Source organism: Rhinichthys klamathensis, unplaced genomic scaffold, assembly GCF_029890125.1.
Source record: "Rhinichthys klamathensis goyatoka isolate OS25496 unplaced genomic scaffold, OSU_Roscu_1.1 h1tg000176l_1, whole genome shotgun sequence".
Classification (NCBI taxonomy): Eukaryota; Metazoa; Chordata; class Actinopteri; order Cypriniformes; family Leuciscidae; genus Rhinichthys; species Rhinichthys klamathensis.
Window position 1 is genome coordinate 5,440,875 of NW_026606705.1, and position 144,179 is coordinate 5,585,053.

The 144,179-nt window shown below is 41.8% G+C and overlaps 3 protein-coding genes and 25 non-coding genes across 28 annotated transcripts; 26 read left to right on the forward strand and 2 right to left on the reverse strand.

Annotated features, from left to right (window-relative positions):
* Nucleotides 1-39,180: 39,180 nt before the first annotated feature.
* LOC130092461 (gastrula zinc finger protein XlCGF57.1-like) lies at nt 39,181-49,045 on the reverse strand. The gene is made up of 3 exons (XM_056260317.1): nt 49,007-49,045; nt 47,903-48,054; nt 39,181-41,124 (listed from the first exon to the last, which is right to left on the reverse strand). Exons 2-3 carry the CDS (start codon nt 47,985-47,987, stop codon nt 39,437-39,439), a joined length of 1,773 nt encoding a protein of 590 aa, XP_056116292.1. The 5' UTR covers nt 47,988-48,054; nt 49,007-49,045; the 3' UTR covers nt 39,181-39,436.
* Nucleotides 49,046-50,055: 1,010 nt separating this feature from the next.
* Nucleotides 50,056-88,120, forward strand: LOC130092463 (gastrula zinc finger protein XlCGF57.1-like). Its single transcript, XM_056260319.1, has 3 exons — nt 50,056-50,117; nt 51,971-52,105; nt 86,463-88,120. Exons 2-3 carry the CDS (start codon nt 52,021-52,023, stop codon nt 88,118-88,120), a joined length of 1,743 nt encoding a protein of 580 aa, XP_056116294.1. The 5' UTR covers nt 50,056-50,117; nt 51,971-52,020.
* Nucleotides 88,121-116,859: 28,739 nt separating this feature from the next.
* Nucleotides 116,860-116,931, forward strand: trnaq-uug (transfer RNA glutamine (anticodon UUG)). Its single transcript has one exon. It is a non-coding gene; the product is annotated as a tRNA-Gln (tRNA).
* A 313-nt stretch (nt 116,932-117,244) lies between these two features.
* Nucleotides 117,245-117,316, forward strand: trnaq-cug (transfer RNA glutamine (anticodon CUG)). Its single transcript has one exon. It is a non-coding gene; the product is annotated as a tRNA-Gln (tRNA).
* Nucleotides 117,317-117,716: 400 nt separating this feature from the next.
* trnap-agg (transfer RNA proline (anticodon AGG)) lies at nt 117,717-117,788 on the forward strand. Its single transcript has one exon. It is a non-coding gene; the product is annotated as a tRNA-Pro (tRNA).
* Nucleotides 117,789-117,877: 89 nt separating this feature from the next.
* Nucleotides 117,878-117,951, forward strand: trnai-aau (transfer RNA isoleucine (anticodon AAU)). Its single transcript has one exon. It is a non-coding gene; the product is annotated as a tRNA-Ile (tRNA).
* Nucleotides 117,952-119,430: 1,479 nt separating this feature from the next.
* On the forward strand, nt 119,431-119,502 carry trnaq-cug (transfer RNA glutamine (anticodon CUG)). The gene has a single exon. It is a non-coding gene; the product is annotated as a tRNA-Gln (tRNA).
* Nucleotides 119,503-128,293: 8,791 nt separating this feature from the next.
* Nucleotides 128,294-128,365, forward strand: trnap-agg (transfer RNA proline (anticodon AGG)). The gene has a single exon. It is a non-coding gene; the product is annotated as a tRNA-Pro (tRNA).
* An 89-nt stretch (nt 128,366-128,454) lies between these two features.
* On the forward strand, nt 128,455-128,528 carry trnai-aau (transfer RNA isoleucine (anticodon AAU)). Its single transcript has one exon. It is a non-coding gene; the product is annotated as a tRNA-Ile (tRNA).
* A 297-nt stretch (nt 128,529-128,825) lies between these two features.
* Nucleotides 128,826-128,897, forward strand: trnaq-uug (transfer RNA glutamine (anticodon UUG)). Its single transcript has one exon. It is a non-coding gene; the product is annotated as a tRNA-Gln (tRNA).
* Nucleotides 128,898-129,853: 956 nt separating this feature from the next.
* On the forward strand, nt 129,854-129,927 carry trnai-aau (transfer RNA isoleucine (anticodon AAU)). The gene has a single exon. It is a non-coding gene; the product is annotated as a tRNA-Ile (tRNA).
* Nucleotides 129,928-130,215: 288 nt separating this feature from the next.
* Nucleotides 130,216-130,287, forward strand: trnaq-uug (transfer RNA glutamine (anticodon UUG)). Its single transcript has one exon. It is a non-coding gene; the product is annotated as a tRNA-Gln (tRNA).
* Nucleotides 130,288-130,496: 209 nt separating this feature from the next.
* trnaq-cug (transfer RNA glutamine (anticodon CUG)) lies at nt 130,497-130,568 on the forward strand. Its single transcript has one exon. It is a non-coding gene; the product is annotated as a tRNA-Gln (tRNA).
* Nucleotides 130,569-136,182: 5,614 nt separating this feature from the next.
* On the forward strand, nt 136,183-137,242 carry LOC130092470 (uncharacterized). The gene is made up of 2 exons (XM_056260326.1): nt 136,183-136,639; nt 136,730-137,242. The coding sequence occupies exons 1-2, from the start codon at nt 136,199-136,201 to the stop codon at nt 137,237-137,239; spliced, it is 951 nt and encodes a 316-aa protein (XP_056116301.1). The 5' UTR covers nt 136,183-136,198; the 3' UTR covers nt 137,240-137,242.
* Nucleotides 137,243-139,065: 1,823 nt separating this feature from the next.
* trnap-agg (transfer RNA proline (anticodon AGG)) lies at nt 139,066-139,137 on the forward strand. Its single transcript has one exon. It is a non-coding gene; the product is annotated as a tRNA-Pro (tRNA).
* An 89-nt stretch (nt 139,138-139,226) lies between these two features.
* On the forward strand, nt 139,227-139,300 carry trnai-aau (transfer RNA isoleucine (anticodon AAU)). The gene has a single exon. It is a non-coding gene; the product is annotated as a tRNA-Ile (tRNA).
* Nucleotides 139,301-139,398: 98 nt separating this feature from the next.
* On the forward strand, nt 139,399-139,471 carry trnaf-gaa (transfer RNA phenylalanine (anticodon GAA)). Its single transcript has one exon. It is a non-coding gene; the product is annotated as a tRNA-Phe (tRNA).
* Nucleotides 139,472-139,596: 125 nt separating this feature from the next.
* trnaq-uug (transfer RNA glutamine (anticodon UUG)) lies at nt 139,597-139,668 on the forward strand. Its single transcript has one exon. It is a non-coding gene; the product is annotated as a tRNA-Gln (tRNA).
* A 313-nt stretch (nt 139,669-139,981) lies between these two features.
* Nucleotides 139,982-140,053, forward strand: trnaq-cug (transfer RNA glutamine (anticodon CUG)). Its single transcript has one exon. It is a non-coding gene; the product is annotated as a tRNA-Gln (tRNA).
* A 404-nt stretch (nt 140,054-140,457) lies between these two features.
* trnap-agg (transfer RNA proline (anticodon AGG)) lies at nt 140,458-140,529 on the forward strand. Its single transcript has one exon. It is a non-coding gene; the product is annotated as a tRNA-Pro (tRNA).
* Nucleotides 140,530-140,940: 411 nt separating this feature from the next.
* trnaq-cug (transfer RNA glutamine (anticodon CUG)) lies at nt 140,941-141,012 on the forward strand. Its single transcript has one exon. It is a non-coding gene; the product is annotated as a tRNA-Gln (tRNA).
* Nucleotides 141,013-141,133: 121 nt separating this feature from the next.
* trnaa-agc (transfer RNA alanine (anticodon AGC)) lies at nt 141,134-141,206 on the reverse strand. Its single transcript has one exon. It is a non-coding gene; the product is annotated as a tRNA-Ala (tRNA).
* Nucleotides 141,207-141,411: 205 nt separating this feature from the next.
* Nucleotides 141,412-141,483, forward strand: trnap-agg (transfer RNA proline (anticodon AGG)). Its single transcript has one exon. It is a non-coding gene; the product is annotated as a tRNA-Pro (tRNA).
* An 89-nt stretch (nt 141,484-141,572) lies between these two features.
* trnai-aau (transfer RNA isoleucine (anticodon AAU)) lies at nt 141,573-141,646 on the forward strand. The gene has a single exon. It is a non-coding gene; the product is annotated as a tRNA-Ile (tRNA).
* Nucleotides 141,647-141,942: 296 nt separating this feature from the next.
* On the forward strand, nt 141,943-142,014 carry trnaq-uug (transfer RNA glutamine (anticodon UUG)). The gene has a single exon. It is a non-coding gene; the product is annotated as a tRNA-Gln (tRNA).
* Nucleotides 142,015-142,970: 956 nt separating this feature from the next.
* Nucleotides 142,971-143,044, forward strand: trnai-aau (transfer RNA isoleucine (anticodon AAU)). Its single transcript has one exon. It is a non-coding gene; the product is annotated as a tRNA-Ile (tRNA).
* A 288-nt stretch (nt 143,045-143,332) lies between these two features.
* trnaq-uug (transfer RNA glutamine (anticodon UUG)) lies at nt 143,333-143,404 on the forward strand. Its single transcript has one exon. It is a non-coding gene; the product is annotated as a tRNA-Gln (tRNA).
* A 209-nt stretch (nt 143,405-143,613) lies between these two features.
* On the forward strand, nt 143,614-143,685 carry trnaq-cug (transfer RNA glutamine (anticodon CUG)). Its single transcript has one exon. It is a non-coding gene; the product is annotated as a tRNA-Gln (tRNA).
* The last annotated feature ends 494 nt before the right edge of the window (nt 143,686-144,179 follow it).

Consider the following 144,179-nt stretch of genomic DNA (forward strand, 5'->3'; position numbering starts at 1 on the left):
GGCAGACAGATAATTGCTTAGTAAAGTAGATTAGATTAAGTCATTTTTGGTTAAAGGGATAGTTCACCCCAAAATGAAAATTCTGTCAGTAATTACTCACCCTCATGTTGTTCCAACCCGTAAGACTTTCGTTCATCTTCGGAACACAAATTAAGATATTTTTTATTAAATCTGAGAGCTGGATCACTCCTCCATAGGCTTTTAAGACATTAATAACTTTTCTGGGCAGGCAAGTTTCAAAGACATCGTTAAAATAGTCCAAGTGACTACAGTGGCGCAAAAAAACAACCCAGAAGCGCTGCGCAGTTACACTACGTGAACTATCTCGAGGCCCTCCCATCAGGAAACGCTGATGTGGACTCAGTCATCCTGTCAGAAAAACCAAACCGGTCTGACATAATCCTCCGGCTACGTCTCTGCAGATAATTAGTGAACCCCCAGAAGTCCAGAGTCTCCAGCCCCATCATCTCACATCGAGGTAATGGGTTATTAAGGTAATTATTAAAAAGGTCTTTTAGTGCCGCCTCATTGTAACCCATACCTCTTGAGAGAGTCCAAAAGAATTGAGCTAGTCCACCCACCGACTGTCCCTGTTGGCGTAAAGCCATTAAATTACTGAGTCGTCCCCTCCTTTCTTCCTTGGTGGTAGGGGGACGGATTCGGAAACCCGTACTGCTGGATCCTTGCAGGACGGAGTCCTTCTGTCACGATCCACACTCAAGGAAACAGAAGATCCAATAATGCAATATAATTTATTAGGGAAATCCGTTACTCACACAACAGTCCAGGCAGGGGTCAAAATCCATATAAGCAATCCGAAACACAATGAACAAAGAACAGACAAAACTCGAGCATGAACAGACCTCAGAACGTGGTGTGATGAAAGACAAGGACTCCGTAACAAACACTAAAACAGACAGGGTATAAATACACACAGAACTAACAACCATGATGGGGAACAGCTGGGTACAATGAACAGTGATGAGTGCAGACAAGGATTGTGGGAAATGCAGTTCTGAATGTGACTGACACCTGGTGAACAGAGGACCTCTAGTGGACACCAGGGAACATAAACCAACACTGTGACACCTGTCCCTGGTCAAATACAGAAAAAACTACCTCTGTCATCGTTTTGTTTTTGAAGACACAACATTAGGTTGTGTCTTCAAACCTACTTTATTTTTTTTTTCATTATTCTATGCCCTATATACTATAAACAGTTTTTAGAGATAAAACTCCCCCCATTCAAAATGAACCTTTGGTCTAATAACACATTGGTACCTAGTCAACCATTCTCTGAGATTTGTTTTCATGATAATCGAATGTAAAGAGTTTTATCTCTAAAAACTGTTTATAGTATATAGGGCATAGAATAATGAAAAATAAAGATCACTAGTTAATACCCCTAACAAGGCTCAAAATAGCCCCACACTAACATGGTAACATAATGAGGGTCCCTACATGCAAATCGAAGCATTGATAACTTTGTAAGTGTACAGACAGTTTAATAAGAAGATATTTTATAAAGACAGTCCACTTCGCGTATACAGCCAGGAGCCATCTTTGGAAAACAGTCTCGACAAGTCGAACCACGAATGCTTCGGTTTGCATGTAGGGACCCTCATTATGTTACCGTGTTAGTGTGGGGGGAAAAAAACAGCATGAAAATCAGTTCGGTATTCAGTGAGGTATGATTAATTAAATGCGCTGACAGCTCATTGGACCTGCCAAACAGATTACACTGAGTGGAGCGGATCAGGGCCGGCTCTAGCCCTTTGGTTGCCCTAGGCGAGATTGAGTTTTGCTGAGGGTTTCGCACTCCTTTGCAAGTTCTTCCTCTGGCAAATTAGGAAAGTTCACCAACACTCCAAACTGACTTTCCCTTCATGTTGGCGCCGTTGTCATAAGACTGTCCCCGGCAGTCTTCAAAGGGAAGGTTAAACTCTTCTAGTCTCTTCAGAATAAGGTTGGAGAAGCTTTCTCTCGTGGATGATTCCACCTCAAGGAACCCTATGAAATGTTATTTTACTGTAGGGGTGTCTGTGTCATCTACTGCAACTATTCTAACTATAACAGATAACTGTTCTATGTGGCTGAGGTCTGGGGTGCAATCCAAAATAATTGAATAGTATTTGGCTTGCTTTATCTCCTTTAACATATATTGTAAAAAAATTTTCAACAATGCAATCAATTAGTTCATTTTAAGTATCCTTTGCTAAGTATGTTGTATGGCTGGCTCCTCTCTCCACATCAGCAACATGCTGTTTGAGGACAGGGTCAGACTTGGCCATGAGCTCAACTTCCTTAAGGAAGTTTCCATTATTTGGATGGTATAGCCTGTCTGATTTCCCCCGCAGGGGAATATTTCGCTCGGCCAAAGACTGTATTATGGCCACCAACCTGGTCAGGACTTCACGCCACCTCCTCCTTTCAGCTTGAAGGAGTGTCATTTCCATTTGATCAATTGTCTGGCACTTTTCAAGTCGAGTCTCCAATTCCTTCCATGCGCTAATGTCCCCCGAATGCTCTGGACTATGCTCGTGGCTTTTCAGGATCTCACTACAATTCTTCCAGTCATTTAGGCCACTACTAACGAGGTAATCATTTTTCTGTGAAAAGAGCCTGCAGCAAAAGCAACAAAGAATATTTTTCCCCTTGAAAATACAAGCTAGCTTCTCTTGATTTTCTCCCCATTTACTAATTTCCTATAGAAGTGGTTGTAGTGGCAGCTTCTCCCATCATCTCTTTTTGGAAATGTAAAGTCTGGACTGGTCTGGTCTGGTCCTCTGCTAACTAACTCTGTCCTTACCGCACTTGCACACACAAGGTCTCTCGCTCGCTTTTCCTCTCTGCCGCGGTTTGGAGCACAATCTCTGTCTCGCATGCGCGCTCGCTCTAGATTCCGGGAGATTTTAAAGGAGTCATAACCTAGTATTACCTTGGATACCCACGCTCTATTATAGTCTTTCAGGCCCTTCTAAAAAAGAAAAGTGGAAAAAATACACACAGAGCTCCTCTGACCCTTATTTCTGAATGCATTATTGTCTCGCGAGATCTGATGCGATATTTTGGCTGTCGTGGACGGTCATTTTAATAATGCAAATGAGGGGCGCGTTGATTGGTGGCAGGAAGGAGGGGGCTTGACACCGCAGGTAACTTCAGCATATCATTAGCAAACAGTTTTAGGCACTGAGCATGGACTCCTGTACCGTCACTACTGTAGTGTAAAACAAAATGGAAAGATGTGGCTAGCATTCGTAGAGTCCATTCCCCGTGTTTACCTCGAAGCTAACGTTACATACAATTGCCGCATTAGTAGTTAGCTGCTGTTTGTTACACACAGTAGAGTAATAAAAACACAGTCTTACCGTTTCAATTTCAGGCAAGTCCCTGATTGTTGGAATGGCACCTTTTTCCAAACGTAGCTTCGAGGCCAACTTCGCCTGATATTGCCCCAAATTTGTAAAGGATTCCTGTGTAAAATGTTTAGCGCAGCTTGAGCCAGTTGATAGGGTTGTTGGAGCAGCGTCATTAAAAATGAATTTCATCCACTGGTCCCTGGTAGTTTGGTCGGTTTTTGGTAGAGAAAACACATTTGAATGTTGATTCTGGCAGTCAACCACTGAGCAACTCACGTGTGCACTACAATTCTGCATTTTTCTTGACTGAATATGATGGGGAGAGGGGCAGGGCGGGCTTCCTGCAGCATATGTCTGCGGTGTCCATATATGCTATATCCTGCCCCGTCTTGACGTCAAGTCGGGGGAGAAATTAAAATCTCGTATTTGAGTGCGCGTGCACGTGGGCTGGTTTAGGAACCCTGGGGTAAACAAACGCTTCACTTTTGAATATCGGCTTCCCGGCCAATGTATAATCGTTAGGCAATCATAACATACATTGATTCTCATGGAAAAGTGAAAATTACAGGTTATGACTCCTTTAACTAATTTGCGGCATAACTTGTCGATCACGAGTAGCTCAACTGGTAGATATATAGATAAACTCATCTTTCAGGCATTTGACCGACCAGGTTGACACTTCATCGTGAGAAATCGGGGGTGTGGCGTGTGAGCGTGTGAAACCAATCAAATGCGTGTGTCTCACGGCCAATGCATGAGAGTTGGCAGCTCTGGTAGTAGCAGATCATGTTGTGTTTGTTGTTCCTTCACCTAAAGGCAAATGCATACATGCAAAATTGATGTTAATGCTTTAATAGGGGTACACAATGTCAAGCAAAAATGCAATTACAAATTAGTAGGCTACTCTTCATTTTACTTCATCAAATGTTCTTATTTTGTTTGTGCTGTTTTTCGTCAATGGTCTAATATTTCGTCAATGTTCTTATAAGTTATAATACAACAGACTGTAAATATATAAAAAATTTACATAATTACTATGCTGTGCTTAAGCTATACATTACTATACTATAGACCAGCATATAGAGTATAATAAACCAGCAGTGTTTGAGATTAATCAATGAAGAATGTCAACTTGGTTTTACTTGGAAACAAGTCACTGACGTTTGAAATTGTGGTCGAATAAACAGTATTCAAGGGTCTTACTTGCTTCAGGCTGAGTGTCCCTGGTCTCAGTGTCTGTGTTTCACTGGTGCCCTGAGTGCTTGATGTGGTCCTGGGTGTCCCTTTACCCTTCACAAATTAGTGAAAATGACTAAAACTGTGGTTGAAATTAGTTTCATAGGGATGGAATGTTATTGTGATTTCCATGTGTTTTCATTATCTCCTAGTACATATTGTCAGATGGTTGTAAGCTTAAATGAGTTATTCAAAGGACTAACTTCCTTCAGGCTCTGTGCCCCTGGTCTCAGTCGTCTGTGTTTCTCTGGTGTCCTGATGCTTGATGTGGTCCTGGGTGTCCCTTCACCTTCACCTCTATACAAGCATATTGTATAGCCAGACAAGCAGTGAGTGAAATGATCATGAATGTGGTTGGACTTCTTTAAGAAAACAAGCTATTGTATTTGAATACATGCTAACCTTTTTCTATTGTACTTTAAAGTATGGATGTGGCTTGAATAAATACTATTAAATAGACTCACCTGATGCAGGCTGTGTGTTCCTGGCCTGTGTGTCGCTGGTCCCTGGAGTACTACTACTGGATGTCCCTACACCTGCAGCTGTATATTTAAACACAGAGTTCATCCATGCTGTTCGTTACACAATTTACATTTGGTCATTTCTATCATCCTACCACATAGTTGCATTGTACAAATACATGCATAATGCATATAAATGCATAAGTTCTAAACAGAACTTATGCATTTATAATGAATGTAGAGAGCAAGTGTACTTTTCATAACTAGCATGCATACGTTATCCAGATACTGGTCTTTTGACATCCATGTAGGTTATCAGTGAAGTTACGTTTGCTAGTAATACGTAGCAAACTAGCAAGGTAACTAGCTATCTAGTGATAGCTAAGTGACAGAAATGAAACATTCAATATTAGGTGATGATGCACAATACTAAGCAAATTTGTTTGACACCTTAATGGCTGAGATGAGACGACTTACCTCTATGCTGGGCTTTCCTTTTATCAGTTTTCGTCCCTGTGCACCAGAGGGTTTAGACCGCTTCATTTTTGATCAACGCGCCACCAGCACTTGCCTAATGTAACGTAACGGCGACACTAGAGGGCGCCCGCGCCCCAACACATTTGTCGCCCTAGGCAACCGCCTAGTTCGCCTATAGCAATCGCCAGCCCTGGAGTGGATCCAAGATGGCGGCCCCACGGCTCGTCAGCACCAGTAGGCAGTAGGGGTGGATAGGGCGTCTTCATAATTTTATATATAAATTATTCTAAAGTAATGTTAACATGACAGACATTACCCTAAAAAACGAAGGAGCTTATCTGAATAAGATTGATCGGCTACTCCTTTAGCCCAAATTACGTCACACAGACATAACGGTATTTAACGACAACTAGCCTACATAACGGCGTTTAAAAGTGCAGATCATAGACTATTAAAAAAAAAGGACCTGATATGGCACTGACAGCCGCGATATCAAAGTCCCGCCCACACTCTCGCAGAAACCATTAATACAGTTTACTGCAGAACAACTCATTATGTTGGTGTGAAATAAACAGTCTTGGACAAGTAGAAATTAAAGCTGAAGCTCCAATCTCCTCCCGAAAATCCCTCAAAAAAGCAGTTGGTGCCCCAGTGACTACTTCGTTTAGAGAAGCTGTCAATCATGACGTCACATTCTCGTTTTTATAGCATCAAATAACTAATTAAAGCCAAACTTACAAAAAAAAACGAACACTTAAACTTACATCAGCATGATAAAACTACCTAAAATGACAGAAAACCTCTTATTTATTTGAAGTGTAATTTGATTGTTTAGTTTCCATCATGTCCATTAGACTATGGAGGCAGGGTTTATGACATATACTGGGACCAACCACCGGGGTGCAATCGAGATGCTTTGGCTTCATTTTTCAGGACTTGTGCAGCACACTTTGTTGGTGCAGACAAGTGGTATAGCGGAAAAAGAAAAAAAGATGGAAAATCAGTTTGTGTGAGAAGTAAATGTGATACATTGACTGGAAAAGACAGTCCGTCAATTTAATGACAATTACATTTTGTGAAACGGCCGTTATTTCCATGAGAAAATGTCACAGGTCGGGGGGGCCAAACCAGACTGCACCCACCCCTCAAACCCAGGACCACTCTGAGGAGCGTACCAAAGACCAGACAGACAAGTAGAATTAAAAATGAACAATCTTTATTGAATAGTAAAAAGGAAATTAAAAGTCTTGACGTGAGTCTGTGTCTCTGTCCAGGAAGGGGGAAACCGCTTTGGACCCTGGGAGGCGAGGGATTCGTCTGCCGTTCCAGCAGCAGGTAAGTGTCGGGGTAAGTAGAACTTCTTAACCACGATGGAGACGGACAGATACCCGGGCAGGGCAGGACCGGGACTGAGGACTAGGAGACTCCTCCACCGGACAGGTGAGTAGCAGGTACGTATACCTCTCAAGGCGAGCAGACGGAGGGGCCTCACTGGAAGACAGGTGGGTAGATAGGTCGGTGTGTTCCTAGACCATCGGTCGTTCCGAATATGCTCAGCACAGAAGAATCATCCAGTTGAACAGACAGAGCAAATTATACAGGTGCAGGCACACTCCGCTGCAGAGTCGAGCTTACGGCTGGACTGTGTGGCTCCAAGCGGACAGCGCTGGGACAAGGGTGGATCCTTCCTTCAGACGGACAGCGCCCAAGAAGACAGCAGCAGACGAATCATCTAGTTAAACGGACAGAGCAATTTATACAGGTGCAGGCACGCTCCTCGGCAGAATGGAGAATCGGGCTTACGGCTGGACTGTGTGGCTCCAAGCGGACAGCGCTGGTACAGGGGTGGATCCTTCCTTCAGACGGGCAGCGCCCAAGAAGACAGCAGCCGACAATTCGTCTAGTTAAACAGGCAGAGCAATTTATACAAGGCAAACACTCCTCTTCGGTCTCAGAACGAGAACTTATAGCCCGAGCGGGACATGCACGTCTTGCACTGAGGCTTTGTTCAGCAAACACTGGGCGGAATCATGCACTGGGAAATACTGGCAGTTAAATATACATATCCACCCACACACTGCAACCTCACGTCAAGTCCAATACTGTGTGACACTTCAATTCAGGCACTGCATATCCACTCTCACTCTCAGTGCAATAAGGCCAGCACTCACCCAATAGTCAATCCTTCCACTGTTATGTTGAATCAGCACTCAGACGATAAAGAGATGCAGATGACTTCTCACAGCATGGAGAACAGCGTCTTTAATACTCTCTCACTCTCAGACGGAGATACCAGGATTTCAATGATGACTCAGTCCACACTCTTAAGTGGCAGTTACACTCGTGATCAACGCACTTCACAATTCTTTGTTCAACTCAGAAGATGAAGATATCAGAATTTCAATGGTGACTCAGTTCACACTCCTATGTGACAGTTACACTCGTGATCAATACACTTCACAATTCTTTGTTCAACTCAGTGCAGGACATGCATTCACACAGATTCGATGTTTTATTACTTAACTTCCTCTCAGGAATGATGGCGTTCTCCAGTCTTGACTGTATCTCCCCACTTCTCCGACTTTCCATCCAGTTCACGTTTCCAGCGTGTATTCACACAAATCACCGTTGCACCCTTCAGCCAGCCAAATCCTCACAGCCCTCTCCAAAGATCCCAGCGAATTCAGCCACAGTCAAAGAAACTAATTCTCCCGGGGGAGTACCACACCCAATTCCCTCTTCCCTTTCCTTTTAAATGTTTCCTCCAGCCCCGAAGCCCTATCGCTGATCCTCAGTTCAATCGTCAGCACCTGTTACCACTTGCCTCATCAGCTGCCGCTGTCATGGCAACTGACAACAAGTGAACCAGCCCGGTGTGCCGGCGAAATCGTCCCGGGGGGAAACACACTCCTAGCGGAAATTGGTTCCGCTAGACTTGTCACCTTGTGACAAAAACTTCGCTCAGACTGTCCATTTTATTATTATTATCATCCTGTCTACATATTTTATGTCATTTTGTTTCATTGTAGACTTTGTTTTTAATAAATTAATTTAAACAAAACAGTTAAGTAAAAAGACCTTTACCTCAGAAAAACTGGCAGTGGGGATGTCCACTAAGAAGTGAGTCAGGCTGTGTGCGATGGTCCCAGCTTATATATGCCCACTACCAGGTTTAGAATTTGTGAAAGAGGTGTTAAAAGATTTTATATTTTATTTAAAAAATATGATACCTTGCGTTATAATACTTATAATTGCGTTATATTACTAAATGACAAAAAAAAAAAAAGAAATTGGGGTTCCATACCCAATAATTAACTGGTCATCTTCATTTATATAGTGCTTTTAACAGTGGATTGTTTCAAAGCAGCTTTACAGAGATAAACATATAATTTAAGGTAACAGAGATTGTTTTGGCTTTATAGCGGTTCTTGAATAATGTTATTTCCAGCTAAAGTTATTAAATTTTATTAAAAGTTAAATTTTGATTGATTCACCTCCGTCGAAATGATCAATTGTTATTAAATTAGGGGCTGCTAAGACGACGGCATTCTCTCTAAACAGACCTTTTAGTTCACATGCACATTAAGAATTGATTCTATAGTTATGTGCTTTTGAAAATATGTGCGCAGGTTTGTAATTCCATACAAGCCATGCCTAAACAAACTACTTGTCTTGCCTATAAATTTTTATACAGAATTTTGTTTTATTTTATCACTTCGGGGTACGAGAGGATAGAGGATAGTTGACACTTCAGCACTCAGAGCCGGTCCGAGCCTTTTGGGGGCCCTAAGCAGAATTTGATTTGGGGGCCCCCTCCCACTACGCGAAGTCACCTGTGCTTGACGATTATTGACACAAATGTCACGCAATAATGATACATTATAAATGAATACAGTGAGGTTATGTATTAATACAAAATAAATACTTAATAAAAAATAGATGCCAACTTAAATAAAAAAGTTTTAACTTTTACTTTACTCTTTTACTAACTCTTTGAAGCTTCTTAAAACAAACCGTCTCAAAACATATAAAATAAATTATTTGCTAAAATAATGACAAAACTGAGAAATCAGAAACATAATAAGAATGACAATTATTGTTGAAAACTGTAAAAATATTATTATTTCTCAACTGTCTCAATACAGTGTAACTGTCCTCAAAATCTTTTTTATTATTATTATTGTAACAGACTTTGTTGGATTGTACATGACAGAATCTGTTACAATAATACTGGTAATGATGTACTGGCGCTCGTTGTATGTGTGTATGCAATGTATTTTTCCCCTCGGGGCTTGCCGTAGATAGGAATGGGTTGTGCGCACTTGGTACTGGAGTGTCGCGGGTTTTTGGAGTCAGTGATCTGATGTGTGGTATAATAAAGCGGAGAAGAGTTCAAACTGCTATGTTTATTATTTGTTCAAACTGCTACCCTTACACCTAGAAGGTTAAGTTCCCCTGCGGCTATTTTCTCCAACTTAAACCGATACCGTGACTATGCGCAGTTGCGCACGAATTGTCTATGCACGCGCGAGGTGTCTAGATTATGCGCATAACTAAAACTGGCAGACACAGCAGCAGTTGTAGGCAGGTATATTGATCATGAAATCAGAATTTTCTTGTCTTGAATTATTCATTCAGTCATATTCAATCATTTATTTATGTCACTTGTTTAAGTCATCTTACATTTTTTATTTTTTTTTAACTCGATTGGGGGGCCCCCTGGTGGCCATTTTGATATTCTCGGTATTATCAACTGGCCGTAATTTTGAGATCGCAATAGGCATGAAGGACTATAATGCTTTAAAACCTCGCTCAAGTACTGCGGAGCTAAACCATTTAGTGCTTTGTAAGTAATCAAAAATATTTTAAAATGTATACGATGTTTAAGGCGAGACACTACAGGTGAATAGGGTAATTTTTTTAACTAGCAGATATCACCATGAAACTTTCCCAGTTGATTACCTACATTAAGATGAGAAAAAAAATGTATTACAAGGTTTCTGTAATTTAATGTTTAAATATGCAAATTAGGCATTGTCTAATTAAATATGCGCTAATCTGCATATATTTCAAAAAATGAAATCTGAGTATTGGATAAAGCCATAAAGTTAAGGATAAAGTTCTTTTTTCATTGTGTTCACATATTAGATGGGAAAAAAAATACAGAGGGATTTATGGATATCTACTTTTGTTATCCTGTAAATCAGAATATACCGTCAATAGCCTTAAAAAAATATTTTTGCCATGTTTTTTGGAATAAAATGTTATATAAATCAGGCTAGGAATAATATATTTACAAATCCCTCTGTAAATGTCTTCATAATATAACTAGGTACAAGACTGGAGATTTTGGTGTATATAGGTGCTACTGAAGTGGAGATTTCGGACTTGGAGTATGAGAGAAAGGTCATTTTGAGAAACCGGGCTTTTAAGATTTAGCATCAGCCAATGAGATTGCGCATTTGCGCCCTTTTACTTTCACGATTGGTTGCTGATAAAAAGGAAATGACCATATTTGGATCCGACAACATTGTACAGGAGAGAGAGAGCTTTCTAACGGTGTGTGTGATGACAGGGTGCATATAGGCAGGCAAGGCAAAGCAAGGCAAGGCAAGTTTATTTATATAGCACATTTCATTCACAATGGCAATTCAAAGTGCTTTACATAGAAGAAATTAAAATAATCAAAACAAATAAGAATAATTAAAACAGTTTAGAATAAAAAATCAAATAAAGTAGTACTGGTCCACCCCTATCTGAGATGGAAGAGATTGAGCCGGTTTACGGTTCCACTGGACCTCTAGCCCAGGGACGTACTCTGCTGGGGTGGTGCTACACCAGTAATGCCCAGCGGGGCCCCCACAGAGCACGCTTCGTGTGCGCTGTCTGCTGCCGTTACCCTTAACGACGCTCTCAGCGACTTCTTATACAGCAGTATAACTTACTCCTTCACTCGCCTCATCGGAGTGAAGACTCTCCCGCTCTCCTTCAAAATCTCTTCCAGAGATTATAAAAATAAATAAATTAGAAATTAGAAAACAAACAAAGACAAAACCAGTACAGTAAAAACAGTCGGACGAACAGTGGCACAGTGCTCATTCAGTAAATGCATAGCTAAACAGATGTGTTTTGAGTCTGGATTTGAAAGTGACTACTGTAGGAGCACATCTGATCTCCTCTGGAAGCTGGTTCCAGCTGCGGCTTAATATAATAACTAAAAGCAGACTCTCCATGCTTAGAGCGAACCCTTGGTATTTCTAGCTGATGTGATCCTAATGATCTGAGTGATCTGTTAGGTTTATATTCAGTGAGCATATCTGCAATATATTGAGGTCTTAGCCCATTGAATGATTTATATACCAGTAATAATACTTTAAAATCAATCCTAAATGTAACTGGGAGCCAGTGTAAAGACCTGAGGACTGGTGTGATATGTTCATATTTTCTGGTCCTGCTCAGAATCCTGGCAGCAGCGTTCTGTATAAGCTGCAACTGTCTTATGGTCTTTTTAGGAAGGCCAGTGAGGAGTCCATTACAATAATCCACCCTGCTGGTGATAAAAGCATGCACAAGTTTCTCTAAGTCTTGATTGGAAACAAAGCATCTAATTCTTGCAATATTTTTCAGATGATAGTATGCTGATTTAGTTATTGCTTTGACATGACTACTGAAACTAAGGTCTGACTCTAGAGACACACCAAGATTCCTGACTTGATTTTTAGTTGTTAGACCCCTAGCGTCAAGGTATGCATCCACCTTGAGAACTTCATCTTTGTTTCCAAACGCAATGACTTCAGTTTTGTCTTTGTTTAACTGAAGAAAGTTTTGGCACATCCAACCGTTGACTTCATCAATGCATTGGCACAGGGAGTCAATGGGGCTGTAGTCGTTAGGCGATAGGGCTAAGTAGAGCTGTGTGTCGTCTGCATAGCTGTGGTAAGAGATTCGGTTCTTTCTCATTATTTGGCTCATTGGGAGCATATACAGGTTGAACAGGAGTGGTGCAAGAATTGAGCCTTGAGGGACTCCGCAAGTCATGGATGTCCACTCAGACTTATGGTCTCCTATACTCACATAATAACCTCTCCCTTCTAAGTATGACCTGAACCATTTTAGGACTATCCCAGAAAGCCCCACCCAGTTTTCCAGCCTGTCAAGAAGTATGTCGTGATCAACAGTGTCAAATGCAGCACTGAGGTCGAGTAGTACCAGCACTGATAATTTGCCTGTATCAGTATTTAAGCGAATATCGTTTATTATCTTTATGAGCGCTGTCTCTGTGCTGTGATGCGATCGGAAACCAGATTGAAAATTGTCAAAGTATCCATTTGAGCTTAAGAATTTGTTCAGCTGATTGAAGACAACTTTTTCAATGATCTTGCCTATGAAAGGAAGATTTGAGATCGGTCTATAGTTGCTCAAGATGGTCTTATCCAGATTGCTCTTTTTCAGGAGGGGCTTGACAACTGCAGTTTTCAGGGAGTTTGGAAAACTACCAGAGAGAAGTAAGGCATTTACCACTTCTAGGAGATCTGCTTCTAAGCTGTTTAACACACTTTTGAAAAAAGATGTGGGAAGTGCGTCAAGGGCGCAGGTTGATTTTTTAAGGTGCTTAAGGTGCAATTCTTCCAAAATTGTGCCTTCAATTTCTTCGAAAACAGACAAAGTAACTACTTTCTCAGGTTGTTGTCTGATCTGTCTGACCCCAGCGCAACTCAAGGATGAGCTGATCACCTTTCTGATATTATTGATTTTCTCAGAGAAGAAAGAAGCAAACTCACTGCACTTGCTGTCTGAGAGCATTTCACTGGGAATCTGGCTTGGGGGGTTTGTCAGTCTCTCTATAGTAGCAAAAAGTGTGCGTGTGTTGTTTAAGTTTCTGTTTATAATATTCGAGAAGAAGGTATGTCTAGCTTTGCCTAGTTCAATATTAAAAGCATGGATGCTGTCTTTGTAGATGTTATAATGGACTACAAGTTTTGTCTTCCGCCACATGCGCTCTGCTCTTCTGCATTGTCTTTTCATATTAATTTCAATAAGTACTTACTTAACGAGCGCTAAAAGAGTACTTTATAGCCAAATCTCGTTGAGTATGAATGCGATCCGGACATCATCGCCATGTTGACGTTATCATGTGACCTACGACGCGTTATCACAAGCGCAACAACTTAAAAGATATGAACGACACGTTTAATTAATCTATCTGTAATCTTGATATTGATGAAACTTGCTCATTTTGTGGTATTGTTGAAGAAACAGCTGCCCATTTATTTTGTGAAGGGTTAGCATACATTTAGGGTTGATGTAAGTTGTTATATTTTAAACCCTACTAATGTGACCCCACAGTTTTTATAACGATATACATATTTTTATTAAGAAACCCCAAAATCGTCATCTCTTGAATATGTTGTTAATTTCTTTATTTTATACCCAAAAAGTTTCTCCTTTAAGTTTTCCTTTTTTCTTGATGAATTTACCTCTCGTTTCATCCCTCAGACTTATAACAACAAAACAATTTTTGTATGTATTATGAAGAACTATTTAAAGATATTTAGCCTTGTTATTGTTCTTTTTTCCTGTGTATAAATATCATATTATGATGTACACAAACCAATGATCTTTTGTTTTCTGTTGTCATTATGATTGTTCATTGTTAGATACAACTATGTGGTATCTTTCCATGATCTTGTATGTAATAAGTTTATAAGTTTAAATTATATGAGCGACAGGTGCACTAACACTTCATAACATCAGTAACTCGACAGCACAACCTAGAACAGTTTTCCTCGGCGTTTGTAATGTCTGCACAAGCAGACGGGCCGCTGCTCGAAGGTCTCTCCTTTGGAGAAAACTGTTGATTTTATACTCGAAAAATGTAAGTATCGCTTCTTAAAAATTAATATTACCTCAGAATGAATTGCATTGTTAGCCCACCCCAAAACTTAAACAAAATAATAATATTAAATGCTGACCAATACTTAATTATATTACTTTTTTATATACTAAAAATGATATAATTTAATAAAACAAGCTAAATGTAATTTGTTTTGTCATATGACATTTTTATGCATGAATACACGTGAACATCTCAATTGTCAGTCAAGCAATGAATTGATGCATACATTAATTAAATAATTATATTTTATATACTGAGGACAGACAACAATAAGAAAGGGTTTCCGCGGGGTTGTAAAAGGTAGTAAATTAAATTATGCCAAATTAAGGCCAGTAAAAAGTAGTAAACGTCATCTGACGAAGTAGTAAATTTTCGAACCCCCATCCAACTAGGCCTATGAGTTTCAATTTGTGTTAAGTGCAGGACTTTGTTCTAAAATTCGCGTGGATTTATTTATATGTAGCGAGTAGGACCTGTGCGATATCATGTGACGTGGTGTTTGTTCGTTCGCGCGCGCTGAAACAAACTGGGTACCCGGCTGGCCTGGCTTGCTGCCCAACCTGTTCGCGAGTTCGCTTCTATTTCAGTCATCAGTCGGCCGCCAAAGCCATATTTGATCGGTGAGTAGCCTAATGTAGACGACTGACTGCTGCGCTTGTGACAGGGTGCATGTTAACTGAAAGAAGGAACAGAGAGAGAGCCCCGGCTGCGCGCGCGCACTCAATTCACTCTTGCTCTCTCTCCCTCGCTCATATTAATCAAAATCAATTGACACGATGGTAAAAGGTCGGAAGACCGAAGTTTCACGTGGCGCAATTGGAAATTTATTTCCCGCTGTGTGTGAATTGTGATAAAAAACGTTGCCTTATCTTCTCTGAAAAGCGTTCCCCACATTCAGCTGACATAACCACACTTTCAATAAACGGAAAAATCTACCCTAAAAAAACCTATTTGTTGACACAAATTTTGTGCGATGTCCTAACTGATGGGATAACCACACAATGCGTACACGTCCGCTAATGACGCGTCACTTTAATGAATGGTTAACAGCTTAACACAACGGATCTGTCCTCACGGGACTTCTGAATCGGTAACACAATATGGTTCCATTTATTAAAATCTAGTTAACTACATTAGTTAACATGAACTATTAATAAACTGCACGTCTACATCATTAATTAATCTTTCTTAATGTCAATTTCACCATATAGCCTACATTATTGAAATCAAAAGTTGTATGTTAACATTAGTTAATGCACTGTGAAGTAATATGAACAAACAATTCATGTATGTTGTAAACTACGTAGTATTTTCAGGTTATTTATATTATAATGTGTAGAAACATTGCAAAAAAAAAAAAAATTTTGTTTAGACTGGAGTGAGGTGAAACCAGAAAAAAAGTGCAAAGCAAGTTGTTATCTAGCAGCAATTTTTGTTATTTAATTAAAAAAAAAAAAGTATCTGGCAGCTAATTCTATTAAATTTTACAGTATATGGTAGAAAATTAGACTTCAATAAACTTTTAAAATAAACTTTTTAATGCTCCGTTTTTATTCTACTTTTTGATATTGATATGATTATACCAAAACAATTATCAATTTTTTTTTTAAAAAGGGCAAGAAAGGATAAGTGTCTGTCGGCCACCACCGAAGACCAATTTTGACCAAGGAAAAAACCCTGGACATTATGGGGAAATGCAAGTTTTCGAAGATATTTCATTACTTTACTTGTCTCTAGTATATACGCCACTACAGTTGCATCTTGAAGTCGTGATGGTATTAAAAAATATAGTGAAGGTATTAAAAGGTATTAAATTCATTTTAAGAATTTCTGTGTATACCCTGTATTAAATGAAAGATAAAATATGATAGAGCAATAGAATGAACAGTGACAGAAACAGAAGCATGCTTTTTAGCAGGATTAATTAAGCATGAAAATATCTGAAGGAAATATATATTTGATGAACAAATTAAGCCAACTAATATGATTTATATTCTTTTGGTTTATCTACTAATACATTTAAAAATTACAAATGCAGTGAAAATTCAGGGATCGGTTACGGTATCGATATCGGCGAGTACCAAAAATGAAAGTATTGGTATCCGTCTCGTTCTGCAAAAAGTGGTATCGTGCATCCCTAATTGAAAATATTTAACGGGTTCGCGTGAGGGAGGAGCAAAGCAGTGCCATATTTGAAGCACATTTAGAGATGTGATTAAATAAATTGCTGTTTTGGGATAGTAATTTCACTGCTTAAGTCTGTGTGTGTGAGAATGTGTGTTTGTGGGTAAGTGTGTGTGATGTGACACACTTTATTATTAATCTTTATTAAAGTTTATGGCTGTTAAGTGTCATTTGTTTTTAAGTGCCAAGGTTATTATTCACCTTATTAGGGCTAAGGGCTAACGTAATGGTTAGGATAACTCGAGGGCTAGGGTTAAAGAGGTCATATAATGCCATTTTTGTACAAGTTAATATGAATCTTTAGGGTCTAAATGAAAACTTTGTAATATACTTTTATCAAAAATTCTCATTAGTATTTTAAGAAAACACTCATTTTACTAGCTCAAAAATAGCTCTGTTTTCAACACGCCGTTTCAGTGCACAATCACATGCCTTTAAATGATAATGAGCTTTGGTCACCCCGCCCCTCTGCGTACACAGTTTTTAATAACACAATAACCATAACGCGTTGTTCATTATAAACGTGGGATTATGAATTATATTGAGAACATTGTAACGTTACATAGAATATATGTCGTGTTGGTAGTAAAAAATATTGTGGAGGTAGTAAAAAAGGTAGTAAAAGGTAGTAAATTCATCTCTATGAGTCCTGCATAAACCCTGAAACATGAATAATAAGTAAGAGAACAAATAAAAGTAACCATCACAATAAACAAATGCATATACAAGTCAACAACACATGAAACAAAGCTTTATTCAAACTACAAGCATGTATTTACAGGCGCTGAACCCCACATCCTACCAGTAGCACCTCAATGCAGTACATGAGATCCAGGGGGCTGATTGGATCCAGATCTAAGGGGTGGAGATGGGTAGCTTTAGGGATCAGGGGGTGGAGATTGGTAGGTTTAGGTATATGTAGGTGGGAGGAGTTGGATCTGGATCCAACTCCTCCCCCTGGATTTCATGTTCTGCTCAACACAGCGGTTCCCATTCTGCAGCTTTATTCTGATGACTTCACCAGAGATGACCGTGCCTTCGTGCCGGAGCTTGTTGCTGCGCTTCACAATCTGAGGCAATAAGGGCAGATGGAGTGATGGAGCGTCTCTTCCATGGCACCGTTTCCAGGATTCAGCTCTGGGCTCCTCATCCTCAGTGCTCACACCAGTCTGAATAAAAACATGTTTAGTTACTTTATAGATTTGTTTATTTACCTTATTTACAGCACATTTGTCTAATGTTAACAGTGTTGACAACAGTGAATTATCCTACATAATACCACACACATCAATCAGATGTCTTTTTCATGTTGTGATGTGCTCATCTGCGATATTTACAATATTTTCCTTTCAGATGTAAATATACATTTTAAATAAGCGTATTTAAGATGTATATGGTTATGTAAATCCACTTTAGAGACGTAACGTTACGTGTGCTTACTGGAGCTCGATCCCCTGTTAGCTAGCTATACATAATAAAACATGTTTTTATGGCAAAATCACAAATTGATCATACTATATAGCGTCTTTACACCTTCAACAATTTAACAGTTTACTGTACAGTAGTTCAACACATGCGATCATTTGATTTGTAATATCTAATAGCCTACTCACACATTTGAAAACGCTCTCGTCCGTCATCATTTCGTCCGGCGTCATGTTCGAGTATGACCTATCCTTCTTCTTTTATATGACGTATCCTCTCGCGTGGCCTCCTGGGATAGAAGAGTACGCATCGGACAGCACTCAAAAATCGGGCAGGAAGCAGTAAGCCATCCGGGAACTTCTCGCCTACTCTTTTATGAATACTGATGTTTCGAACGTACTGCTTCTTTCACGTACTGTTTTCGCCTACTATATAGTAGGAAAGTAGGCATATTCGAACGCACTTAAGTCCGAATCTCGCGATAATTAGTACGTCACCCAGGTAATTCTCGCCTACTCTTTTGGATTCATACATACTTTTTTGCTCGCCTACTCTTTTTCCCATACTAAATAGTAGGGAAGTATGCGGTTTGGAACGCAGCAATGGCCTTCATAAATAGCACACTAGTGTTCTCATTTATGCATCTCTTCTTGACAGACACAGATCTAGCTTCAATGGCAGGAGAGATCAATATATCAAAGAAAATACAGAAATGATCAGACAGTGCTACATCCTTAATAACAATCGATGAGATGTTTAAACCCTTACTGATAAGTAAATCTAGAGTGTGTCCATGATTGTGTGTGGGACCATGTACATGCTGAGTCAGATCAAACATTTTTAAAACAGTTTTGATTTCTTTTGCCATATTGTTTTCTGCATTGTCTATGTGAATGTTAAAATCTCCAGCAATGGCAAAACAGTCAAACTCTGAGGAAATTGTTGATAGCAGTTCTGTAAAGTCCTCAGCAAAGGCTGGAGAGTATTTTGGAGGCCTGTAAATAATGATAAGTAAAATACGTGGAGCACCTTTTAACACAATACCCAGATATTCGAAAGACGGGTAATTCCCAAATGATATTTGCTTACATTGATAGACATCTTTAAAAAGAGCAGCTAAGCCCCCGCCTCTCTTACCCGCTCTGCAGACACTCAAAAAAGTAAAGTTAGGAGGGGATGTTTCATTGAGGACTGTTCCACTGCAGCTGTCTTCTAACCAAGTTTCATTTAGAAACATGAAGTCCAGGTTGTATGTGGTTATTAAATCGTTGACTAGAAGTGATTTATTTTTAAGTGAGCGGATGTTTAAAAGTGCTAACTTAACAGTCTTACTTTTTGTCCCCACAGCAATCTTAGTTTGGTGCGTAATAGGCACCAGATTAGATGGGTTTGCTGTACGGCTTTTGAAGGCCTTAGATTTTCTATCATGTAATTGAACGGCAATAGAGAAAGATTCAGGCACACTGGGTTCCCGCTTGTTTTGTAAACATTTAAGAAAGTTACTGTTTTCATAGCGGGGACCCGACACATATCAATGAGAGCTGGTATCAGTTGTTTTTGGTTTACCTCGAGCCGCTGGAGGAGGGTGTGAGCCCTGGCGCTGTGGCAGAGGCCGAAGAGCTCTCACAGGAGGAGGAGGAGGAGGGGGAGGGGGAGGGCGAGCTGGGCCCGCAGGCTTTGGTGGTTGTGGGGCCTGCCGTTTTTTGGTTGACATCTGGGGACTTGCAGCAAAAGAGTGCGATAGTTTGGTTCCAGCATACACCAGTTTTTCCATTTTCTCTGAGAAGCACAGAAGTGGAGATGCTGGAGAGAGGGATAACGTGTCTGGGGAGAGGGGCTGTTGCTGTAATATGCTGTCCTGGTTTCCCTCGCTGTTTTCCAGAAGTGTCCTCGGGAGCTGAATCTTGGAGCAGTTCTGATATGTCCCGGTCTGTCTGTGGAGAGCTCTGTGGGCGGGGCTCTGCTGAGATTGTGTCCGTGAGCAGAAGTTGTTGTGGCTGCATGGTGTTATCGTTGTCCTTGTGTGATATGTCAACCGCATGTCCATTCAGGTGCTGAAGTGAAGTCCTGTGGTCATTCATACTGTGTCCAGGTGTGTGTGTGCCATTCAGGTTGAGTGGATTGGCACACACTGCAGAAGGATGATTGAGAGAGAAATAGATGTTGTCCTTTAGCACTCTTGAACCAAGTTTGTTTGGGTGGAGCCCATCCTGTTGAAACAGTTGCCTCTGACTCCAGAAAAGATTGAAGTTGTCAATGAAGTTCACTCCTTTTATATTGCAGGTTTTTTGCAGCCATGTGTTGAGCCCAAGTAACCGTGAAAACCTGTTTGTTCCTCTTGCTGGGAGTGGTCCACTGATGAATGGCTGAACTTTCAGTCTTTTAAATGTGTTTCAAAAAGTTCATTGAAATCCTTCTTAAGGAGTTCTGACTGCTCTTTATGAATATCATTTTTCCCCACATGAATGATGAGTCGATTTGCAGTCTTATGTTTCGTCAGAATGTTCTGAAGTTCCCTATTTACATCAGAAGTCGTTGCTTGTGGAAGGCAGCACGTAGTTGTATCCCTGCTAATAATGTTTCTGATTATGGAGTCACCCACTATCAGAGTCCTGTGTTGGGCTGCGCTCTGAGCTGAGTGCCGCTGTCTGCTCGACCTTGAGCGCCAGTTAGCAGTGTTGGTAACTGGGTGATTCAGTCTGTGTTCGATCACATTCATCACATTCAGGGATTCCTCATTCATTAATACTTCAAATCTGTTCTCAAGATGTATAAGCGGTGGTAGTAGACCAGTGTTTGCAATCCTTGTCAGAGCCGGATCTGGGGTAGAGGATGCTACTGCAGCAATATGTGATGCTCGTGACAATCTGATGTCTCGAGTGCCTTTGGGTCTCGCTCCCTGTTTGTGCCATCGATTTGTAAGTCGATCGGCTTGTTTCTCGACACTCAGTATGCCCTGTATTGGAGCACTAGATTCAAGGGACTCACCAAGCTGTATGCTGAGGGCGTCCATGACGAAGCTCTGTTGTGTGTTCTGTCTGGTTTGGTGGTCCCACAAATAACTTTGTTTCAAGAACTGCAATCCTTTGTGAAAGTCTCTGGCAGTTAGTGCAGCAAGTAGATTCCAGAAGAGGCATTTTCTCTTATCCTTTTGCAGTTGTGTTTTCCCTTCCCCGGAATGTAAGCTTTCAGTGGGAGGCTGGCCGGAGAAAAGAATTCTGCTTTTTTGTAGTAATCAAGCGTTTGAGCACTGTGCTGATTTGTTGAAGTTAAAATTAGGTGATAAAAGGAGATAAAATTTAAAAATATAGAAGCAATAGAGCGATAGAGCAAAGCGCGGAGCAGTAAGCAGGAGCGTCCGAACAGTAGGTGAACAGGAAGTGGAAGCGATCACGGAGCAGCGGGAGGATTTAGATCGCCAACTTTTGACGAATTTATGAGAAATCTACAGACGCAAACAGACAAAGTGTCGTAAAATAAAGACCTAAATGTGTATTTCGGACTTTTTTTCACCACAAGTCTGAAAGAAGACATGTTATTGAAGACAAATATTCCAAAATCTCAAAATTGACCAGTGAAAAAAAAACTATGTTTTTGCCTGCCGTGTCTCGCCTTAATAGGGAGCCAATGCAGTGTTGACAGAACCGGGCTAATATGGTCATATTTCCTGGTTCTGGTAAGCTGTAGTTTATTTATTAAGCGTGCAGGGCAACCACCCAGTAGAGCATTACAATAATCTAGTCTTGATGTCATGAACTCATGAACTAATTTCCGCATTTCCCAATGAGAGCATATGGCGTAATTTAGATATATTTTTAAGATGGAAAAATGCAGTTTAACAGATACTAGACACGTGACTTTCAAAAGAAAGGTTGGTATCAAAGAGCACATCCAGGTTCCTAACCGACGACGAAGACTTAACAGAGCAGCCATCAAGTGTTAGACAGTATTCTAGGTTATTACGTGTGGAAGTTTTTTGTCCAATAATTAGAATCTCTGTCTTTTCAGAATTTAGTAGTAGGAAATTACTAGTCATCCAATTTTTTATATCAGCTATGCATTCCGTTAATTTTGTGAATTGGTAAGTTTCGTTAGGTTTTGAAGAAATATACAGCTGAGTATCATTGGCATAACAGTGAAAGCTAACTCCATGTTTCCTAATGATATCTCCTAATGGTAGCATGTACAGAGTGAACAGCAACGGTCCTAGTCCTGAGCCTTGTGGTACGCCATACTGAACTTATGATTGATAAGACATCTTTTCATTTACTGCTACAAACTGATAACGGTCAGATAAGTATGATTTAAACCATGCTAGTGCAATTCCACTAATACCAACATAATTTTCGAGTCTATTTAAAAGAATGTTGTGGTCAATTGTATCAAATGCAGCACTAAGATCAAGTAACACTAATAGAGAGATACAACCACGATCGGATGTTAAGAGCAAATCATTTGTGACTCTAATGAGAGCGGTCTCAGTGCTATGGTACGGTCTAAATCCGGACTGAAAATCCTCGCAGATATCATTTCTTTCTAGAAAGGAACACAGTTGTGAAGATACTGCTTTTTCTAATATCTTTGACAGAAAAGGCAGATTCGAGATCGGCCTGTAATTGACTAATTCTGTAGGATCAAGTTGTGGTTTTTTAACAAGCGGTTTTATCATAGCCTGTTTAAAGGTTTTTGGTACGTATCCTAGAGACAAAGATGAATTAATGATATTAAGAAGAGGATATATGACCTCAGGAAACATCTCTTTCAGTAGCTTAGTCGGTATAGGATCTAACATACAAGTTGTCGATTTAGATGAATTAACGAGTTTGCAGAATTCTTCCTCTCCTATAGCAACAAATGAATCAAATTTTTCCTCAGGGAGACTACAATCCACTCCCTGATGCGATACTGTAGTAGACGGTTGCATAGTTTTAATTTTGTCCCTGATATTATCAATCTTATAAGTGAAGAAGTTCATAAAGTCATCACTGCTGTGTTGCTTGGACACTTCTGAGCTTGAAGCTTTCTTTTTCGTTAGTTTAGCCACTGTTTCAAATAAATACCTTGGATTATGTTTATTTTCTTCTAATAGGGTTGAAAAATAAGCAGATCTAGCAGCTTTTAAAGCCTCTCTGTAAGCAATCGAGCTCTCTTTCCATGAAATCTGAAATACCTCTAGTTTAGTTTTCTTCCAGTTGCGCTCCATTTTTCTGGCTGCTCTCTTAAGGGCCTGAGTGTGCTCGTTGTACCACGGCGTTGGACTATTTTCTTTAATCTTCTTTAAGCGCAACGGAGCAACTGCGTCTAAAGTGCTGGAAAAGAGAGAGTTAAAAGTTTCTGTTGCAATATCAAGTTCTTCTAAGCTATCCGGGATGCTGAGATGATGAAACTGATTAGGAAGATTATTGATAAAGCAATCTTTAGTGGCAGAAGTTATAGATCTAACATATTTATAACACGGAGTCGGCTTTGCAGCCTTGGCTAAATGTAATTTACATGAGACTAGATAATGATCTGAGATGTCATCGCTCTGCTGCAGAATTTCAACGGCATCAACATCTATTCCATGTGATAATATTAGATCTAGAGTATGATTACGACAATGAGTAGGTCCTGACACGTGTTGTCTAACTCCAATTGAGTTTACAATGTCTTTAAATCCCAATCCCAATGCATCTTTTTCATTATCTACATGTATATTAAAATCACCAACAATTAGTACTTTATCTGCAGCCAATACTAATTCTGATAGAAAGTCCGCAAATTCTTTGATAAAATCTTTATGGTGCCCTGGTGGCCTGTATACAGTAGCCAGCAGAATTCTCAGGCCTGTATACAGTAGCCAGCAGAATTCTCAAATGTGATTTATCGTTTAGACTATATATTTTTACATTAAGCACCAATACTTCAAAAGAAGTATATTTAAAACTAGATTTCTTAGTGGTTTTGAAAATATTACTATAAATTACAGCAACACCTCCCTTTTTGCCTTTCAGACGAGGTTCATGTTTATAACTGTAATCTTGTGGGGTTGACTTATTTAAAATAATGTAATCGTTTGGTTTTAGCCAGGTTTCTGTCAAACAAAGCACATCTAGATTATAATCTGAAATCACATCATTAACTATGAGAGATTTTGAAGTAAGGGATCGAATATTCAGCAACCCAAGCTTTATCATTTGCTCATCTGTATTATATCTGTTTTTTATTTGTTGAACATCAATTAAAGCTATGGTCTACGATTTCAAAGATTGTTCATTATTAATAACCTCGTTTAGATGCTGGTTATGGTTCTACAGTACAATCCTAACAATATGAAGAGAAAAAATAATGAAAAAAATTAATTCACTCTATTGGGTGTACAGCTGCAGAGAAGTTGACCAATGTAAGCTGTCCGGCCGGACAGCTTACATTGGTCAACTGCTCTCATCCAATCACCAGCTCCACTTGAAACTCCGCCTGGCGCTCGCATCTCCACCCCACCGCACCCGACCCCGCCCCCCGACATGAAATTGTGCGAGCAAGCAGCTGACAGTCTATGGTAGCTAGCTAAGTAGCATCAGATCAGCAATGGATAAAGCAATGGATAAAAAAATAAACGACAGCAGCAAGCGGCCCCTGCTTGCCCCTACTGTAATGTTTGGACGAAAGAGAAAGTCTGTAGAGGAAAGAGCAGAGATTAAAAAAAAAATGTGAAGAACGCCGGACTCTAAGTAGGATAAATATAGGGTTCACCATTGACCAATGGAGGAAGCTTCAGGGAGATCTGGGACTGAAAACCGACGCTGACACGGCTGACTTTTTGTTGAGCAGGTAAACATTTATTTATACTTTTATGGTGTGACGTGTTACATAAATAGCTTTTTATCAGTCTGACAACATGCTCATGCTGCCGGTCGGCATTGGAATGTTAGCCGTTTAGCATCGCCTATCACGCGTCAAAGTAATTATATTTCTTGAAGTGCTTGAATATATTTCAGTAGGCCTAGCGGGTTTCTGTTCGAGCCGATCGGAATTTGAACAAGATGCGCTGTGTGCTGCTATAACAATTACTCAAAACCTTAGCAATACTAGTAGTATTATACTAATGGTGGTGGGGAGTTTAGAACAGTTCATGTGTTGCTAATCTTGCGTTGACGTGAACTCAAACGTGACATTGAATTGTTGATGAAGCAACTAAGGTCAAGTGTCGAAAGGCAATTTTACATATGATGTATCATTAGCAAGGTCATTAGATTGAAGCGACTAAGCAATGTTGTGAAAGTAAATGATGTCAATCAGTCATAATTGTAAGTGTTAATTACTTCAAGGCTTTATGTGTTCACTGCTTTCAGCTATGAGAGAGGACCAGTTTCATCTACTCCAATGAAGACGGGATTCAAAGCCCCACTAGCCCCCCATTTTTTCATCAGATACTGACCGGTAAGTGCGAATTTTGACCTGTCTATAGCTTGACTGAGTGACGTTGTTCAGGTTGTTTCCCGGTGGGAGGGATCAGGTAGCACAGAGGGGAGGGGTGTGTGTGTGGAGGGGCAGGATGAGTTTTTTTAAAACTTCCCAACCGTCTCAGGCTTTCTCGACCGATTTTGAACATCGTAGACTATAGCTTTAAATTTTTAACCTGATGTTTTTTGGATTTCCAAATTCGGGGAACAGACACAGTCTCTATATGATGATATCTAGGTGAAAGATGCTCTATGTGATGGGATTTATCTGACCTTGGTGACGTGAGGCCGCTAGTAGACGGTCAGTTTAGCCAGTCTGTCTGCTTCCTGACCTGAGCCCCAGATTGTCATGTTTTATCTCTAAGACTATGAGCCAAATTACTAGAGAGAAGAGCAGCACCACCCCAGGAGGGATGGATACCATCTCTTTTCAACAGGTCAGGTCTGCCCCAAAAACTTTTCCAATTGTCTATGAATTCTACATTATTATGCGGACACCACTCAGACAACCAGCGATTCAGTGAGGCCAATCTGCTAACTATCTCATCACTCCTGCGTACAGGAAGGGGGTCAGAGCAAATTACAGTGCCTGACATCGTACTTGCGAGTTCACACACCTCTTTAATAATCATTTTGGTGATCTCCAACTGGCGGAGTCGAACATCATTTGTGCCGACATGAATAATGATCTTAGAGAATTTACGATTAGCATTAGCCAGCACTTTTAAATTTGCTTTGATGTCAGGCGCTCTGGCTCCCGGCAAACATGTGACTATGGTGGCTGGTGTCTCTATTTTCACGTTCCGTGTGATCTAATCACCAATTACCAGGGCACAATCAACAGAATTCTCAGTGGGTGTTTTACTGAGTGGGGCAAATCGGTTTGTTATGGGAATCGGAACGGAAGAGTGGTTCTTTGATCCGCGACTAGAACGATCCCTAACCGTCACCCATCTGCCCTGCTGCACGGGCTCTACTTCAGCCGGAACAGAATCATGTAAAGAGTTCACTATGCTAGGCACATCCAAAACAATATCTAAAGATCTAGCATTCTTACCATCCTCAATTAAAGTTTGGATGCGTGTCTCTAGTTCTGAAATCTTCTCCGTCAGCCTGACTGTCTCCTTGCATTTATCACATATAAATCCTATATTGCCATCGGAGAAGGCTATATTAAACATATGACATGTGACACAGGTGACAATAACAGGACAAGACATTACTCACCGTGTTTGTTGACTGATTCTTACTTACCTGGGCTTTTATGAAATGCGCGGGTGCGCGAGAGAAAATAAATAAATAAATGAGCGCACAGGTGGCGCGTTAACAGGCTAGCGAGTTACTAGCGTGTTGTGCTAACAATAACAGAAGCTAGCGATGTAAGGTTAATCTGAGATGGTGGGCAAAATGTATTTAGTAATATAAACAACTAGAAATTAAAGTAAATGATGGTTCAAAACAGAAATAAATACGAAGCTAATACGAGGCTTACAGCCTCGACGCAAACAGACTCACAGCAGGCAGGAAGGCAGACAGGAGAAATCGATCAGGAAGCAACTGGTGTATATTATAATCAACTTTGAGTATATTAAAGGGTTAGTTCACCCAAAAATTTTAAGTAATTTCTCACCCTCATGTTTTTCCAACTACGTAAGACTTTCGTTCATCTTCGGAACACAAATTAAGATATTTTTGATTAAATCTGAGAGCTGTCTCACTCCTCCATAAGCATGGGCGTAGGTTTGGTCTCAGCTTTGGTGGGGACACCCCCCCTCCCTCCCCCGGGATTTATTTTGTTGTAAGATAAGTAACATTGCTTTAATGGCGATTTCCTTTGTCATTTCAGACTGCTGGCAATACAGAATATCACAATACAGAAGTGAATCTACTTCATCTCATTATATTTGATCCTGACCCCGATACACTATCCTGTATACTGTCAATAAAGAGCTAGTATAACTGTATAATCTCAAAAATGCACTCTCAAAAAATAAACACCTGAGACTGTGTAATGCTGAACAACCAAACATTTTATTTAACATAAATTATTATTATTTGGAATTTGGATATTATCAATCAAATTATGATTCATTATATTTGAATAACCAACAGTGTTAACTTTTGCCTTTTTAACATTGCCAACATGTTTTTCCAGCACATGTGTCTAGCAAGTAGGCTACACTCACAAATACATTACATAAACAGAATGTAGAAACGAAAAATGTCTCAGATGATCCACTGTTTATGACGGCAAGATTCTAAGTTAAGGTAGGCTAATTAACATTCAGTGACTTGCTAACGTAGCATTCTATCATGATAGCGCGACTTCTATGAGTCTTATGAGTGATTAATGCTCCTAACCTTGAAAGATTGCAGAAGCTAGGTTTAACTGTAACAATATCCTGGGTAACCAGGATCACCAGTTAATACTATTTTCCACAGTAGAATCTGCATTTGAAAGCCTGGTCAGTCACTACTACTGCTAGTTATTTGTGTGGCTAGTTATTTTTGCCTACTTACACTCTGCTTTATGAAAAAGCTTCGTATGTCCCCTTTCTTCTTCTTGGGTGACATAGCTGATCTACAAAGTACAAAAAGGGGCAAAAAAAACGGAATATTAAAATGTTTTACTCTGGCCTTTGTATATTGCAGGCAGAGAGACAGCCCTGGTAACTTACCGTTGGCGTCGTCACGCACACACACACACACGCACACACCACCCGCTCGCTGCCAGTGAGTGCAAGCACAAAAAGTAGTCCCGGCCCGCGCGTGTAGCCTGCCTGTCAGATACCCCGCCGCCAATCAAATTACGGCGTATCTTGTACTGTCATCGTCCTGGCCGTTGGAATCGATCCAAATAGCAGCGCAAAGATCCAAATGCAGCGCAAATATCAAAATAGCAGTTCAAAGGAGCTTGCTAAATATTGGTGGGGACAAATTTGTCATCTCAAAATATTGATTGTGACTAGTACCTAGCGTCCCCCCCTAAACCTACGCCCTTGTCCATAAGCTTATATGTTATTGAAACTTGCCAGCCCAGAAAAGTTAGTAAAACATCGTTGAAATAGTCCAAGTGACTACAGTGGCTCAACTTTAAGTTTATCAAGCGACGAGAATACTTTTTGTGCGCAAAAAACAACAACATGACTTTATTCAACTATTCATTTTCTTCTCTGTGGGCCTCTAAGTGAGTTCACGTAGTGTAACAGCGCAGCGCTTCTGTGTTGTACATCAGAATGTAGGCTCACTATTGGCCGACGCTGGTGTTGTGTGTGACGTAGGGGGAGAGTGGGGTGATTTTTGCCAGGGGGGAAGTAGATCCACCCCTTGTTTCTGGAAAACCATAGAAGAGATTGGTTATGTGACCACATCATTTTGAAAAGCCATCCATTTTACTCATCCTCCAAAGAAGAGAGACACATGGCATGAGAGGTAAGCACATTTTAGCTCAAAAAACAGTTTTATTCCTTTCAAAGTAAATTTTCTATGATTAAGGTTTTTTGATTGTGGTGTATGAACAAATAGGTTTGAAAACATTTTACACATGTTTTAGTGCTTTAACAGGCTACACAATGAGTCTATAGAGTTAGCTTGATGTTAGCTCTTAACTGCTGGATCATGCTAGTTTTTCAAACTTGTGGGTCTGGGGTGATTTGTGCCAAAAGGCCTGGGTTAAGTTGTGCCAGTGGCACAACTCACCCTCACTTATGATTATTTTCAACATATTATTCATTTGTAATTGTACATTGTACTCTTATATTTTACCACTTAAACTATGTGACATTCTTAATTTTAGACCTAAACCCATCATGCCACGCACTTATAAACGGAAGACAGACAGGGCTTTAACTCCTTTTGTGGAGTTGGACAGATCAGTAAAAGAGGTGCAACAGGGAAAGACCATACGTCAGGTGGCAGGGGAGAGGAAGATCTGCAGGATGACCTTGAAAAGATTCATGGAGAAGAAAAAGATAGGAGAAGTAACAAAGACAGGGTATAAGAGAACAGGACTAGCCAACCAAGTCTTCAAAGAATACATGGAGACAGAGCTGGCAGACCATATAAAGGCACTAACAGCAATGTTTCACGGCATAAGTGCCATGAAATGCTGTCAGCTGGCTTTTGAGTATGCACGAAGAAATGGCATTCATATCCCTGCCAGCTGGATCAGAGAGAAAAAAGCAGGTTAGGTTAAGTGTGCATTTATTAAGGAAAAGTTATAAGGAACATTGATCATTATTTTCACAGGACATGTTCATTATCAGTTATCACCATGCACATCCTAAAGAGAAGCATACTTATTTAGAGCATATAACTTTGCCTAATGTAAAATCTGAATTTAAACTGAAATGGTTCAATTAGGGATAAATAAAGAGATACCCTTCATGCTAATAATCTATTAACCTTTTCTAGGACCTGATTGGTTCACAGCCTTTAAAGCACGCCACCACTTGTCATGCCGCACTCCTGAAGCAACCTCTCTTGGTAGAGCTACTGCCTTTAATAGACACAACGTGGGGGAGTTTTTTGATAACCTCTCTAAAGGGATGGACAGGTAATCATCAATCATAGGATCACATATTCTCTCTCTCTCTCTCTCTCTCTCTCTCTCTCTCTCTCTCTCTCTCTCTCTCTCTCTCTCTCTCTCTCTCTCTCTCTCTCTCTCTCTCTCTCTCTCTCTCTCTCTCTCTCTCTCTCTCTCTCTCTCTCTCTCTCTCTCTCTCTCTCTCTCTCTCTCTCTCTCTCTCTGGCAGCCAGGGAAGGAAAGAGGGCACATCTCTATAGGGTCTTCTGCCCTGAGTTGCAGAATTGACATTTACACACATAACCACCTCCATAATCTCATTTCAGGTATAACTTCCCTCCACACATGATGTACAACATGGACGAAACTAGTGTGACTACAGTGCAGACACCCAAGCAGATTGTCACAGAGAAAGGGAAGAAACAAGTGGGTTCAGTTACATCAGCTGAAAGAGGAGAGCTCGTCACTGTGGCCTGTGCAGTAAACGCCACTGGAAATGCAATCCCAGCCATGTTTATTTTCCCTCGTGTTCGTTTCAAAGAATCCTTCATGAATGGATCACCTACAGGATCCATAGGTCATTCTACAAAGTCTGGATGGATGAATGAAGAAGCCTTCACCATCTTCCTGGAGTACTTCATCCGCCACACCAACTGCTCCATTGATCACCCAGTCCTGCTCATTCTGGACAACCATGAATCTCACTGAAGGCAGTGACAACTGATAAAGAAAATGGCGTCGTTATGCTCACCCTCCACAGCAAGAAGGCCCAGAACGATGAGAAAGAAAGTAAAAACAAGAATCGTGACCGACACACCTGAGAAGATGGAGCTGGAGAAGGCACACAAAGAAAAACAAGATAAAAAGGCTGAAAAGGAAAAGAAAAAGAATGAAAGACAGAAGAAATGGGCTCTGAATGGCTCAAATCAAACCAAAATCATAAAGAAAAAAGTTGTGCACAGTAGCTCAGAAGAAAGCACCATGGGCCTTCCACTTGATGACACCACTGACGATGAAGCAGAAGATGACCTGGAGAACACACACAACAGAGAAAATAAAAGGGCTGAAAAACAGAAAATGAATGAAAATAAGAAGAGAGGGGCTCTGAAAGTGTCCAAACCAACCAAACCCAAAAAGAAAGTGACTTGTCTACAGTAGCTCAGAAGAGAGTGACATCTCCATTCCACTTAACGACACCACTGATTGTGATAGTTCAGATGTCCATAATGATGATGGTGACAAGGATCTGTCTGCTGGTGACTTTGTCATTGTGCGCTTTGCTGGTAAAACCAAATCCTATAACTACGTTGGATTGGTGGAGAAGGTTGAGGGTGCAGACATCAGCACAAAGTTTCTAAGGCAAAGTTGTAAGAAGTCTGTGGATGGAAAGTCCATCTTTACATTTAAAGAAAACGATGAAGGAGTCATCCGTAGGCGATGTGCTCAAGAAACTACCCACACCCCAAAAACTTGGTGGTACAGCCAGAAGGGAGCAGAAGTTTATATTCCCCTGCAGCATTGACAAGTGGGATGTTAAGTAGTAGGCCAGATCCAGACCACCTAGACCTTCATACTCACAGGGGATAATCTGGAGAAGTGAGGAGATGGGCATGCCTCATCGGTGTTTGACTTAGGCCTACCTGTCATTTGTTTAATTTAGCTAACACTGATTTCAGTTTTGAGTTTGCACTATGTTATTAAAGAGAAGTTTTATTAAGTTTAAGTTTATAAGTGGCCTAAGTCACAAGAAGATGTTTAGAAATTAGCCTAGTCACTTTATTCATGTTACATAATTGACAGAAAGCATTCTATGTATGTCAACAGGCATCTATTGCCAAAGCCTTTTTGCCTGAAATGATTCACAAATATCATATATTGTGTATTTAAGTTGTTTGTGTTTTCCCAAAAACTACAAAATATGATTTATTCCAACAGTTTAATAGGGTGACAATATCTAAATAAACCTTAAATGAGTAATTTTGTGTTGAATTTGTCTTCCTTTCATATAGCATTACAGTTCATAACATTAAAATGTTGTTTTACTTCAGAAATCACTGGCACAATTTACCCCAATCTATTCCCCAAAGGCACAACTTACCCCACACCAGGGGCAAGTTGTGCCACGAGACCACTTTTTTTCCCAAAAGCTATATTTCTGAAACAATTTATTTCAGATCCAAAGTTATTGTTCTCAGGGATGCACCACATCCTGAAATATATGTACATCCTTAAGTTGAAGGCATTACTGTCATGGCCTCACTTTAAAGTTACTTTGAGTAAAAACTGGCACAACTCACCCCACTTTTCCCTATAACACAGAAGCGCTGCGCTGTTACACTAAGCCTATGGAGGAGTGATCCAGCTCTCAGATTTAATCAAAAAATATTTTAATTAGTGTTTCAAAGATGAACGAAAGTCTTACGGGGTTGGAACAACATGAGGGTGAGTAATTACTGACAGAATTTTCATTTTTGGGTGAACTAACCCTTGAACCTATTGTGTGTGTGTAGGCTATATATAGGCCTAGCCTATTTAATTATTATTATTAATTGTATTATTATTAAACCATACCATTATATCACCATACTTTACGTTATATTGAAAGTCATTTTTTCAAAGAAATATTTTTGTTAGCATCATTTTTTTTAAATTATTTAAAAAAAATTATATATATATATATAAAAGTAAATTAAATTGTGGAAGTGCAAAGAGTCCCAATGAGTCATATTTCTCAGTTATAAAATTGTTGTGTGTTATTTGTCTTACATATTATACCTTAAAATTGATCATGAAAAATCTTTTTATTATTTTAATGTATGAGATTATAAGCGTCTTACCTGTTTCTTCTTCTCTAGTAGGATGTGCAGAATCTGACTCATCCAATTCATCTTTTTCTTCGATGGTAAAAAAACAAACAATTTCTTCCCCCAGAATGAAGGCATTGTTCAGTCTTGTGGTGTGAATTTTGTGGCCATCACACATTAAGCACAGCGTCAGTTAGTCAAGCTCGGATCAGTCGACTCTCAACTGATACACATCTACATATAGGAATACAACGCCTATCACTGTATACATATATAAGCTCCTTCAGTATTATCAGCAGCTATCGCATTTCTCAGGAGCTAAATACCCTCCACCATCCCCAGCTTCTCCTCTTGTCCAGTCAATATTTGGCATTCTGATTGCCCTTTAATCTTTATTTTATTAGTTTATTAGCTAATTAGAGTTGCCCCCGACTAAAGATTTTTCTAGTCAACTATAGTCATTTATTTAAGCAATTAATTAGTTGAATAATCGTAAAATAACCTCAATCATTTAACACAACGGTAAAGTGTTTTTTGTTTTGATTGAGCATGAAACGTGTTTCTATGATCACTTCCATGCTTTTCAAGTTTGATGCCCAAATGTCATATGGGTGTGACATAAAATGTCAAATTTTATGTTGTATCAGAGAGTTGTATTATGTTTTTTTATTTAATTTAAATGAGTTCACTGTTAAGTTGTTCCTTGTTACTTCATCTGATGTATAAGTCTCTACCTCAGGTTACACAATCCTGATGCACTACAGTTTTTTTTAATTATAATCCTGCAGGCTTGATTTTATATAATGCAGTGATGTGTTGACAATGTTTTATACAATTTTAAAATGTTTAGTTACCACTCTTTTAGCTACATAAATGTAAATGTTTTGCTGTTAGATTTTACAGTATTTTATGACAGCAATTATTTTAAAGTGTGTCCATACATGGAATTTCTAAACCTAATGTATGAATTTGCTCAAATAAAAGCAATGAGTTGAGAGTATGGTGTTCAGTGTATCATTTTCACAACATTATATTGTGTTAAATAAATGTTAACTCTAAGAAGTGTTAAATTCAATATTTTTTAACTGTTGATTTTTAACACTGTTAACAAGTTCATATTATAAATACATTTTACAGTTACAATTACTCTTCGTAGGATTAGTATTTTAACTCCAGAAAGAGTTCAATTTTAACTCTGAAAGTGTTAAAAAATTCAACTCTAAGAGGAGAGATATTTTAACTCTGCACTGGAGTTTATTTGATGGTCACGCATCTACACTCAGATTGAGTTGATTTTAACTCACAGGGAGTTTATTCCAAAGACCAGAAGTTACTGTGTATGACCCCTTTAAAATATGCCAATCCTGCCACAACTTTTCAGGAAAATAAATTACTCACTAATTATGTCAGACACTGTTTGAGCCTCCAGTTGTGGCTTTGCTTCTTTTTCTTTGAAGGCATTGGAACTTTTAACTGTGTGGCAGTGTGTTGCCAATGTTGCTCTTCCAAAGACAGCCACCAAGAGGTCTTTTGTTGCTTTTTTTGGATCTGTCCATTTCATGTGGCCAAACTGTTCAGCACCGATAGCCATGTTTGGGCCAATTCAAACCTGAAAACTGATCAAACAATGACACAATAACAGAGGTAAAAGGTGAACGTACTTGGTTACTAACGTAACCTTGGTTCCCCGAGAGTAGGGAACGAGTATTGCGTAGCTAAAACGCAGTGAGGAAACTCCTTTCCTCTAGAAATATTGAAGCCTATATTTAAAACGCAGTGCAGCTACACAGCGAGCACAGCAGAGCGTCTAGCCTCGCCCATTGGCTGTGCTGCAGCAACTGCACACCCTCAGGCGAAGCGCCTCTGACACGCAAACCAATCAAGCGACTGTGCGCCAGAGCACGTCAGAGCCCGCCAGAATGGGCGGGGCTTATGGCTATAAGAGAGCCCATAATTCGCCATTATAGCAGGTTCGATTCGACTGAAGCGACAAACCCTGACAGATTGCAATAGTGCGGCAGGCTAGGCAATACTCGTTCCCTACTCTCAGGGAACCAAGGTTACGTTAGTAACCAAGTATGTTCCCTTTCGAGAACGGTCACTTTGTATTGCGTAGCTAATACGCAGTGGGGACGCAATGTAACACGCCACGCTATTAGCAACTGGCTGCATAAACTGGAGCATAGGGAGCACCCCGAGGCTCACAGAAACAAGATCTGAGTTGGGTTTCATGAATAAGGGGACAATTGTGCTTATGGACAGTAGTATGTTAGACTGATAAGACCGGACACCGTCAGCTCTAATTATCCTATTGAGAGGACTCGAGCCTGCAAGCAAGGAACCTCCATGTTATAAAATCTCACAAATGTGGACGGCGAGGAGGCAGCTGGCAGCCGCACATTGAATTGGTACCCCAGAAGACCAGGCCCACGAAGAGGCCATGCCTCTTGTGGAGTGAGCTTTAGTGCCTATGGGGCAAACCTGACCCACCAACGCGTATGCTAGAGAGATGGCATCCACTATCCATCTAGATAGTCTCTGCTTCATGACCGGAGACCCCTTGGTGCGGCCACCGAAGCCAACAAAGAGCTGTTCTGATTGCCTGAAAGGCGCAGAATGCTCCAGGTTAATTTTTAGACCTTTATAGCAGACTGTGCTATAAAGATCCTCACAACTGTGTTCCTTTCTTGAAAGAAATGATATCTGTGAGGATTATCAGTCAGCATTCAGACCGTACCATAGTACCGAGACAGCTCTCATTAGAGTTACAAATGATATGCTCTTATCATCCGATCGCGGTTGTATCTCTCTATTAGTGTTACTTGATCTTAGTGCTGCGTTTGATACTATTGACCACAACATTCTTTTAAATAGACTCGAAAATTATGTTCGCATTAGTGGAATTGCATTAGCATGGTTTAAATCATACTTATCTGACCATTATCAGTTTGTAGCAAGAAATGAAGAGATGTCTTATCGATCACAAGTTCAGTATGGCGTACCACAAGGCTCAGTACTAGGACCGTTGCTGTTCACTCTGTACATGCTAACATTAGGAGATATCATTAGGAAACATGGAATTAGTTTTCACTGTTATGCCGATGATACTGGGCTGTTTTCGACTAAGGATTTTCATAGTCGAATCTGATTCGTTAGATTTTGCCGTAGTCGACTGATAGTCGACCTTTTTTTTTTTTTTTTTAGATAGCAGCTAGACGTTCGGTTGAATAACTGTTCGTCTGTTATAGGACAACTCACTCTACGTTTATTTAAAATGAACAGCAAGACAACTAGAAGTGAATGTGCTTTCCATTAAATGAATCCTTAACACACAAAAAACGTTGCAATGAACGTGCTTTGTTTTAAATAAATCACACACAGTAAACAAAACCTTAACAAAAAAACTTTGCAATGAACTTTGCAATTTAGACGCGCAAACTGCGTGCCGGTGCGGTGAGACGTAGTCGTTCATCCTCGGATGCGGCGTCGCGCGCGCTGTTACAAAAAAAGCCGTGCACACAGCCAAGCGAAATGGGGTCTTGCCGGTCTTGCGCACCCAACGCGTCATTTTTTTGCCGTCCGCACCTTCGCGCTCGTGCGGACGCGTCGAGTATAAACAAGGCTTTACCAGAGAGAATGTTTGGCTTTACTCCGTGTCAGCGCGCACTCTTATCGGTAAAGGTGCACCAGCAGTAGCAGCCTCCATAGACAGTATAAGAAGGGCAGCCTCCGAGTCCGATCGCACCACTGGCACTAACTCCGCCTCCGTTTCCCTCGTAAGATGATATTAGTATTTAAACATTCTCTATGATAAAAAATGTTTGTAAAAAATATTTTAATAGCACGGTTTTGGCGGTTATAGAGTTCTAATGACGGTGTTCAACTATAACCGTCGGTCTCACGGTTATATAATAACGTCACACCCCTCATAACACGTGCCTACTATTCGACTATGAGGTTCATAGTCGAATCAGACCTCTCCGAATCGAATCGTCGAATCCTCGACTATTAGAAGTCAGCCCTAGATACTCAGCTGTATATTTCTTCAAAACCTAACGAAACTTACCAATTCACAAAATTAACGGAATGCATAGCTGATGAAAAAAAATTGGATGACTAGTAATTTCCTACTACTAAATTCTGAAAAAACAGAGATTCTAATTATTGGACAAAAAACTTCCACACGTAATAACCTAGAATACTGTCTAACACTTGATGGCTGCTCTGTTAAGTCTTAGTCGTCGGTTAGGAACCTGGGTGTGCTCTTTGATACCAATCTTTCATTTGAAAGTCACGTGTCTAGTATCTGTAAAACTGCATTTTTCCATCTTAAAAATATATCTAAATTACGCCATATGCTCTCATTAACAAATGCAGAACAATTAGTTCATGCGTTCATGACATCAAGACTAAATTATTGTAATGCTCTACTGGGTGGTTGCCCTGCACGCTTAATAAACAAACTACAGCTAGTTCAAAACGCAGCAGCTCGAGTTCTTACCAGAACCAGGAAACATGACCATATTAATCCGGTTCTGACAACACTGCATTGGCTCCCTATTAAACATCGTATACATTTTAAAATATTGTTGATTACTTACAAAGCACTAAATGGTTTAGCTCCGCAGTACTTGAGCGAGCTCTTAACGCATTATAGTCCTTCACGTCTATTGCGATCTCAAAATTCCGGCCAGTTGATAATACCTAGAATATCAAAATCGATTGCTGGCGTTAGATCCTTTTCCTATTTAGCACCAAAACTTTGGAACAGTCTTCCAACCATTGTCCAGGAAGCAGACACACTCTGTCAGTTCAAAGCTAGACTAAAAACACATCTCTTTGACCTAGCATACACATAATACACTATAGACTTCTATAATTCAATGTTAGGCTGCATAGATTAGGTCAGCCGGAACTGGGAACACTTCCCTTAAATCCAGATGTACTCGTTACATCATAAGAAGAATGGCATCTACGCTAATTTTAGTGTCTTTGTTTATCCCGAGGTTTCACCGCAGCCTGCCGGATCCAGGCCGTATCCAGATCTGACGAAGGAGCTTCGCCTGGACCCGATGACAATGCAGTGCTGAAGTGTCAACTATCCTCTCCCTATGGAGGATCCCAGATAAAGCGTTGTTGAAAATCCGGTTCGCATAACCCGAAGTGATAAAATAAAACAAAATTCTTTATCTAATGTATAGGCAAGACAAGTAGTTTGTTTAGGCATGGTTTGTAGGGAAATTACAAACCTGCGCACATATATTCAAAGGAATATAACTATAGAATCAATTCTTAATGCGCATGTGAACGCATGTGAACGCCATCAAGTCACAGGTTCGCGTTTAAAGTCTGTTTAGAAAGAACGCCGTCGTCTTAGTGGCCCCTAATTTGATAACAAATGATAATTTTGCTGGAAGTGAATCAATCAAAACTAACTTTAGCTGGAAATCAAATTATTCAAAAATCGCTATAAAGCCAAAACAATCTCTGTTACCGTAAATTGTATGTTTATCTCTGTAAAGCTGCTTTGAAACAATCTACATTGTTAAAAGCGCTATATAAATGAAGATGATTTGACTTGACTTGACCTCTGACAGGGCAGAGCAAATTAGCCACCCCATCGTTCTCCGAGGGTGGAAGAGCTGATAATGTAACAATCTGCGCTCTGAACTGAGTTGAGAGCACTTTAGGTACATATCCATGCCTCGGCTTGAGTGTGACTCTGGAGTCACCAACCCCAAAGTCCAAGCAGGAAGGGCTCACAGAGAGCGCCTGCAAATCTCCCACTCGCTTAACTTATGCCAGAGCCAGCAGGAGAGCGGTTTTCAGCGAAAGTGGCTTAAGATCAGCCGACTGCAGCGGCTCAAATGGGGGACCCTTCAGGGCCCCAAGGACCGTGGAAAAAAGTATTTAAAAAGTATTAAAAAAGCTCTAAACAATTGTAAATATTTATCCTAACCATTCATGATGCTGCACTGTGTACATAGATGGTAAATTACAAGAAAAAGGTACAAAAGCACTCTTTACGTTTATATATTTAAAACTTTTTCTGGTATGTTTTTTCATGTGAGCTTTGGTGTACATGGTAGTTCTGAATTCTCTCTTTAGACTTTTTTTTTTTCAAAGGACACCTAAACTTACGTTGAAAAAGTGTATTGTGTAAATAAACTGACTTGACTAACTGAATAAACTAGAAATACCTAGAATCATTAGTGTAACAGTATCAGTAGTTAGACACCCGGAGCAGGAATACGCTCTCAGATTTAATCAGATGTACCCCAAACAGCAGCCATATTCAAGACCAGATTGACAACATACCTTTACCAGTGCATTCTTTCAAAAATAAATAAATAAATCCAGTAAAATATTCATAATTCCACTAAGTTTATCCTTTTGTTTTCATTTACATTGTGGCATTTCCCAGCAAGACAGAATTGTATCTAATATTTTGATACCAAGGTACTAAACTGAATCAAATACATGAGAGATGCATCCAAACAATTGAATTTAGAGTCAGTCTTCCACAATCACTCAATATTGGAAGCTATAGCATAGGATGTGGTCAGGCATTCATATGTAAACGACAAATTTTTTTAAAAGCCTCAGAAAATCATATTTGCCGCACTTTCATCTGCGGCGTGACCGTAGCCTTGATCTCACACAGATACGCATTTTCTGGTGACATTTTAAATTGCTGAGCCATTTAAAACTCTTTCCACAAAAGGAACACAAATAGGGTCTCACATCTGCATGGCTTTTCAGGTGTATCTGTAAGTGTGATGGCAAACGAAACCTTTTATTACACTGTTCACGTTTAAATGACCTTCCTTCAGAGTGAATACACAGGTGATTTTTGAAATTGCTCCTTTTTCTAAACCACTTGCCACACTCAGAACACATCAGTTTCTTTCCAGAATGAATTAATGAATGACGCTTCAGATCTTTTTGATATGTGAAACTCTTCTTGCACTGAAGACATCTAAAAGGCTTCTCTCCAGTGTGAACTCTCATGTGAACTTCAAGGTTTCCTTTAAATGTGAAACTCTTTCCACACTGAGGGCAGATGAAAGGCTTCTCTCCAGTGTGAATTCTCATGTGACTCTTAAGGTTGCCTTTAAATCTGCAACTCTTTCCACAGTGCTGGCAAGTGAAAGGCTGCTCTCCTGTGTGAATTATTGCATGCCTCTTAAGGTTTTTTCTGTCTGGGAAACTCTTTCCACACTGATGACATTTAAAACAGTTCTCTTTTGAATGAATCTTTAGGTGGTAATCAAGGGATTCTTTGCGTGTGAAAGATTTTCCACACTGAACGCATTTGAATGGTTTCTCTCCGGAGTGAACTCTCATGTGAATCTTAAGATTTCCTTTTTGTGAGCAGCTCTTCCCACACAGTTTGCAGGTGTATGGGTTCTCTCCAGTGTGACTTCTCATATGGGCTTTAAAGGTTGCTTTATATTTGAAACTCTTTCCGCACTGAGAGCATGTGTAAGGATTCTCTCCAGTGTGAAGTCTGATATGAGTCTTAATACTTTCTTTAAATCTGAAAGTCTTTCCACAGTGATGACATGTGTAAGGCTTCTCTCCAGTGTGAATTCTCATGTGAACCTTAAGGCCTACTTTTAATCTAAATCTCTTTTCACAATGTTGGCATTTGAAAATCTTCTCTTTAGAGTGAATTGTTACATGCTTGTTAAGGTGTGTTATGTCAGAGAAACTCCTTCCACACTCATGACATATAAAACAGTCCTTTCTTGAGTGAACTCTCATGTGGGAACTAAGGTTTTTCTTGCGTCTAAAACTTTTTCCACACTGATCACATGTGAACGGCTTTACTCCAGTGTGACTGTTTATATGATAGGTAAGGCTTATGCTCCACTTAAAGCTCTTTCCACACAGTTCGCAGATGTAAGGCTTCTCTTCTGTATGAATTCTCATGTGCCTGGTAAGGGTTGATTTTTGAGCAAAACTTTTTCCACACTGTTGGCAGGTAAAAGGCTTCTCTCCAGTATGAACTCTCATGTGGCTTTTAAGGTATGCGTTTTTAGGGAAATCTTTTCCACAGTATTTGCAGGTATAAGGCTTCTCTCCTCTGTGAATTACCATGTGGACTTTAAGGTCTTCCTGTTGATTGAAACTCTCATCACACCTAAAGCATGTGAAACAACTGTTAGGGTCAGTCTTTGGCACTCTTTTTTGTGTAGAAGTATTTTCAGTCTGCTTGGAATTTCCGGCAGTCATGAAATCATGTTTCTCATACTGATCTTTCTCTTTCATTTCATTCAGTACTTCACTCTCCTCTTTCAGTGGCATCAGGTCTAAGGTGAAAAGAGACAAAAACCTCAGTTTAATGGCACAAAGCAACAGATATTAAAACACCTTTCAAATCTGCCATTTATGCCTAAAATATTGGAAGTGTCCTCTCAATTTGTCAAGAATTTCAGTCAGAATGTAAGCCTCATCACAGCATAGACAATTAGCTTATTAAAGTAAAAAATTACCTGCTTTTGGCATTTGTCACATCGACATCATTATTTTCTTGCTATTAGACCTTTAGACAACATAGACCATGACTTGTACACAGGAATTTCTGTGGTGTTGAATTTTTTCTGCAAGTCCTTATAGTGTTACAGTGTTAAAATCCTTGTGTACATATACTGTAACACCACCTTGTGTTAAACTGTGGCTCAAGTGGTGTAATTTTCTAGTGTTGCACTTCCGAACTCCTGTTTAGTGTTAATTATACATACGGGAACTTTGTTGAAAAAAATGTCGGTTCTCTCGTTGGAAAGTCGAGATTAAAAGCAAACGAAAGACGGTAAGAGTTTATTTTTTTTTATTTTTTTTATCAATAACTGGTTTAACATCAACTTTGAGCTCATGTGTCTGTGAGTAATACAGAGTATACAAATTAATCATTCCAGCATTAGTCACATTAAAAGCCGCAAGTTGTAATTTCCATTTAATTACATGCTGTCCTTGCAACGCTTTGATTCACAGAAGACAAAGATGATTATAAAAGAACGTAAGATTTATTATGAACTCAGAATAACAAGCCAACATACGAAACAGTGTGCTAGTGCACAGACAACAACCAACAATGAACTGAGGGACTAAAAGAACTTAAGTAGTGGTACAAAAAAGGTTAATAAGGAGACACAGCTGAACTAAGGTGACTAATCATATCAGTAACCATGACAACTAATAAGTGGCGCTAAACTAGTAAGGAAACGCATGTGACTGAATGAAAACAGAACAAAATGAACATGACTGTGAAAGGCTCTGGAGGTGGACGAGGTGATGGTGAAAGGAAGGTGAAAGGCAGAAGAGGAAGGATGATGGCAGGATGAGGCGAAAGGATGGTGATGGGAGGATGACGACAAGACCCCGGACGCGATGATGAAATGTCCCAGGTAGCACAGACCCAGAGCTTGCCAGTGGCGACAAAGGAGGGAGGAGCCACGATGGTATGGAGGCTGACGACAACTGGGTGACAACTGGCGAAGACGAGGCCGATGGATCCACAGCCACAGACGGAGAGCCGATGGAATTGAGCGATATCGCTGGCACTGTAGACCCAGGCGATTCTGCGGCAATGAACATCGAAGGCGGAGCCAGACTGCCCGAGGACTGAGGCGATGCTGGTGTGATGGAGGACCGAGGCGTACCCAAAGGGAAGGAGGAGCCCGCTGCAGCCATAGGTGTGGAGGAATGGTGCGTTGCGGAAGATCCGCAAGTCCGTGGCGAAGGTGGTGTGACGACTGACCAAGGGGGAGCCGGTGGGACGAGGGAACCCGGGAGAGTTGAAAAGGCAGAGGGTGTCTGGTGGAGCCGAAGGAGGGAGGAGCCAAGTTGGAGCCGACAGGTCGACGGGCCGAGACAGAGTGCTGGAGTACTGGCTGAGAAGGGCGGTGACGGAGGCAGATGGAGACTTGACAGGGTTTAAGGTACCACACAGTCCATGCAGGTCTCTGTGCTGTTTAGCAACAGTAATGAACGTTGAGAAACGGGGTGGGATAAGGTGATTGAGGATACCTCAGTGCTGAAGTCAATCAGCCAGTCTTCAGTCTCTATTTCCACCAGAATACCCTCGGCCACTGATGTCGCAGACTCACACCCCAGGTCAGACTCACTGGGGGGCTCCTCCACCGGGGCGATGGTCCGCACTGGCCACTTGTCCTCGGGCTCTGGCTGACTTGTCATGGCGGGTGGAAGCTCTCCATCTGCTGGGGGCTCACACAAGTTTCTCTGCAGTCGAAGGTCAACATGACATCATGACTTTGCATAAACATACACGCCACTTTCAATTCAAGTGGCGTGTTATCTATACGCATTTTGAGCTATCCGCGTGTATGTCCACGCCGAAATCTTTTGCGTGTATGTCTACGCCATTAAACGTCCGAGTGATTCCGCGTGTATGTGTACGCCGTTAAATGTCCGAGCGAAACGAAGCAAAATCTATATTCTACATCTGTGGAGCGATATTTCTTTTCCTAGGATGGTAGGAGAAGACTCATAAATGGTATTAACCCCAGTGACGGGTAGGTTTAGGGACGGGGTTGGGGTAGGTCATATATTTATATGTACATAATACAGTAATATAACGTTAAGTCAAAGGCGTTGATAAACACGCTGAAAAGCGATTATGCGTGTTGATAGCACGCCAAAAATGGAAATACGAATTGGCGTGTCATACATACGCCATTTCATGAGATCAGTCTGCGAAGGTGGTGATTTGGGCTCTGGGTCCGGCTGTGTTCTGGAACGGTGCACAACGCTCTCCAGACACCGGATGATCGCCTCTCTCCAGCTCAGTCCAGTGGTGTCAGGGAGGTTCACGGGGTGATGGAATTTAGCCCTGATCCAGAACAGTGACTTCAAAGGGGCAAGAAAATGTTTGTGGAGAAGGTTAAAAAATCTTTGCTCTCACGAGTGATCACAGCCAGTTTGGTCGCATAATCCATCTTGAACACGTTCAGAAAGAGAAAAAGAAACAAGCTTTACAGGAGCCAAAATTCACATCAAGCAACTGTGACTCAACGAAGCAACAAATTCGAAACGCGTGAACAGATCAGAAGATCAAACGAAGCCACGCAAAATCAAGTTCATTCGGATAATTCAGATCATCCAGATCCGGCCAATAACAAAATAATAGCTCGTTAGACTGAATAAAACAAATAATGGGTACGGACCGAACATGAGAATGTGTCACAGATAGGGGTGTAACGGTACATGTATTCGTATTGAACCGTTTCGGTTCAAGGCTTCCGGTTCGGTACGCATACAAACCGAACGATTCCTTGGACCATTTTTCTTGCCGACAAAATTCGCGCTGGCGCGATCACCACAACGTAGCGCAACATCAAATGGCAAGCGTAATGAAAGCGGAACGAAACTGCGCTACTCATTATATTGTGCTTCACGGATCGTTTGACCAGCAACATCTGTGCAGCGCGAGCCGATCTCGATCAAGCGACACTGTTACAACACAGCGCTAAGAGATCCAGTAAAGAAAACATTTTAATTCGCCACTGAAGTAATAACAGCACTGCGAGATCTAGTGAGAAGCATTCACATTTCTCCGTTATTACCCGTAGATCTCTAGATCAAACAGCGCTGACGTGGAAACCAGGAGAAACATTGTGCCGTGAATGAACTAGTAATACTTTACGTCAGTAGCGTAGGCAGAAATATTATTTTGGGTGGGCCAGTGAAAATGTGAGTGGGCCTATAGTTTTTCATAGAAAAAAATGACTTCAGTAGGCTAATAATTAACCTTAGAGAGTAGAAAAATGAATCGACAAACTGCAAAAACAGTTAGCTGCTACAGCTTTATATTCGGCAAATCATCATGTTCAACCAACAGAGCTTAATAAAGGCTGGACAAACCAGTGTAGACATTAGACAATAACCTGTCTATTTTATTCAGGCTAGTCAGCAATGCAAAGACAGTTCACCCGAAAATAAAGTAAGCTAAAATAATAATATCGCTATTAGATCGGCGGGTAAACCCGCGTCGGGCTGACCGGGAGAGAGGGAGCAAGAAGCAGCCGCCACCAGCACCTGACTAGCCTTCTCCTGGGGTAATGAGTCTGAAGAACTGGGACTCGGTAGTTGAAGGCAGTGGCGTGTCTTCTTCCTCAACTCTTGCTTTTTTCAAATAGCACATTAAAGAAAGTTGTTTAGCCATTATTGTGGCGCCGACGCCGCTGTGAGTTTTCCTGTCGCAACCCCCAGCAACCATAGCAACCAATAAAGTTCAGGAGAGAGGCTTTCTACAACTTGCTTCGACACTCCGTTTTATTCGGAAAACGAATTAAACACACACAGCAGTCAACAATAAATCAGGTATATATTAATATATTTTCTTAAATACATTTGAATAAAAATAAACTAAAAATGTACTTTTATCAAACTTGCCTGGGCGGGCCAGTGAGTAATGTGGGCGGGCCAGTGCCGCCCTGGCCCAATACTGGCTACGCCCCTGCTTTACGTCCACAGACCAGCAACATTCACCATGGATTTAATATAGTAGGCTAACACTAACTGTAACCAGTTTGGCTGGAATAGTTAACTGCTTTCAAGTACTTCACACATCTTTTTCCAGCTCTTCAAAACTCAAATAATATATAAATAAATATATCTATATTTAAATGTTATTTTTAATGTGATGACCAAAACATTATTTGTTCATTGTTTATCCTTCAAAGATGACCCCCATTTATAAACCTGAAAGTTTCAAGATGTAGGAAAACTCAGTTATTTAAAAATATTTTTTTCTTTTAACAAATAAGAAATTTCTCTGGCATTTCTTTCTTTTTGCTGTATCGAAAACGTACCGAACCGTGACTTTAAAACCGAGGTACGTACCGAACCGTGATTTTTGTGTACCGTTACACCCCTAGTCACAGACACTTGATGCTATTTTCAAGACGCCAATCCACGACTTCATTTACTTCAATAACGAAAACAACTTAAACAACCAGAAAACAATTCACAATAGTTCACAAAATGTTTTACAAGAAACATATTAACGAATAAAGAAAAATAATAGTAAAACAGTAGGGCAAACTAGGGAAACAGAGAACACCTGCCTACACCTGTTCTCACAAGCAGTTCTTACCTGGCTCTCAATAAACTAAAAAGGGTGAGTCTTCCGGGCCTCTGCTTCACTCCCTATGCTGTCTAAATAACCAAAAACGTGAACTAATAAACAAATCCACTACCAGTTACTGATTAATGAAAAGAAAATAACAACAAAGAACACTAAAAATATAAATATTTGGGGTGAACTAAACATAAAATTACTTTTTTTTATTAAATAGTGGTTTACTGAACAAATTGTGTCTCTGTCTTTAAATGAATGAATTATAATTAAAAGTTTCTTAAAAACTTATCTCTGCTAATGCTGTTCACTATAGGAGCCCTTACTTGCACATTACTATAATATTAGGTTAACAACAGAGTCCAAACTAATAGCCTAAATTCAGTTTCTATTTATTTTTAGATATAATATTCAACACTCAAATAACAAATTCTATGCCAACATGTAAACTGCCCATAAGGCAGATTTTGCATTAACTTCTAAATTTAATTATATGTTTTTACTCTAATTCGTTGTTGAAATATAATAATTTACACACTGGCTGTCATTTTCATGACGGATATTTTAAACATAAAATATGTTTTAGTTCTTCCCCACTCGCATGCAGATGCAGAGAGAGTGTTCTCCATGGTGGGTTTGAACAAAACTAAAATTAGGAACAGTTTGGCTCTGGATGGAATGCTATCATCCATCATAACTGTGAAAATTGCTGGCCTTGAGCCACAGTGCTTTAAGTGGGAGCCCCCTACCCCTGTCATCAAGGCATAAAAATGTGCAACAAACACAACACAAAACACCATTCATAAGCCAAATGTGTACACACACACACACACACACACACACACACACAAACACAACTTGACATACATGCTCAGGGCAAGTTGTTATGACTGAGTATGTACATTGAGCACTGCTGTTCAGTTGGCTCGTTTGGGGCAAAATTTCTTTTTATTTTTTGATAAATTTAAGAAATATATAAAACTATTTATTTTATTTGGATTTTTTGGATCTTTTATCAGATTTACCAATTGTTATAATTTTGTGCTGGTAAATTATGAACAATAGGCAAAATTGAACTACTAGCAAAAATTCGAGTGAATTTGGTGGGGCTGCTGCAAATATTTGGGTGGCTCCTCCCCTAACAGATCTCAATCCAAACATTTGATAAAAATTGAGAGCCCTGAAAATGTCAGAAAGTGTCAGCAGTGTTCAATTCAAACTGGAGTCGGACAATGATGCCTACAGAGCCAACGAATATATGCTGCATATATGCTGGAGATAGAACAGGTATAGTTTAGTTAAATTACAGTTATAACTTGATGTCATCTTGGTTTTATCCACTATTAGTACAATCCTGTTGTAGCGGACCCTGTCCAAATGAGGGTTCAGGGGTTGCTTGGTAAACTTTATGTCCGTAAAACAACTCGTATTGAGTAACAACTTCCGGTGTCCTCAGTGGCTCAGCTGCCGGGAGTCTATGGAGACTCTTAAGTTTGTTGGTACATCCAACAACAGAACGTATTGTTTTTTGGCACAGATATTGTAAATCTCCAGCTGCTACAGCGAGTAAACAGAAATGGCGACTGCTGAGGCTCACGCGTTTGGAGAGATTGTTAATTATTTATGGGGATTAAGTACTGGGTGGATTTTTATAATTATAGGCTGGTTGTTTACACACACTGTAGACACACATCTGTTGTGTAATTTTTGCATAATAGTTCCCCTTTAAGATTTGAAAATCATCTAGTGTGTCTATTGTGTTTAATGAGAAGCTTAAATGATTAATGATTAGCTCTTAGGCTACTTCAGTATGATTATTCTGGTTTTCTGAATGACATGTCATAATAATGATGACCAACTTGGAAGTTTGATTTTCTCGAGTGCTCTTGAAGGTTAGTATTTGTCTGATCATCTCACATTTCTGTCCACATAAGGCGACTCGCTCCATGTCAAATAAAACCACTTTCTGTAGTTTTGAGAATGAAACCTACCCGTTTGTTCCTCGGTATCTTCTTGTTTCACTGTGAATACTTCTTCAATCCTGAAGTCTTCACTCTCCTCTTTAATAAACGCCATCTTTATAACAGTATGTAACGTGGATCTCAGCTGCTTCACCAGGAGTTTTCTGTGTGTTTGGACACTGCTGTGTATAAAATGAGACAAAAAAAGAACAAAAAGTCAAATAATTCCAAGCTAAATCTCATTCAGCTCCCTAGTTAGTGAGATGTGAGTTAGAGAGTGATGATGGTCATAAATAACCTGATCAGCCATGCCCTGCTTAAAAACTCTTCAGTAGATACCCTTTCATAAAAACACTTGCAATTGGTTTGTAAAAGTTGTCATTACACGTTTGTGTTCTTGTTGCATGTTCACAATTTTGACCAATAATGCGAATGCCCATCACTACTTGCCAGTGACCGTATTAGTGTTTATTATTCACGATATAGGGGACCAATTGAGACTTGAGACACAAATAGTTCATTAATTTTAGATAAAGTATTAAAGTTTACTTTTCTGAAAAATATGTATTTTTTATTTTAATAGACAAATAATACCACCAAATGTGGCCTTTATTGTTAATCTTTGTTTGATTATGGAGAAATACTATATACATAAAACAAAAATGGGCTACAGGAAAACCCAACTTTTTGTTATTTCAGATAGATATGAAAAATTATATTGAGTTACTACTTGGGTTGAAAAATAGTAAAGCAAAGCACTAGGTCTCTATGTGAAGCTTTTATGCTATTTATATGATGATCTCATACCTGTTCTTTTTTCCTGTTTAAATTATTTTCTTTATTTTTTCTTGTATTATTATTTTATATATTACACTGTATATTTTCTTTTCCTATTTGTTCTAGTCTATATTTGTTCAATATTTTATACTATATGCTGGATTTTTGCCATGTTTATTATTGGTAATGTGACTGGCATTTAACAAAACAAAGCATGACTATGATAGGGATTAATGTAAAACGCAATTCATTCATAGTTACAAATTCTTCGCAGTTAATATAAAAACTGTAAAAAAAAAATGTCTAAAGATGTGCATTGACTAAAACACTTCGTATCCTTTAGTTTAAAACACAAACCTTTCTTCTGCCGAATCCTATGGCCGAAGCAAGACGAATGAGCGGCGCAGCCTTATGACGTCATCGCCAAACCCAAAATAAAAGTTCCGTTTTTACACGCTAAAACGATTAATGTGCAAATAAAGGCATAGATACATTAAAAAAGTATATTGTTACACATTACAAATACTTGCTTATCAAATGTATTTTAAAATACAAATAATCTGACAACACAAAAATACACACAAAATAATCTTTAACACTACCTGATGTCAGATTACAGAATTATTTATATTATATCATATTATCTTATATCACATATCATAAATATATATTATATTTATATAATTATATCATTGTGTGCAACACTTATTAATTTCACATTATTGTAAAAATACACTTTATTGCATGTATTTATTACACTTTAAATGCTTAAAAAAAACTTTCTTCTACCGAATCACAGACTCATTTTTATGTATTATTATTATTCTTCAAACAATAAACAGACAGAAAAGACAGAACAGAACCTCTACAGGACTAAAATGACATCATATCTGCAAGAACAGTTTCACAAACAAACAAAAAAGATATATACGTATACAGAGGATTTATGCATCAGTGTTTTTTATTTTTTATAACATAAAATATATAATATTTCATAATCTGTCACTTGTTTTTGTTGGTCTCAGTATTTGTTTTGTATTTCAGTTATTTGATTTGTGATTATAACTTATTTGTTATAATTGCCTTTAAATATGTGTTCATTACTACAAATGTTCCACTAAAACACACACACACACACACACACACACACACACACACACACACACACACACACACACACACACACACACACACACAGAGAGAGAGAGAGAGAGAGAGAGAGAGAGAGAGAGAGAGAGCACTGCAACTTTGGGCATGTGATAAAATGTGCGGATCTTATTGGTTGGCCGGAGCGATGGAAATGATATTAGAACACTGATATGTGTTTTTATTATTTTTATTATAGAATTTATTATTGTTTGTTAAAGTTTTGTGCACTAGCGCATGAACAGGACTTTTATTTTGGTCTGGCGACATGACGTCATAAGACTGCGCCGCGCCCCTGCGTCAGTGATTCGGCTGAAGAAAGGTTTGTGTTTAAAAGCATTTAAACCGATGCATACCTTTTATGAATATATATATATATATATATTACAAGAGCTTTTAATTGTGTAGTGTTTTATCTAACATGAATGAACATTGTGTTTGTGAGCAAAGTGCGTGCATCCACACAAGTAACTGAAAAACGAGCCTGGATCCAGTAATTCGTTTGTTACTGCTCCGTTTAAATGACAATGCTTCCCTGTAAGCCATTGTCTATCTCGCTGCTCGCAATAAACGCTGTTAGAAATAACCGTCATTGAAGCATTTCTCCGCTAGGGTGTCCACATTAAGTGTGCAAAATTAGGGGCATATTTTTTTTAGATACCTGGTATCAATCTCAGACAGGTTTGTTAAATAGCAGGTCTTCTTAGGTAAATGGAAAACCTGCTTAAAAAGGTTCTTCCACATAGCAAGTCACAGTTCTCACGCAATGGGGGATGAAAGATCTTTCTGAAGATGAAAAGCATTCGGTGCAGTCAGGGCCGTATGCTGGGTCTTATTATTACAGAGGTCCCAAATTTGAGGTAGTTAGGGGGGTTCATGCTCCCCCGAGAAAGTTTATATTCCTCTGAATTCAATAAAACAACAGTGTCACAGTTAAATGGCCTAAATGGGCCTTTTGGAAAGCTCAGCTGAGCAATTTTTTTTCCAGATAACGAGTTCTGTGATTAGTCTAACGAGTAGGACAGGTGCGGTGAACACCTGATTTGCTTTCTGCACAAAAAATGCATTCAAAGAATTTCATGATTGCACTATTTAAAATAATTCTAATTCGTTGACCAGCACCTGTACATATGTGCATTTTAATGTTTGATTGCAAAAAAATTGGATAACCATATAGCTTTAAAACCATGTCAGTGGACAGTAGATTATTTGTCAATACCTGCTCTCATCATTTCCATCACTCTTTCTTATTCTCTCAGTTTTCATATCTTGCCCTGTCTCTTGACATAATATTATGTCTTTTCATTTTCATCTGTGTCAGTGAAGAAAGTAAACGTATAGGTCGGTCAACTGATATTTAGCCTAGGCTTATTTGTTTTATTAATCATTTTCTTAGACAAGTTAATTTACTGAAGGCTACGAACGCTAGGTAAATAAGTTTATTAAATTCATTCACAATATGAACACATTCATTATTAATCTTGTGTCTAATAAGATGGAAACGCCTTTGTTAATGTTTCTTGTCCCCTCACCTTGATAGTTTACTATAATGTTTACATTACATGAATGCTATTTTAGTATTTGAAGCCGGTGGAGTCTCAAGAACCTCTCCATGCAGGCTGGCAGTTGTGCGTACAGTTGCATTTCAGCGACCTTAGTAAATTCGTAAGAGTATCTCTACTATAATGTCCCTATGTCCACTCTAACGCGGCCTGGAAACAAAGTCTGCATTGTTTTGATGCCAAGTTATGGTTCATAAAAAAATAATAATTGTACAGTAAAAAGTGCTGAATATTTGGATTTCGTTAGAACTATAAATATATAGAGCTCTACTATAATGTCGTTACGTCCGACCTGATGGCGCAATAGGTGGCTTGGAATACATTGTCCCATATAAGCGAAGCGGTCAATTAAACAATATTGGTACAGTAAAACGTGCTAAAAATTAGAATTTGACAAGATCAATACACCCTTTATTAAATCACTTTGACTGATTTAACGCATCCTTACAGGTGGTGGAGAAATGCTGAAGTCTTTCTGTGTTTATTGCGAGCATAGACATATCCCTTGCCAGTGCTCCGACTACTGAACTAGGGAGCTGATTGAAATGCACTCAGAGATTTAGTTTGGATTTATTTTTCTCTCTGTTAATTATTCTCATTTTAAACAGGACAGAGTGAAGTCAACTCCTGGTGAAGCAACTGAGATCCACGTGACTTATAAAGATGGCGTTTATTAAAGAGGAGAGTGAAGATATCAAGATTGAAGAAGTATTCAGCATGAAACAAGAAGATACCGAGGAGCAAACAGGTGGGTTTCATTCTCAGAGCTGAACTCAGTCATTTGATCCTTATTATGCCTGCCTACAGAAATGTATAATTTTGAAGGACATGAAGTGGGGTCGCCTCATGTGGACAGACATGTTGTGATCACATGACCAGACAAATATTAAAGGGGTCATTCAATGCCATTTTTGTACAAGCTAATATGATTCTTTAGGGTCTAAATTAAAAGTTTGTAATATACTTTAATTAAAAATTCTCATTAGTATTGTAAGAAAACACTTATTTTACCTGGTCAAAAACAGCTCTGTTTTCAGCACGCCGTTTCAGTGCATATGACTTTAAATGATCATGAGCTTTGCTCACTCCGCCCCTCTGTTCTGTGTACACCGTTTGTAACACAATAACCATAACGCATTGTTCATTATTGTTACGATCTTTAAAAGGCCTAGGGAATGTCGTACCATTAAAATATTAATATGCTGCTAGATGTGAAGTAGACTGGAAGAACATGTCAGACAAACTTTGAAAGAGAGAAATTACTGGATTTTATTACACAAAAAGCCGAAGCCACTAGTTCCAGTAACAGGACAATGAATGCGCTATGTACAATGCAATAATAAAAAAAAAGATTGGGAGACAAACAAAGAGTGGCGCCAAAGGAAAGAACATAATATAACAAAAACAATCCTTAAGCTAACCCTAACCCTACTCAAAACAAAATGTGAAAAAGAAACCGCAATCTTCACGCACGCGGCGCTGACTAACCTAACTAAATAACAAAAGTACAAAGGTTGGCGCTCACCACTAACCTAGTGTGTATAACAGAGACAGACCTACGGGCAGTGTATACCGCGGCATACTGACCTACCGTTCGTCCTCCCAGATTATCGTAATGCCTCTATGATATGAAATCAACACACCAATACATCGCACATCACTCAGTTCGCTACACAGAGCTCAACATCGCACTTCACTCAGTTCACTACACAGAGCTCAACATCGCACTTCACTCAGTTCGCTACACAGAGCTCAACACGCCACAGAAGAGAGAGAGTGAACGCGCCACAAGAGAGAGAGAGTGAATGAACGCGCCACTCTCTTAAAACCAGCTGAATGGCCTTTGATTGGTTCTGGAACGTCGCCTCAATGATGACTAACGTCCGGCTCAGCCAATCACAGCAATCCTGCGAGCAGAGATAGTGAACTAGGGACGAAAGAGAAACACAATGAACATAATGGCCAACACGTGAAACAGATCAGTGAAACAAAACACGTGGAACGTAACACTTCCCCCCTGAAGAACCAACTATATGGGACAAAATCGACCATATAGTTGTTCAAATAGTTATGCTCAAATTCAGTTATACGCAATTCTAGATAGTGCGTCAGCTATCACATTCTCGACGCCCTTCTTGTGCTTAATTATCAGATTATAACCCTGTACAATCAGAGCCCAGCGCATTAAACGCTGATTCTGGTTATACATGCGTGATAGAAAAACTAAAGGGTTATGATCGGTGAACACGATCACCGGAATGTTACTCGAGCCAAGATACACATCAAAAAACTGGAGAGCCATCAAAAGCGCTAAAGCCTCTTTCTCGATGGTCGAATAGTTTAACTGATGTTTATTAAACTTACGCGAGAAGTAACAGATGGGATGATCAATACCATCTTTACCCTCCTGAATTAACACAGCTCCAGCACCAACGGCACTCGCATCCACATCAAGTTTAAACGCAGCAGCGCAATCTGGTGCGGCTAAAACAGGTGCGTTACACAAAAACGTTTTAATCGAGTTAAAAGCATGTTCACAGTCATCAGACCATAAAAACGTACGGGAGGGACTAAGAAGCGAAGTCAACGGCTGTGCAATTGTCGAGAAATTTTTGCAGAAGCTACGATAATAGCCAGCCATCCCCAAAAATCGACGGAGCTCACGCCGGGTGGTTGGAATAGGGAAGTCAGCTATCGCGGTAACTTTAGCTTCTAAGGGGCGCACTTGGCCCTGACCAACTTCCTTCCCAAGATAGGTAATAGTGGCCTGGCCAAACTCACATTTAGCTAAGTTTAAAGTTAGCGAAGCCTTCGCAAGTCGTTCAAAAACCATACGTAACGAGGAAATATGTTCTGGCCAATCAGCCGAATAAATCACCAGATCATCTAAATATGCGTTACACTTAGGCATTCCAGCCAACACAATATTGATTAATCGCTGAAAAGTGGCTGGGGCGTTACGCATGCCGAAAGCCATAACACGATATTGTAGGAAACTATCAGGTGTCACGAAAGCTGAGATGTTAGAAGCACGAGTCGTAAGCGGAACTTGCCAATAACCTTTTAACAAATCTAGCTTGCTGACATAACAAGCTGAACCAATGTTATCCACACAGTCCTCCATGCGTGGCAATGGAAAACAGTCGGGTACGGTTACTGCATTTACTTTCCGGTAGTCGGTGCAGAATCGCGCTGTACCATCACTCTTTGGCACTAATAAACACGGAGAGCTCCAGGGACTACAACTGAACTGAGCAAGGCCATGCTCTAACAGATACTGAACCTCATTCCGCATAATATCTCTTTTCACTGCGTTCACACGATATGCATGCTGTTTGATCGGAGCAGCATCACCCACATTGATGTCGTGCTCTAGGACTGTAGTGCAAGAAGGTACATCATTAAACAGAACATTAAAATCATTAATCAACTGCATAACATCATATCCCTGTTGTTCAGATAAATGAGATACATAGGATGTAAAATCATTCAATACCTCTGAGTTTTTAAGACGAGCACACTGTTGATGAGTATGACGCAAGATTACTCCATCATCCTCCGGATCACCAACCTCGACAGCAGCACAAGCGATCAGCACAGGAGATGCCACAGGAATGACAGTTTCGTCTGCAGGTGAAACATCACTCTGGACAACTTCTCTGTGGTGAAAAGTTTTTAACATGTTCACATGACACACACGCGTTTTTCGTTTCCTGTCAGGAGTCCCAATTACGTAATCGGTGTTACTAAGTTTTCTCACCACCTGATATGGCCCAGAAAACTGTGCTGATAGGGCAGACCCTACCATAGGCAACAAAACCAACACTGAATCGCCCTCGTTAAAAGAACGCTGCACAGACTTACGATCATAATGACTCTTCATCTTTTTCTGTACAACTTCAAGTGACTCTCTCGCCACTGAACAAGCTTTATGTAAGCGTTCACGGAATTTACTCACATAGTCTAACACGTTCACTTTCGGGCTAGACTCAAACGACAATAGATTTTCCTTAAGCATTTTCAAGGGTCCTCTGACGGTATGTCCGAAAACTAATTCAGCAGGACTGAATCCAAGGCTTTCCTGAACTGCTTCTCTAATTGCAAATAAAAGTAGTGGTACCCCCTCATCCCATTCTTTACCCGTATCCATACAATACTTCCTCAGCATTGCCTTAAGCGTTTGGTGGAACCGCTCAAGCGTCCCCTGGCTTTCAGCATGATAGGCACTGGCAACCCTATGAGATATACTTAAGCTGGACAACACCTGAGTAAAGATTCTAGAAAGAAAATTAGTGCCCTGATCTGACTGCACAATTTTGGGTAAACCAAACGTAGAAAAGAATTTCACAAGGGCTCTAGTTACAACAGGCGCTGTAATCCTTCTCAAAGGTATTGCCTCCGGAAATCTAGTCGCTGTGCACATTATTGTCAAAAGAAATTGATTACCGGACTTGGATTTAGGCAAGGGGCCAACACAATCAACAATAACGTGTTCAAACGGCTCTCCTATCACAGGAATAGGAACAAGAGGAGCACGCGGAATTACCTGATTTGGTTTACCAATAATCTGACAGGTGCCACAGGTGCGGCAAAAACGTGTGACATCAGCTTTTACTCTCGGCTAAAAGAAATGTCTTAAAACCCGATGATAGGTTTTCTTGATTCCTAGATGTCCTGACAAATCATGATCATGAGCTAAAGACAAAACTTGTGGTCGGTAACAAGAAGGAATCACAATCTGATACACACTGTTCCATTCAGCATCATCGGTACTCTCAGAACACCACTTACGCATCAGTAACCCGTTCTCAACAAAATAAGCAGTTTTCCTCTCTTGAGTTTTCTCTAGAGGAACAACAGCAGCAAAACACTTCCGAAGACTTTCATCCTCTTCTTGAGCAGCAATAACCCCTTCGCGCATTACACGCAACTTTACATTCAGAGTGCTCAGAGCAGGCGACTTTTCATCAATTTTACTCTCATTATGGGGTAACACATCACTGATACAAACAGGTGCCATAAATGTTTCAGCCAAATCCTCAGCATCCATTTTACGAGACTGAGCTCGCGTAACTACAGAAATTGGAATAGTTTCAGGATAAGATCTCGACAGTTCATCAGGCTGACCTGACAGAACTGGTCTATCAAACACTTCCAGCAAAGGCATAACTTTCCCACCGGCTAAATCATTGCCAAGGATGAATTGTACTCCTCCAACAGGCAAACTCTCACGGACGGCCACCTTCACAAAACCAGTACACAATTCTGACTCTAAATGAACCTGGTGCAACGGAACCTGGAAAAAACCCATCTCAATGCCCTGTACCAGCACATTACTGCCACAATAGGTTTGCTCAGAAAACGACAGTACATCTGCACTAATAAAAGACTGCATTGCCCCAGTATCCCGCAACATTTTTACGCATTTCTGCTCCTCAGAATTAAGGGTAAAGGAAATTAACCCTTCCAGCAGAAAAGGAGCATAACTAGGATCAGGCTTATCACTACACTCAATCTTAACAGGATCAACCACTTTAACAAAACCCGCGCTCTGATGTGCATAATTCGACTGTTTTCGTTTTAACACAACACAATCAGCAATTAAATGACCAGGTTTGTGACAATAAAAACATGCTCGATCCTCTTTCACCTTCACAGTAGCTGTTTTCGGACGTGTTGAACTATTCGAATCCACTTGCAATGACACAGCTCTCTCAGAACGCGCAAAAGTGAACACATTTTTATGTGTCAATGCGAATTCATCTGCCAAAACAGAAGCCTGCGACAAAGATGACACTTTCTGTTCATTTAAATAAACGACAACACGCTCAGATAAACAATTCTTAAATTCCTCTAGAAGAATTAATTCTCGCATGTCTTTAAAATCATTCACCTTACTCGATATGCACCACTTATCAAACAATACGCTTTTCTCTCTCGCAAATTCAACAAATGATTGATTAGATCTTTTCTGATGGCTTCTAAACCGTTGCCTATAGGCTTCGGGTACCAGCTCATACGCGCGCAAAATTGCAGCTTTTACTGCTTCGTAATTCACGCTATCCTCTAACGACAATGTAGCGCAAACATCTTGGGCTTTCCCAGTTAACTTGCACTGCAACAGCAACGACCAGACCTCTTTGGGCCACTGAAGTGTAGACGCAATCCGCTCAAATACATTAAAATATGAATCAACCTCTGTTTCTCGAAACTGCGGCACAAGCGAAATATGTCTACTGACCTCAAAGGTGGTTCCCCCCAAGCCAGCATCAGCGGGCTGTAAGGGTTGCGTAACTGGAACAGGTGTCACCTTGCCTGCACTCAATTCAAGTTCACGCAGCTTCACCTGCGTCTCCGCCTCGATTTCGAGTCTACGGATTTCAAGTCGAAATTTCAGATCTGCCTCAATTCGACGGCTTTCCGCTCGTTCGCGTGACTCCATTTGCACTCGTGCTAAACGGACCTTCACTCGCGTACCAGCCTCATCTGAGCCAGGAGAGGAAGGATAGAAGGGCGGAACAGCTTTGGCTTCAGAACCCTCCACCTCAGCCGTTTCGCTCAGCTCCTCCTCACCAGGGCCTTCTTCCGCACCAGAGGCAACATCACCGACTGGCAACTGCAAGACACCTAATTCCACCAACCTTTGGGACACAGTAGACTTAATCTCCCTTTTAAGCCGCTGCTTCGAAACCGCGATCTTGAAATGAGCAGCGATACACATCAAATCATCTTTTCTACACCTATCAAATTGCTCCACCGTAGGTGCGCTAACAAAGGTGTCTAAATCAAAATCAGCCATACTTACTCCTGTCAGAATCACTAACCAAATAGTCCACCAGCCCATCTGCTAATCACTATCTCGCGAACACTAATACTCATACTCTACAAAGGAAACACTGAACATGGTCATTCCACCACTCACACCAGCAGCAATCAATATCTCAGAAAAAAAAATATGACTTTTAAGATCCTGGACCTCTCGCAACGGACGAGCCCCCATTTAATGTTACGATCTTTAAAAGGCCTAGGGAATGTCGTACCATTAAAATATTAATATGCTGCTAGATGTGAAGTAGACTGGAAGAACATGTCAGACAAACTTTGAAAGAGAGAAATTACTGGATTTTATTACACAAAAAGCCGAAGCCACTAGTTCCAGTAACAGGACAATGAATGCGCTATGTACAATGCAATAATAAAAAAAAAGATTGGGAGACAAACAAAGAGTGGCGCCAAAGGAAAGAACATAATATAACAAAAACAATCCTTAAGCTAACCCTAACCCTACTCAAAACAAAATGTGAAAAAGAAACCGCAATCTTCACGCACGCGGCGCTGACTAACCTAACTAAATAACAAAAGTACAAAGGTTGGCGCTCACCACTAACCTAGTGTGTATAACAGAGACAGACCTACGGGCAGTGTATACCGCGGCATACTGACCTACCGTTCGTCCTCCCAGATTATCGTAATGCCTCTATGATATGAAATCAACACACCAATACATCGCACATCACTCAGTTCGCTACACAGAGCTCAACATCGCACTTCACTCAGTTCACTACACAGAGCTCAACATCGCACTTCACTCAGTTCGCTACACAGAGCTCAACACGCCACAGAAGAGAGAGAGTGAACGCGCCACAAGAGAGAGAGAGTGAATGAACGCGCCACTCTCTTAAAACCAGCTGAATGGCCTTTGATTGGTTCTGGAACGTCGCCTCAATGATGACTAACGTCCGGCTCAGCCAATCACAGCAATCCTGCGAGCAGAGATAGTGAACTAGGGACGAAAGAGAAACACAATGAACATAATGGCCAACACGTGAAACAGATCAGTGAAACAAAACACGTGGAACGTAACAATTATAAACGTAGGATTATGAATTATATGGAGAACGTCGTACATAGAAAACATGCAGTAATGTACCCTGAGTGTAAACCTTAGACTCATTCATCGTGAAGCAATTTGCAAAGATATAAATATTAATATAAAGTTTAATAAAACGTTACACTCACTTCAGTTGTTCTAGAGGCTCAGCAGGAACACGAATATCTGGTACCGATCCTTTATTCAGGAGCAGCTTCTTAGCAAAACCAGCTTTATACTGATCCTCGTTTATAAAGCAGTCTGGTGAGAAATGATTCGCACAAACATGAAAGCATTGACGTTGCTCGTGGGGAATATTCCCTTCGAAAACAAACACAGCCACTTCGTCTTCAGCGGTTCGGATTTAGGAACATTAAAATGACTGCTGTGTTCGTTATTACACCCAAGAACAGAACACCACAATCGCTTAGACGCCATTCTGCTCATAGACAGTGCTCCAGCATATCAACAATGACCGCGCCGATCCGCGCAGACTATGATTGACAGCTCACGAGCGAGGGCGGGTCTGTGTTGAAACGCGCCAACAATCGTGGGAGGGGCTTCCGACCGTGTGACGTCACACGCTCGAACGGCTCGATTTGAGGCAGGGGAAAACATATAAGGAGATTAAAACAAAAATATTGGATGGATTTTTATCATTATATGATGGTTGTGTACAGGCACTGCCAACACACATTTCAGTACAATCAACTTGAAAAAGTGCATGTACCATTATATGACCCCTTTAATGATGCCAGAAGGTAAATCACTAAATTAATAATAATAATAAATAAAATACAGATTTATTGATGCTTAAGGACAATGGGTCTTATTCACTAATAATTGTGTGGATTATTTTGTATTGGTACATGAGAACTTCTCACAAAAAATGTCTGCCTATTTCACAACACATTTGTATGCACATGAATTTGTTCTTAAAGGTACAATATGTAAGATTTTTGTTATAAAATATTCAAAAACCCCTTGCACAGTGTGATATATTTCATGCAGTTGTACATACATTATTCCAAAAGTTCCCATGGATTTGTAAATCCAGAGAAATTACAGTTTTAAATAATGGCTTGTCTCTTGTCATTTTCGCATATCAATGACAAAATATCCACGCTATCCTCGTTTTCCCCTTGTATAAACACATAGATTCCTCATTAGCGGCAGTTTCAATGGGCCGCTATAGGTAAGCCACTAATGAGGGAGCTATTTATTTGATACAATATCTCGCACGCTGCTGTTGTGACATTCAGTCATTATGGTTCACGATTATTGATTGGCGAGAACAGAAAATCCCCCCCAAAAAAACTAAATGTAGATCAACTGAGGCAAGCAGGCTTTGGGAAAAACGGAGAAATAAAACACGGATCAATATCGGTGTGGCATTTTCGAGATGGAGAGAGCTTTGCGTCAAACTTGGACTTGATCTGTAGACAGACTTTGCTCTCGCATGTGTTTTAATAGACAGGTAGGCAAATGTATATTATTTATTGCTTTTTATCAAAGTCTATGACAGTCATTGCATAGGCAGTCTTATGTTGTTACGGAAAGGGTGAAGCTGATTGGTTGGTTCTTGTCACATGACCTGCGGTGCGCTTGCGGCATTCTGAGAAGTTGAGAAAAGTTGATCTTGCTGCGCCTGAAAAGAACGAGGGCGTCGCACCACATGCATGTCGCGACCGCGTCTCGCCTACATTTGAAATAACGAACTTGAGCACGCAAAAGACGTGATATGTGAACTAAGACTACTTTAAAGGCCCCCTGAAATCAAAATGTACGTTTTTTTAATATCTTAGGTTACTAACGACATTACTTTTTCCAGTAACGAGTAATCTAATTGATTACTCTTCTCATCTTAATAACGCCGTTACCGTTACTGCCAAAAAAAGCGGCGCGTTACTATAACTGATGAAGCTGTTTTTTTTTTCATCAGACCAACTAGATCTCTGAGCGAGAGGCAAATACTTTGTTTACTGTTCTTCCTTGGTTAGTGGGCAGAGGACGAGACAAGCGCATAAATGCTGACGATTGGCTGAGGTAGAGTAAAATGTCATTGTAAGCCAATCAGAGGTAGAGTTAGGCGGGTCTTCGAAAGCACGCATAGTAGTGATGGGCATTCGGCTCTTTTGACTCAGCTCACTGAGCCGGCTCACAAACGGCTCTTTAAATGACTTTGACTATAATATTTCAATTTTTATTACATAATTATTTAATTTCTATAGGCTAAATTTGTAAAAATAGAGTCGGCTCTTCAGATATGCGAGATATGGCTCTTAGAGTCGGCTCATTCGCGAATCGCGAACGACCCATCAAAAGCTCATTCGCGAACGAGTCGATCCATCATCACTAACGCTCATTCGCGAACGACCCCTCATCACTAACGGCTAACGCTCATGAATTGCGAACGACCCATCATAACGCATAGTCGGACAGGACAGGACACACAAGGAACAACACAAGACAGTCAGTCTTTTTGGTATATTGCTTAACAAGCTTAATTTAATTTTGCCCAGTTGTGGCCTGTTGAGGGGCAATAAATATCAAAAGTTCCAAAACATCTATTGTGGGATATTTGCATTGATCCACTATATAAACATAATATCTACATACATGGCATTTGATTGGAGGCTAGTCTCACTTTGTCCCACAACAACATTTTTTTTTTAGATGTGTGTACAATGTTTCATGTTTCTGTTAATAATGTAGGCCTATTGTATTAAGTGTCCATTTCATTATAATATTCAGATTTATCATAAATAATTGAACATGCACATGTATTTTAAGTTCCGTTAAAGAGGGGTAGAGGTGGGGTCACATTTGAGCATTTAAAATTTAATTTTACTTGAAAGTAACGCAATAGTTACTTTCTTAAGTAACTAGTTACTTTTAAAATTTGTAACTGAGTAACTAATTTAGTTACTTTTTGGAAGAAGTAACTAGTAATTGTAACTAATTACTTTTTAAAAGTAACTTGCCCAACACTGATCTTAGGATGAATATGTTAGCCTTAAAGGTTCTCTAAGCGATCCTGGGTGACGTCACTTCTTGTTGACGTTCGAACTATTGTCAAACAAAACGGAGGCTAGCTAGACCCTCCCTCCTCCTCCGCACACTAACCCCCCAAACCCTTCTTGTCGGTCATTGGCTGGAACAGTTTATGTTTTGGGGAGCGGGTCGCCGCAGTTTGTTTTTGTTGCTGTTTGTGGAGCCTGGGCTGTCTACAGAGATCGCGTTTCTTTACAGTGTGTTCAGGGGACAGGCAGCCAGCGGATAGTGAGGAGATGTTTGCTGTATGTGACAAAAAATGTTGTGGCCTAAAAAACGCGTGACATCGCTTAGAGCACCTTTAATGTTATAAATAAGCTGGTGTGTTCCAAAACAATGACAGAATTCGGATTTAGGAGATATAAGCATTCAAAACGTGCAGTCTCTCACTTCCTCTAAAATGGATCAGAGATTTTTATAACGTCACTGCAGACTTCAGCTTCTCATCACATCTTCTGTCCAATCAAATGCTCTCTAGAATCTGATGTGTCCCGCTCCCCTCTGCTATAAACACCACCTGGCCAAAGCGACCGTGGCTGTTCCTGACTGTATGTTCAGCAGTAAACGCATGCTCAGTGTCAGCCGCTCATCAGTCGGAGAGACTGTCAGGCACGTCCGAAAGCGAGTAACTTTAGAAAACTGGATCAGCGCTGACTCTGTTTTGAACGATTCAGTTTGATTTGGTGAACCGGTTCATAAAAAAAGAACCGGTTAAAAAGAACGATTCGTTCACTAACCGGACATCATACCTTTGTCACGTCAGGGAGCAATATGGGTTGGAGATGTGTGTTTGTTTGCTTAAACGCTCGAGTTTTGTTCCGTTTTCAGAATGAAATGGCTAGAATTTATTCACAACCTCTACCGTTACTATTGAATCCAACGTATCAGGGAAACTAAACGCTATGGGCTATTTGAAAAGGCGGAGGAGCCATTCAATATGTCCCGCTTTAGCTTCCTGTTTCAGTGGAAATGACGTCAACACATCGTACACAGCTGCACGTTTCAAGGCACTTCCGTGGGCCTTTAAAATACAACAGTAGTACGACAGCTATGCACAACCACCTACGATTGAAACATCCAACAACAAAGGCAAATGTTAGTGAGAATCAAACGAGCATTGGTGAATTCTGTAAACGCCCGATTTAAGGCTGTAGCTAAAAAAATTATCACAATATAATGTTTCATATCGTTCGGTATCGATAATAAATGACATTTTTTATAACTTTTTTTTTTTTTAGTAGAAAAAGTGTAATGTATCCACATTATTATGGTAAACAACAAATTATATTAGTTTTAGCAGTAAAAAAAAATGTAAACAAAAATATCTTCTTTATGTCCTATATTAAGATAAAAAAGTTAAAGAAACTCTTGAACTTAAAATGTTACAAAATGTGTGCAATGTAAGTGTAAATGTAAAAAAATCAAGGCAAACTTTGAGGTAGACATCTGTAACGGTTCACAAAATTCACGGTTCCGTTTGATACAACACAGTGGTGTTATGGTTCGACACACACTTTGGAAAAGGAGACAGCGGCACACTTTCCACGCGTTTTTAGACGCGATATGTGAATGGGTCTACTATACTAAGATCTACGGGCGATGTGCGCGCATTTTAATGAAAATATCGAGCGCTACATCGAACATTTTTTATATTGTTACTGACAATGGTGTACCGTCGATATATACCGATACCGTTGTATCGCCCAGCCCTAGCCCGATTACAGAGAGGAGAAGACAGATTTACTTGTGGATTTTATAGTGAAGGATATAAGACCACACTCTGCAGTTTCAGGAGAGGGATTCAGGGGAATTATCAACTTCTTTGAACCCAGTTACACTGTCCCATCGAATGCTACACTGGAAAATAATTGGCCACAAATACGACTCTCTAAAAGCGGACACTGCGTCTGAAATGAAAGGCAAAAGCGGCTATTAATTTGGTTTTACTCTATAATTATGACATTACATATTTTAATCTTCATGTAACAATGTTTTGAGAGTTTACTTATGTAATTGTTGCATTAGGCTATGAATTAATAAACATTAATTGATAAGAACTATTTCATGTCTTTTAATTTACAGTAGCATGAATCACGAGTAGTTGAGTAACTCTAGTATTGTTTGGATAAGAAGTCAACTAGCAGAAATAAGTAGTCGTGCAACCCCTAATGGCAGTGAAATTAAATACAGGTTGTGTTGCACAAAAATATTTAGCCATTACTTGCAAATACTGTGGGTTTGCTTGGATGTTCTTTTAGTACGATTGTTTTAAACGTGTAAAACTGCAGCATTAACTTACCAAATCATTTGACAAATAGTCACATATTAGTAACAGGCTAATATTGCATTACATTTCACGTTCCTGGCAGCTAATTCATTGCAATGACATAAAATAGTGTGATCAAACGTACAGGTGATACAAAAACTAATTTATTAGCTGATATAAAATGTATATGATTCGTGAATTCTATACATCTCTGGATGGTGAAAATGACATCTCCCATCGTTCCACTCTCCTTCATAGCGTCATCAAGCTTCGTCTTTGTTATTGTTTTGAAAATGTGACCTCTGGCGGAGAAAAAATTACAGATTGTACCTTTTACATCGTTCTGATATTAGTGCATTTGGAGTATTCTTGAATGAGCAGCCACGTGCTCAAGGTTAGTCGTGCAGAAAACACACCCAAACCATCTCCATATAAGGGCTTTCCACACACGATTTCCTTACAGCCTTTCGTCACTCTTGTCAAACTGTTTGCAGACGCGCTCTCGCCCGATCCTCGAGCAATGCCAAGTGTGCCATTCTCACCAATCTCACAATAAACACCTTTTATACAGATCCAGATTACAGATCTCTCAGCTTTTCTTACTCCATAACTGTATATGATGAAATGTATTTAAGATGAAATTAGTTTGTATTATTTAATAATTTTATTATATAATTTTATATATAGATTATATCAGCGGGTTTCAATTGGTGAGGCGGCGCAACGCGCGAAGAAAAAATAACTGTATGCAGCTCTATTGATATCGGTAATTGTGCGTGCGTGTATTAGCTTTAAATTTTTCCTTGTCCCAAGTCAACAGAAGTCAGCATTAAGGGAGGAGTCAGGACCCAGCAAAAAACGTAGGAAATATGATCCTGAGTTCTTAAAGTTAGGTTTCACCTGGTCGGGGTCCGAGGCTGCACCTCTGCCGCAGTGTGTGGTCTGTAAGGAGGTGCTTGCAAATATTAGCAAGAGACCATGCAAACTTCGGCGTCACATTGAAACTGAGCACACGAATTTAGTGAACAAGCCAGTTGAGATTTTTGAGAGGAAGTGTGATGATTTGCAGTCACAAAAAAGCATAATACAGTCGTTTGGCACTATTAACATGAAGGCGACAGAAGCATCGTATCGTGTCGCGCTACGTATAGCGAAGGCAGGCAAACCCCATAACATCGGCGAAACATTGCTACTTCCTGCAGCTCGAGATATGTGTTCAGTGATGCTGGGAGAAGCAGCTGCTGCTAAACTTGACGCGATCCCTATCTCTGACAAAACCATCCAGCGACGAATATCAGACATGGCTTGTGATGTCAAAGAGCAGGTCCTGGATTGTGTTCGTGAAAGCCCCTTTCACGCCATTCAGCTGGATGAGTCCACTGACGTCGCACACTGTGCTCAATTGATGGTATACGTTCGGTTTATCAAAGAGCTCAGTGTGCAGGAAGATGTTTTGTTTTGCGTTCCTCTACCCGCCCGCACAACAGCTGACGAACTTTTCAAGGCCTTGACTATCTTTTACCTGGCTAATTGCCTTGCCTGGGGCCGGTGTTGTGGGATATGCACTGATGCGACAAGAGCAATGACTGGCCGTCACAGCGGTCTCGTAAAACTGGTGCAGGCAGTTGCCACTGCGGCTATCTGGAAGGACTGCATTATCCATCGCCAGGCTTTAGCAACAAAAAGGATGCCCCAAGAATTGCGTGCCTTTCTTGATGAGGCTGTCAAAATTGTGATCCTAATTAAATCGCGTGCCTTAAACGCCCGTCTGTTCTCAATCCTCTGCAATGAGATGGGCACTCTCTTCCAGCAGCTGCTCCTGCACTCCGAGGTCATGTGGCTCTCTCGGGGCAAAGTCCTCACCATATATACACTTTAGACATGTGCCGGTATTCGGTAATGCGATAAATCGCGGTAATGAATATGCATGATATTGTTATCGCGCCGCGGGCTCTTCAAAATACCGTGAAATAACCGCTTAAACACTAAACACGTGCGCACTCTGATGTAAACAATCCCCACATGTATAAGCACTGTGTGCATGTGGCGCAGTGTGCACTCTAGTCTAATGTAAACAATTCTCACATGGAGTAGAAGCATGGCGGAAGGAGGAACGCTGCCGACGATTTATCCCCCGCAGGGCTGCCAGCTCTCACGCATTCAGCTTGAGACTCAAGCGCCTTTCAGACAGGATGCGGAATACGCGCGGGGACGTTTTGTTGCTGCGTCGACTGGGGTCAAAGTTAAAAATAGTTCAACTTTTTATTTGCAAAATAGCAAATCGCGTTGTATCTGAAGGGAAACCTTGAACCCAGTGACCAGCACCGCGCATTCCGTGTCTTGTCTGAAAGGCGCTTTACACAATTGACACTTTTCACACGCTCTCACGCAGAGAAAAATCGCGGAGCAAAGAGGACACTGACACCGACAGACTAGACAGAGCAGGTTACTTTTGATATGAAAAAATAAAATAAAAATCAGCTCTTAGGTTTTGTACATTTTGACAGATCACTGCGCCTCAGTTCAAGTAAACCGATCATCTGTTACTTTTTATTTAAAGATACAGTACAACTTACCGAAAGGTAAATGCCTCATACATAATATCGATCAATCTGTTTTTCAAACACGGAAAGAGGTCAATAAAACTGCAGGAGAACAGTTATGTCACAGAACGTTACATTTACCTCAGGAAAGCCATTTAATGACCAGCACATTAGTTGACTAGAATAAATAGCGCGGAGTATTTTGCTAAATATGTGCACTATATTACATATTTAATATATGTTTACTTGTCATTACATAATTGTTATTATAATGAAAACCACATTATATTTAATTTCTCTCTGTATGTTTACAGCATTATGTGAGATATATTTTTTTCTTGAGAAAAATGTACATGCAGACTGTAGCCCTACCTAATATTTAACCAAATGAGTCAATATTGAATTAAGATTGAAATCAAATTCAAGAATTTGATTAAATAATACAAACAGTAGCCTACCAGTCATTGTACCATGTAAACATTGTAACATGTTGTCACTAAACTTGTGTCACAGTTATGTCACTAAAAAGTCTGGCAGGTCATGCTGGAGCACAGGCAAATAACAAAAACATTATTGCCAAATTTGCCTTCCTACAAAAAAATGGACTGTGTTCTAATTCTAAATATAAACACAAAAACCGTAGTCTCAACGACATGGTTCATAGACTATTCGTCTTAAACTATGTGTTTGTATTACTGCTACTATCCGTGCGAAGTTGCTACTTCATGCCAACAACAACAACTTGGCTGTGAACGCGACGTGCGTCGCGGCTTCAATCCCAACCCATGGAGCCAATATGTAGCCTATGCCAAAATTTTAAACAATGGATATGCTACCCAACCACCAACCTGGACAAATACCCGAGGAGCTGAGAACCTGAAACAACCGCACAGAAAGACCATCTACTTGATGGCGATCCTCTTGCTGGCGGGTGATATCCAACTAAACCCAGGGCCTCTACCGGCCTCCGCTGGCGATCTGCTGCATTCTTTGGGTGCCTTGGGTTCCCCTCCTGTTCTGGCGGTGCATCTGTCGGCAGGTGGAGGTGCACACGAGGGGATTGCTAGTATATGTTAAAAACACAATTACATGTAACCTTATTGAATGGTCACAGGAAATAGACATGGAATATATTGGGTTGAATATGTCACTATCTTCTCAAATGTCTTTCACTGTCATTTGCCTATATCGACCACCATCAACCAATAACATATTTTATGAACATCTCCATAATATTCTTAAGCAATGTGATGGTAAAAAGGAGCTAATACTAATGGGCGATTTTAATATAAACTGGGGGGGAAAAACTGAGAGGAAAAAACTTAGAGATAACAAACAAATTCAATCTCTCCCAACTGATACAAGGTTCAACAAGAATAACTAACTCCTCCCAGACACAAATTGATCTGATATTTACAAACAGACCTGAGAGAGTAACTACATCGCATAATATGCTGACTGGTCTGTCTGACCATAATATCACACTGCTGGTAAGGAAACTAACCAGAAAACAATCTATAAATTCTATCAAAAGAAACCAATTCTATGAGCAAATTCCTAAAAATGAAACGATAAACTTAGAAAAAGTTATAAATCAAATTGACTGGTCTAACCTTCTAACCAGCAGAGATACTGAGACTAGCTGCAGCACTTTTTTTTCTACTATTACCGAGATAAGAACTGCATTTACAAGAAAGGTGAGACATAAACATGGACAAAAGACCACCTTACCATGGTTAAATGACACACTCTGGCAACAAATGAAAGAGAGAGATTCTGCTTTAAAGAGGGCACTAAAATCAGGGCATAGTAGTGACCAGCTCACCTTTACAACTCTCCAAAATAAAGTGTTAAGGAATTTAAGAAAGTCTAAAGCAGTTTTTTATCAGAATTATTAATGAAGCTCAGGGAAATGGGAAAGTAATTTGGAGAAATCTTGATAAATTAACTGGTAGGAATAAAGAACAAAGGATAACTTTATTTGAACTCAAAGTGAATGGAATCCTGACCCAAGATAACGATACGATAGCAAGTACATTTAAAGCTCCAGTCGGCAAGTCTGGCAGATTGAGTGGATTTAGGAAAATTTTGAATGTTTACAACTCTCATGCCCCTCCCCCACTATCAACGGATACCCTCCCACCCAGTTCATGCTCGTCAGTGCCAGCTCTGGTCAGTGCGTTTGCACCAGATTTTCAGTGAACGCCAGGGCTCTCAGTCTCAAGTGTCACGCATTGAGCGTGACAGTCACTCATTTCGTCTTTTGTCACGCTCTCCCGCCACACATTGTATTTCTCACGCTGAAAAACTATTTGTAATATATTTAATATGCCGCAGCGCCCAAAACTCTGGCCGCGCCGCTCTCACTGTGGAACCGGCATGAATCAAGCGCGTTTCCTCTGGTGTTGTTCGTCGAGCTACACAATAGCCAATCAGAAAATAGCACTATTGTATCTGGGTAAGATTTAACGCAACAACCAATGACAAAAATGTATCCAACCCCCCGTCGGCTGGGTGTCACTCTTACCTGTCTTCAAAACTTGAGAGCCCTGTAACGCGCCTGTCTCATCAGCATCCATCAACACCATGGAGTATTTGGAGGTATGCTGTCCTGGCTAATGTACCGATAGATTGCATTTGCTAACGTCATTTATACTCTAAATGAGCTTACTTGATTTTCCGCCATCACTCTTCGTTACTGCGCGAACTTCCGCGAACTTCAGGCGTGTGCATGTGATTGTAACGTGCGCGAGGGGTGGCGTGTGCCCGATCTGTGATTGACAGTCAGATCTCACACCCCCCTGCGCTGATTGGACATGATGAACCGGGAGCTGTGGATTTTTGCAAAACAAATAACAAGCTCCAGGTGGAGTTAGAAGCTCTGGGTTTTTTTCTAAAACCACTTTATTTATGTTGTTCTGTCAGATTATAGTGTCGATTTCACTGAATATGATCAAAAAAATGTTGCCGACGGCAGCTTTAATGATTTCTTTATAAATTCAGTTAGTGAGCTGGCTCAAGGTATCCCAACTGAAACTATACCATCTATCCCCATTGATAAAGCTAAACCTATTTTTAAAATAAAGGAAATATCGGAATCAGAGGTTATTAAAATTATAAAGTCACTAAGGAATTCAAAAGCTAAGGATTCATATGGCTTGGATACTGCATTTTTAAAGTCACACAAGGACACACTTGCTTGCCCCATTGCACATCTGATCAATCTGTCAGTTAGGCAAAGTACTTTTCCAAGCTCTTGGAAAACAGCAGTTATATCACCGATCTACAAGTCAGGTGATAAAACAATGGTGTCGAATTATAGACCCATTACTATTCTATCAGTTATATCCAAGGTGACAGAAAAATGGGCAGCAGAACAGCTGAAAACCCATCTAAACCTGGGCCACACCCCTTTACATCCGATGCAATTTGGATTTCGCACAAATCACTCTACAGAGACAGCTAATTGTTTTCTCCTTGAGAACATTAAGTCAAAATTAGATGAGGGTGGTATAGTAGGTGCAGTGTTTCTGGACCTTAAGAAAGCTTTTGACACTGTGAATCACCAGACACTATTGTCAAAATTATCCATATATAATTTTTCAGATGAGGCCATGAAATGGATGGAGTCCTACTTAACTAACAGGAAACAGAGCGTACATATCGGTAATTCATATTCTTCATACCTCGACTGTAATATTGGTGTACCTCAGGGGTCAGTATTGGGCCCTATTTTGTTTAGCCTGTATATTAACGATTTACCTTCAGTCTGTCGATCTGTTAATATACAAATGTATGCAGATGATACAGTCCTTTATTTGCATACCAAGCACAAACAACAGGTTGCAACTAAATTAACTGAAGCACTGGTATATGTTTCTGACTGGCTAAAAAGGTCAGACTTGCATCTTAACATTAACAAAACAGTCTGTATGTTCTTTTCCAAGAAATCCACAGCTCAGGAGGCTGAGGTTTTTATTGAAGGAGAAAAACTTATGGTTGTGTCCGAATTTAAATACCTCGGCATTATTTTAGATTCTAACTTAACTTTTAAAAAGCATGTTAAAAAGGTGGCTAATACCGTCAGATATAATCTGGCTAACTTTAAACACATAAGGCCATATCTAACCATAGAAGCGGCCAAACTTTTTATGCATGCCATGATTTTTTCTCACATATCGTACTGTTTCACAAGCTGGTCACAAGCAAACATTACAACCCTTAAACCAATAGAAACCCTTTATAAACAAACTTAAAAAATATTAGATCAAAAACTAATCAACTATCACCATTGCCATATCACTACTAAATACAACCTATTCAATTTTAACAGTTTCTTACATTATCTAGATGCCTGCCTCATTTTTAAAATATTACATGGGCTTGCACCTCCACCACTGGGTGAATTTATACAACAGAAGAACAGTAGTGGGAGGGCAACTAGAGCAACCACTAGAGGAGACTGTGTTTAGACGTAGTAAGTTTGGCCAAACCCTCTTCTCAGTACGGGCCGCAAATTACTGGAACCGTCTTCCTACTGAACTCAGAGAAAGCACCAGCTATCTATCATTTAAATTCACATTAAAGAAATGGATTATAAATAATCAAAACTGCAATCACCAATAGTTGGTTTACCTTATCCCAGGTATTGCCCTTCTTTGTACTGTATTTATTTATTTATTCTATTTGTTCTTTCGCTTTTATCATTTTTTTTTTTTGTCTTAGTTGTTTCTATTTCTTATCTATTTTTTAATTTTTTTTATTAATGTAATATGATGATGTGTTGACCTGCCAAGGGACTACAGATGAAAATGAGCTTTTCTGCTAACTCTGGCACATTTACATTTTGAGTGTAAACAAAAAATGTCAATTGATGTGCATTGTCCCTTTTAAATAAATAAAGCAAAAAAAATAAAAAAATAAATACAATTCTGTTTAGTTTCCATATGTTTTAAAATTCACAATTACACATTGTGATGCAAGTTTTTTTTTTTTAGATACCCACAATCCATCTGTTTCTTTTGAGCAATTAAAACATCGTGATAATACCGTATACCGTGATAAAATCTCAATCAATTAACTGCAGCATGAAAATTTGATACCGGCACATGCCTAATACACTTATATTGAAACTCAAAAGTTGTGTTATCTTGAATGCATAAATTGGTTGGGCCACAGGGTTGATGCCGCGATTTTAGCGCAAATGATGTGAATGGCGCATTTTGTTTGTTTAAATCTGAGGTTTTTTGTGGCTGAAATTGTTAAAAGATTTGATGAAAATATGTGATTCTGTTTGATCTGATAACATGCCTTCAATGCAGTTGATTGTTAAATGTTATGTGTTACGTGAAAAAAACAGCGTTGTCATTCATCGATCAGTAGGGGTGTAACGGTACATGTATTCGTATTGAACCGTTTCGGTTCGAGGGTTCCGGTTCGGTACGCATACAAACCGAACGATTCCTTGGACCATTTTTCCTACCGACAAAATTTGCGCTGGCGCGATCCGTCGCGCAACATCAAATAGCAAGCGTAAAGAAAGCGGAACGAAACTGCGCTACTCATGTGCTTCACGGATCGTTTATCAGTTCGGAGTTCGGACCAGCAACATCTGTGCAGCGCGAGCCGATCTCGATCAAGCGACACTGTCACTACACAGCGCTAAGAGATCCAGTAAAGAAAACATTTGAATTCGCCACTGAAGTAATAACATCGCTGCGAGATCTAGTGAGAAGCATTCACATTTCTCCGTTATTAACCGTAGATCTCTATTAGATCAAACAGCGCTGACGTGGACACCACGAGAAATATTGTGCCGTGAATGAACTAAGTTAGTAATAGCCTACTTTACGTCCACAGACCAGCAGCATTCACCATAACTGTAACAAGTTTGGCTGGAATAGTGAAATGCTTTCAAGTACTTCACACATCTTTTTCCAGCACTTCAAAACTCAAATATTATATAAATAAATATATGAAGAGTTCAGATGCAAAAGCCTCTAAGTGCCATTTGAAATTTTCTTCTAGAATGATCATTTTTATGAAGCTTGTATATTTAAGTTCAGTAATTTCACTCAAAGGACAATTAATAGGTAATCTTCATTGCCATTTAAGTGAAATTACTGAACTTAAATATACAAGCTTGATAAAAATAAAGAAAATTTCAAATGGCTTTTGCATCTGAACTCTTCATATATTTAAATGTTATTTTTAATGTGATGACCAAAACATTATTTGTTCATCCTTCAAAGATGACACCCATTTATAAACCTGAAAGTTTCAAGATGTAGGAAAACTCAACTTATTTAAAAAACATTTTTTCTTAAAAATAGGAAATTTCTCTGGCATTTCTTACTTTTTGCTGTATCGAAAACGTACCGAACCGTGACTTTAAAACCGAGGTACGTACCGAACCGTGATTTTCGTGTACCGTTACACCAGGGGCGGATCTACAGGGGGGCAAGGGGGGGAAGGTGCCCCCCCACTCTCAGAGCCTTGCCCCCCCAGCTGCCCCCTAACTTTGATGATCCAAAAACTGTAGGCTACTTGTAAAAACAACCCGCAAGCTTCTCAAAACAGTGAACTAAACGAAACATTTACCAAAAGTGAACAATTTAATTTTTATTAAAGCCCCTCCCCCCTGCCCCTCAAATAGTACGTCCCTGATTCAAACGTGCAGAGCGGCGTTCGCTCAGTCTGGCTCACACACACAGCGAGTCTGCTGCGGTGCGCTGGCCCTGCAACCCGGCTGGAGAGACTGAGCTGCCCCAGAGCCTCTGAAGGTGAAGTGAGTTTCCCCAGGTGTAGTGAAACACACGTTTAACTTAAAGTTACATTTGTAATGAATGTATTGTATGCTAAAGACGATTCAGTATCAGCAAAACAGCGAGTCTGTTACGTTAGCCAAAATCAGCGGTCAAATTGCTCCCTCGTGATTTGTAAGAGCACTCTTCCCTTTAATTAGCCTAATTTTGATTTTAGTAAAGACAAGAACAGCTTAATAAAAAATATAAATTGTTTGTATCCATAACGTTTACTGATGGTCGCCGTTACGCCGACGTTACAATACAGTGCCAGTAAGGAGATCGATCATTAGCTAAGCAAATCCAATTCCTCTCAGGTATCACAGCAATGAAACCAGTCTTACAACTGGGGAAATTACAAATAGGATTATTATTTTAAGTACTCTAAACATAACTGGTCTGTGTGCATGTGATAAATCTTTCTGATTTTATATTTGTTATACAGGCTACTTGTTAGCTACATGGCCCTACAGTGTAATGTAATACAAGGATAACCAGAGGTTTTCACATATTGACTTTTGCAGGCAAGAGTAGTTGAAGAAAGTAGCTGGAGCCTAACCATTAAAAGTCCTTGGACACAATTATTGTACTTTTTTATATTTTCATTTTGCTTTTTATACTTGGTAACACTTTACTTGAAGGGGTATGCATAAGACTGACATGACACCTTCATAATCATGACATGACAAATGTCATGAATATGAAGTAGGGTTTATGCATGTTTATGACAACTGTCATTAAGTGTCTTTAGCTCAATAATGACATTTTGAATGCAAATATGACATTGTTTAAGATGTCTTTGTTATAACATCTTGACATAAACCATAACATCATAACCTGCCAGTGTCTTTGTCATGACAACTTGACTTTAAATTAAATTAAACTGTCATGTGGTTGGTTTTGACATTGGCTGTCATGAGGCATTATAACTGTGTCATGAATATTTTTCGTGACCTCAACTACAGTGGTACAAATTGAATTTGTCATTAAAAAGTTATAATGGCTTCATGACAGCCAATGTCAAAACCAACCACCTGACAGTTTAATGTAATGTTAACCATAAAGTGGTTTCTTAAGTTTGATAATGTGCTATGTCATGTTTATGACAGGTTGTGTTATCTTAGTAATGTCAAGTTGTCATGACAAGGCACTGACAGGTTATGATGTATTGGTTTATGTCAAGGTGTCATAACAAAGACATCTCAAACAATGTCATATTTGCATTAAAAATGTCATAATTGAGAGAATGACACTTAATGACAGTTGTCACAAACATGCATAAAACTTCCTTCATATTCATAACATGTGTCATGTCATGATTATGAAGGTGTCATGTCAGTCTTATGCACACCCCTTCAAGTAAAGTGTTACCCTAAAAACCTTTGTAGTGTGTAAGGGCATAATTAAACTAACTACTGTGTTTTTGTGTTTGTAAGGGATTCCCACCGTCTACCCCTGCCACCCTGCCAAGACCTCTTGCCACCCCTTTGCCCCCCCCCCCATGTAAAATTTTCTAGATCCGCCACTGCGTTACACCCCTATCGATCAGAGTTGTCCATTGTGATAATTTTGTTCGAGGCGATGTGCATCTCCTTCAAATGTGCGCTTAAAGGGTTAGTTCACCCAAAAATGAAAATTAAGTCATTAATTACTCACCCTCATGCTGTACCAACCCCGTAAGACCTTCGTTCATCTTCGGAACACAAATGAAGATATTTTTGATTAAATCTGAGAGCTGGATCACTGCTACATAGGCTGCCTAAGGGACTGACACTTGACGGCCCAGAAAGTCATTAAAGAAAATGTTTAAATGTTTCATGTGCCTACAGTGGCTCCACTATAAGTTTATCAAGCGACGAGAATACTTTTTGTGCGGAAAAAAAACTAAAATAACGACTTTATTCGACTATTCCATTGCTTCCTTGTGGGCCTGAGACGAGAGTTCAAGAGATTTCCAGGACGCATGCGCGAGAACTGACACTCTTCTTCTACTACACAGCGCGCGTCTTACAAGCAGAGGAAGACGCGTGCTGTACATAGTAGTAGAAGAAGAGTGTCACTTCTCGCGCATGCGTCCTGGAAATCTCTTGAACTCTCGTCTCAGGCCCACAAGGAAGCAATGGAATAGTCGAATAAAGTCGTTATTTTAGTTTTCAAGTGTCAGTCCCTTAGGCAGCCTATGTAGCAGTGATTCAGCTCTCAGATTTAATCAAAAATATCTTTTTTGGGGTTGGTACAGCATGGGGGTGAGTAATTAATGACTTAATTTTCATTTTTGGGTGAACTAACCCTTTAAGGCCCAGACACACCCGGCCGATTTCAGCCGTTGGGTGTCGTCAGTTGTTTATCAGTTGTTATTGAAACTCATCATTGCCTGGAACACACAAAAGATGGCATTTACTGCAGAGGCGTGTGTGGGTTAGGGCAGGCGGACCGGATTTGGGGGAAGGGGGGGCTCGGCTCTCCTTACCTACTCTAAGGGGAGGCTCACATTCACCCAATTTGAAAACCCCTGGATTATATAATTCAATTAAAGCTGCTCTAGGTAACTTTTGTAAAACATTTTTTTTACATATTTGTTAAAACTGTCATTATGTCCTGACAGTAGAATATGAGACAGATAATCTGTGAAAAAAATCAAGCTCTTCTGGCTCCTCCCAGTGGTCCTATTGCCATTTGCAGAAATACACGCTCCCGGGTCGAAACAACCAATCAGAGCCAGGAGGAATGTCTTAGCAGTGTCAATCACACTCGTGTACGCGCTGATCACACCCCTCTCTTGCACAGCGCGAGCCGTTGTTCAAACTCAAGATTGCCGGCGTGCTGCAGCTGTGCTTATGACGGAGAAACAACCTAAACTGCCAATTCTTGAGTGACACCTGCTCATAAAACAAAGAGGTAAAAGGAAAAAGACCGATGACGATAAACAAGCGAAAAAGTAAGAATTACACAGAGCCCATTGACTCGGTGTCAAAACTCTAGCCGCATAACATGTAGATAAAATGTCACGCACTCTGGTAAGCAACAATTGAAACCTGCTAATTCACTGGCTTGTCATGTTGCTGAAATAATGTACTAGCACACCTTATCTAGCATTATATATCGCTAGAATAATTACTTGCATACTGTAATGTTAGTTACCGTTATATTAACATTATCTTACTAGCTATTTATAACTTATAGAAAGAGTGCAACGTTATAAAGTTACATGTAGGCTATTGCAAAATACATAATGATTTGAGGACCAAGTTTGTAGTCAAAGTATGGGCAGGCTATAGTCAATGTAAAGCATATTGTTGACGTTTAGTCCCTATTAGTGATTGTGCCATATAACTTTTTATCCGCTGTTATCGGTGGCCCTGTTTACTAGCCTGCACTTTCACGGCAGGCTCCGCTGTGGAGGACGAGCTGTGGAGGGAGGGCTGTAGCTAGGGCTGGGACGGTTACCGCATTACCGCAATACCGCGGTCACGTGACTCCAACCGCGGGTCTGAGCTCGTCACCGTCATCACCGCAAAAAAAAAAAAAAAAAAAAAAAAAAAACATTGGCCTGCACATGTGTGCACGTTGTGTCTAATGATATGGATTCATTGATTCTAATGACATGGATTATTTCTAATGATAGTGTGTCTTACATGGATTCAAGGTTTTCTAAACAAAACTTATCAAAAGATGGAGCAAATCCCTTTCGCGAGTTGGGGAGCACAATGTTCCATGACACATAGCATTACATTCGTATTAGAGATGCGCGGATGGGCTATTATTATTTCATCCGCAACGAACCGCAGCACAAAACTCATCATCTGTCCGCCATCCATCCGCACCAACGTTTTTTGATCAATTTTCGTTTTTTTTTATTTTTTGATCAGTTTTAAGGTCTATGAGCGATGCAAGGCGCTGCTGCCGCGAGGCTAGAAAGCTCTTGGCTGTTCTAGAAAGGAGACTGCGCATGCAGCAAAGATATTTAAAGGCTAAAGCCCTTAGTAGGCTATAGCCTATTGGCTATGTTGTATCCTCAGAATATCAGCAGTGAACTCCGTCTCCGATGGGCGCACGAGTTTCGGTTCATTTATGAGACGAGCTCCAGTTCACGCGCAAGAGATCGCACCGTCGCTTCCACATCGTCCTGATTATATGTCTGCTATATTTGTATAATTCCAGGCAATTAGTTAATGAAACAGTGATTAAAATTAAGATAAAATTTATACAAAACGAAATTTAATTTAAAGAAAGGCTTTCTACAAAACAAAACTTAATAAAGTGGTCAAAATCATGTCTGACCCATCTTATGATCCTATCTTACTCATAGTGTTCACTTTTCATATAATCGACATAGATTAAATAAAAAATAACATTATATTATGTTAACATAAATATGGATTATAAAACGGTTAGTTCCAATCCTTGATTCTGATTGGTCAATAGCTGTGCTTTATTCACGATAAAACACGGCTATGACCGCTTCACCCAACGGTTCTATGTATCACTACACAACACCCCTAGCAACCACTCTTAGCAACTTAAACAGATGTTTCATCTCATTGATATTGTTCATTTAAAGCTAGAGCAGAGCATTGTGAGAGATCGAGTAAGCGAGTGTACCTGCATTTACAGTAGACGTAGCATTTTCCTTCAGGTCAGTCCTATATTCATAATAAAAAAATGCGTTTGAATGTCCGCTGCATATTTTGTCCTTTTAACAGTCATGGGGTTTTCCGTGCATAACGTTAGTCATCTGTCAGTTGCGTCTGTCTTCTCCGTGATCACAAGTTCGAGTCCTTTCAAAAGCCTTCTCTACAGACTCACTCACTCACTCACTCATAAAGACAGTCTTTGCCGCCATCTATTGGCGAAATAATATATGTAACTTCTGTTGCTGTTCACGTTCCGGGACTATTTTTTCCAGCGGAAGGCAGGCTTTTAGTGATTTTACTTCATGAAAGTTGCATAGATACATATTTTTCGGCTTTAATATTTTTATTGTGTGGCAACCGTTTTATAAAAGCAATAAGGTACTCGAGGCAAGTGCTGTATCGTGAATAAGTAACGGCTGAAGGGGTTGCAGGCACTCCGCTTCGCGTCGTGCCTAACAACGCCCTCCAGCCGTTACTTATTCACGATACAGCACAGCCTCTCGTACCTTATTGCTTACATATAGTTTTTGTAATTAAGACATGTTGGAAAAGGTGTTCATCTTTCATTTCATTCAACATCATAATGTATTCTCCTGAAAATGATGAATTCAATGCGAATGTATCTGAGAATATTCTTAAATAAGGAAATCTATTCAGTGATTGGTTCATGCCAAATTACAGCTTAATGAAATTTGGACTCTTTCAAATTGTGCTCGTTTTTTTTCGGATGTAGGTGAAAATATTTAACAAAGTCTGTCTAGCAAAATCGCCTTCTGGTGAGTGCGCGGAAGTCTGTCGGGGGGGGGGGGTGGGTTGTTTAAAGCGGTTTACCGCTATACCGCGGGAATATCTTGCTTTTCAACCGCGGTTAGAAAAAATCCATACCGCCCCAGCCCTAGCTGTAGCGCAGCAGAGAGCAAGTTATAAGACCTGTAAGTTGTGCTTGTTCAAATTTTCAGGCTAAGTCAATGTTTTCTCAAAACTCCCTACTGCAGCTTTAATGCAACATACATTCAACATTCAATATTATTATAGTTGTGTTAGGATGAAATATAACTACTTATCATGATTATAGGGCCTTGCATACGTGTGGTTTCAGTTGTTCCTATAATTTTTTGTAAATTTAGAATACATTTTATTACGAACATTTTGGTGAATCGTGATATGTGCTTAAAATTGTTTGTACGCACATTTCACACACAGATTTTTACATATGCATTCTTAGTGAATGAGACCCAATGTCATTTAGTACTGACCTTATTGATAAACTATTTCTCCTCACCTGCACAAAGACTTTTCAAAATCTGCTGCATTGTGCTTCACTGAAACCTGGCTGAGTGAAGCCAATTTAGACAATGCGCTACATCTGAAGGTACATCTGCAGGTACATCTGCCGGGCTTCCAGCTATTTAGAGCAGATCTCATCGCGAGTCAATGGGTAAAAACAAAAGCTTAGATAGCTTTGATCTTAATCCATCACATCCAGTCGGTTGGTTGCATACGGTGTAGTCATTCAAGTTCAAATATTAATGTATCCACGGCTCAAATCAGATTTAAATGTGAAGAAATAAAAAGACTGAATGATGAACTCGATGACAAACAGAAAATCCTTCAGAGCATTTAACGCATGAAAGAGTAAAAACCATAAATGTACAGTATTTCTGTAGAAATTGTACGGAAAAAAATCAATGCGTTTAACGTGTAAAAAGAAAAAAGAAAAGTTATGTTTGTGTGTTTAACTTAGAATTATACTAAAAACATCTGTGAACAAGTAAATAAAGTTTGAAATTGGTTGGTTGTAAAACTGTCTGTGGCTGTTTTTTGTCTGCTCGGTGCTCCGCAAAACAGCGGCCTGTTTTGCCGTTCATTATAGGTCATGGAAATTCATCTTTTTAGTCAGTGAAAGTCAGGGAAAAGTCAGGGAATTTGACATTTGGTTTAGAGTGGGAACCCTGTTATTACCAATGTTGAAAACAGTTATTTACTTTTTTATTTCAGGATTCTTTGATGAATAAAAAGTTCAAAAGAACAGCATATTTTAGCTTTGGTAACATTAAACACTACCGTTCATAAACATAAAAACTGTACACAACTGTTTTCAACATTGTTAATAATAATGATTTTTTTAGCATCAAATCCGCATATTAGAATGATTTCTGAAGGATCATGTGACACTGAAGACTGGAGTAATGATGATGAAAATTCAGCTTTGATCACAGGATTTTTTTTTTTTTTTAAATATATATTTTGTTAATCAAATAAATGCAGCCTTGTTGATTAGAAGAGACTTCTTTTAAAAACATAAAAAATCTTACCGATCCAAAACTTTTGACTGGTAGTGTATAATGATGAAGCTTTATGCAAAAGGGATATACTCATTTAACAGAGCAAGCACACATCAAAATGTATCTTTATGCCTTAATGAATGTTAGTGCTCAATGAGTTGTGCTTATATGATGTTTTCTCATGTTTTAAACTGCTTGGGTTATTTATTACTGTAAAATGGCATGACTGGTGGATTTATTTCCATGCCCTGCATGCAGACATGGTTACTTGATCATCAAATTTGTTAGTGATTATTGTCAATATCAATTATCATAGTTTTTTGGCAATATTATCAATTAGTTGATGCTGCTCTAATATAAACACACTGAACTGACTTGTCTTGTGCTGTTATCCTGGGTCAAGCTGTGTTTTTTTGTTCTGATAAAGGCTTTAACATCTGCCAGCTTGAAAGTTTTGGGATGTGTCCTAAAGAAAAACAAAGAGTTAACAATATTGATAAGAGATTATGATATTACAGAAAACGTCTCTGTTACGTATGTAACCCTCGTTCCCTGAAGGAGGGAACAGAGATGTTACGTTGACGTCACTGACGTATTGGGATCTCGCCTGAGAGCCCAATCACCTTCGAGTGTAAACTAAACGAGCTAATGGAGATTGGCGTGCTCTGCCCGGCAGCGTGGGTATAAATACGGAAGTGGATGCAATGCACAATTGCTTTTCACTGAGGAGCTGAGCCAGTGACCTGGTCAGCCAGCGGGGTACAGCAATTGTGGTGACGGGACGGGACGTAACGTCTCCGTTCCTTAGTTCAGGGAACGAGGATTACATACGTAACCGAGATGTTCCCTTTCAATCGGTCACGTTTGACATTACGTCGACGTCACCGACGTTTTGGGATCTCTAACAAAGCACCACTATTACTGCCCCTTCAAGTGCCTTGCATAAGCCTAGTAATCCCCCCGCAACACTTGGAGCAGAAGATGGGAGAGGGCTTACACAGAGAGTGTCGATCACTGCTGTTTCACATGACCCACCCAGTGAGACTATTGGATAACAGTGGGAAAGCATGCCTTTCCAGACCTTTTTGGAAAGAACGCTACGGAGGCCACATCCTGCCCGTAGGGAAGTATCATGTGGAATAACACATATGGACTGGCCAATTAGGGCAGTGCAACCTGTGGAATGACATGAAATTGCCTAGTTAGGAGGGATTCTACACCGGCAGGGACGGCAGAGCGGACTCTGCCAGGGGAAAGACACAGGCTCACGATAGAGAGCCGTATCGTGGAAAATACACACATGGGATCACCATAGGGATCACAACATACGGGCACCCAGCCTAGCACAGGTTTCACCAATGCATACGAGTATTAGGCCTGGCGTCGGGCGGGTGTCTGACCGCCAAGCGAGGGAACTCTACTGGAACAACTAAGCGCGCGTATCTGGTCCAGAGAAGGGGAATGGCGCAGCAAGCCTACACTGAATTGGGTCTCCGGTGTTTGCTGGCTATGGGAAGCAAATACAGGGGAGGATACCAGTTCTACATAAAGGCTGTATAATCTAGCAAACGTTGGTACTCCAAGGCATGGAAACAACACTGTGTTGTTAACAAGTAAGAGATACCAAGAGGGTACAGGATGAGCCTGGAGGATTTAACCTTTTCGCACCTCTGAGGAACCTGGTGACCAGAGATTTACCATCAACTGCATCTCTATGCAGCAATAGCGGCAACATACACTTTCAGGGTGGGGGGAGGCAGCCTTCACTCCAACCTGTCTTGCAGGAAGGAAAGCACAACTCTGATTGGGAATCTCAGAGGGGTCTTCCCGGTGAGAAGAACACAACTCGACGAACAGGTTCCACTTCAACGAATAGAGGCGCCACGTAGAGGACGCTCTTACGGAAGTGATGTTATCTACCACCGCTTGGGGTAGATAACCTAAGTCATTCGCGTCCCGTCCAAAGACCAGACGTGGAAATTCCAGAGATCTGGACGCGGGTGCCATAGGGTTCCCCGTCCCTGAGAAAGCAGGTTTTCAATTGCACTCTCTTGGGACCCAAAGACAGAGGAAACTGCTGCTTTATTGAAAACAGGATAGAAACTGACCTTAAGATTCTCCACCTGGCCTTCCTCCGGGGAGGGAGTGGTCACTATCTCCCCAAGAGCTGTTTCCTCCATCTTTTGGTCGCCCGTCTCAGGGCCGCTTGCCCTTGCGCTTGCCGCTCAGATTGGCGGGGGGCTTGACGGGCTGGGTGGCCTGCCGGCTTCCGACTCCATGCTTTGGCCTGGGTGAAGGCTGCTGCTTAGGCTGAGCGGGAGAGGAGGCGGACGTAGGGGGGCGCCATCGTGACGAGCAGTTGGAGGCGCTGCAGCTGACGGCAGAGTGGAAGCAGCTGGCCATTAGGCAGGATGTTTTTGATCGCCTCCATCTGCTTCTGTGCAGAGGAGAACTGTTGTTAAAAGTTATAAAAGTAAAAGTTATAAAAGTTGTATAAAAGTACTTTAGCTCCAAAAGGGTTGAATGAAGACTTTGACCTGAGGCCATTCCTGTAAATAACTTATCTCATTGAGAAAACAAATGTTGTAAGTGTTGTGCGATCGTTTTGCTGACTTAATATATGACATATGTAACACACCATTGTGGTATCCTTTGTATATTTACAGTTCTTGCTCATCTACTATTAGTGTTTACAGTGGTAGAGATACTTTTCCAATAAAACTTTTTAGGCTGTGCTTTAAGCACTGCAGGTCTTTTTTAGCTATCTAATATATTTCTAATAAATGTTTCTGTATTATAAATGTTGGTATATACTTCTTACATATTTTTATCTGCTTTTCTGATGTAATTGCTTTTTCACTTGATTGGTCCTATCATGGATGTATGTGATCATGTGACCATGCATGGCTGTATATAAGGAGGTGTGTCTCCCCACTTGTTTATGTCTGATGAAGGGCTTGGCCCCGAAACGTTACACGTGGTGAGCAATTATTAAATTCACTTAGGAGCATTTTCTGGTGTGCGGACTCATTGTTTATTTTTTGCAACTGTTGTTAAAAGTTACCAGTGCTCACTTCCTGCAATAGCTCTGGGTCAGCACTACCCTCGTGCAACTTCTTTAGTGCCTTGGCCTGGTAGACCTGCAGGAGAGCCCTGGCGTGCAGGACTTAGGCAGCCTATCCAGCGGCTTTGTAAGAACTTATAAGCCCCTGGATTGATAATGCGAAATACCTCTCCAGGAAGCACTTTTAGGACACAACTGCATCGCTTCAGCGCACTCCACTGGTGGAATACCCATGTACCCTTTGCCGGTTTTGGGCAGAGAATGGTGTCATCCACGATCTGGTAACCTCACCATGCACCTCCAGGGAGAATGGCACCAGGGCAGGGTGCTGAGAACAAGCATGGGCTGCCCCAAGAAACCAGTCATCCAACCTTGAGGGTTCGGGTCACGGCGGAGACCTCCACTTGAGCCCGACACTCTCTGCAGCCCGGGAAAGCATAGGCGTCAGCTCTGGGTCAGGCTCGGGCAATGCTTCCCTCCCTGAAGGATGCAACCAGTGTTGTGCTAGTTACTAAGAAATAGTAACTAGTTACAGTTACTAGTTACTTCATTCAAAAAGTAACTCAATTACTTTGTTGATTACTTACACCAAAAAGTAATGCGTTACTGTTAAAAGTAACTTTTTAGTTACTTTTTTAAAGAAAGTTCTTAAATGTTCCCATTAATGCCCTTTTATGCGTTATGGTCTATACAAACACAAAACTAACTTAAACAGAAAGTAATTTTTAAACACTATTTTATTTAAGTCAGACCAGCACAAACTGAATATATCAAGGATTTCTGAAATAAATAATAAAACAAGCATTTTTAAAGCTAGTGACTTGTTTGCTTTCTCAACATTGATATGTTCATGCAGCTGACAGTATACGTTTTTACCACTGTGGTTTTTACTGCATGAATTAATATTTGATTTTGAGCAATACAATTGTACCTTGATCATTCTTGTTAATTCATAGTAGGCCTACATTAACTAAGGAGATACAAATACATCTAACAATGAATGATACTTCTACAACATTTATTAACCATATTTAATGCTAAAATTGTAATCTTATTGTAAAGTGACATTTATATGATTCAAGCTTAAAGAAGATGGCCATATTTAAATATCTGCAAAGGCCAGAGCATTAAAATTACATAAATGTAGACCTATATTACAGTCTTTCACTTTATTTGCTTAAATTTTAGAACACTTGATTAGACTTGATGTCGGCTGCATGAACATATCAATGTAAGCAATCAATCACGTCACTAGTTTTTAAAATACAACTTCGCCGGCTAATGAATGCATAAAAGTGACCAGCTGGATATAAACTAATGCAAATAGATGGTAACAATTGCGACATTAAAAACATGTGGGTCAGGTCTGCGTGGGTTTTTGTCACATTGCTTTAATCGCTTGAGGTAAGTTAGCCGTTACTAATGTTATTCCTCTCAGACTCGACGGCAAGCTTCTGTTCTTTCTCTGCTGAATGTGCTGATGCAGCTCTAGTCAAAAAATTAATTACTTTACAATGATATGGCAATGTGTACTTAAGTGTTCTGTATTCATACCGTTTCGCTGTCTGTGTTTTAAATGCGCATCAAGTGCTCAGCGCTCTCCGTGCAGATTGTAATCTCCGTGCTTGCGCTGCCTCACGTGTACGTAAACAACTCAGCCAGTGAGTTTGTTATGTGTCCTCAGGTGTCCTCTCGCTCTGTATAATGCTAGCAGTCTCTTCAGTGCTCTCGTACTGTGTAATGACAGCGCACACTTCTCAGCCGCTCCAGCAACTAATTAATTTAAAAAAGTAACGGACTAACGCGCCATATGGTAACGGTAACGGAGTTAATTTATTTAAAAAGTAATGCGTTACAGTATTAGTTACTGTCAAAAGTAACTGCGTTACTGTAACGCGTTACTAGTAACGCGTTACTGCCCAACACTGGATGCAACACAGCCAAGTCTTCATCCCCAGAGGACATAAGCTCACCCTCTGATGCAGAAATCAACATCCGGTCATCGGGCCAGAATGAAACGACCGGCCACCCAGTTAGAAGGACCAGTGCACTCATCCGGAAGCTCCACAGGTTGCAGTGTGTCAGGAGAGAGGTGCCCACAAAAATGTTCTCGGCGGGGAAGCCCCCACTGTGATCCTCAAGTCACCCTGGCTATTTGCCGAAGTAGCCCTATTATGAGCTGGCCCAGAAGAGAAATTAGAACGTCTAAATAGGTGAGGGGACCCCACCTCTCTTGAGGTATTGGAGTCTCAACCGTAACATCAAGATGTTCACGTTCACAGTCAAATGTGTGTTGCATTTGATTCCATATTTATACCTGCGGGGCGGAGATACAAATCTTGCACGCCAATCTCCATTGGCTCGTTTAGTTTACACTCGAAGGTGATCGAGTACCAATACGTCAGTGACGTCGACGTAATGTTGAACGTGACTGACTGAAAGGGAACACCTCTTGTCAGTAGCTTTGTCTGAATATGATTTAGCATGTTGTTGGTATTTATGCTTTAAATGTCTAAATGTTTTGATGTCTGTTGCTGTGGGTCATTACACTGAGGATAACTTGTCTTTGTCTCTTTTTTGCCTTAGACCTGATGCCGCTAAAAGAGGAGAGTGAAGTACTGAATGAAATTGAAGATAAAGTTCAAATTGAGAAACATGATTTCACAAGTGGAGAAAAATCTTTTAGTTTCTCAAAGACTGTAAAGAATTCCTCACAAAACAGAGCTCAGAAGAAAACAACTAAAAGTTATTTCTCCTGCTTTGACTGTGGGAAGAGTTTCAGTCAACACGGTGACCTTAAAGTCCACATGGGAGTTCACAATGGAGAGCGGCCTTTCACCTGCCAACAATGTGGAAAAGGTTTCACTGAAAAAGGAAGTCTGAAAAGGCACATGAGAATACACACCGGAGAGAAGCCTTACACCTGCCAGCTGTGTGGAAGAAGTTTCACTCAAAAAGGATCTCTTAACAGGCACATGATAATTCACTCTAAAGAGAAGCCTTACACCTGCAAACTGTGTGGAAATGGCTTTAAAGCAGAACTAAACCTTAGGTATCACATGAGAATTCATACTGGAGAGAAGCCTTACACATGTGATCAGTGTGGAAAGAGTTTCAGATGTAAAATAACCCTTAATTGCCACATGAGAGTACACTCAAGAGAGGGCCGTTTTATATGTCAGCAGTGTAGAATGAGTTTCCCAGATAAGCAATGCCTTAACAGGCACATCAAAACAATTCATGCCGGAGAGAAGCCTTTCAAATGCGATCAGTGTGAAAGAAGTTTCCAATTGAGTAAATGCCTTAAGACTCACATGAGAATTCACACTGGAGAGAAGCCTTACACATGCTATCAGTGCGGAAAGAGTTTCACATATAAAGCTACCCTTGATTCCCACATGAGAATTCACACTGGAGAGAGCCCTCACACATGCAAACTGTGTGAAAAGAGCTTTTCACACAAAGGTAATCTAAAGGCTCACTTGAGAATTCACGCTGGAGAGAAGCCGTTCATATGTGTTCAGTGTGGAAAATGTTTCACACGTAAAGAATCCCTTGATTACCACATGCGCATTCACTCAAGAGATAACTGTTTCATGTGTAATCAGTGTGGAAGGAGTTTCCCAAACAGGAACAACCTTAGGAGCCACGTAATAACTCATGTTGGAGAAAACCCTTTGATGTGTCATCACTGTGGAAAGAATTTCACACATAAAGGAAACCTCAAGACTCACATGAGAGTTCATACTGGAGAGAAGCCTTTTACTTGCCAGCAGTGTGGAAAGAGTTTCAGACATAATGTTAGCCTCCAAACTCATATGAGACTTCACACTGGAGAGAGGCCTTTTATGTGCAATCACTGTGGAAAGAGATTCAGACATCATGTGAGCCTCAAAACTCACATGAGATTTCACGCTGGAGAGAATTTCCCATATCAAAGAGACCTGAAACGTAATTTGCAAACTCATTCTGTAAAGAAATTACAGTGTTCTGAGTGTGACAAAAGGTTTAGAATAAGGAGCCATTTAAAAAATCACTTGTGCGTTCACTCTGGAGGAAGGCCATTTAATTGTGAACAGTGTAATAAAAAATTCATTTTGGCATCACACTTACAAATACACTTGAAAACGCATGCGGATTTGAGACCCCATTTGTGTTCCATGTGTGGAAAGAGTTTTAAATGGCTCAGCAATTTAAAATGGCACCAGAAAACACGTATTTGTGTAAAATTAAGGCTACTTTAACACTAGAGCTGAATGTGGGTCAAATCAGATTTTTGCCTCAAATATGACTTGGTGGGACGAGCAAGACACACACAGTGGGTGTGGCACTAAAAATAATAAAAGTGAAAACTGACCAAATAAACAAGAAATCTGGTGCCCTCACTGTGCTGGGGAATTGTAAAGGAGGGTCAGTGTTCAGTCAGGATTGGTCCAGGTAAGAGGACGGGGTCCGATGGCCACACGTGCTACCCTCTCTCTGGTCCAGGGTGTGTGAAGGGCGGCGACTTCTTTCAAGCAGCTCTTCCTGGTGGCCACGGCACGTGAGGGGGAATGGTGGCCCGGCATCCTAGCCTGTCAGCGGCAACACTCATGCTTCCAATCCAGACGCACTCGCGACATTCTCTTTCCCTGGTAGTGCGGACGATTCCTGTGCCTCTGAGTGCTCAAGTCGCCGGATGGGAAGCACACATTTTTCCGCCGACAGACTAGGATGCCAGACAGCCATTCCCCCTCACAGGCTGCAGCCCAAGGGATAAATAAATGCCTCTCTGAGATCTGTGCCACACTGTGTCTATCTTGCTCATGCCCACACAGACCTTAATGTGGCTCGTATTAGATACTTGTCTGAAAAGGTGACACTTCTACAACACTTTTTTCCATGTCTTTTATTTGCATCCTTCACTTTTTACTTTGACTTGAAGCTGTTTATTTTCTTTTGTCATGTACATATGAACTCATATGGCCACACCTGATAATTTCCTTTGCTATAGTTTTAAATACTAAGTAGTTATGGTAGATGCCCTCTAATTGTGATTTGAGGCATCCCTTAAATATTTGATTCAGTTACAAATATTCTAGATTAAAAAAAAACTTCTGTCTTGTGGTGAAATTCCACTGTGTAAATTAAATATTATTAATAAAATTACAAACTGAATGAGACATTGAACATTGCACTGCATTATTCAATTCATCTTCAATTAGAGAAAATGTCTACTTTTGGGTTTCATTTGATGACAGCTGGTTCCAGCTGTGGGGGTGTAGCAGCTCCAGCTCCTAGGTGTTTGTGGCTTATTAAATTACTCCATTTGATTTATTTTACACAGTCAAGTCACCTTTTTATATATAGCTTTTTATACAATACAAATTGTTTTGCAGCTTTACAGGGATAAACAGGAAAATAATGATTCAATGATGCAAACAGAGTTTGATTCTGATGTAAAGCAGCTCTAAAAAGACAATAGTGTCATTGACCAGCTGAGGTCAGTTCAGTTTTGATTCATTGAACGGTGCACACTGTTTCAAAACACCTTTACAGAAAAATAATGGGTAAAACTTTATTTCGTTAGTCCACTTTAGACATTCTACAAACTATAAGTAACTTTGCAACTACATGTCAACTAACTCACATTAGAGTATTAGTAGACTGTATGCTTAACCCTCTGGGGTCGGCCGTCGCGCCGGCGCGACGAGCTCGATTTTTTCCTTATCAGTGCAAAAGAGAATCAAATTACTCTGTTGATTTTGATCTTACATATAAGTGTTGTACATCATTAGATCCTGTTAAGTGTCTATTTTTTTGTGTGTCACAATAAAAACAAAGTGTTGTGCTTTTCGTCAAATAAAGAAAAATAAACATGATGCGCATTTTGCCTTCTCTTTGTCAGTGAAGTCCATTCTGAAACGCATCTGAAAAATTAACTGTAACTCAGTCAATACTTGTCACAGAGATACGAGAGATTTCTCTTTATGAAGCTGAAATTCTCTTCTTTTAAATGATGTAATTTATTTAAAAATATATATTTCCAGTTTATGTAATCTGTTTGAAACCAAGGAGAGGTACAGTTTTTTCGTTCTCCCTTCATTATCTTTAATAAGCTGAGGCCGCCACGCCCCCAGAGCTTTTCACATGGTAAGTAGTAGGGGTGAGCCCGAATAGTCGAAGATTCGATGCTTCGATTGGAGGAGCCTGATTTGACTACCAATCTCACGGTCGAATCTTCGCAGATGTGTTATAAACGAGGATTATGTCATTTTGGCTATATGAGTGTGCTCAATGTCTGATTTCACATAGACCTACTGGTTTTCTGTCAATACATTCATATACAGCCTATTATGATAATGCTGTCAATAAAAATGTGCAAAGAAAGAAGCTTTTAATAAATATTTTTTAACGTGCGTGCAGCGTGAATAAATCCAAACACCCCGTGACAGATTTAAGTTTCACTTTCGATCCGTGACCGACAGAGGAGCGTCTTGTCGGCAGGGATTTAAATCTTTAAAAATGTCTGGGATAAGAAAATCTAAAGATGCACACCATCAGAAAGGATATTCTCCAAGGCTGGATTTAGCATCAGGAAAACCATGATCGCACTTCTGCCGGCCAACGTTAACAGGTTGGTTTTCCTCGGGACATTCTAAAACGCTTAACGTGAAAAAAGCTTTTAAAACGCTTAAATGGCACTTTTACGTGCTTAATGTATGTAGGCCTACACAGGCTACACACCTTAAGAAACCATTCTATGTGCAGATAAGCAGATGAACCCAGAATATGAACGCAACGTAAGAAACCATTCTATGAGCAGATAAGCAGATGAACCCAGAATATGAACGCAACGCGTTTCTCCTATAGAAAGTCACGTAAAGCTTTTTCTTTAACTGTTTTCTATGGGGAAAAAATGCTTAACGTAGCCTATAATAAAACGCGTTGCGTTCATATTCTGGGCTCATCTGCTTTTCTGTAGGCTATATAGTATGCTTTATTAATAAGGTGTGTACAGAATTTGATTTTAGAGAACAGTTTTAGGACAAAGCCGTTAAGCGTTTTTCACGTTAAGCGTTTTAGAATGTATTTTATCCGCGCACACAATTTGAAAAGACTCAAACGGACACAGGCCGAGTGAAAGACTGGATTTTTTTTTTCGATCAGGTATGGGTACAAGTGATTTCAAAACATTTTAGCCAGTTCTAATTTGATTTTTGGATACTGTGAACACGTTTAGCTAAAAAGACTGCCGCTCCAGTTTAGCGTTTATTGTTGTTTCTGCAGTTAAAAAGACAAAGTTGAAAATCCTGGCCATACTTTCGTTATTTTAATAATTTCTTTATTTTTATTTTATTAATTGATCACTCAGGGTGATCTAATTTAACTATTTGTGACTTGTGTTTTGAATATTTGTTCCCCTGCACTTTAGGCATTTTGCACACATTTGTTCTGCTTCTTGTGACTTGATTCTGACTTATTTCATTTTGTATTTTTATTTATTATAAATGTATATTGTGTTCTTAATTGTTGATTATTTTTCAGTGCATCGATGTTGCACTGTAGGCCTACTTATTGAGCATGCTCGTACAGGCAATTCTACGGTGGCCGAGACAGCTCAACGCGCTGCAACTGAAGCAAACACATGCAAATAGAGAAAAACGCGTGCAAATAGAAAAAAACGCATGCAAATAGAAAAAAACACATGCAAACAGAAAAAAGCACCTGCAAATTAAAAAAAAACATCTTCATCAGTTTCACAACACACGTGTGCTCCAAATAAGGAAACGCGCTGCAAAAGTTCACAACACAACCAAATACAGAAAACGCGCTGCAAATAACACAGACCACAACGGAAATGTTTCCAGGGGAAACAAATAAGTGACGAACCCGGCTGGGACGTGCTTATTGCTCGTGAGCTTCCCTATGCCATACTCCCTTCGAAGGGCAGATTGCAGAGCCCTTTTGGAGTGAGCAAGGCTCTAGTGTGCTGTTAGGCAGCCGTGTGGAGCGCACTTGATGAAGGGAGCAACTAAAGACAACGTAATTTCCTAATTATTTTCACCTGGGATGTTCCCATGACAACGCAGCACGGTGTCCATCAGCTGGTCTTACGACAGAAATATAATGCTGTTAACATAACGGATGCAAATACATTTTTATTTTTAGTTTACAAAAAAAGCTTTTAAAATATGCGTTATATATCTGTGTCTCAACTTTAAAATTTTGGACCCTACATTACCTAACATTTCTTACGAAACTTTTCTTTATGTAAATGTAATAACATGAAACAATTTGTACAGTGTAACTGATCTAAAGATAAATATCTTTCCTTCATGTTTTTCTTCTTTATCTTTTTTATTTATTTATTTTAGTTTCCAGCTCATTGTTCTTTTCTCATTTGTATTCTGATGACATTGAACATATTGTTAATACATTTTGTACATTGTATACAAGTTGTATGTCAGAAAAAATGTCATCTCTGTATGTTTTGCACAAATAAATAAAGTATATTTTTTTAGCTGTAAGCACCAGCACACATAGATTTATGGATTTCTATGCCAGCCAACCCAGCCGGGTTCGTCACTTATTTGGTTCCCCTGGAAACATTTCCGTTGTGCTCTGTGTTATTTGCAGCGCGTTTATGTATTTGGTGGTGTTGTGAGTATTTGGAGCACACGTGTGTTGTGAAACTGATGAAGATGTTTTCTTAATTTGCGTGTGTTTTTTTTATTTGCACGCGTTTTTTTCTATTTGCACGCGTTGTTTTCTATTTGCATGTGTTTTCTTCTATTTGCATGCGTTTTCTTCAGTTGCAGCGCGTTGAGCTCTCTCGGCCACCGTACAATTCAGCCAATTTAATTTGATTTGCATGTGAAATGGAAATCCTATCTGCAGTGTGGCCTTTCTGCAGTTATTTATGTTATTTCTTAGTTTTATTGATTCAAAATGTTTTTATACATTTTCTTCTATATCTTTGTGTGATGTTCTGAACATTGCGGCTTTAAAATGTTAAAGCCCCGCCCCCTCCCCAACACCACACACATGATTCGACTATTAGTCGACTATAGGCAGGACTGGACGAATCTGATTCGACTATGAAAATCCTTAGTTGGGGACACCCCTAGTAAATAGGTGATCTAACGTTATGCATCGCACACGCGGCACGCCCCCGATCAATGCCATAACAACACGAAGTTTCTTCATCAGATTCACTGATAGTTCATCGCGTTTTGAGGATGGCACGCTACTCCTTCAGATGATTCTGGACAGCGGGGAAGAATTCACCTTTTCCTCACAGGAATTTGAAACTCGGACGACGAACGGCTGCATTTTGAAGAACGAATTGACCCCGCCGAGGATACAAGCTCGGATATCCGAGCTTGTATCCTCGGCGGGGTCAATTCGTTCTTCAAACGAATTGACAAGTAAGTAAGTTGCAACAAGTAAGTAAGTTGTTTAGTGTTATATAATTCCTTTTCTGATCATAGAGCTCAAATGAATTTCCAGACTATATTTTGCCTAGTTTTGGCTAGCTTTTGACATAGGAAAGATTGCCTCACAATATCCCTAACATTCGTGTAGGCCTATACGCTCGTGTAAACTTTTTAAATGTGATAGTAGCCTACTACATGTAGGTTATATAATGTGATTGAGAGAAATATGTTTCAGCCTCCGGTAAAATATGTGAAACTGTCTAAATACAATATATTTTTTATATATAAATGTTCAGTTTTGGTTAGCCTATGACACTACTTATCATACGTAAATACTGCCTTATGCACAGATGTTTGTGAATAGATGTGTAAATGTTTGAAATGTAGTGATGTGTCGTTCGCGTATCAGTATGAGTATCAGTAAATGCGTGCGTCTATATGGGCCATAAACAGATACTCGCGGTGACGTGGTCTATACGGCCCATCAATAGATGTTTCTCCGTCAATCAACAGATATATACATTGTGCATCCATACCCATTAATTGTCCATCAGTTTACTTTGGATAATGTGCTAACAGTTTTTTTGTTTTGTTTTTTAGGAATGTGGCTGGATCATGCTCTCCTTCTCCAGCAGGTGTCGTTCAGTTCTCAGTGCGATCGAGAATCATACTGAGTAAGTGCATAGATGTAATATTTTACATATGTAATGTAGCCTAATTGTGGTTACATCGTCATAATGTAAAAGTTCCTATTCTTGTGTGAAATTACAAAAAACGTATTTGTAAAAATAAGTTTTTTATCCATGGCAATTAGTGATTGATAATGATAATAATACAGTTTCTTTGATTGTGTTATCAGCATGCTCACACTTTTTCTTTCTTCTTTTTTATAACAGATGTGACAATGAACATGTCCAAGCAGTTCCGAAGAGAGCCAAGGCAAACAAGCAGACGAGCAACAGGCAGTCACTCTGTCATGGAAAACAGAGACCGATGTTGACATGGTTCCACAGACACTGCGATTCCTTCCTGCACGGGAAACTGGACCGCAACTGAGCTCTGTAGACTCGCATTCGCCCATGAGTCTATTCAAACTATTTTTTTTAGAAATCGCTGTGTCAACTCTGTGCCACAACACCAATGCCCAGGCTGCCAAGGCAACTGCAAAAGGCTGGAAATATAAATGGACAGATGTCAGCATCAGTGAGATGTACCGCTACCTAACTAACCATCAGCCTTCAGAAATCATTCTGATATGATTTTTTTAAAATCAATGTTGGAAACAGTTGTGCTGCTTAATTTTTTTTAACCTGTGATAGTTTTTTTTTAGGATTCTTTGAATAATTTTTTTTATATATATATAAAAAAACAAGTTTGGTCTTTTTATGTTTTTTTTTTTTGAAAGAATGTGTTAAGTGATAGTAATGACTTTAAGTCTTTACGTTCTTAGGAAAGATTTCTATTTTGAATAAATGCTGTTCTTTTTAACTTTTTATTCATCAGTGAATCATTCTTAGTTCAGGCTGCCTCACAGCACCTTGAGATGGGCACCCAGGTGTAAATCACATTAATATTCATGGCCATTCACACTCCTACGCATACAGCAGTGCTGACCCAAAAACTGACGTAAGAAATTTAAATCGTTATATTGATGTTTGTGAAAGAGTGGTCAGAATGATTTTCACTTCATTTTGAAGTAAAAATTCTAGCCTACAAGAATAGTAACTCAAAAGTATTGTGGACAACTATTCAGTATGTGTTAAATGGCCTTATTGTGTGCCCTTGGAGACCTGCTGACATGTAGAGGACAACACGCATTGCAAGGTTTTTCTCTCGCTGATCCTCTCTGAAAAGACTAGACATTACAGATAATCTCTGAAGTAACAATTCATTTACATATATATATATATAGTAAAACTTATCCTGTGAGACTGAGACACTGCAGATTGGGTGATTTTCAGGTCAGTGTTTTGGCGGTAACGCAATGATGCCATCTGTCAAAACGGAATAGTAAAATGGCCGCTTAGACACTTCCAATAAATTCACCGTCTGATGGCGGTTTAGAACCTGTTTAGAACCTCTCTGTTCTAAAGGATGCCGGTTTAGAACCTCTCTCTGTTTTTGCTTATACTGTATGCTTTTCTACGTTAAGGTGGAGAAACTGAACGCCCTTGGGTACTTTCCCCTCCTGCTGTGGAGAAAGTCCCTCCCAGAGAGTGGAGAAAGGAAAGATGGAGGGACAAAAAGACAGAGGTGAGAGAGAGAGTTGATCTGAGAAGCCATGATCTCCATCTCCAACACTATGCACAAATGTGAAATTTGATGAAAATAACTAAAATTTTAAGTTTTTAAACCCAAGTGCTGCAGCGCGGTTTCCAATGGCCACAAAGCAAAGAGACCGTATTTCCTCTGTGCCGGCAACTTTGCACTGGCTACCGTTTAGTTAATTAAACCTTTGTGCTTTAAGCCTTGCAAACGGAAATGTTTGCGGCCAGGCAGCAGCAGAAAGGATGTGTGTGTGTTGGCTTGTTGGTCTAGGGGTATGATTCTCGCTTAGGGTGCGAGAGGTCCCCGGGTTCAAATCCCGGACGAGCCCGTTCTTAGGCTTTGCTTTTAACCCTCTGGGGACCAAGGTGTTTTTGGGGTCCTTGAGATGTTTTGACATGCCCTGACATTTGTGCTTTTTTTCAGTTGCTTATAAACATATTAATGGCACAGGTGAAATTACACTCTATTTAGCACAAACAGGGCTACCATAATATGTGAGCAACATGTATGTACAGGTTTGTATTTTTGAGAGAATATTGTTTATGCATGTTTATTGAAAAAACTAAAAATTAAAGTTTCTGAAATAAGGCCACAAAACACATACTAAATATGTGTCCACAAGACTTTTGACTAATGGATGTTGTGGCCTTGAGTATTTGCTTCAAAATGATCTGAAAATCATCCTGCCTAACCATTCACATAAAACCATAGATTGCTTTAAATTGTGAAAAAAAAAAATTGTTTGAAAGGCAATATGCGAATGGGCGTGAGCAGCCCAACCCCCTCATGTATAATTAGGTGATTCTCACCTGAGAAGACAAAGATGCATTCATTTCATTCAGGTGTGTCACAAGAAAGAATGCAAGGAAAATATATATACATATATACACACACACAGACATATATATATATATATATATATATAAAAATAATCAAAATTATTTGAAAAATGAAATGAAAGTCAAAAGCACATTTTTAGTCATACCTGGAAACAAATCCTGTTCAAATAGGTTATATGGGCCATTCAATAGAACTGGTTCAAAGTTAGAGTTGGAAACATCTTGAAAAGAAAATGGTCTTTTTTCCATAAATCTCTTATAAAGTATTATTTTTTAAAGTAGGCCAATACATTTTATTATACATATTTCAAAGTTAAGGATTCATTATTTTGATATAGCCTAGCTGGATCAAACACTATAACAGTTGATAAGTTTATTTTTGACAAAACATACTATATATTTAACATATAAGCAGAAACTGCTAACAAAAGCTTATTCGATGTCTATTTTAGAGTTAAAACGTTATAATCTATCCTAAACTAGTCACACACACACACACACACACACACACACACACACAGAGAAACATGATTCAAATTTAAACAGTAGGCTATTTTTGCGTCTACAGACACTAAACGTTATTATATATCGCGATTAGAACCACAAGAATAAAACACTTACAGTTCAGCTCGCTCCTCGAAGTGAAAATAAACCAGCACTTGTTCTGAGGTAGGTAAATGTCCCAGGATTATTCCTCACAGCCACGCAAGACGACTAAATATAGTGTGTTTACAGAGTTTGTGTGGGCGTTAACACGTCTCAATGTGTTGCTTCAGATCATTAGCGTTTGAATAGCGCGCGCTCTCCGTGGGCGTGTCACATTAGCGGAATAATGAGATGCGAGAACGATAATGAGAACTGCTGACACCTCTCTCTTTTTATAAAGATTACATAAACAGGGAATATTTATTTTAGTTTTAAATTAGATAATTTAAAAGTACAAACTTAAATGATCATAAACATATATTGCTCATGTCTGGGTGAATAGTATTAGCTGAGTTTTGTTTAAGTTTAGAGACGTGCTCCAGAAAAAAAGTTCACGGACATGGAGAGGCAGAACGCACACCCTGTTTATTTTCTTTATTTTACAAAAGCACAATATTTTATTTAGATTGTAGGTGGGCACATAAAAAAGTAGACATTTAACAGTGTTTTTTTTTATATATGTTTCATAACTCTGTATGACCAGAAATGATGGAGTAGTTTAAGTCTATTTTTCTGCTATGTGAAAAAAATCTGCCAAAACGCACGGGTGCGTTCTTGGTCCCCAGAGGGTTAATCTCTTCAGCCTGACTAGGGCAACCAGGATATTCCTGGGAAATTGGGGATAAAAGCAGTCAGAGCTGGGCTGGTTAGCTAAGTTGGTTAAAGCGCGGTGCTAATAACACCAAGGTCGCGGCTTCGATCCCCGTACGGGCCACACTTATGCTCTCTGGGACCCTCAGCTCTGCTCACCTCGAAAGTGACGGGGGGTCTCCCAGAAATCCCTGCTGGACAAACCATTTGCCAGAAGACCTGGTTGAAATGGCGCTACCTGACAGCCGTGCGTCTGTAAAATCTATCCAATACAATGACGAGCTCCATCTTTAAAAAACCAATTACGTTACGAGCTCCATTTTTGGCTGTCCAATGAAATGTCAAGGTCCATTTTTCATAGACCAATCACCGCACATAGTCCATTTTTGTCCATCTTTGAGTTTGAGCAGATTCCATCCAATCTCCGCTCATAATCTCTTTTTTGGCCGTCCAATGAAATGGCAATGTCCATTTTTCATACACCAATCACCGCACGTTGAGCATAAACGTCACCGCTGCTATTTATATTCCGCTCAGGTAACGTTATGTTATTTATAGTTATTGTATTTATTGTTAATGAACGTTTTCTGTATTTTAGGAATAGCAAGATTGCTCCGTAAAACTACCTTACCTATAGATCAGGTAACGTTAACTGTCATTGTGTAAGTAATAGGGTATAACGTTAATTGCCGCAGCTCAATTTGTAATGTAAATAGTTTTATCCGATTTGGTCTGACTTTGTGTAACTTCAGTCAGCAAGCAAACCTTTATTTTTTGTATAGGTAACGTTACGTTAGCTAACGTTATAGCTAACGTTATCATCGAGCTTGGCAATTGTAAAGTCACATTTTTGTCAGTAAACGTTAACTTATTTTTTTCCTGATAGGGTTAGTAAAATAGCATATCTGATAGTGTTTGTTACTTCATAGGACATGGATAAATCAATGTACAATAAATCTCATTGTACTAGTCTACTGTAACACTGGCATAAAATGTAACACATAATAAATTTGGATAATTTCTAACTTTTGGGTGTTTGTTTAACTTTTATACACCTGTGGTAAAAAATGACCAGTCATAAGTGAATGGATGAGAATACAATAAGTATATAAAATTAAATTCAGGCACATGTTCATTTTATCACATGGACACAGTTGAAATAACACAATGTTTAATCTGAGTATTTGTTATAGTCAAAATAGTCCATACATTATGCGTTTTACTACAAAACAATGTGTATGAGCCCAGGTCAATGAGGCATACAGGCCATAAATAGCAAACAGAAGTTCAAAACTTGTAATGTTTACACAAACTCTATCACAAGATCTATCACAACATTAGGTGATGATATATACAGTATGCATTATTTGGATTTATAAACTGTTATAATGTGGCAGTCATTTTGGAGCAGGAACACAAAACTAGCTAACATGAAATTAACACAACAGTAGGGTTAATGCGGTGTTGCCGGGCTACAATGGCAGTTAGTTTAACATGTTCTGTATTGTTTCAGGCAACGACATGGCTTCAACTAAGTCACACAAAGGCATGAGCGATGCTGACTGGCTTGCGCGTCTGGAGAGTTTTGCCCGAACAGGAGTTTGGCCATCTAGGGAGGGGAATAGACCTTCTCCCCGACAAAAAAGATGGCATGAGTTGTATCAGAAGGTAAATTATGCAGCTAGATTCATGGGTGAACTAATAAACTTGTATGATAATACATTGTGCTATTTGTATTTATGTGTATGGATAAGTAATTATTTACAATGTAAATACAATGTAATATTGATAAAATTAAGATGCCTGTTTTGAGATAACATGGACTACAGTGTCATAGCTACACTTTATGTTCACAGATAGAAAAATGCCCTCTGCAAATGAGGGGCCAGACCACCCTTCTGAAGGAAGCTCAGAACTGTTTTTGTGGATTTCACAAGGTAACTTCAATTAGCCTAGTTCAAGTTGCATAACTAGATAGATGTGTTTGCAATATCAATGTGCCTTTATATCTAAAATTAGGCATTATGAGGAGTGTATAATATCATGTGTCTGGTACATTTTAATGCATGTATCACAGGTTAATCCACCAGTCACAGTGGATGCATCACAGCGCACCCCTGCCCAAAGCACACCCTCCATCAGTGATGTGTCACATCCTGCAAAGAAAGCCAAACTGACATTGACAATGGTAAGCAGACCTTACTGCAGGTATCACTGCAGACATTGAAACATCTCAACATTTTCCTATAGTGTTGCAGGTTTTTTATCACTGACTATGACAAAACTTTTCAGTTTGAAAAGTCAAGGTTTGGAGGCTCACATGTGGCAGCAGCAAAACCCAATTTGAGCATCCAGAGGAAAACCTCTCAGGTTAATATAAAAGACATCATAACTATATAATGACATCATCACTTTATCACTACATAATTTTATTTAATAAAAAACGCAATCCCCTTAATATATTAATCATAACGTTTGACTCCACAGACATTAGAGCACTCCATTTCAGCCGCAGCTTCATGCCCACCCTCTGATCCTCGTCCTCCTTCATCCCCCAAACCTCATCGGCCTGTCATCAAGTCCTCCTCTTCCGTCTTCCTTCCTCCAGCTCAGAGATCACAACGCACCAAAGAAACAGCAACACCATCGATTAATTCTGAGTTTGCTGTTGTGAGGAGCCCAGTAAGATGTCAATTTAAAATATAAACATGCCTTTGTCATTTAATGCTCTCTTAGATTTTATTTAAACCAGTGTTTTTGATAATATCAGCAGGTCTCATCTCAGCCAGAAGACACTGCGGATCTACCACTACTGTGGCCACAGACAATGCCACAGCAGGACCAGAAGTGGGTGTCGGAAGCACTTTTTAGGGTTGGTGCAAAGGGTAAGCTGGAGCTGCGTGAAAACCTGCAGTTGTGGTATCACCCCCCACCAACAGCCCTGTTGTACCACCAAGCTCCAGCACCTGATAGATTTTTTTCACAGCGGCTCTTGCTCTGGATGCCATATAGGCTATGGAAGGTGCGGCTCCAGTGTTCTAACCCTGTCTGTGCCAGGCATCAGCTGTGTGGTGGTGGTCTGCACAGGAGAGTACGACAGGTGTTAGATATTGACAGATACTACAATCTGGTTACAGAGACCCTGATCTGTACCAGGTGTAGAACCAGCTACCTGTCCTGGAGTCATGCTGTGCTGCAACAGTTGGACCTGGCCCATCGATCTGAATTCAGGATCATCCTCACACGCAAGTAAATATGTTGCAGTCATGTTCACTCATATGCTACCTTTTTGATAAATAATTCTTACAATAATTAGATACATGATAATAAGATACTTGAATAAATACTTTTTTCCAAGGTATGCCTGTGACATTCGAGTTCTTCGCTTGTTGCGTGAGAGGGGCATGGGGAATGGCCCAGTGAGGATCATCGGACAGCTGAGGGAGAACCACAGTGAGGAGTGGTTAAAACGTGTGGCTCGGTACACATCAGAGTGTGTGGCCTTTTTGGATAAGCCTGGCCTGCATCCAATGCACTTCCAGGAACCACCACCACTTGCTCCAGTACCCAGCTACAAATGGCTCCTCACTGTATACAGTCAGGACATCCTCAACAGGCTCGATCACATCAAGGCCAGCATCACATCCACGTATGGATCAATTTTAAAAATGGATTCAACTAAGAAGGTTAGAGGAGCTGCTTTAATGACTGTACTCCTTTCTATAATGAATTGTTAGACCAAAATAGCTTTATTTTTCAATGTTACTGATTTGGATGTATGTTTTATTTTTTGCTATGTTTATTGTTTCTTTTAGATCACCAAGAAGTTGAGTGGGCCTGCAAAAGGCACAGCACAGTGGCTTACCTCAGTAGGCAATGAGGTAGGTCAGGTGCTGATGAGTGTCCTGACTGCGAATGAAGGGGCTGGGTTAGACCTCATGGCTGCAGGGCTCATGGAGAGGTACCAGCGAGCTGGTGTTGATCCTCCCACTATCCTGTATGTGGACTGTGACTGTTGCAAGGAAGTGGGAGAGACTAAACTGAAGAGGCGGTTCAGCGGCTGGCCCGATGTCATCGTCCGCCTAGACATTTGGCATTTTATGCGACGTCTGGCAGTAGGGTGCACCACTGATGCCCACCAGTTGTACCCTACTTTTATGTCTAGGTTGTCATCCTGTATTTTTGAGTGGGACGCAGGGGATCTCACTCTGCTGAGAAGGGCCAAGAGGGAGCAACTCACCCAACAGGGCTGGCCTGCAATGACGCCGGCAGAGCTTGACCGTCATATAAGCAAAGATGAGCTGGCCCAACACTGCAGGAGGAGAACACGAGGAGAGGAAACCACTATCCGCCTCCTTGATATGCTCATCAGAGAGCTCATGGGTGGCAAGGGGAATGACGCCCTTGGTGTTCCTCTCCTTGACAGTGTGAGGATGCAGCACATCTGGCATGTCCAGAGACGGCACGTCACCTGTATCCAGGACCCTCCAGATGTGCCACTATACACGGAAACTGGAACCATAAACAAGGGCGGGATGGTTCTAAAAACGTACCGGTGTGCCAGAGGCTCCACATCCCTGGAATCATTTCACTGCCACCTAAACAGATTTATTCCAGGTTTGTCATGACAGAATATACCACATCTTGCCACTAATTCCTGTTAATTTAGATATTTGCAGTGAACAGATAATATTTTCTCTTTTGCAGTTTCTCAAAACAATGTTTGGGTTTCTATTTCTTTTTCTAGGGAACAGCGCAAACAGCCTGAACTTCCAGATTTACCTCCTGGAAGGTTTGTTACGCTGGAATCAGGACCGGGCAGCAGCTGCTGTTGCAGGTGGAAGTTCAACCCTGCGTACTTACACAGGGGAGCTGGTTTACTCTGTCAATGAGAACTACAATAAGTTGTATGGAAGGAAATTGGTCCCTAGCTTCACTCCACCTGCAGTATACACAGGTAAATATATTTTTGATAAATGCAGTTCACAATGTTTTTTTGGTAAAATTCCAAGTGCTTCTGGACAAAAATAATATAATTTTTGACAGATCACAGAAAAAATAATACTACCTGTATTTTTTTTACACTGGATTCTTTGTCCTAGGTGTCAGGGCAGAAAATTAAATTCTTACTAGAATATAGAGTAACTCTGTCTTTTTATGATGCCCCCTGAATTACATATTTTTTGTTCATGCACAAGCTGACAACAAAAAGATTTACTGCATTTTAATAAACCTTTCTGATTATTTTCCTTTAATAATGTTTCCTGTTCCAAATATTTCCTCAGGGGAGCTCATTGGAGTGCAATATTTGTTGAGACAGAATAGTCAGCCCCTGGAGGACATGTGCCCTACCTCCGATAGGACCTCTCAGTTGCTGGAGGAGATAGATGTGGAGGAGCACGGGGAAGAGGATGAGGGTTTCATTGATTTGTTGGGAGAGGAAGCCACAGTGACAAATCTTCTGGCATTAGATGACTCATTCCTTATAGGTCCACCAGTCCCACCCGCTGCACCGCAGCCCTGTGTTCAGGCTCCACCAGTGCCCAGTGTCCAGAATCCTTCCGCTGCACCACTGCCCACTGTGACTCCTTCCACTGCACCACTGCCCACTGTGACTCCTTCCGCTGCACCACTGCCCACTGTGACTCCTTCTGCTGCACCACTGCCCACTGTGACTCCTTCCGCTGCACCACTGCCCACTGTGACTCCTTCCGCTGCACCACTGCCCACTGTGACTCCTTCCGCTGCACCACTGCCCACTGTGACTCCTTCTGCTGCACCACTGCCCACTGTGACTCCTTCCGCTGCACCACTGCCCACTGTGACTCCTTCCGCTGCACCACTGCCCACTGTGACTCCTTCCGCTGCACCACTGCCCACTGTGACTCCTTCTGCTGCACCACTGCCCACTGTGACTCCTTCCGCTGCACCACTGCCCACTGTGACTCCTTCCGCTGCATCACTGCCCACTGTGACTCCTTCCACTGCACCACTGCCCACTGTGACTCCTTCCGCTGCACCACTGCCCACTGTGACTCCTTCCGCTGCACCACTGCCCACTGTGACTCCTTCTGCTGCACCACTGCCCACTGTGACTCCTTCCGCTGCACCACTGCCCACTGTGACTCCTTCCGCTGCACCACTGCCCACTGTGACTCCTTCCGCTGCACCACTGCCCTGTTTCCAGGCTCCACCAGTGCCCAGTGTCCAGACTCCATCAGCTGCACCACTGCCCTGCTTTCAGGCTCCATCAGCTGCACCACTGCCCTGTTTCCAGACTCCATCTGCTGCACCACTGCCCTGGTTTCAGGCTCCACCAGTGCCCATTGTCCAGACTCCATCAGCTGCACCAGTGCCCTTAGCAATGGTAAAATTCCCTTTTCTAGACCAATTGTTTCTCAATTCGCCCTTAAGCAACACATCCACAAACTCACTTAACAGCATGTAATTATCTAACCAACAGTTATATTTTTTCAGGCTGTTGACGACCACTGTATTCCTGGAATGGACCGGGTGGATGAGTTGGCAGAGTGTCTGGTGGAGCTGCGCACACAGGCAAGCCTCACACTTAGCAACCAACAAGTTGCGACCATTGTGGGTTTGTGGCAGAACCTGGACCAATTTGACAAAGACAGGGTGATGTATGCAGCTCGTCATCAAGACAGGCTACTTACAGGACGTTTTAGGTCCCCTAAAAAGAAAGCTGTCTTCACACCTGGTGTCGACAGCACAAAGAGATGTGTTTTGGGTTCTAGCGGCTCTCCAGCACAGTGGCCTAATTGTTGTCGCCTTGTTGAAATGATTTTCATAAGGTTGTGTAGCATCCACCGAAGCCCCAAAAAACAGAGGAAACAATCTCTGTCTAGATGGGATCTCATTCTTCGCGATTACAGAAGAATTCGGCAGCTAATCCTGAGCAATGGAACGGTGATGAGCGAAACAACCCTTCAGCTAGTTGAGGTAAACCAGAGGACCCTTACAACGTGGCACAATGAACGTTTAAAGGGTCAAGAGGTCTCAGTGCTTTTGCAAGGGCTGGAGCTTCCTGAGGCACGTCCAGTGGCATTAGATGCTCTGCCTCCAGCACGAGTACAGCCTGTTGTGCCTCCACAATATAGCCACCAGTTGCATAACTACCAGATGCCACCAGACACAGCTGGACAGGCAAAGACAAAGTTTAGAAAGATCCAGCCCTCAGCTGCCTGTACATCTGCCACAGCATCTTCATTTGAGCCATCAGCCTTACACCCTCAGCGTTCAGCCACATTCAGCCAGCTAAGGACAATTTATCCCAGGCCGACAGCACCGCACCCATTGGTTTCTGACACACCCACTGCCCCTGTTGTGTCTCAGATGGTACTATTGCCCTGTCCAGCCCCATTTTCCACCATTAACCCTGGAGCAATTTCCTCTGATCCACCTGCAATTGACACAGCCACCCCAACCAAACGGTCGTACAATCGTACTGTTAAGGCAAATATGTGCAGAAAGTGTGGCCAATTTCGTACACAAGAAACTGGCCATAGCCAGTACAAAGGCAAAATATTTTGCCCAAATAAAGAAACAATCACTAAGGAGCAGTGGTTACAGAATATGAGAAAATAACCCTTGTGTGCTATAACACATATTCACTATAACACATATGGAAATATATAATAAATATTAAACAACATTAAACTATTATATTTATTTAAGTTTTTAATTTAAGTTATTTTTACTAATTTTTTTTACCTATTTTTACTTATTTTTATGTTTGTATTCTTATGTTGTTCCATATGGTGAATTCAGTACTTTTCCACATTTTTCTAATATGTATATAGTTAATAAATCTATTTCTCTATGAAGACTGGTGTGTTGTATTTATTTGTTTTATTACAAACAGCTATTTGTGTCAAGTAGCTGTTCCTTTTCACTCTGAATGAAATAGTATATTAATATAGTGTGAATGCAGTAATAAGGGGGTTATTTTGCCCCTACTGCCATAGAAAACGATTAACTTAATAAATGCGTTTGGACAAAAATGACTATCTTAGTATTACGGATGAAATTTTATAATGAATTCAAATGGTTTACTCCAAAACAAAAATTAAACTTAGAAATAAAACAATCGATAAAAATCAAATGCACACACTACTTTCTAAATCAAACTTAGAAACGAAACAATCGATAAAATAATTTTTTTTTATGTGACGTGTGGATTCGAACCTATGACTTCCTGATTTTCTCACTTTTTTTTCTTTCCTTTTCTCCCCATTCTTCCCCTTCTTCCCCTTCTTATACAGACTATTGTTCCCCAGCTTTGGCGCAGTTGGGAGAGCGTTAGACTAAAGATCTAAAGCTCCCTGGTTCGATCCCGGGTTTCGGCAGAGTAACCTGGTCCCTGTGTTTTTGGTCGAGGGTCTCCAGTGACCAAACGCCACCTCCTGTTAACCTGATTCCACCTAGCCGCATCGCTCTCTGCCTCTCAGACGGCCATGGACCAGCGTGTGGTTGTTCCATGGTGTAATGGTTAGCACTCTGGGCTTTGAATCCAGCGATCCGATTTCGAATCTCGGTGGAACCTTTTTAGCTTGTTTTGCGGAAGGGCGGGAAAAAGAAGAGCTGATGCGCAACTGCTGATGTGGCGGTGAAACTGGCACTCTAAAACCCAGTCGGGATCGGGGGAAACATGGGCTTAAAAAGAAAAGGCTTCACTTGCTCTTTGCTGTCGTGCTTCTGGGAAAGAGACCGTATTTCCTCTGTGCCGGCAACTTTGCACTGGCTACCGTTTAGTTGTACATTTAATTAAACCTTTGTGCTTTAAAGGGGTCATATAATGCCATTTTTGTACAAGCTAATATGATTCTTTAGGGTCTAAATTAAAAGTTTGTAATATACTTTAATTAAAAATTCTCATTAGTATTGTAAGAAAACACTTATTTTACCTGGTCAAAAACAGCTCTGTTTTCAGCACGCCGTTTCAGTGCATATGACTTTAAATGATCATGAGCTTTGCTGACTCCGCCTCTCTGTTCTGCGCATACACCGTTTGTAACACAATAACACAATAACCACGCGTTGTTCATTATAAACGTGGGATTATGAATTTTATTGAGAACGTTGTACATAGAAAACATGCTGTAATGTACCCTGAGTGTAAACCGACGCGTTCATCGTGAAGCGTGCAGCTGGCGATTTGCAAAGATTATATAAATATTAATATAAAGATTAATAAAACGTTACACTCACTTTAGTTCTTCTGAAGGTTCAGCAGGAAGACGAATAGGTTCCGATCCTTTATTCAGGTGCAGCTTCTCAGCAAAACCAGCTTTATACTGATCCTCGTTTATAAAGCAGTCCACTGAGAAATGATTCGGCAAACATGAGAGCATTGACATTGCTCGTGGGGAATATTCCCTTCGAAAACAAACTCAGCCACTGCGTCTTCAGCGGTTCGGATTTAGGAACATTAAAATGTTATTGCACCCAAGAACAGAACACCACAATCGCTTAGACGCCATTCTGCTCATAGACAGTGCTCCAGCATATCAACAATGACCGCGCCGGTCCGCGCAGACTATGATTGACAGCTCGCTCACGAGCGAGGGCGGGTCTGTGTTGAATGACTGCTGTCAATCATCAATCGCGGGAGGGGCGTCCGTTTTATTGACGTCACAAAAACGAACGGCTCAATTTGAGGCAGGGGAAAACATATAAGGAGATTAAAACAAAAACACTGGATGGATTTTTATCATTATATGATGGTTGTGTACAGGCACTGCCAACACACATTTCAGTACAATCAACTTGTAAAAGTGCATGTACCATTATATGACCCCTTTAAGCCTTGCAAACGGAAATGTTTGCGGCCAGGCAGCAGCAGGAAGGATGTGTGTGTGTTGGCTCGTTGGTCTAGGGGTATGATTCTCGCCTAGGGTGTGAGAGGTCTAGGGTTCAAATCCCGGACGAGCCCGTTTCTTAGGCTTTGCTTTTAATCTCTTCAGCCTGACTAGAGCAACCAGGATATTCCTGGGAAATTGGGGATAAAAGCAGTCAGAGCGGGGCCGGTTAGAGCGTGGTGCTAATAACGCCAAGGTCGCGGGTTTGAACCCCGTACTGGCCACACTTTTGCTCTCTGGGACCCTCAGCTCTGCTCACCTCGAAAGTGACGGGCGGTCTCCCAGAAATCCCTGCTGGACAAACCGTTTGCCAGTAGACCTGGCCGAAATGGCGGTACCTGACAGCCGTGCGTCTGTAAAATCTATCCAATTCAATGACGAGCTTCATCTTTAAAAAACATTTTTCATAGACCAATCACCGCACATATTCCATTTTTGTCCATCTTTGAGTTTGAGCAGATTCCATCCAATCTCCGCTCATATTGTCTTTTTTGGCCGTCCAATGAAATGGCAATGTCCATTTTTCATACACCAATCACCGCACGTTGAGCAGAAACGCATCACCGCTGTTATTTATATTCCACTCAGGTAACGTTATGTTATTTATAGTTATTGTATTTATTGTTAATGAACGTTTTCTGTATTTTAGGAATAGCAAGATTGCTCCGTAAAACGATCAGGTAAGTTAACGTTAACTGTCATCGTAAGTAATAGGGTATAATTGTCGCAGCTCAATTTGTAATGTAAATAGTTTTATTCGATTTTGTCTGACTTTGTGTAACTTCAGTCAGCAAGCAAACCTTAATTTTTTTGTATAGGTAACGTTACCTAACGTTACGTTAGCTATAGCTAACGTTATCATCGAGCTTGGCAATTGTACATTTTTGTCAGTAACGAAACTTATTTTGTTTTCTGACAGGATTAACTAGTAAAATAGCATCTGATAGTGTTTGTTACTTTATAGGAAATGGATATATCAATGTACAATAAATCTCATTGTACTAGTCTATTGTAACACTGGCATAAAATGTAACAAAATAAATTTGGATAATGTCTCCAACTGTTGGGTGTTTGTTTAACTTTTATACACTTGTGGTAAAAAATGACCAGTCATAAGTGAATGGATGAGAATACAATAAGTATATAAAATAAAATTCAGGCACATGTTCATTTTAACACATGGGCACAGTTGAAATAACACAATGTTTAATCTGAGTATTTGTTATAGTCAAAATAATCCATAACAGTTACATTATACGTTTTACTACAAAACAATTTGTATGGGCCCAGGTCAATGAGGCATACAGGCCATAAATAGCAAATAGAAGTTCAAAATTTGTAATGTTTACAAAAACTCTATCACAAGATCTATCACAACATTAGGTGATGATATATACAGTATGCATTATTTTGGATTTATAAACTGCTATAATGTGGCGGTCATTTTGGACCAGGAAAAATGACCACGTAGTCAATTTTTGTCAATCTTTGAGCACAAACACCGCTTAAGTTATTTATATCCTGCTGTTATTTATATTCCGCTCAGGTATGTTATTTATAGTTATTGTATTTATTGTTAATGAAATGGCTTACGTTTTCTGTTTTTTAGGAATAGTAAGATTGCCTCCGTAAAACATCTCTGTAATCCCTCATTTTGGGCCCTTGCCATGATGACTTAATGTAATTACACTATAACATGAATAAAGTATCTGTCATTACAGAAAATGTCCAAACAACAATCCAAAAGCCACAAGGTTATGGATGATACTGAGTGGGTCTCGCACTTTAGGTCTTTTTCCTCCACTGGTGTCTGGCCATCAGATGCAGATAACCGACCTGCTCCAAGGCAAAAGAAGTGGTACAGTCTGTATCAGAAGGTATGTAGAAAAAGTATCAAAAGGAATATATATATATATTAATTTTGAGTAGTAGACATATTATATTTTCAGTATGTACAGTATAAGCATAAAACAAGAACTTGTACAAATAAATATAAGTGGCATCTTTTGTTTTGTTTACAGATAGAGAAGTGCCCTCTGCAGCTGAGAGGACAGCTAACGCTTTTCTCCCAGCCACGGATGTGTTTGTGTGGATTTCATCCTCATAAGGTAGGCTAATTTGGGGTTTTTCAATTTAACTACAGTTGATGCAGTGTGCACACAATATAAAGATGTGGTATTTCTTAACATTAATGTATTCTTGGACAATTTCTGTTGTTTCTATCTGGGTTGGTTTGGCAACAGGCCTGTTCCACAGCAGAGGAAATTGCGTAGTAGGTAAAAGAAGGTCATAAGGTTGAAACTAACTACATCACTAATAACTGAATAAAAAACCCACATCTAAATTTGTCACGTCATTTGCATGAAAGGGGTTCTTATACATTATTGTTTATACTATTAACATAGAATAGAACAGTAGTATTGTGCTTTCTTTAAATCACTGGTGATTTTGTCCATCATCTTTCTAAGTCTTTCATACTGTATTTCATACTGTATATATGCACTGTTTTATACATTTTTGTTATGCAGCAGCAAGTGCCCACAGCCTCATCTAGACCCACAAGCAGTGCAGACCAATCAACTAGTGGTCAATGTAGCTCCTTAATGGTAGGTAGATTTTATAGCTTTATGTGAGAGAGAATTCATAACGGAAATATTTTATATTCTTGTCATATTTCAGCTCCCAACCACTGCTCCAGTAGAACGTCCCACAGCTGACACTACACCCGCAAGTTTGGTGAAAAGGCCCAAGCTCACCCTTTCCTCGGTACATATGATGGCATGTGTTTTAAAATGGTTCACAGTTGTCATATTAATACTTCTCTCTTTAAAGTTTAATAAGTCCAGATTTGGTGGAAAGCATGTGGAGAGTGCAAAGCCAAATTTACATGTTGGACGGAAAGCTCATGTAAGTAATAAATAATTATTATTTCTTTGCTACAAAAAAAAATTCCAATGATACAATTTTTTTATACCTTGTATTTTTAGACTCATTCAACCACTGCTACAAATGCAGCTGCCCGTGTGTGTGAGGCTCCAGTGCTAGCAGGTGGTCCTCCTCAAACCATCTCTCCACCACAGCCTCCAAGTGCAGAATCATTTTTTCTTGCTCCTCCATTACCGCCTCCAAAACAACGGCATCGGCCAGTGGAGGGGCAGAGTTTAGGAGTGAATGTGGTAAAACATTGCACTTGTTACTATGTTTGGTTAGTATTTTTTTGTCTTTATTTGACCTGTCCTTTTCTGTCTACAGAGCGCATTCCAGCCTGAGCACTCTGCTGCAGTTCCTCTCCTGTGGCCTAAAACCATGCCCCAGGAGGATCACCAATGGGTCTCCACAGGATTGTTCAGAGTTGGTGCTCGTGGGAATTTGGAGCTCCAGGATCATCTCCAGTTGTGGTATTTCCCTCCACAGCCATCCCTTATTTACCACCAGGCACCAACATCAGCCAGATTTTTTGCCCATCCCTTACTGCTGTGGATGCCGTATAGGCTGTGGAAAGTCAGGCTGCTGTGCGCGGACCAAGCCTGTAAAAGCCCTCTGACTAGTGGAGGTCTTCACAGACGGGTGCGTCAGGTCCTTGACATTGACCGCTTTTACAACCTGGTCACAGAGACTCTGATTTGCTCCAAGTGCCGCCGCAGCTACCTGTCTTGGAATAGGGAAATACTTGAGCAGCTGGACATGGCCCATCGTTCTGAGTTTAGGGTCATTCTTACCCGCCGGTATGTTACATTATTGTGTGATTTTTGTCAGTTGCTTATCCATGTATATTTAATTTATTTCTTATTACAGATATGCCTGTGACATCAGGGTGATACGCCTCCTACGGGAACGTGGTCTGGGGAATGGCCCTGTCCGACTGATTGGCCAATTGAAAGAGAACCACAGTGAAGAGTGGCTGAAAAGGGTTGCGCGGTATACCAGCGAGTGTGCTTCTTTTACCAGCAAAAGTTGCCTGATGCCACCAACATTTGAAGAGCCTCCCCAACCTGTGGCAATTCCCAGCTATAAGTGGCTTTCAGTGGTGTACAGCCAAGACATCCTGTTCAGACTGGAGGATATCAAGGCTAGTATCACCTCCACTTATGGATCCATCTTAAAACTGGATTCCACCAGAAAGGTACATCTTTAATTATTATTGTATTGAGGTTATGCAAATTCTATTTATATTTAAATCTAAATAGAAATGGAACCTCAAATGAATGAACAACTTAAACAATAACATAAGATGGAATGTCAAATTGAGGGACAATTCAAAGATTAAAACAAGAATAACATTGCAGAGATAACAACTAAATTTTTTTATGACATTACACGCATAAGCTCTATATTAATGCAATAGAACCACTGAAGGTGTTGCTACTATTGGTTTAATATATATGTTTGTTTTAGATCACTAAAAAGCTCTCAGGACCGGCAAAAGGCACTGCACAGTGGCTGACATCCGTTGGTAACGAGATGGGTCAAGTTCTCATCAGTGTCTTGACTGCTGGTGAGGGACCAGGTTTGGATCTTATGGCAGCTGGCTTGGTAGACAGGTATGTTACCTGTAATACATTTTCACTTACATGTAATTTAACTTGTCCTTAGTTTAGAATTTACTATTTACAATTTGCATTTGTAATTTACTGTTGTTTGATGATGAAATTCTTTAATTATTTTTGATAATTATTTCTCGCAGGTATAAAGCTGCAGGTGTAGACCCTCCTGTTGCTCTCTATGTGGACTGTGGCTGCTGCAAGGATGTGGGTGAGACCAAGCTGAAGGCCAGATTTGCTGGATGGCCTAACTTGATTGTTCGCCTCGACATCTGGCACTATATGCGACGCCTGGCTGTGGGATGCACCACTGATGCACACCAGCTCTATCCCACTTTCATGGCTCGCATATCAGCATGTATTTTTGAGTGGGATGCTGCTGATGTCAACAAGTTGAGAGAGGCAAAAAGAGCACAGCTAAAAGAGCAAAGCCTGATGGCTCTGACGGAGAAGCAGCTAGATCGGCACATAAAAAAAGAAGAGTTAGAGCTGCACTGCAGGAGGAGGACTCGTGGAGAAGACCAAACCATCCGGCTGTTGGATCAGCTCATCAGTGAGCTCATCAGTGACAAGGGTAAGGATGCCCTTGGTGTTCCTCTTCTGGACCCCATCAGAATGCAGCACATCTGGCGTGTTCAGAAGAGACATGTTAAGTGCATTCAGGACCCACCTGGTGTGGCGCTGTACACACAGACTGGCACCATCACCAAGGGAGGAGTGCAACTGCAGACACTGCGCTGTGCCAGAGGTTCTACATCTTTGGAGTCATTCCACTGTCACTTAAACCGGTTCATTCCAGGTACGTGCAACTCAATAATGTTTATGTTTAACAGAAATACTTGACCTTATTCCTTTTTGCCGTTTTTTTGTATTTACTTTAGGAAACAGTGCAAACTCGCTCAACTTCCAGATCTACCTACTAGATGGGCTACATCGCTGGAACCGCAACAGGGCAGCAGCTGCTCTGGAGGCAGAGACCTCGGGCCTGCGCACATACTCGGGCGAGCTGGTTCACAGCGTGAATAAAGATTATGAGAAGGTTTTTGGCAGGAAGCTGATTCCTTCTTTTACACCACCCGCAAAGTACACAGGTATTCATATTTAATATTGTATGTTTATGCTCATAGTTCTTTCTCTGTTTCTATGTAGTTTTTTTTTTTTTTTTTTTTTATATTGGTTTTGCATTTTCAGGTGAACTGATTGGAGTGCAGTACCTGTTGAGGCAGAACAATGAACCTCTACAGTGTATGGCGCCAGACTCCGAGGAGGCAAATACATTGCTGGAGCAGTTGGAAGAGCCAGTAGAGACTGATGAGGGCTTTGAAGAACTTGAACATATTGAGGTCACTCTTGCCGATTTACTTTTGGACACATCTGATATGATCTCAGTGCTACCTGCTTCTTGTGCTCCTGAGCTTTCTGGTCAGTCCGCTCCTCCTGTCCAGTCCACTCACCTGCTGGGGGTCCCATCTGCACCCGCTCCTCCTGTCCAGTCCACTCACCTGCTGGGGGTCCAACATGCATCTGCTCCTCCTGTCCAGTCCACTCACCTGCTGGGGGTCCAACATGCGTCTGCTCCTCCTGTCCAGTCCACTCACCTGCTGGGGGTCCAACATGCGTCTGCTCCTCCTGTCCAGTCCGCTCACCTCCTGGGGGTCCAACATGCGTCTGCTCCTCCTGTCCAGTCCACTCACCTGCTGGGGGTCCAACATGCGTCTGCTCCTCCTGTCCAGTCCACTCACCTGCTGGGGGTCCAACATGCGTCTGCTCCTCCTGTCCAGTCCACTCACCTGCTGGGGGTCCAACATGCGTCTGCTCCTCCTGTCCAGTCCACTCACCTGCTGGGGGTCCAACATGCGTCTGCTCCTCCTGTCCAGTCCACTCACCTGCTGGGGGTCCAACATGCGTCTGCTCCTCCTGTCCAGTCCACTCACCTGCTGGGGGTCCCATCTGCACCCGCTCCTCCTGTCCAGTCCACTCACCTGCTGGGGGTCCCGTCTGCACCTGCTCCTCCTGTCCAGTCCACTCACCTGCTGGGGGTCCAACATGCGTCTGCTCCTCCTGTCCAGTCCACTCACCTGCTGGGGGTCCAACATGCGTCTGCTCCTCCTGTCCAGTCCACTCACCTGCTGGGGGTCCCATCTGCACCCGCTCCTCCTGTCCAGTCCACTCACCTGCTGGGGGTCCCGTCTGCACCTGCTCCTCCTGTCCAGTCCACTCACCTGCTGGGGGTCCAACATGCGTCTGCTCCTCCTGTCCAGTCCACTCACCTGCTGGGGGTCCAACATGTGTCTGCTCCTCCTGTCCAGTCCACTCACCTGATGGGGGTCCCGTCTGGGTTACCTGGACAATCTACATCTTCAGAGCAAGTTGTAAGAGAAATACCAGTATGCTTTATATTTATTGATGTTTGACCTTCTTGAAATACTTCAAATCCAATGTAATACTTCCTCCTAGGCCGTGGATGAACAGAGTTTGGCAGGAATGGATCGTGTTGATGAGCTTGCGGAATACTTGGTGGAGCTAAGAAATGAAAAAGGCCTCACTCTTACCAATCAGCAGGCCAGCACCATTGTGGGTCTTTGGCAGAACTTGGAGCAACACGATAAGGACCGGATTTCTTACGCTGCTCGACATCAGGAGAGACTGCTCACTGGTCGGTTTAGGTCTCCGAAAAAGAAGGCTGTATTTGCAGGAGTTGAAAGCACAAAAAGGTGTGTACTTGGTTCTACTGGTTCAGCTGCTCAGTGGCCAAACTGCAGCCGTCTTGTAGAAACAATATTTATCAGATTGTGCAACATTCATAATAGCCCCAAGAAAATTGGACACCAAACCCTTTCAAGATGGTCACTAATTCTAAATGATTATAAAAAGATTCGACAGCTCATTTTAATCAACGGCATTATTATGAAAGATACAACTCTGCAACTTGTTACTGTAAATCAGACCACGTTGATACAGTGGCATAACAAAAGATTCAAGGCACAAGAAGTTGCAATTCTGATGCAAGGGTTGGTACTGCCTGATGAACGCCCTGTTGCCAGTGAACCACTACTCCCAGTAAACACTAGGCCCACTCAAGTCACACCACACATGCATGAACACACTTACAACATGCCACCTGACACGGCTGGGTTGGCAAAAACCAAGCTAGTTGTCAAAGATAGAGCTGAGCTGAGAACCATACAGCCAAAACAACATACAGCTCAGCCAGGAGTTTTTTACATGCCACTAATAGTGCCACCAACCACTACAGCAAGTAGCATTCTGCTTCTGCCGCCACCCCAGACCACTGCACCCAGTAGAGTTTGCACACCACATTCTGAGAGCACAACTGGCCCTTGTCAAATGCAAGACACTCCACAAAAAGAAAAGCGTAAATACACTAGAACAGTCACATCCAACAGATGCACTAAATGTGGAGAGCCACGCACCACAGACACTGGCCATAGCCAGTTCAAAGGCAGAATTTACTGCCCAAACAGGGAGACCCTAACCAAAGAGCAGTGGCTTAGAATGATGAGAAAATAGTACATCATTGTATTTTATGTTGTGAAGATTTTGTTTTTATTATAGTAAAATATTTAGTTGTTTTGCAAAACTAATACCGAAATAATTGCACTATTTTTTATTTGATTTTTTTTTTTTTTTTTTATTCAATTTGATTGTGATTGATTTGGCTGCCCACAACATATACACAAACTGTTGTATTTGTTCTAGGTTAATGGGTTGTATATAGTTCAGTTCTGTTTGTTTGTTTTCTTTTTACTTGTAAATAGTGATTTATTTTAAATACTATACCAAACGTGATTTGTTTGTACATATTTTGTTGAATGTTGTATATTTCTATGTATATTATAAAGTGTACATTATATGTTTTATATTTCGACGTGAAAAGAATAAAAAATATTTTTTAAATATTTTATTGATCTGTTTTATGTTTATTGTTTTGTTAATGGCTGATAGTGACAGTGATGTGATATAGCAGGCTTAGGTGGAGTGTCCGAAGTCAAATTACATAAAAGAAGAGATACATGCAGAATGCCCATACTGTTTATTTATTTTTTAAATCAAGGTTACAGTAATAGGTGGTAGTTTACTATTAATCATTATTAGATACTCCTGCAATATATCAGTACACTAAATGTTCTTCCATTCTACCATTTGATAATACTGGGTCATCAATGCAGAGTGTTTATAAAGTTAGATCATTGGGAAGTCCCTAAAAATGTGGTTCAGTACCTCCTTTTGATCAAAAGAAGAAAAAATTTAAATGCAATGTGTTAATAATTAAATAAATGGTTAATTGCCTGCAAGCTGAACTGCATCCCTTATATTGCACTAAATAAATCTTGAAATGAATAAAAAAGACATTAGACCCAGCAAGAAAACTCATGTTCTTGCTGGGGATCGAACCCGGATCTCTGTGATTTTTCTCCTCCCCCCGCGCCCCTCCCCCCGCGCCCCTCCCCCCGCGCCCCTCCCCCCGCGCCCCTCCCCCCTCCCCCCGCGCCCCTCAATTCTTCCCCATCATATACAGACTATTGTTCCCCAGCTTTGGCGGAGTTGGGAGAGCGTTAGACTGAAGATCTAAAGGTCCCTGGTTCGGTTTCGGCAGAGCAATCTGGTCCCTGTGTTTTTGGTCGAGGGTCTCCAGTGACCAAACGCCACCTCCTGTTAACCTGATTCCACCTAGCCACATCGCTATCTGCCTCTCAGACGGCCAGGGACCAGCGTGTGGTGGTTCCATGGTGTAATGGTTAGCACTCTGGGCTTTGAATCCAGCGATCCGAGTTCAAATCTCGGTGGAACCTTTTTAGCTTGTTTTGCGGAAGGGCGGGAAAAAACAGAGCTGATGCGCAACTGCTGATGTGGCGGTGAAACTGGCACTCTAAAACCCAGTCGGGATCGGGGGAAACATGGGCTTAAAAAGAAAAGGCTTCACTTGCTCTTTGCTGTCGCGCTTCTGGGCTGAATGACTAAACACCTCTGCTGCTCGGTGGGAAAAAGCGACCCACGCCAAGGTTCCATGGTGTAATGAGGCTTCACTTGCTCTTTGCTGTCGCGCTTCTGGGCTGAATGACTAAACACCTCTACTTCTCGGTGGGAAAAAGCGACCCAAGCCAAGGTTCCATGGTGTAATGGTTAGCACTCTGGACTCTGAATCCAGCGATCCGAGTTCAAATCTCGGTGGGACCTGCTTTTGCCAGGAATGTGCGCAGGACCTCGTCCGAAAAAAACTTTTCGACAAAAGCTCATCTAGGGAGTGCCCCTTTGAAGTGAGTGTAAAAGGACTGTACACCGCGTGGAGAATGCAGCGTACGTGCAGTGTACGATGCCTCTCTTTTAGCATGCGAGAGGCATCGATCCCGCTACCTCTCGCATTCTAAGCGAGCGCTCTACCATTTGAGCTAATTCCCCTCGACGATGTGGAGAGAAGGTGTCCATCGCACAGCATGTGTGCAAGTGCTGCAGCGCGGTTTCCAATGGCCACAAAGCAAAGAGACCGTATTTCCTAGTTAATTAAACCTTTGTGCTTTAAGCCTTGCAAACGGAAATGTTTGCGGCCAGGCAGCAGCAGGAAAGATGTGTGTGTGTTGGCTCGTTGGTCTAGGGGTATGATTCTCGCTTAGGGTGCGAGAGGTCCCGGGTTCAAATCCCGGACGAGCCCGTTTCTTAGGCTTTGCTTTTAATCTCTTCAGCCTGACTAGAGCAACCAGGATATTCCTGGGAAATTGGGGATAAAAGCAGTCAGAGCAGGGCCGGTTAGCTCAGTTGGTTAGAGCGTGGTGCTAATAACGCCAAGGTCGCGGGTTCGATCCCCGTACTGGCCACACTTTTGCTCTCTGGGACCCTTAGCACTGCTCACCTCGAAAGTGACGGGCGGTCTCCCAGAAATCCCTGCTGGACAAACCGTTTGTCAGTAGACCTGGCCGAAATTGCTCAGTTGGGAGAGCGTTAGACTGAAGATCTAAAAGTCCCTGGTTTGATCCTGGGTTTCGGTAGAGCATCCTGGTCCCTGTGTCTTTGGTCGAGGGTCTCCAGTGACCAAACGCCACCTCCTGTTAACCTGATTCCACATGCATTGGACAAAAAAGTCAGCGTAGGTTTTTCTTTTTCTCACAGACCGGCGCATGATGAAATGCGTAGATCAGCGGCCCATTGGTTATTTTCTTGATTGACACTGGGCTGGTCCAATCACATCTTTAAACTCCTCCCCCTTTGAGCTCTGAGTGAGCGATCAGTGTCAGTGTGTATCTGTCAAAATAGTCAGAGCGATGGAGAAGAAACGCAAGGAATGTGCAGAGAAATAGCGTGAAAAAAGAAACTTCAAAGGCCCTTCAAGTGTCTGATGAGGATAGTGAGGAGGATAAGGAGAGAGATGAGTGAGTGCAGAGAACTGTGGTAAGCAGAACTAGGCTACTGTCACAACACTTAGGCTATGTAGGAACCCACTACCCAGTTACGCATTATTTATACATCTGCATATTTGACGATTACGCATTTTATTAGAATTGTAATGAGACAATAATGAGTAATGAGTTTGTAAACCATGTTTTTCTTCAAAATAAAAGCTCGATGCCGTTTCCGTCAAAATAAAAGATCATGTGCTTATCTCTGTATAGAAATTAGTACGAAACTAATTATGAAAGTTGCTTTTATTTTTCAGTGCATTTGTTTTACAACATATGGCTATTACTGCTATTACTGCCATAGGATTAATATTATAACTATTATTATGTAGTAGTGTAATGTAGACAGACACTATATCACAACTAAAAGTTTTGAATTTTTCTTTGTTCAATTTGCACACTGAATATGGGTTGGAGCTCTTTATTTTTAACTCTCAAAGTGCACCAGATTGACGAATTTAACATTAAAAAGCACAAAATTTTCTTACGGGGGAGCATGTCCCCGAACCCCCCTAGAGGGACAGAGGTGCACTCACCACAGACTTCACAAAATCCTGTGGGAAAAACCGGTATTGCTATCCCAGCTTATAGCTTTCTTTAGGATTCATCACTGTGGAGTATAGTTCAACTTAGTAGTTATTTCGTCGGTTAACTCTTATTCACTTATGGCATTAGTGGTTTTAATAGGAGTTGGTATACATATTCAAGGGCGTGCAAAGTTCGGTTGTGTTATATAGTGGGCCAGTCTGGGCCAAAATGCCCGGGCCGATTTTTTGTCCCAGTCCAGCCCTGCCAAGGTTCCATGGTGTAATGAGGCTTCACTTGCTCTTTGCTGTCGCGCTTCTGGGCTGAATGACTAAACACCTCTGCTGCTCGGTGGGAAAAAGCGACCCACGCCAAGGTTCCATGGTGTAATGGTTAGCACTCTGGACTCTGAATCCAGCGATCCGAGTTCAAATCTCGGTGGGACCTGCTTTTGCCAGGAATGTGTGCAGGACCTCGTCCGAAAAAAACGTTTCGACAGCGCTGATCCTCAAAAGCTCATCTAGGGAGTGCCACTTTGAAGTGAGTGTAAAAGGCCTGTACACCGCATGGAGAATGCGGGCATCGATCCCGCTACCTCTCGCTTGCGCCTACTGCTTCCTACCGATTGAGCCAAAGTAAGCCCAAAGTAAGCCCACGTGAGCCAATCGCGTTTCTCTGCTGTGGCTTACTTTTGACCAATCGCGTTCTCTCCTGTGGCTTACTTTTGACCAATCGCGTTTCTCTCCTGTGGCTTACTTTTGACCAATCGCGTTTCTCTCCTGGGGCTTACTTTTGACCAATCGCGTTTCTCTCCTGGCTCTGCTCCCTGTGGCTTACTTTTGACCAATCGGCGACCGCTATTATTATCGTCATCTTTGCAATCTTTGCAACAGGTAAGTCTATTCTTCACGACTGTATAATCGATCATTATTTATTCATAAACAGTGTGTGTTTTTAGACAATTAAACATGCCAATAAAGCTAGCTAGCGTGTAATAGCACATGTTTTCTTCTGTACATGTGAACCTGCAACTTTACCATGATATACAGTAAAAAACATGTCACTACTGTCAAGATAATTAGCCGACCGCTAATTAAGCTATATCCTCCTTAAACCATTTTGTTGTTGTTGTTGTTAATTTAGTTTTTTTTTTTGTGTCATTCATTACATTATTTTGAGCACAAGAACATTTTTACTAAAACCTTTAAAAAAAAAGTTTAATTCATATATGTTATACTATACTATGTTATACACCAGTATACATATTTATGTTATCTTTTTAAATACTATGTTATACATATTTAAAGACAAGTTTTTTTTTGTTTCAACAAATGATTCTCAACTATGTTATAAAAGAAATACCAAAACGATTTGATATACCATTTTAAGTTTTAGATCTGTTTGATGATCATATTATTATGAATTGTAATAAATGCCTTTATGTTATATTTGGTGTTTCTTAGTAATCTCTGCCACAAAAGCTAAACAAAACAAAACGATTTAAGCATGGCATGATACCAGCAAGATTGTACCAAGAAGTGTTATTTATTTTCTTATTAATAAGTTCATCACACTATTTACAATTTGTACACAAGGCAATTCAAAGTGATTCACAGTTGTATAAAAAAACAATAATGCTTATGCTCATAATAATAATAATCATTAATTATTATAATATTATAATAATTAATTACATAAAAAACAAATGCTGTAGTAAAATACTTTCAGTTGGAATATGACAGCTATGTAACGTTCTGTTTATGCCTGTGTCCTTTCAGATTATGTATGCATACCCGGTTTTACGAAGAACTCTTGAGGGTCGACTCCTAATGGGGCCAACTGAGGAGGCCAATAGGAGGGAGATCGTGTTGGCAGGGAGGGCCAGGTGTAAGGAGGAGGTCCTGGCTGAGGCCACTGCCTTTGTGAGGCAGAATGGAGGGAATCCTGCAGACCAGTTCCTGGTTCTGGCTCACTGCAAGATCCAGTTTGGGAAACACCAGGGTCAGAGGTTTCTGTGGCTGCTGGAGAACTCACTGGGGTATGCCTGCTATCTGGTCAGCAGCATTTTGGGGGAGGAGGAGAGGGACAACCCGCTGTCGGCCAACAAACACCTGTTCCTCAGATACACCTCGCAGATCAGGGAGGTAGGCGAGGCTGTGGAGGTGTATCAGAAAAAACAGGCCATGCTGCAGGAGGCCCAGAGGACAGGAGACTCTGGATGTCTGATGGTGGAGTTTGGGGATTTTAAGGGTAGGTCAATGAAGGAGGTGTATGAGGACCCAAGCAAGGAGGCCCAGGCTCTCATCACCTACCTGAAGAAGGCAAAGGCCAGGCCTAACACCAATATGGCCCTTTTCAAAGCATACGTGCTGAAGAGGCAGGCTCCAGCCCACGTGCCCACCACCACTGTGCCCGCTGCATCTGCCCTCACTGCTGCTGTGCCCACTGCCACTGTGTCTGTTCCTCCTCGACCTACTGCCACTCAGAACAGGCCACTGCTGGCGACCAATGTGAAGGCCCTGTTGGCGCGGGGGAAGCATTTATCTGCTTCACAGCTGGCACAAAAGATTTTGTCTCCAGCCAAAACCTGTAAGTGATTTGCAAGCTTTAAAATCATTACAGTATATATTATGCAGTATATATGTCTAACGAAAATACGTGTTCAACAGCTGCAGGACCACGTGTACCTCCTGCGTCTGAGTCCGCAGCCCGGAGACAGCTCTTTACATGTGGTGAGTATCACTTAACGCATACAAGTGTGTTGGTGACATGTGCTTAGTGTTTTATGTTATTTTACAGACTCTGCTGCTACGGATTTTTTTGAGGAGGAAGATGACGTGGAGATGGCAACTGTAGCCTCGCAAGCTGAGGAACAACTTCCTCAAGGTATGTAAATCTTAAACAATATTTTACAAACAATTACAAATAAAACAAAACAGTATTTTTTAAATGACATATCATATTATTTTATTTCACAACACAGAGGAATGGCACTTCTCAGGTGTCAATCTACATTCACTCTTTGAGTGAACATCCTCAAAGGAAAAAAGAGAATTTAAAGGTGTATGTAAAAGGTTTGATTTCATTTTTTATCGTAATCACTGACTAAAGCTCATTCTTGTCATCTCACACTTCCCCCACTCCCCTTGGAATAAGTGGCTGTTGTAGTGTTTGGTCTGCTTCGCTTCACACTTGGCTGATCCCATCTTTTTTTCTTCTTGTATTTCTTCTAATGGTGCTTGGATGAAAAACAGGATGATTTTCACTGCTTCCTTCCATCTTTTCATCATCATGTCGTCTCTCTACTAATCATACATGCTTTGCAGTAAACCTTGTAATCGCAGTAGCTGTCCAGCAGAGCTGAGAAAGTCATGCAGTGAAAGTCTAAAACAATAAGATAATTTTGTTGTGTTTTTTTACGCTCCAGCCACTGCAGGCTCGAGAGGCCCTGCTCCTGCCCCCGCTCGTGCTACTGCCCCTGCTCCTGCCCCTTATCCTGCTCCTCCAGCATTGTGGACCCCTGGCCAGGTGTCCCAGTCGCCTGCAGAGCTTCCTGTTCACTGGAAAGAGCAACTCCCATCTTTCCAGCAGGACTGGATCAGGAAGACTCTGTTCAGGGCCAACATAAAAACAGGGAAGCCTGAGCTTACGCCACATCCCAACTTCTGGTGGTACCCTCCCCAGCCCCCGACCGTCTTCACCCAGCCCCCTACTTCTCCTGATATCTTCTTCTGCCGCCCTCTGTTCCTCTGGATGCCGCTGAAGATGTGGTCCATTCCACTTGTCTGTGTCCAGCCAGCCTGCAATAACCACAAGCTGACAGCTGCTGGCCTTTATCGCACTGTGCGCAAGGTCCTGGACATAGACGGGTGGTATGACATGGCCACAGAGTATCTGGAGTGCAAAGGGTGCAAGAAGAAGTATCCAGCCTGGTCTGAAGACATCCTGGGACAGCTCGACATGGGACACCGCAGAAAATTCCCCGCCATTCTGACATACAGGTAGAACACATTCATATTTAGAGCAATGCACTGTAATTTGTTGTACTGTATAAAATCAAATACGTTGATTTACTGATATTAACATTGAAATAATAAGATGTGGCACTGAACAGAATTATTTGACTGTCTGTAGGTACTCGTGTGACTACCGTGTAGTCATAATGATGCGGGAGAGGACCCGGGGCAACAGTGTCACACAGCTTCACAAAAAGCTGCAGGAGCAACACACATCAGCGTGGTCACAGCGGACGCTGGAGTACCTCACTGTCTGTGAGCCCTTCACAGACTCCTCCATCGTTGAGCCTCCACTCTTTTCTGCGCCCCCGCCCCTCCCACCCATCCCCAAACCCAAGTGGCTGTTGTCTGTGTATGCCAGGGACGTCCTCTCGCGGCTACCTGAGGTCAAGGCCAAAATAACCTCAGTCTTTGGCTCTGTCCTCAAGATGGACTCCACCAAAAAGGTATAAAAAGTCAAGTTTGAGTAATAATAATTGTTATTATCTTAAATTTTTCTGAAATTTGTTTATTCTACTGTTTTTTTTTTTTTACATAGGTCACCAAAAAACTGGCCGGCGCTGCTGCCAACACTGCTGGTTGGTGCACTAATGTAGGCAATGAGCACGGCCAGGTGTTGGTGTCAGTCCTCACAGCGGCAGAGGGGCATGGATTGTGGCCCATGGCGGTGGGTCTCATGAAGAGGTACAGGGAGGCGGGAGTGGCACCACCCGCCGTCATGTATGTGGACAGAGACTGCTGCAGCCCACACGCACACAGACAGTCGCAGGTCAGAGCCATGTTCATAGAGTGGGATGAGCTCCAAGTGCGCCTAGACATTTGGCACTTCATGCGGCGCTTTGCAGCAGGTGTCATCACGGAGGCTCATCAGCTTTACGGCACCTTCATGGCTCGGCTTTCCAGGTGCATCTTTGAGCTGGATCCAGATGATGTCGCTGCTCTACGGTTGGCCAAACAGGGGGAGTTACAGGCCAGAGGAGCTGGTCCAGTCTCAGAGAAGGCTCTGGATAAGCTGATCACCAGGAAGGAGTTGGCACTGCACTGTCGCAAGCGGACCAGAGGAGTGGAGGAGACCACCTGGAGGATCAAGGCGCTCATTGATGAGATGGACAGTGAGAAGGGGAGGGACACTCTGGGTGTACCACTGCTGGACCACGAGCGAATCCAACAGGTCTGGATAGACCAGCAGAGGCACATCGCCTGTATTCAGGACCCAGAGGGCTTCCCTCTGTACCAGAAGACAGACACACTGAAGAAGGGTGGTGTGGAGCTCAGCTGCTATCGCTGTGCTCGTGGCTCCACCTCCTTGGAGTCTTTCCACCTCCATTTAAATCGCTTCATCCCAGGTAGGTTATAACTTTTATAACCTGCAAAAAACTTTAAACTTTTATAACCTATTCTGCCGTACTGAATACATAGATAACATATATTTGACTTTATTTGACCTGTAGGGACCAGTGCCAGTGATGCGCATTTCCAGGCCTATCTCCTGGAAGGCCTGATGCGCTGGAACCAGGACCGGATGGATGAAGCAGTGAGGGGAAAGACTGACCTGAGGACCTACAGTAGCGTTGAGAGGGAGGCAATGGACCGGCTCAGCCGCAAAGTGCTGAAGATGTCCCTGGATGATCGCTACCAGCCTCCAGGGGCTTACACAGGTGAGAATTATTCATGTTAACTCAAACAAAAGATTATACATTATACAGGTGTATGAGTGTACATTTTTTATATTGTATTTCAAATAATTCAACTATTGTTGGAGTTATTTGTACTTTGTTTAATTTAGGCTTAATTTGACTGTTTGTACGACAGAAATAGCCTTATTTCTTTGCTTTCTTTTGCTAAAGTGAATTTGCTTTATTTTGCATTTATGCTTATTATCTTCTTGTTTATTATTTTAATTTTTTGATCTGTTAAACTGCGTCAAGCCTACAAACGATCAAAGTTTGAAAAGTTTGATTGTTTTTTTTGTTTCAGTTTGTTATGGACAAATAGCCACTACAGCTATAATAATGTGAATGTGCTTTGTATGTGTGTTCTTTTGCAGGGGAGCTGCTGGGTATGGAGTATCTGTACAGTCAGTCTGGGAAATCCCTGACTGTTATGGATAACCCAGAAGAGGAGGATCGGCTGGTGGAGCAGATGACTGATGAGGTGGTGCAGGACGAAGGCTTTGTTGAGGAGGAACCTGAGGACCTCACAGTGCCAGTCCTCTATGACCCCATTGAGCCTGTCCCAGTCCACAGCAGCGGCCCGCAGGCCTTTAACCCCTGTCCCTCTGCACCAGGACCATCCTCACTACAGCCACCCACAGGACTGCAGCGCCCTGCCCAGCCTCCTCTGCAGTCTCCTCCTCTGCACCCTGCTCAGCCTCCTCTGCAGTCTCCTCCTCTGCGCCCTGCTCAGCCTCCTCTGCAGTCTCCTCCTCTGCACACTGTTCAGCCTCCTCTGCAGTCTCCTCCTCTGCGCCCTGCTCAGCCTCCTCTGCAGTCTCCTCCTCTGCACACTGTTCAGCCTCCTCTGCAGTCTCCTCCTCTGCGCCCTGCTCAGCCTCCTCTGCAGTCTCCTCCTCTGCACACTGTTCAGCCTCCTCTGCAGTCTCCTCCTCTGCGCCCTGCTCAGCCTCCTCTGCAGTCTCCTCCTCTGCACACTGTTCAGCCTCCTCTGCAGTCTCCTCCTCTGCGCCCTGCTCAGCCTCCTCTGCAGTCTCCTCCACAGCCTTCTGTCCAGCCAAGTGCTGCCTCTGCTCCTGCAACATCAACTGGGTCCAGTGTTGCAGACCAGGCTCCTGTAAGTAAGCTTCTCATTATTAGTTTCTATTTGCTTTTACACTCTGACATTTAACATGCTGTGTATTGTTATTGTAATACTTTCCTGCAGGCTCCTGTTCTTGGACCCGATGGCGTTGCAGGCTGGGATAAGGTGCAGGATCTGGCTGAGTACCTGGTGTCCCTCCGTCAGGCACTCTACCTGGACGAGCAGCAGGTCACAGAGGTCATCCGTCTGTGGACTACTCTTCCTGATGGGGACAAGAGGAAGATCCACTATCAGCCCAGACACCAGCCCAAACTGACCCACGGACGCTTCAAGGCTCCAAAAAACACAGGAGTGACACCGGGTGTGGACAGTGTGAAGAGGTGCCTGATTGGTCATCCTGGGGGGCCAGCTCAGTGGCCCAGCACCAGTCGCTTAGTTGAGGCCATGTGTATCAAACTGTGTGCACTTCACAAGTCCCCAACTAAGAAGGATGGAGTCCGTCTTCCTCGTTGGACTAAGGTGCTCACGGATTACCACCACATCCGAGACCTGGTGCTGAACTGCCAAACTCTGATGGAGGCCACGTCACTTCAGCTGTTTATGCTGAATCAGAGGACTCTCACTCAGTGGTAAGCATGGTTTTACATTGACATTTGAAAGAAAGGGATAGCAGTTATTTATTATGAATACATTTTTTGATTGCAGGTTTAATCGAAGGGAAAACACCCAGGAAGTGACTGTCCTTACCCAGGGCCTTGCTGCAGAAGACCGCATCGCTGTGGCCAGCTCACAGCTTCCTGCTCCGCGGGAAAAGCTGGATGAGGCTCCCTCCACGTCAGGGGCCCGGCACGAGTTTGTCCTTCCTCCTAACAGAGCGGGACAGGCTCCTAAGCTACGGCCGGGCAGACGACCTGCCAGTGCTGCAATTGTGAGGCCAATTACCCCAGCAGCTCCTACTCCACCCCCAGTTCCTGTGCCACTACCCCAGTTCATTTTATTGAACACTGCGCCCACGCTGCTGGCAGCTGGTGCAGGTGGCGCTTCAGCTGCTCCTCTCCTGGCTCCAACTCCAGTGTTTCCTGACGTGCGAGAGGCTCCTGCTCCCACTGCCCCGGTGTCTGTGTCCCGCTTCACTCAGAGGAACAGACGACGCAGGGCAGAAGAGGAGGCCAGTGGAGCCCACAAAAGGAAATATGTCCGTGAAGTGGCATATAACAAATGCTCTAAGTGTGGCAAGCCCAAAACCAAGGAGTTCGGCCACAGCCGCTTCGGCAGTGCCACGTTTTGCCCCAGTGTCTCTGGTGGCAAATCTTTAGAGGAGTGGCTGGTAGAACAGCGCCAGCAGAAAAAACCTGGACAGCCACCTCCATAATAAAAAATCTTCCAACACAGAAAAAAGATTGTTTGTAAATACCTGTAAATAAATATCTATGTGTAATTACAGTTATGTTCTTTTTTTTCTCTCAATCTTTCTGTAATGTCTTGTTTGTTTTATTTATATTACAGAATGTTCTATTCTATTTCTACATTGTTAGTTGTTTATTTTTGTTCATTAATGTCTTGTAGTTTTAGTAAATAAATACTATGCACACTATTATTCATTGTGCTGCTTTTAATTGCCTTGGGACTGGAATGTGCAAACTGTACATGGGCCCACCCACTCTTTCATAGAGTATACATTGTATATAACACATATATTGTGTGTATGTCCATATATTTATGCGTGTGTGTGTACTTATTTCAATATTTGTGTGTATTCATTTTAATAAAAAAAATTACATTTCGATATTTGTGTGCATTTGTGTGTATAAAACATTTGAAGTGTCCTAAAATAAATCAGATAAATCACATCAATCAATCCCACACACAAAAAAACACATATTTGAATAAACATTTGTATTAGTTTTATTAAACCATAAACATGTAATATGTTTTTTTTTTTTTTTATAATATACACAATTAATATCAATCAATATAATGATATGTCACATTGATAACCAAATGAAGGCGCATGCGCAGTTGATCACACACTAGTCGTGCAGAACAGGGGTTCGAGCCCAGCCCGCGGAGTGTGACTTGTTTCACATGTAACTAAAACTCTTCCATAACGTACAGGAATATAGCCCGAATATTGTTGCAGGGCAAATTTGTGCGTTTTTCCGCGTTTTCTGCGTCCTTTTCGCTTGCGTGCGGGGCGCAAAGATTGGACCCCTGCTTATGCTAAGCGAGCGCTCTACCATTTGAGCTAATTCCCCTCGACGATGTGGAGAGAAGGTGTCCATCACACAGCATGTGTCCAAGTGCTGCAGCGCGGTTTCCAATGGCCACAAAGCAAAGAGACCGTATTTCCTCTGTGCCGGCATCTTTGCACTGGCTACCGTTTAGTTAATTAAACCTTTGTGCTTTAAGCCTTGCAAACGGAAATTTTTGCGGCCAGGCAGCAGCAGGAAGGATGTGTGTGTGTTGGCTCGTTGGTCTAGGGGTATGATTCTCGCTTAGGGTGCGAGAGGTCCCGGGTTCAAATCCCGGACGAGCCCGTTTCTTAGGCTTTGCTTTTAATCTCTTCAGCCTGACTAGAGCAACCAGGATATTCCTGGGAAATTGGGGATAAAAGCAGTCAGAGCGGGGCCGGTTAGCTCAGTTGGTTAGAGCGTGGTGCTAATAACGCCAAGGTCGCGGGTTCGATCCCCGTACTGGCCACACTTTTGCTCTCTGGGACCCTCAGCTCTGCTCACCTCGAAAGTGACGGGCGGTCTCCCAGAAATCCCTCCTGGACAAACCGGTTTGCCAGTAGACCTGGCAGAAATAGCTCAGTTGGGAGAGCGTTAGACTGAAGATCTAAAGGTCTCTGGTTCGATCCTGGGTTTTGGCAGAGCAACCTGGTCCCTGTGTTTTTGGTCAAGGGTCTCCAGTAACCAAACGCCACCTCCTGTTAACCTGATTCCACCTAGCCACATCACTATCTGCCTCTCAGACGGCCAGGGACCAGCGTGTGGTGGTTCCATGGTGTAATGGTTAGCACTCTGGGCTTTGAATCCAGCGATCTGAGTTCAAATCTCAGTGGAACCTTTTTAGCTTGTTTTGCGGAAGGGCGGGAAAAAACAGAGCTGATGCGCAACTGCTGATGTGGCGGTGAAACTGGCACTCTAAAACCCAGTCGGGATCGGGGGAAACAGTGGCTTAAAAAGAAAAGGCTTCACTTGCTCTTTGCTGTCGCGCTTCTGGGCTGAATGACTAAACACCTCTGCTGCTCGGTGGGAAAAAGCGACCCACGCCAAGGTTCCATGTAATGAGGCTTCACTTGCTCTTTGCTGTCGCGCTTCTGGGCTGAATGACTAAACAGCTCTGCTGCTCGGTGGGAAAAAGCGACCCAAGCCAAGGTTCCATGGTGTAATGGTTAGCACTCTGGACTCTGAATCCAGCGATCCGCTCTCAAATCTCGGTGGGACCTGCTTTTGCCATGAATGTGTGCAGGACCTCGTCCGGAAAAAACTTTTCGACAGCGCTGATCCTCAAAAGCTCATCTAGGGAGTGCCCCTTTGAAGTGAGTGTAAAAGGACTGTACACCTCATGGAGAATGCAGTGTACATGCAGTGTACGATGCCTCTCGCTTAGCATGCGAGAGGCATCGATCCCGCTACCTCTCGCATGCTAAGCGAGCGCTCTACCATTTGAGCTAATTCCCCTCTACGATGTGGAGAGAAGGTGTCCATCGCACAGCATGTGTGCAAGTTCTGCAGCGCGGTTTCCAATGGCCACAAAGCAAAGAGACCGTATTTCCTAGTTAATTAAACCTTTGTGCTTTAAGCCTTGCAAACGGAAATGTTTGCGGCCAGGCAGCAGCAGGAAGGATGTGTGTGTGTTGGCTCGTTGGTCTAGGGGTATGATTCTCACTTAGGGTGCGAGAGGTCCCGGGTTCAAATCCCGGACGAGCCCGTTTCTTAGGCTTTGCTTTTAATCTCTGCAGCCTGACTAGAGCAACCAGGATATTCCTGGGAAATTGGGGATAAAAGCAGTCAGAGCAGGGCCGGTTAGCTCAGTTGGTTAGAGCGTGGTGCTAATAACGCCAAGGTCGCGGGTTCGATCCCCGTACTGGCCACACTTTTGCTCTCTGGGACCCTTAGCACTGCTCACCTCGAAAGTGACGGGCGGTCTCCCAGAAATCCCTGCTGGACAAACCGTTTGCCAGTACACCTGGCCGAAATAGCTCAGTTGGGAGAGCGTTAGACTAAAGGTCCCTGGTTCGATCCCGGGTTTCGGCAGAGCAACCTGGTCCCTGTGTTTTTGGTCGAGGGTCTCCAGTGACCAAACGCCACCTCCTGTTAACCTGATTCCACCTAGCCACATCGCTATCTGCCTCTCAGACGGCCAGGGACCAGCGTGTGGTGGTTCCATGGTGTAATGGTTAGCACTCTGGGCTTTGAATCCAGCGATCCGAGTTCAAATCTCGGTGGAACCTTTTTAGCTTGTTTTGCAAAAGGGCGGGAAAAAACAGAGCTGATGCGCAACTGCTGATGTGGCGGTGAAACTGGCACTCTAAAACCCAGTCGGGATCGGGGGAAACATGGGCTTAAAAAGAAAAGGCTTCACTTGCTCTTTGCTGTCGCGCTTCTGGGCTGAATGACTAAACACCTCTGCTGCTCGGTGGGAAAAAGCGACCCACGCCAAGGTTCCATGGTGTAATGGTTAGCACTCTGGACTCTGAATCCAGCGATCCGAGTTCAAATCTCGGTGGGACCTGCTTTTGCCAGGAATGTGTGCAGGACCTCGTCCGAAAAAAAACGTTTCGACAGCGCTGATCCTCAAAAGCTCATCTAGGGAGTGCCACTTTGAAGTGAGTGTAAAAGGCCTGTACACCGCATGGAGAATGCGGGCATCGATCCCGCTACCTCTCGCTTGCGCCTACTGCTTCCTACCGATTGAGCCAAAGTAAGCCCAAAGTAAGCCCACGTGAGCCAATCGCGTTTCTCTGCTGTGGCTTACTTTTGACCAATCGCGTTCTCTCCTGTGGCTTACTTTTGACCAATCGCGTTTCTCTCCTGTGGCTTACTTTTGACCAATCGCGTTTCTCTCCTGGGGCTTACTTTTGACCAATCGCGTTTCTCTCCTGGCTCTGCTCCCTGTGGCTTACTTTTGACCAATCGGCGACCGCTATTATTATCGTCATCTTTGCAATCTTTGCAACAGGTAAGTCTATTCTTCACGACTGTATAATCGATCATTATTTATTCATAAACAGTGTGTGTTTTTAGACAATTAAACATGCCAATAAAGCTAGCTAGCGTGTAATAGCACATGTTTTCTTCTGTACATGTGAACCTGCAACTTTACCATGATATACAGTAAAAAACATGTCACTACTGTCAAGATAATTAGCCGACCGCTAATTAAGCTATATCCTCCTTAAACCATTTTGTTGTTGTTGTTGTTAATTTAGTTTTTTTTTTTGTGTCATTCATTACATTATTTTGAGCACAAGAACATTTTTACTAAAACCTTTAAAAAAAAAGTTTAATTCATATATGTTATACTATACTATGTTATACACCAGTATACATATTTATGTTATCTTTTTAAATACTATGTTATACATATTTAAAGACAAGTTTTTTTTTGTTTCAACAAATGATTCTCAACTATGTTATAAAAGAAATACCAAAACGATTTGATATACCATTTTAAGTTTTAGATCTGTTTGATGATCATATTATTATGAATTGTAATAAATGCCTTTATGTTATATTTGGTGTTTCTTAGTAATCTCTGCCACAAAAGCTAAACAAAACAAAACGATTTAAGCATGGCATGATACCAGCAAGATTGTACCAAGAAGTGTTATTTATTTTCTTATTAATAAGTTCATCACACTATTTACAATTTGTACACAAGGCAATTCAAAGTGATTCACAGTTGTATAAAAAAACAATAATGCTTATGCTCATAATAATAATAATCATTAATTATTATAATATTATAATAATTAATTACATAAAAAACAAATGCTGTAGTAAAATACTTTCAGTTGGAATATGACAGCTATGTAACGTTCTGTTTATGCCTGTGTCCTTTCAGATTATGTATGCATACCCGGTTTTACGAAGAACTCTTGAGGGTCGACTCCTAATGGGGCCAACTGAGGAGGCCAATAGGAGGGAGATCGTGTTGGCAGGGAGGGCCAGGTGTAAGGAGGAGGTCCTGGCTGAGGCCACTGCCTTTGTGAGGCAGAATGGAGGGAATCCTGCAGACCAGTTCCTGGTTCTGGCTCACTGCAAGATCCAGTTTGGGAAACACCAGGGTCAGAGGTTTCTGTGGCTGCTGGAGAACTCACTGGGGTATGCCTGCTATCTGGTCAGCAGCATTTTGGGGGAGGAGGAGAGGGACAACCCGCTGTCGGCCAACAAACACCTGTTCCTCAGATACACCTCGCAGATCAGGGAGGTAGGCGAGGCTGTGGAGGTGTATCAGAAAAAACAGGCCATGCTGCAGGAGGCCCAGAGGACAGGAGACTCTGGATGTCTGATGGTGGAGTTTGGGGATTTTAAGGGTAGGTCAATGAAGGAGGTGTATGAGGACCCAAGCAAGGAGGCCCAGGCTCTCATCACCTACCTGAAGAAGGCAAAGGCCAGGCCTAACACCAATATGGCCCTTTTCAAAGCATACGTGCTGAAGAGGCAGGCTCCAGCCCACGTGCCCACCACCACTGTGCCCGCTGCATCTGCCCTCACTGCTGCTGTGCCCACTGCCACTGTGTCTGTTCCTCCTCGACCTACTGCCACTCAGAACAGGCCACTGCTGGCGACCAATGTGAAGGCCCTGTTGGCGCGGGGGAAGCATTTATCTGCTTCACAGCTGGCACAAAAGATTTTGTCTCCAGCCAAAACCTGTAAGTGATTTGCAAGCTTTAAAATCATTACAGTATATATTATGCAGTATATATGTCTAACGAAAATACGTGTTAAACAGCTGCAGGACCACGTGTACCTCCTGCGTCTGAGTCCGCAGCCCGGAGACAGCTCTTTACATGTGGTGAGTATCACTTAACGCATACAAGTGTGTTGGTGACATGTGCTTAGTGTTTTATGTTATTTTACAGACTCTGCTGCTACGGATTTTTTTGAGGAGGAAGATGACGTGGAGATGGCAACTGTAGCCTCGCAAGCTGAGGAACAACTTCCTCAAGGTATGTAAATCTTAAACAATATTTTACAAACAATTACAAATAAAACAAAACAGTATTTTTTAAATGACATATCATATTATTTTATTTCACAACACAGAGGAATGGCACTTCTCAGGTGTCAATCTACATTCACTCTTTGAGTGAACATCCTCAAAGGAAAAAAGAGAATTTAAAGGTGTATGTAAAAGGTTTGATTTCATTTTTTATCGTAATCACTGACTAAAGCTCATTCTTGTCATCTCACACTTCCCCCACTCCCCTTGGAATAAGTGGCTGTTGTAGTGTTTGGTCTGCTTCGCTTCACACTTGGCTGATCCCATCTTTTTTTCTTCTTGTATTTCTTCTAATGGTGCTTGGATGAAAAACAGGATGATTTTCACTGCTTCCTTCCATCTTTTCATCATCATGTCGTCTCTCTACTAATCATACATGCTTTGCAGTAAACCTTGTAATCGCAGTAGCTGTCCAGCAGAGCTGAGAAAGTCATGCAGTGAAAGTCTAAAACAATAAGATAATTTTGTTGTGTTTTTTTACGCTCCAGCCACTGCAGGCTCGAGAGGCCCTGCTCCTGCCCCGGCTCGTGCTACTGCCCCTGCTCCTGCCCCTTATCCTGCTCCTCCAGCATTGTGGACCCCTGGCCAGGTGTCCCAGTCGCCTGCAGAGCTTCCTGTTCACTGGAAAGAGCAACTCCCATCTTTCCAGCAGGACTGGATCAGGAAGACTCTGTTCAGGGCCAACATAAAAACAGGGAAGCCTGAGCTGACGCCACATCCCAACTTCTGGTGGTACCCTCCCCAGCCCCCGACCGTCTTCACCCAGCCCCCTACTTCTCCTGATATCTTCTTCTGCCGCCCTCTGTTCCTCTGGATGCCGCTGAAGATGTGGTCCATTCCACTTGTCTGTGTCCAGCCAGCCTGCAATAACCACAAGCTGACAGCTGCTGGCCTTTATCGCACTGTGCGCAAGGTCCTGGACATAGACGGGTGGTATGACATGGCCACAGAGTATCTGGAGTGCAAAGGGTGCAAGAAGAAGTATCCAGCCTGGTCTGAAGACATCCTGGGACAGCTCGACATGGGACACCGCAGAAAATTCCCCGCCATTCTGACATACAGGTAGAACACATTCATATTTAGAGCAATGCACTGTAATTTGTTGTACTGTATAAAATCAAATACGTTGATTTACTGATATTAACATTGAAATAATAAGATGTGGCACTGAACAGAATTATTTGACTGTCTGTAGGTACTCGTGTGACTACCGTGTAGTCATAATGATGCGGGAGAGGACCCGGGGCAACAGTGTCACACAGCTTCACAAAAAGCTGCAGGAGCAACACACATCAGCGTGGTCACAGCGGACGCTGGAGTACCTCACTGTCTGTGAGCCCTTCACAGACTCCTCCATCGTTGAGCCTCCACTCTTTTCTGCGCCCCCGCCCCTCCCACCCATCCCCAAACCCAAGTGGCTGTTGTCTGTGTATGCCAGGGACGTCCTCTCGCGGCTACCTGAGGTCAAGGCCAAAATAACCTCAGTCTTTGGCTCTGTCCTCAAGATGGACTCCACCAAAAAGGTATAAAAAGTCAAGTTTGAGTAATAATAATTGTTATTATCTTAAATTTTTCTGAAATTTGTTTATTCTACTGTTTTTTTTTTTTACATAGGTCACCAAAAAACTGGCCGGCGCTGCTGCCAACACTGCTGGTTGGTGCACTAATGTAGGCAATGAGCACGGCCAGGTGTTGGTGTCAGTCCTCACAGCGGCAGAGGGGCATGGATTGTGGCCCATGGCGGTGGGTCTCATGAAGAGGTACAGGGAGGCGGGAGTGGCACCACCCGCCGTCATGTATGTGGACAGAGACTGCTGCAGCCCACACGCACACAGACAGTCGCAGGTCAGAGCCATGTTCATAGAGTGGGATGAGCTCCAAGTGCGCCTAGATATTTGGCACTTCATGCGGCGCTTTGCAGCAGGTGTCATCACGGAGGCTCATCAGCTTTACGGCACCTTCATGGCTCGGCTTTCCAGGTGCATCTTTGAGCTGGATCCAGATGATGTCGCTGCTCTACGGTTGGCCAAACAGGGGGAGTTACAGGCCAGAGGAGCTGGTCCAGTCTCAGAGAAGGCTCTGGATAAGCTGATCACCAGGAAGGAGTTGGCACTGCACTGTCGCAAGCGGACCAGAGGAGTGGAGGAGACCACCTGGAGGATCAAGGCGCTCATTGATGAGATGGACAGTGAGAAGGGGAGGGACACTCTGGGTGTACCACTGCTGGACCACGAGCGAATCCAACAGGTCTGGATAGACCAGCAGAGGCACATCGCCTGTATTCAGGACCCAGAGGGCTTCCCTCTGTACCAGAAGACAGACACACTGAAGAAGGGTGGTGTGGAGCTCAGCTGCTATCGCTGTGCTCGTGGCTCCACCTCCTTGGAGTCTTTCCACCTCCATTTAAATCGCTTCATCCCAGGTAGGTTATAACTTTTATAACCTGCAAAAAACTTTAAACTTTTATAACCTATTCTGCCGTACTGAATACATAGATAACATATATTTGACTTTATTTGACCTGTAGGGACCAGTGCCAGTGATGCGCATTTCCAGGCCTATCTCCTGGAAGGCCTGATGCGCTGGAACCAGGACCGGATGGATGAAGCAGTGAGGGGAAAGACTGACCTGAGGACCTACAGTAGCGTTGAGAGGGAGGCAATGGACCGGCTCAGCCGCAAAGTGCTGAAGATGTCCCTGGATGATCGCTACCAGCCTCCAGGGGCTTACACAGGTGAGAATTATTCATGTTAACTCAAACAAAAGATTATACATTATACAGGTGTATGAGTGTAAATTTTTTATATTGTATTTTAAATAATTCAACTATTGTTGGAGTTATTTGTACTTTGTTTAATTTAGGCTTAATTTGACTGTTTGTACGACAGAAATAGCCTTATTTCTTTGTTTTCTTTTGCTAAAGTGAATTTGCTTTATTTTGCATTTATGCTTATTATCTTCTTGTTTATTATTTTAATTTTTTGATCTGTTAAACTGCGTCAAGCCTACAAACGATCAAAGTTTGAAAAGTTTGATTGTTTTTTTTGTTTCAGTTTGTTATGGACAAATAGCCACTATAGCTATAATAATGTGAATGTGCTTTGTATGTGTGTTCTTTTGCAGGGGAGCTGCTGGGTATGGAGTATCTGTACAGTCAGTCTGGGAAATCCCTGACTGTTATGGATAACCCAGAAGAGGAGGATCGGCTGGTGGAGCAGATGACTGATGAGGTGGTGCAGGACGAAGGCTTTGTTGAGGAGGAACCTGAGGACCTCACAGTGCCAGTCCTCTATGACCCCATTGAGCCTGTCCCAGTCCACAGCAGCGGCCCCCAGGCCTTCAACCCCTGTCCCTCTGCACCAGGACCATCCTCACTACAGCCACCCACAGGACTGCAGCGCCCTGCCCAGCCTCCTCTGCAGTCTCCTCCTCTGCACCCTGCTCAGCCTCCTCTGCAGTCTCCTCCTCTGCGCCCTGCTCAGCCTCCTCTGCAGTCTCCTCCACAGCCTTCTGTCCAGCCAAGTGCTGCCTCTGCTCCTGCAACATCAACTGGGTCCAGTGTTGCAGACCAGGCTCCTGTAAGTAAGCTTCTCATTATTAGTTTCTATTTGCTTTTACACTCTGACATTTAACATGCTGTGTATTGTTATTGTAATACTTTCCTGCAGGCTCCTGTTCTTGGACCCGATGGCGTTGCAGGCTGGGATAAGGTGCAGGATCTGGCTGAGTACCTGGTGTCCCTCCGTCAGGCACTCTACCTGGACGAGCAGCAGGTCACAGAGGTCATCCGTCTGTGGACTACTCTTCCTGATGGGGACAAGAGGAAGATCCACTATCAGCCCAGACACCAGCCCAAACTGACCCACGGACGCTTCAAGGCTCCAAAAAACACAGGAGTGACACCGGGTGTGGACAGTGTGAAGAGGTGCCTGATTGGTCATCCTGGGGGGCCAGCTCAGTGGCCCAGCACCAGTCGCTTAGTTGAGGCCATGTGTATCAAACTGTGTGCACTTCACAAGTCCCCAACTAAGAAGGATGGAGTCCGTCTTCCTCGTTGGACTAAGGTGCTCACGGATTACCACCACATCCGAGACCTGGTGCTGAACTGCCAAACTCTGATGGAGGCCACGTCACTTCAGCTGTTTATGCTGAATCAGAGGACTCTCACTCAGTGGTAAGCATGGTTTTACATTGACATTTGAAAGAAAGGGATAGCAGTTATTTATTATGAATACATTTTTTGATTGCAGGTTTAATCGAAGGGAGAACACCCAGGAAGTGACTGTCCTTACCCAGGGCCTTGCTGCAGAAGACCGCATCGCTGTGGCCAGCTCACAGCTTCCTGCTCCGCGGGAAAAGCTGGATGAGGCTCCCTCCACATCAGGGGCCCGGCACGAGTTTGTCCTTCCTCCTAACAGAGCGGGACAGGCTCCTAAGCTACGGCCGGGCAGACGACCTGCCAGTGCTGCAATTGTGAGGCCAATTACCCCAGCAGCTCCTACTCCTCCCCCAGTTCCTGTGCCACTACCCCAGTTCATTTTATTGAACACTGCGCCCACGCTGCTGGCAGCTGGTGCAGGTGGCGCTTCAGCTGCTCCTCTCCTGGCTCCAACTCCAGTGTTTCCTGACGTGCGAGAGGCTCCTGCTCCCACTGCCCCGGTGTCTGTGTCCCGCTTCACTCAGAGGAACAGACGACGCAGGGCAGAAGAGGAGGCCAGTGGAGCCCACAAAAGGAAATATGTCCGTGAAGTGGCATATAACAAATGCTCTAAGTGTGGCAAGCCCAAAACCAAGGAGTTCGGCCACAGCCGCTTCGGCAGTGCCACGTTTTGCCCCAGTGTCTCTGGTGGCAAATCTTTAGAGGAGTGGCTGGTAGAACAGCGCCAGCAGAAAAAACCTGGACAGCCACCTCCATAATAAAAAATCTTTCAACACAGAAAAAAGATTGTTTGTAAATACCTGTAAATAAATATCTATGTGTAATTACAGTTATGTTCTTTTTTCTCTCTCAATCTTTCTGTAATGTCTTGTTTGTTTTATTTATATTACAGAATGTTCTATTCTATTTCTACATTGTTAGTTGTTTATTTTTGTTCATTAATGTCTTGTAGTTTTAGTAAATAAATACTGTTCACACTATTATTCATTGTGCTGCTTTTAATTGCCTTGGGACTGGAATGTGCAAACTGTACATGGGCCCACCCACTCTTTCATAGAGTATACATTGTAAATAACACATATATTGTGTGTATGTCCATATATTTATGCGTGTGTGTGTACTTATTTCAATATTTGTGTGTATTCATTTTAATAAAAAAAATTACATTTCGATATTTGTGTGCATTTGTGTGTATAAAACATTTGAAGTGTCCTAAAATAAATCAGATAAATCACATCAATCAATCCCACACACAAAAAAAACACATATTTGAATAAACATTTGTATTAGTTTTATTAAACCATAAACATGTAATATGTTTTTTTTTTTAAATAATATACACAATTAATATCAATCAATATAATGATATGTCACATTGATAACCAAATGAAGGCGCATGCGCAGTTGATCACACACTAGTCGTGCAGAACAGGGGTTCGAGCCCAGCCCGCGGAGTGTGACTTGTTTCACATGTAACTAAAACTCTTCCATAACGTACAGGAATATAGCCCGAATATTGTTGCAGGGCAAATTTGTGCGTTTTTTCGCGTTTTCTGCGTCCTTTTCGCTTGCGTGCGGGGCGCAAAGATTGGACCCCTGCTTTTGCGCAGCGAGCGCTCTACCATTTGAGCTAATTCCCCTCGACAATGTGGAGAGAAGGTGTCCATCACACAGCATGTGTGCAAGTGCAGCAGCGCGGATTCCAATGGCCACAGAGGACCCGTATTTCCTCTGTGCCGGCAACTTTGCACTGGCTACCGTTTAGTTAATTAAACCTTTGTGCTTTAAGCCTTGCAAACGGAAATGTTTGCGGCCAGGCAGCAGCAGGAAGAATGTGTGTGTGTTGGCTCGTTGGTCTAGGGGTATGATTCTCGCTTAGGGTGCGAGAGGTCCCGGGTTCAAATCCCGGACGAGCCCGTTTCTTAGGCTTTGCTTTTAATCTCTGCAGCCTGACTAGAGCAACCAGGATATTCCTGGGAAATTGGGGATAAAAGCAGTCAGAGCAGGGCCGGTTAGCTCAGTTGGTTAGAGCGTGGTGCTAATAACGCCAAGGTCGCGGGTTCGATCCCCGTACTGGCCACACTTTTGCTCTCTGGGACCCTTAGCACTGCTCACCTCGAAAGTGACGGGCGGTCTCCCAGAAATCGCTGCTGGACAAACCATTTGCCAGTAGACCTGGCCGAAATAGCTCAGTTGGGAGAGCGTTAGACTGAAGATCTAAAGGTCCCTGGTTCGATCCCGGGTTTCGGCAGAGCAACCTGGTCCCTGTGTTTTTGGTCGAGGGTCTCCAGTGACCAAACGCCACCTCCTGTTAACCTGATTCCACCTAGCCACATCGCTATCTGCCTCTCAGACGGCCAGGAACCAGCGTGTGGTGGTTCCATGGTGTAATGGTTAGCACTCTGGGCTTTGAATCCAGCGATCCGAGTTCAAATCTCGGTGGAACCTTTTTAGCTTGTTTTGCGGAAGGGCGGGAAAAAACAGAGCTGATGCGCAACTGCTGATGTGGCGGTGAAACTGGCACTCTAAAACCCAGTCGGGATCGGGGGAAACATGGGCTTAAAAAGAAAAGTCTTCACTTGCTCTTTGCTGTCGCGCTTCTGGGCTGAATGACTAAACACCTCTGCTGCTCGGTGGGAAAAAGCGACCCACGCCAAGGTTCCATGGTGTAATGAGGCTTCACTTGCTCTTTGCTGTCGCGCTTCTGGGCTGAATGACTAAACACCTCTACTTCTCGGTGGGAAAAAGCGACCCAAGCCAAGGTTCCATGGTGTAATGGTTAGCACTCTGGACTCTGAATCCAGCGATCCGAGTTCAAATCTCGGTGGGACCTGCTTTTGCCAGGAATGTGCGCAGGACCTCGTCCGAAAAAAACTTTTCGACAAAAGCTCATCTAGGGAGTGCCCCTTTGAAGTGAGTGTAAAAGGACTGTACACTCTGTACGTGGAGAATGCAGCGTACATGCAGTGTACGATGCCTCTCTTTTAGCATGCGAGAGGCATCGATCCCGCTACCTCTCGCATGCTAAGCAAGCGCTCTACCATTTGAGCTAATTCCCCTCGACGATGTGGAGAGAAGGTGTCCATCCCACAGCATGTGTGCAAGTGCTGCAGCGCGGTTTCCAATGGCCACAAAGCAAAGAGACCGTATTTCCTAGTTAATTAAACCTTTGTGCTTTAAGCCTTGCAAACGGAAATGTTTGCGGCCAGGCAGCAGCAGGAAGGATGTGTGTGTGTTGGCTCGTTGGTCTAGGGGTATGATTCTCGCTTAGGGTGCGAGAGGTCCCGGGTTCAAATCCCGGACGAGCCCGTTTCTTAGGCTTTGCTTTTAATCTCTTCAGCCTGACTAGAGCAACCAGGATATTCCTGGGAAATTGGGGATAAAAGCAGTCAGAGCGAGGCCAGCTTATAGCTTTCTTTAGGATTCATCACTGTGGAGTATAGTTCAACTTAGTAGTTATTTCGTCGGTTAACTCTTATTCACTTATGGCATTAGTGGTTTTAATAGGAGTTGGTATACATATTCAAGGGCGTGCAAAGTTCGGTTGTGTTATATAGTGGGCCAGTCTGGGCCAAAATGCCCGGGCCGATTTTTTGTCCCAGTCCAGCCCTGCCAAGGTTCCATGGTGTAATGAGGCTTCACTTGCTCTTTGCTGTCGCGCTTCTGGGCTGAATGACTAAACACCTCTGCTGCTCGGTGGGAAAAAGCGACCCACGCCAAGGTTCCATGGTGTAATGGTTAGCACTCTGGACTCTGAATCCAGCGATCCGAGTTCAAATCTCGGTGGAACCTGCTTTTGCCAGGAATGTGTGCAGGACCTCGTCCGAAAAAAAACGTTTCGACAGCGCTGATCCTCAAAAGCTCATCTAGGGAGTGCCACTTTGAAGTGAGTGTAAAAGGCCTGTACACCGCATGGAGAATGCGGGCATCGATCCCGCTACCTCTCGCATGCTAAGCGAGCGCTCTACCATTTGAGCTAATTCCCCTCGACAATGTGGAGAGAAGGTGTCCATCGCACAGCATCTGTGCAAGTGCAGCAGCGCGGATTCCAATGGCCACAGAGGAACCGTATTTCCTCTCTGCCGGCAACTTTGCACTGGCTACCGTTTAGTTAATTAAACCTTTGTGCTTTAAGCCTTGCAAACGGAAATGTTTGCGGCCAGGCAGCAGCAGGAAGGATGTGTGTGTGTTGGCTCGTTGGTCTAGGGGTATGATTCTCGCTTAGGGTGCGAGAGGTCCCGGGTTCAAATCCCGGACGAGCCCGTTTCTTAGGCTTTGCTTTTAATCTCTTCAGCCTGACTAGAGCAACCAGGATATTCCTGGGAAATTGGGGATAAAAGCAGTCAGAGCAGGGCCGGTTAGCTCAGTTGGTTAGAGCGTGGTGCTAATAACGCTAAGGTCGCGGGTTCGATCCCCGTACTGGCCACACTTTTGCTCTCTGGGACCCTTAGCACTGCTCACCTCGAAAGTGACGGGCGGTCTCCCAGAAATCCCTGCTGGACAAACCGTTTGTCAGTAGACCTGGCCGAAATTGTTCAGTTGGGAGAGCGTTAGACTGAAGATCTAAAAGTCCCTGGTTTGATCCTGGGTTTCGGTAGAGCATCCTGGTCCCTGTGTCTTTGGTCGAGGGTCTCCAGTGACCAAACGCCACCTCCTGTTAACCTGATTCCACCTAGCCACATCACTATCTGCCTCTCAGACGGCCAGGGACCAGCGTGTGGTGGTTCCATGGTGTAATGGTTAGCACTCTGGGCTTTGAATCCAGCGATCTGAGTTCAAATCTCGGTGGAACCTTTTTAGCTTGTTTTGCGGAAGGGCGGGAAAAAACAGAGCTGATGCGCAACTGCTGATGTGGCGGTGAAACTGGCACTCTAAAACCCAGTCGGGATCGGGGGAAACAGTGGCTTAAAAAGAAAAGGCTTCACTTGCTCTTTGCTGTCGCGCTTCTGGGCTGAATGACTAAACACCTTTGCTGCTCGGTGGGAAAAAGCGACCCACGCCAAGGTTCCATGTAATGAGGCTTCACTTGCTCTTTGCTGTCGCGCTTCTGGGCTGAATGACTAAACAGCTCTGCTGCTCGGTGGGAAAAAGCGACCCAAGCCAAGGTTCCATGGTGTAATGGTTAGCACTCTGGACTCTGAATCCAGCGATCCGCTCTCAAATCTCGGTGGGACCTGCTTTTGCCATGAATGTGTGCAGGACCTCGTCCGGAAAAAACTTTTCGACAGCGCTGATCCTCAAAAGCTCATCTAGGGAGTGCCCCTTTGAAGTGAGTGTAAAAGGACTGTACACCTCGTGGAGAATGCAGTGTACATGCAGTGTACGATGCCTCTCGCTTAGCATGCGAGAGGCATCGATCCCGCTACCTCTCGCATGCTAAGCGAGCGCTCTACCATTTGAGCTAATTCCCCTCTACGATGTGGAGAGAAGGTGTCCATCGCACAGCATGTGTGCAAGTTCTGCAGCGCGGTTTCCAATGGCCACAAAGCAAAGAGACCGTATTTCCTAGTTAATTAAACCTTTGTGCTTTAAGCCTTGCAAACGGAAATGTTTGCGGCCAGGCAGCAGCAGGAAGGATGTGTGTGTGTTGGCTCGTTGGTCTAGGGGTATGATTCTCACTTAGGGTGCGAGAGGTCCCGGGTTCAAATCCCGGACGAGCCCGTTTCTTAGGCTTTGCTTTTAATCTCTGCAGCCTGACTAGAGCAACCAGGATATTCCTGGGAAATTGGGGATAAAAGCAGTCAGAGCAGGGCCGGTTAGCTCAGTTGGTTAGAGCGTGGTGCTAATAACGCCAAGGTCGCGGGTTCGATCCCCGTACTGGCCACACTTTTGCTCTCTGGGACCCTTAGCACTGCTCACCTCGAAAGTGACGGGCGGTCTCCCAGAAATCCCTGCTGGACAAACCGTTTGCCAGTACACCTGGCCGAAATAGCTCAGTTGGGAGAGCGTTAGACTAAAGGTCCCTGGTTCGATCCCGGGTTTCGGCAGAGCAACCTGGTCCCTGTGTTTTTGGTCGAGGGTCTCCAGTGACCAAACGCCACCTCCTGTTAACCTGATTCCACCTAGCCACATCGCTATCTGCCTCTCAGACGGCCAGGGACCAGCGTGTGGTGGTTCCATGGTGTAATGGTTAGCACTCTGGGCTTTGAATCCAGCGATCCGAGTTCAAATCTCGGTGGAACCTTTTTAGCTTGTTTTGCAAAAGGGCGGGAAAAAACAGAGCTGATGCGCAACTGCTGATGTGGCGGTGAAACTGGCACTCTAAAACCCAGTCGGGATCGGGGGAAACATGGGCTTAAAAAGAAAAGGCTTCACTTGCTCTTTGCTGTCGCGCTTCTGGGCTGAATGACTAAACACCTCTGCTGCTCGGTGGGAAAAAGCGACCCACGCCAAGGTTCCATGGTGTAATGGTTAGCACTCTGGACTCTGAATCCAGCGATCCGAGTTCAAATCTCGGTGGGACCTGCTTTTGCCAGGAATGTGTGCAGGACCTCGTCCGAAAAAAAACGTTTCGACAGCGCTGATCCTCAAAAGCTCATCTAGGGAGTGCCACTTTGAAGTGAGTGTAAAAGGCCTGTACACCGCATGGAGAATGCGGGCATCGATCCCGCTACCTCTCGCTTGCGCCTACTGCTTCCTACCGATTGAGCCAAAGTAAGCCCAAAGTAAGCCCACGTGAGCCAATCGCGTTTCTCTGCTGTGGCTTACTTTTGACCAATCGCGTTCTCTCCTGTGGCTTACTTTTGACCAATCGCGTTTCTCTCCTGTGGCTTACTTTTGACCAATCGCGTTTCTCTCCTGGGGCTTACTTTTGACCAATCGCGTTTCTCTCCTGGCTCTGCTCCCTGTGGCTTACTTTTGACCAATCGGCGACCGCTATTATTATCGTCATCTTTGCAATCTTTGCAACAGGTAAGTCTATTCTTCACGACTGTATAATCGATCATTATTTATTCATA

Excerpts from the sequence above, each read along its gene's own strand:
- LOC130092470 (XM_056260326.1), top strand. The coding sequence starts at position 136,199 with ATGGAGTATCTGTACAGTCAGTCTGGGAAATCCCTGACTGTTATGGAT. Across the intron at positions 136,640-136,729 it reads GTGTTGCAGACCAGGCTCCT|GCTCCTGTTCTTGGACCCGA; the intron begins GTAAGTAAGCTT and ends ACTTTCCTGCAG.
- LOC130092463 (XM_056260319.1), top strand. The coding sequence starts at position 52,021 with ATGGCGTTTATTAAAGAGGAGAGTGAAGATATCAAGATTGAAGAAGTA. Across the intron at positions 52,106-86,462 it reads AGATACCGAGGAGCAAACAG|ACCTGATGCCGCTAAAAGAG; the intron begins GTGGGTTTCATT and ends TTTTTGCCTTAG.
- LOC130092461 (XM_056260317.1), bottom strand. The coding sequence starts at position 47,987 with ATGGCGTTTATTAAAGAGGAGAGTGAAGACTTCAGGATTGAAGAAGTA. Across the intron at positions 41,125-47,902 it reads AGATACCGAGGAACAAACGG|ACCTGATGCCACTGAAAGAG; the intron begins GTAGGTTTCATT and ends TTTTCACCTTAG.